The sequence below is a fragment of the Larus michahellis genome, chromosome 7 (genome assembly GCF_964199755.1).
Source record: "Larus michahellis chromosome 7, bLarMic1.1, whole genome shotgun sequence".
Classification (NCBI taxonomy): domain Eukaryota; kingdom Metazoa; phylum Chordata; class Aves; order Charadriiformes; family Laridae; genus Larus; species Larus michahellis.
The window spans coordinates 24,998,993-25,143,171 of record NC_133902.1 but is presented as its reverse complement, the minus strand read 5'-3'; the positions used below and the strand labels follow the sequence as shown (position 1 = coordinate 25,143,171).

The 144,179-nt window shown below is 38.4% G+C and overlaps 1 long non-coding RNA gene across 1 annotated transcript; it reads left to right on the top strand.

Moving 5' to 3' along the window:
• Positions 1-85,430: 85,430 nt before the first annotated feature.
• On the top strand, positions 85,431-138,471 carry LOC141746069 (uncharacterized). Its single transcript, XR_012588206.1, has 3 exons — positions 85,431-85,498; positions 132,790-132,869; positions 137,795-138,471. It is a non-coding gene; the product is annotated as an uncharacterized LOC141746069 (long non-coding RNA).
• The last annotated feature ends 5,708 nt before the right edge of the window (positions 138,472-144,179 follow it).

Here is a 144,179-nt window from a genome sequence, read left to right as displayed (position 1 = left end):
TTACCACTTTTCCTGGTTATAGGAAGACAAGGACCAGCCTGGTCACTACTGAAGCAAAGTGCGGGTGTTTAGTCTTAAAAGATGGGCATTTGAGCCCCAGCTGAACATGAATCAAATGACTGCCTGAGATGTACCTAATTGATATAAAGGCTGAAAGAGCCCTGCCCAAGAAAGTAAATTGCAGAATTTCAGTTGGCTCTTGTAATGTAGGTACTTAGGAAGAACTGCTCTGAGTAGGAAAGAAGTCTTTGGTTTAGGAAGGGTATCTTTTGAAATACTGGAAAATATATAGATCTGTTCCATTTAGGGGCTTAGGCCTAAGAAAGGAGAAGTGAGGTCTTTTATTTTTTTCTTTTCCTTTTTCTCGCCTTCCCTTTTTTAATGTTTCTTAAGCTAAGATCAACTTTCTAAGGTCAGATTTCGCTGGTTTATAAGGCATTTTTTTTTTTTCTTTTTAAGGCTTTGAAGTGAATCTTTTCAACCTGGATAGGCTCATAGATGGGTTTATGTAAGTATTATATAAAAGAGGAAAACAGAGTTATTCAAATAGTAGTCTAGTTTCAATTTCTTACATGAAGGTTATGTTAAAGAAACAGCTTGAATTCTTTCCTGCTTGCCCAAACTCCTGCCTTTCACATTTAAATAGTTGGTAAAATGGTTTGCAAATAAGTTGTCGCCCATAATGAGACCTTGCTTGAAACTGAGGGAGAGAGGGAGTTTTTGAGAATGCAGAGGACGAATAACCTCCTTTTTGAGGCTGCATCATCCTCAGTACAGTGTATCATATCTCTCAAAATGTCAGAAGGTTTAGTTTTTCAATGTGGTTATCTAGTACTTGGAGAACTTGGTTCTGGCAAACCAATAGCTATGTTCATATGACTATGTCCAAAATCATCTGTCGGGCAGCATGAGTGAAAGATGAGTTGTCCTGAATGTGGCATTGCCCCAAGCATTGCAATAACGAAACCTTACAAAAAATTTATTCTTTTTTAATTGTAGGAAAAATTTTGCTTTGTTAAGTCTTACATAGCATGCTACCTGTCAACTGCTATATAAAGTAACATTTAAAAATATTTTTGTTGTTCTTTAACATTTTGTGATTGACCTGTCTGCCATTGGGTACTTACAAGCCTCCTAAGTCCTGCCTGCTCTGTCTGTGTACCCACATAAGCACTGATGTATCTGCCTAGTGTCTTATTTAAGCCTACATATGGTTTGTGTAGATTTAGTGGATTAGTCTTCTAAAACAGATTTCCTGCCACCTTAGCTGTATTAAAGCTGACCTGTCTGTGTATCATAAAGTTCTCTTGTTTTCGATAATCACAGCCTATTACACCTCCTGTTGTAGAACCTGCATCTGGGACTTGGCCAAGTTATCCTAAAAATCACCCATCCCTGACAATTAAACAGCAATGATAAAATGGAGTAAAATGAAACAGCCCTTGAGGCGTCACCCAGCAGTCTGCTAAGTGGGCAGTCTCAAGAGCAGGAAGGCTGAAAAACAGCCTGGCGTCTTTCCGAAGCTATTTTAATGTCGCTGATTTATAGATCTGTTATTTTGTTTAGAGGATGAGAAAGAATAGCAAAGTAAACACGATGGAGAGGGCATCCACTTAAGGGTAAGGTCAATTACTCAAGGGAATAAATGTGCGTAATTGTGCACCTGATAACTAACAGCATAAATAGACTGTTGATTTATATCATGAGTCTTAAACTGCAACCCGTTTATCCAAACAATTATAATAATAGGAGTTTGATTATTTGTATTTGTTCCAAAAACTTGTGATGATCGTCTTTGCAAAGATACAGAAGAAAAATAGACTAGTGTTCTCTTTGGCAGATATCCTTTCTCATTAGATGATAACTGGCATTGTGGATAAACCTTTTATAGGTTAGGGCAGACAAACGCTTTAATTATGCTCGGGAAGATATTAATTCCCAGATGCCTAGATCAGAGAATCTTCTGACATCTTAAGTCATTGAATAAAAAGCATCTATCTGTCTTGCTAGTTCAATGACTTTTCATTAGCCATGATGTTTTGCCGCTCTTCCCTATTCTTAGCATAACTACAGTAATTAAGAGGCAATTTTTAAAATTCTGTGTTGGAACTCGGCTTGATTCAGAGTTTGCTGAGCTCAGGCAACCAATGTCTGTCAGGCAAATTGGAGGCGCAGTACCCATGTTCCAGGCCAAAATCGTCACTACTAAACGGTGTCGGCATCCCCAAGCAGTGCAAGTCCAATCCTGGAAATAGCTGCTTCAACAGACAGGGTTGTTCTTTTTTTGCATGTTTCAGTTGTTGTGGGGTGTTTTTGGGGCGGGTGAGGGCTTGGCAAGGGAGAGTTGGCAGGGAATAGGGACTGCATGAAACTAGAGCAGTTTTTAAAGCTCAGTGAAGATGCATCTTTTTTTCTGCCGCCCAGACTTTTTCATGTCTCTTGGCTGCCTCTAAGTATAAATAAAGGTCCAAATCTGAAAACTCTCGTGCATTTCAGTAACCTTATCGATATGCTACACAAAAACATTAAGAGGTAACTTAACATCGTTTGCAGATAATCACACTTTATTTATAGTTAAACCTAGTCTAAAGTAGTTTTCTATTTCTGTTTCATTTTAAGTCTCTATTACCTTTTACAGATAAATACAGGCATACATTTCACTCTTCTCTAATTTTGCTGTTCTGCCACTGACTAGTCTGCCTGAATTTTGTGCACTCTTTCCTGCATGCTTCTCTTTTCTGATTTTGGTTAGTGAGCTGTAATTCTGAGTTGTGTACATAAAAGCCTCAGCCTGGGATTTTTTCTCCTTCTCCGTAAGGGAGGAACTTTACAGTAGTTATTAGCTAAGCCCATAACACAGTAACAAGACCTAGTTAAGCTTCATAATATGGTTCAGCTTTATAAAAAAACCTGCTGTGACCTCAGTAAACTCACTGTATCCAGACTGTTCTAGAAACCATAAAGGAAATAAGTTTTTCTGAATTATTTATTTCGGCAGCTCTGAATGCTGCAAAAGTACCTACAAAAATCTGAATTTGAGGGTATTGTTTCAATGTGTAATAAATTATTAGTGGATATGGAAGTATTTATAGAGTTCAGTCCAAAAATAACTTGTTAATTAGCAAAACTTTCCTAATTTTCTTACCCTTAGCAACCACAGAAATGGTATTCCTGATAGGTAAAATGATTAATGCCATAGGAAGGTACAGCAAGGAGTTACAAAGTTCTTCTGTCTGCTTCTCCTTTCAGAAGCTGCCACATGTTCAGCTCACTTCTTTTTACCTGGTGTCCCCTCTTTATGGAGCTGATGACCAGCAGGGCTCAAACATCTATTTTGTTTCCTTTGGGTTCTCTTTAACTCTCTACCCTCTTAAACCCCGTAAATGACTATGAAGCTCCTTTTTGGTCACTGAAAACCTAGCTGGGATGCATCCTAAAAAGACGTATCATTCAGTGGAAAATTGTGCTAGAACATTGTTTGAGGACTTGTTTTCAGGACAGGAAAAAAAAAAAGAAAAAGTTTTGCTTTTCTTGGAAGGAACTTTTCACTTGGGAAGAGGGGAAGTATTCTGCTCGCCCAAACAGGAGTAGTGTTGTTATGTGAGAGTTATATTCTGACCTTTTAAACTGTGTCTCTAGTCTCGTATGTTATGTCCTGCTCAAGACACAGGAACATTATTTATGCTTGATGTATTAAATGAGTTTGAATGTGTATAGCTTTGTGAATTACTAAATTACTGTGTGGTTTTGGACCAGATTTTTTGAAGGGCTCTAATTTAATATTAACCATTGTAAGATTTATAAGATTTAGCCATGCATTTGTCTCTGAGAGCAAATTAGAGAAATAGGTGGCTAAGCAATGCCATTTTAACCTGCTGTTAATTCAAGTACAAAATTATGCCTGCGAAAGTGTAAGCCATGTTGAGTCATGTTTATACACTTTGGAAATCAAAAGCCCTTTATATCCCATTGTTAAACATATGTTTTATATGTTCAGCAGATACGTATTCTAATACAAGCAAGAGGCCATAATTTCTGAAGAGACTATGGATGTTATTTTAACAGCAGATTGGTACATTAATGCACGTTCAAGGGCTATCCCTTGCATCAGCAGATTGTGCTCAGCTATCAAGACAAAATCCATTTTCAGGGGCCTCCTTTAACTCGATTTGGCATGAACTGTGTCAACCTCTGCCTTGCCCGTGATACTTTACCTTCCTAGGTGTGAGAGCATCCCCTCCTTCATTAAAGCATTGGATTATGTCTAGTGATGAAGGACTGAGAATAAACTCTGGAATGGTGCTGTCCAGAGGGTGGACATAAACAGCTTTATCAGAAATTCAGAAATATCTGTTAATGACCTCCACCCCCTAAGGAAAGGGAATTACTTGCATACTTTGTACTTTTTTCCATACGGTCTCTTAATACGAGAGTACAAGATCTTGTCATTTCCGTTTCAGAAGCATTCCTAAATGAAACTTCATGTCCACTTCTCGTCACACAGCCACAACTGACACGCGTGGCTGTGGCAAAGCTCAGCGTATTTCTCGGTCACCCCGTTCATCCTTCATGAAGAATCTGGCGGGTGCCAGGAGCACGGCTCAAAGCCGGTGGCTGCAGGGTGGAGGCAGATTCAAAGAGTTAAAGTACAGTAATGCAAACTAACAGGCTGCTAGATCTGCCTGCTAAAATTCCAGAACACAAAGAGGTAAGGAAGGGTTGCAGTTTGCAGCCTGTGAATGGGAGAGTGTTAAGCTGACACTTTGTAAGTCGCTGAAGATGGAAAACATCTGTCTCTCTCATTCCTTCTGAGGGTGTCTCCTGGGACGTGTGAGTCAGCCTCTCTCAGCTGAGTGATTCCTAGGCCCACACTCACCCTGCTGAAGAAGTATTTTGGGAAAAAAAGTAAGGAACGTGTTGCTCAGTCTCCAGAGAGCAAAATCAAGGAAAGGATCTCTGCTATGTAATTCACTGACAGACGAGATTTTCAGGGAGGCTAAACATTGACAAGGAAGAATGAGAGAGAGAGAACTGGGACTGTTTTCCCTGTGTTTTATACCCAAGCAATATACTTTCAACATTAAAACGGTGGTGGATAAGTAGGATATGGACCACAACAATGTTGCTTACAATTCTTGTGGATTACCTTAGAGTAAGAAGTTTGGTTCTGTAATTGAAGTACTAGTTGTAATGAAAGTCAGCATTGAATTGAAAAATCTCTTCAGATTTCTAGCTGTGACACAGGTTTTTTTTTTCAACAAGAAGAAAAAAACTTGTTTTTTGAAGAAGGCTTTGATGCGAAGTCAATGGAGTCAATTTATTTCAGCTGAGTCAGAATCATGCAGTTAATCTCAGTATCTGATTTTAGGAGCAATTCTTCTTTTCCACCCTCTCCATAGTGTTTTATATTGTGAAATATTTGGATAGAAATTCTCATTCTGACTGCCCACAATATTTGAGGTAATATTATCAATTCTTATTTCTTTCTTGAAGCCACTAGGCAATGAATAAAACAGAGACGTGTCATGTTCTGCTTTGAAATCGGAAGTTTTCTCAGTAGTGAAAAAGATGGGTTTAAAGGGTCTCCTAAACGGCCTAAAGGGCCTTAAAAGGGCCTCACTTCTAAATGAGTGTTCTTGGTGGGATGAATAAAAATAGTTGGACATTTATCTTAGAACAGCTATCATTCAGTTATAGCTTCAGAGCTGTTATTTCATGTCATTCTAGGCTGCCTGGAGTATCTCACTCACAGTTAATAATGTGTACAATGCTATCAGCACAGAAGAATGGATTTAGAGCAAAAAACATGAGTTGAAATTCAGTTTTCCTCAAAAAAATAATAATGCTATTGATATTTCCTTTAGGAAGGAAAAAATTAATCAGATCTGCTTTCAAGGTAGAGTTGTTCGTTACTTGTTTCGTACCAGCATAGAACTTCCGGTTTTTCTGAGTACATTAGGAAGCCAGAGTATAGAAATGTAGATGTACTGTGAAGATCTGAGGATAATTTTGACCTTACCTCGATGCTGCTGACCCATTCTTCAAACGGAGTCCACTGTTAAAATCTCTTATTTATGCAGTTAGAACAGTTCAACATTATTATGTGATGCTGTTGACCTGCATGCAGCCAACGGCTGTAACCAGGCTGAGAAAAGTTGTATAAATATGCGGTGAGTAATAGGAAGCATGCCTTAAGCCCGTGCCTTCACAAATTCTATGAATTTTCAATGTGCCAAGTGTAGTACAATTTATTTGTTCACAGACCAAGGCGAAGCATTGGAATCTAAAGCTGTTGATATCCTTTGTTTGAAATAAGAAAGCACAGTCAAAACAAACAACTAGCATTTTAACAGAGATGCACAGAGGAGCAGTCACATACAATCAAAGTCACCAGGGTTTTTACTTCTCACACACTATTATATCACCCTCAGACAGAGGCGTTCGCTGCTTTCAGCATGTAAATGCAGTTGGTGCCCCAGCAGTGGGCTCTGCCTTTCACACTGTACGGCTTTTTTGCAAGATTGGGTCATGCGAGCTACTCACCTCTCTGACTCGTTTTTTTAATATGTAAAGTGATGGTACTTTCCTCCTATGTAGAAAAATATTAAATGCTTGAATGCAAGAGTTTTTTAGGAATATTCTTCATATCTTTTCATCACTATGTTTTTCCATTCTTGCCACGATGGGGACTATGTTCTCAGATACCTTGAAATCTCAGCATAATTTTAGAGTTCTGCACCTCTGCATCTATTGGATTCTTAGATATCTTCTCATCTTTAAAAAGGTTTAACAGGAAGAAGGAACTGAACTCAGTCTGGAGCCAGGATTCCAGAGCAAGAAGTAATAATCCTGATTTTGCAGTTAAATTCTGCTTTACCTTCATCAATTGTGACCTTTATTCCCCAAAGAAATCACTTTGGCTTTGTCATATTAGCAGCAGTAGTAGAAAACGGCATGAAGTTGGTGTTTTCAAGTAGTTCTTCATGTGTGCCAAATCTCTGTGTAATTATATCAGCACTTTTCTGGAAGTATTATCTTGTCCATCTATAGCTGTTCTGCTCATTTTTCTCGTTGTTAGTGAAAGAAAGAAAAGTGATAAAATAGTTTATTTCTTGATAAGGCCAAGACATGTATAGTATGGCAAAACATTTCTACTGCAGGGATCAAAAAGTGCTTACATCCAGCAGAAAGGCAGACACATGGAGACACACTTTGAAGAGCACCAACAAGAACAGAAGGAAGAGAGGAGTAAGTGGGCTCTTGACAATTGCAAAAAATTCTGCTGACAATAGAGAGATTAAAATACTATAGAGAGAAATCTGACTGTGATTCACAGAAGGTGGGGAAGAGGTGAAATAAGAAAAAACAAAGATCAGGGAGGGCTCTCTGCCTAGAGTTTTTGACTTTGCTAACGCTTGCCAAAGTTCTGCCTGTGTCTGCATATTTACCTTTTATTTTCCGTCACTTGCAATCAGTGAGGTGATGTTCAGGTGATAAAAAGCTGTGCTGCTTCACGTCTGCTGGGGAGCTGTCTCTTAAACAGTGAAGTGATTCAGTAATGTTAAAAATAAATGAAGAAAATGTGTAATTTTTATGGCTATAACTTTTTAGTTTCCTTCTAAACGTCCTTCCCTTTTACATTTCTTTCCTTTTCTTTGTTCTGTGGTAGTTCTCATTTGTCTTCCCCAGTCAGGAACAGAGATCACATGCTATAAGCAAAAGCAACTTGTGACCGTCTCTTTGTGTTGATGATTTCGCTTTAATTTAGGCAATAAAGAGGGTACTACAGACTGTAAATCACGTAAGAAAAGCTCTAGATGAGAGCTGTGACCAGCAACAGTGTGCTCACAGCTCTCATTTACATCTACCATCTGAGAGATGTCTAGAACAATTGCTGTTAAAAAGCAGCACCTCCAGTAACAAAGGGAAATTAGTTGGTAGGCATATGCCCAGCGAACTTCAACATCATAAAAGGAATAATTATAAATCATTATTCACTAAATAGAAGGAAAGTTAAGCTTGCCATAATACCTTTCGTCTATCTGAGTGTGTAGTATATAATGGATTCCGTGCTGAACGGAGCCTGAGAGATACCCCAGGAAGCAGAGCAATAGCTTACAAAACAACTATGAAATCAATCTGTAACCTGGGGGGAGTTTAGATTTTTTTTCCCAATATAATTGCCTGTTACAGTAATACATACTATTCTAGAACAAGGCATAAATTCAATTCACTTAATTTTAAATACTGTTTTTACAATTCTCCTCTGCTATTTTCTAATTATTTCAGGTGAGACTATTAAAAAAGTGAAAGAGAAACTCCTGGAAAACGGTAAATAATTCGGTCTAGCCTAGCATGAATAACTAAGCTGCAAATGACTGTAAAGTGAGAATAAAAAACATTTGGTAGAAATGTTTTTTCTACTAGAAGTCAGGAAACAGAAACCATAGTGGGTGTTTCTGTTCTGTTGTTATGCAGACTTTACATGGTATCAAGAATAGGATTTACTGTGTTTGAATAGAGGGAACTCCCGATGATCCTGTGTTGTCTTCTGAATTATTGTCACATCTGACCACAAAAGGCAAAGGGCTAATGCAACCAGATTATAGTTCCCTCCAAGATTTCCTAGTCCGGGGGGCTCTGTCCCTGGAGAGCCCCCAGGCAACAGGCTGAAATAGGGATTTCAGGCTGTGGAAAGTCGAAGGGATGCAAATTGCTTACGGTGACTGGGAGGCTCAGGCATATGCACACCATTTGAAGTTTGTCCACTCAGTACACTCCAGGGAACTCATCCTCTTCTCCCCCTTTGTAAAAATCCATTTTGAAATGCATCTGTCAGGATCGGAGACCCTCTGCCTGCCACTGCCGAGGGAAAGCAGCAAAATTCTCATGAACAATGGTGTGACTTTGGTATTCGTGTACCTGTTTCACATCTTCTTTCAAACTATTTGAAGCATCTTCTTCAGGCTTTTCCTCAGTCTGAAAAAAAATATTCCCTTTTACATGTGTGATTTTGGAGCATTGCAGGTTGCTGGGCTTGAGTTTTAAACAACTTTTATCTCAAAGAAGTTTATTATTATTCAAGTGTTAAGAAATCCATACAAAACAAGCAAAGAATTAGTTGGAAAAAAGACATTTCCATTTTCATCCAGTTCTTAGCAAGTCCAGTGCCTCTTGGCCCGTTTTTAAATTAGAGAGAAAGGAACAGACAGGAGAACAGAAAGGTCACAGTAGGTTTTCATAGTTACATTTGACCTAATTGTCTGTCCCAAGAGTAGTTCTCACTTTTTGGCTGCGGAAGTCTTTCTCCACGTGTTGGCCTGCTGAAGGCCATGTTCTGTGATCAGCCCCACAGCCAGGTCTCTCTTTTCCATCTCTCAGCGTCATGGGTGTAAAACCTCTTATCCCCTCTAATTTGTGCCCCGGGCCTATCTCTCTTTTTCATAAGCCATCTCCCTCTACTGCAGACCTCCCTTCAGGCGATATCATTACCATTCAGACGCCTTCCTTTTGTGCTCCTGAGCTCATCCTCATTAGCTCTGTTTAGTTAATCACCTTTGGACTGCTCCACTTTTTCCTGTTTTATGGGGTGATATCGCCACTTGCTCTTAGTTTCGTTCCCCTGTAGCCACTTCATCAGTTGTGTTTGACTGGCCTGGGACTCAGGAAATTATATCTTCTTCTATTATATCATTTCTGTCCCGGACAGTCCCATCAGTTTTCAGTGCAAGCATTTTCTACAGTAGTACAGAGTTCATAATACATAAATAAGGGGTAATGAATGAGGGATAAACCCCATGTCATTAAACAACTATATCATCCACCAAAACAATAAGAAATATCATCACTATTAAGGAATTGCTGTGATAAGGCAACTATGTAAGTATTTATTTAACATTTGCTGTTTGTCGCTGACTGGTTGTTTGGGCTTATGAGGTTTTCTGCCTTCAGAAGGGTCAAATGGAAACAAATAGTTTTTATACTGATGGAGTTAAGATAAACAGAGATTCATCTACGAAATGTTCAATTATTCCAGACAGTAGTTAGTAAGGGATTAACTTTTGAACAATGTAATCAAACTAAAAAAAAAAAAAAGCCAAATTTATCATAAATGACAAAAAAGTCTCTCACTTGCACAGAATTGCAAAGCCGTTTAAAGTCTGAATTTATTATAGGAGAGTTAAACCCTTCAGGCAAAGATAGGTCACTTACTAGAACAATTTGTTTTTCATTAGCCTAAACCTGCCTGACCTGTTCATCTGTTTGTGTCCTATAAAATATCCTGTTAGTACATGCAGATGCAGTATTAGCAGAGGAAATTACATTGTCTCTTTGAACCTAAGAATTCTTGGTACAAGTCAATGAAAATTACCATATTCCCCAGAATCCTGCCCGGCACGCCTGCCGGCTGTCTGGAGCGTGCTTCCAGGAAATAAACCGCGTAAGATACCACAGAATAGAGTTAAAATTGGAAAACTTTACACCAAGGTAGCCAGGAGTGCTTATGAGGAATGACTGCTGAAGCAGCTCAGAGGATTATAAAAGAACCAAAGAGATCTCAAAGCAACAGCAATAACTTTGACTTCCTTACAAAATCTCCAGGTAGAGCTGGTCTCTCTGCATCTTAAGGCTCACACGACAGTGAGTTGCTGTAAACATCTGCTCAAGTGGGTGACACCAATTTGTTCTAATTTTCCTTGTCTAGGGAAGATCAGGATGGTGACTTTCTATTTTGTGAGTATCCCTAACTCATATATACAGGTGTAGGTAGTGAAACGGGTGAAATTACCTTTCTTTCAAAATTAAACCGGTCCCTTCTAGGGGAAGTATTTGCAGAGATGTTTCAGCTCTCCAAAAGCAAATTCACTTTCCCTTCAAGTTCTATATAAATACCCAGGCAAATAACAGCCAGATTCTCAATCAGTAAATCTCAAATAAAATTGTTCTTTAAGTGTCCATCCCATTCCAAAGCTTTCTGTATATTTTGAGAGTGCTGCATACAGAAGATACTCAAAATTTAATGTAAAACTACTTATATTATCTACATCTAAAATTTAGGCATAGCTCTAAAATTAATTGTCCCATCTTAAGCTGTTGTAAATTATCCTTACTCCATTTTTGTGAACGGGAATATGTCAGTTGTAACGGCCAAGGATTTGTCCATAATACATTAACATTGGATACTACTCAGGTAAGCAGTAGGTATTTCTTTGTTTAGCACATGTAGAAAATATTCTGAAAATATATAATTGCAGAAAGTGCTAGAAGGATGCTACAAAGCTGGTGAAATTTCTAGTATGTTATGAGTACCTATTTATAGCACACATTCTTAGCGTCAGTAAGAACTGCTAAACAGAAGACATACTCTAAAACAGAAATGTTTTCATGGGAATTCCTAGTAATTCTAATAATGGGAAACACACACATCTTTTTCCTGCTTGTTTAATAAACGTGTCTTGTAATAAACCTCAAAATATTTAGACTATGAGACCAAGCAGCCAAGGGCATTACAACAAAGTCAGCACTCCACTAACATTTGTCATGAGACTTTATAAATGCTATGGCAAACAACCTAACTTTGGTGCTAGTATCACCATCTTCATGGGCTGTCTGAGCAGCCCCCCAGAGCCACTTGCCCTCTAATGTCTTTCTAGATATGGTTCCCCTCTTCCCTTCCCCCAAGCTTGAAGGTGAAAAGAGATTTCTTCTCCCTCCTTAAGAACATCGATGATTTTGTCAAGAGCCCTTTCTCATTGCAGGTCTTTGGTTTGCTAGGGCCAGGGAACCTGGTCCCTTTCATATACCTGAAGGTTCATGCCACCCTCTTGTGGGCGCTTGCTCACTCCCCTCCGGGGCTCAACATCGCTCACAGGCTGAGGCAAGAAGCCTGAGGGCTGCTTTGCAAAAACGAAGGGAGTCTCAGGAACATGCAGGGGGAAAAAATCAGAAAAAAAAAAAGCAGATCCTGGTAAAATTTGGTCATAGCCTCATAGAATCATTTAGGTTGGAAAAGACCCTTAAGATCATCAAGTCCAACCATTAGCCTAGCACTGCCAAGTCCATCACTGAACCATGTCCCTCAGCACCACATCTACACATCTTTTAAATACCTCCAGGGATAGTGACTCAACAACTTCACTGGGCAGCCTCTTCCAGTGCTCCATGACCCTTTCGGTGAAGAAATTTTTCCTAATGTGTAATCTAAACCTCCCCTGGCACAATGTCAGGCCATTTCCTCTTGTCCTGTCACTTGTTAGCTGAAGGGTTTTTAAAACATTAAGATCTATGTCTTTTTTTTTGTTGTTTTTTTTGTTTTTTTTTTTTAAAGGGAGCATCGTCCTTTGCTAATCCTTCCATAACACTGAAATGCTACAGCATGCTGGAAGACTATGAGTATGAATGATGGGAACCTAAAAGACTAAGGGCAGGAAGATTTGTATTATCTCCAAAACAGTATTCCCTCTTAGGCCATATAAAACCAGAACTGAAAGATAAAAGTTTAAAATTCATCCATCAACACAGTAAGGTCCATTTTTTTTGGATGAACCTCCACTACTAGCATTCCTCCCACCTATAATTCTGGGGGAATACTAGGAACTGAAAAACCCCAGGTAGTAAATATGATCCTGTAAACGTGAAACTGAGAAGGAGCTTTCCTCCCAAGCTTGAAGTGGCAGGTTAAAAGAATTTCCTTTCACAAAAGCAAGTTGCCAGAGAGATGTTATGAACAGTTTTATTACCCGTCTGCTTGTGATAATGTACCCATTGATAACCTGATTGCTCTATACAAAGACAAGATAGAGGCTAATACTATGAGGGATCAAAATAAAAGGTTAGATTTTGATTTTACCTCTGCACTCCAGCGTAATTCCACTGATACGATGGACTTATTTGTTATTATACTGGTGTGAAATCACATTCTTAATCCTGACTTTGAACAAAGAAATATATTCCACTCTAAGGGGAAAGTGGGGGCATGGTGGGGGGCAAAGAGAAAAGAACTCCCAGTGCATGCGGTTCACAGAATAATCCCCCATGTGCTTTCACATTAAAGTATAACTTGCCAGGTTGCAGAGGAGAGAATACACTCTGAAGGTAAAGTAAACATTTGTCTCCCAATTAATGGTTTCTGCTGTTAAGTGTTTCACATACTTGGAAAGCTGAGATGCTTTAGGTGGTATTTGCATATGTACTTGTGCAATGTACTTCCGCATATTTTGTTCCTTCAGATGTTTTCAAAAGCTTTTAAGTTATGATTTTGAATTTCCAGACGTTTCTGCCAATGCTACAACTTTACCAGAACTCTGCTGCAGTCTCTTTGTAGGAGAACAGTGTGCTACTTCATTCAAACTTAATGAGTTGAATAACTTGGCATCTAATTGGACTTTAGATCACTGCTTGTCTTGTTAATGCAGTGTTAAAACTGAAGGTGACCAGATGTAATAGCAGTAAAGGCTATTTTAGTACTCAGTTTGCTACATGAGATCATATTTTAATTCCCATTAAATAGACTTCATTTAGTGATACGAAATCCCAAGTATCTCTCTGTGCAGGTACCTGTTGAGCACCCCTCATGCTAATTTTGTGATACAACACTAAATAATAATGAACTTAGAGTACTTAAAGTGCCAAAAATACCCCTGGAAATATACTTCCAGGAGATAAAACTACAAGCTTTTTATTTTCTCTAAATTTCCAATCTATTAACCTGTGGTACAAGTTGGGCTTCCTTCCATCTTATTGTTCTGGGAATGAAATAGGATGGCTAGATGGTCTGTAGTTATTACAGGCAGCTTTATATCACATTAATATGCTTTGAGGCTATATAAGGATCTCAGAAAGATATCTCAAAGAAAATAAGTGTGACTCCCTCTTACCCAAAAAACCAAATACAAACCCACATAGACATGGGTCTTTGATCAGATTTAGGTCCTACTCAACAATTTTAGCGGTACCCTAAGGCCTAAAAAATTTCCTTTGCCAGTTCCCAGTGCACTCACCATGCCATTTTTTGAACAGTGGCCGAACGGTGTGCCCTTGTGTTGTGCAGTCCCTGCAATGCAATTTAAGAGGGAATATAGGGGCACAGACATGACTTGAACTATGTCTGAAGGACTGATTCAGATTTGATTGACGCCTTATCTTTCAAAGCCTTATAATCTGCTGGACAGAATATTGTAGGTGCTCATCTGCCTTGAGAGTTAGATTTTGTACCATACCATTTTATACCTACAGTCTAGTGATTTATTCATAGGAGGAAGCTATCAAATATTAACCATTTCAAGGAAAAAAAGTTTATGTAACTAAGGCAAGCATTTGGAAGAGCAAGCCTGATGAGTGAACACTTAACTACATGCTCTGTCCTTAATCTTTGTTAAGTAGTACACCATGTTTGTGTCACGCGAAAAAAATCTGAAATACTTAGCACATTGCCAGTGATTTTTGTACTTTATGAACTGTACCACAGGTAATATGTACAATCTGAAATGTTTGTGAAGCCTTAAGATTTAGGCTACCTAGATCTAGTGGTACTAAAAGTGAAATGTGGTCAAGGCGGGACTATTCCTTTTGCCTTCAGACAGTAAGAATTCAGTCAGATACAGTCTGCTTGAAATGAAAGAAAAACTACTGGGGCATAGTAAGCAGGCTTGCATTTTTTGCACTTTTTCTTCATTCTTCTAATATTCCATACATATTTTAAGGTGCTTGTCGCTTCCAACATCACAGAAAGTTATTATGCAGATACTTGATCTGCCCCAAAAGGAATTCAGCATTTCAAGAAAGCCGCTAAATTATGCACAATGTTAGCCTATGACCATCTATTCTTATCTCTGTTACAGTTGCCGCCTATCTTCCATTTTTGCTCCCATTTCACTGCTTTCTTCTCCCCACTGCTTAGTTTTGTCCTAGTTAAAATTCAATAGCAAGACCTTCGGGAAAAGTATTAGGTCCTCCATTGGTACAATTCTGTGATCTATGAGAATGGCAGTGAAAATAAGTTTAAATACGAAAAGTATTGGTGATTTTTTACATGCTGTATCATATCCCTGTTAAATATTTCACTTAATGATTGGAGGTGGAAAAAATATTTTCTTTCTAACATCATTGTGGCTTGTATCAGGAATAGCGTGGCCAGCAGGAGCAGGGAAGCGATCGTGCCTCTGTACTCGGCACCGGTGAGGCCTCACCTCGAGTGCTGTGTTCAGTTCTGGGCCCCCCTGTACAAGAGGGACATTGAAGTGCTGGAGCGTGTCCAGAGGAGAGCTACCAGGCTGGTGAGGGGTCTGGAGACCAGGGCATATGAGGAGAGGCTGAGGGAGCTGGGCATGTTTAGCTTGAGGAAGAGGAGGCTGAGGGGAGACCTCATGGCCCTCTACAACTACCTGAAAGGAGGCTGTAGAGAGGTGGGGGTTAGCCTCTTCTCCCAGGTGAATAATGACAGGACCAGAGGAAATGGTCTGAAGTTGCAGCAGGGGAGGTTTAGATTAGATATTAGGAAGAATTACTTTACTGAAAGAGTGGTCAGGCACTGGACCAGCCTGCCCAGGGAGGTGGTTGAGTCACCATCCCTAGAGGTATTTAAGAAACGTCTAGATTTGGCACTTCAGGGCATGCTCTAGTGGCAGAGATTGTAGTGGGTTTTTTGTGTGTGTATGGTTGGACTCAATGATCTCAAAGGACCTTTCCAACCATGAAGATTCTATGATTCTGTGTAGAAGAAAAGCATGTTTGATCTTAAGATTTTTCAAGTTCATCCAGCAGGTTCTCAGCTGGAGGACACTTGCATCCTACAAGATCCAATAGACTCAAAAAAGACACTGCTTTTTTTACTTATATAAAGCATTTTTGGTCAGCCTCATTTGAATGTGAGCTTTGCCCAACTGCCCAGACTTATGTATGTACTTGCTAGGTCTCCTCCTAATAATACTCCCAACTCAGAAACTCCACTTGGACATGAAATATTTTTTGTCAAAGCTTTTATTGATGCTATAATTTCACTAATAAGCAATTGGCTATCCAAAAGAAAAAAAAAAAAGATTTCTGAAAACTTTTCACACAGCTCCATTGGTGAAATTATTACTGTATTTCAGAAGAAACATGTTGTTCATAATGGTGTGTCTTACCGAGTATTTAACCTAGCTTCTCTTCAGTGTGGGGATGATATAAAGGCAGGTATTTAATGGAAGCTAAGTATTTTAAATTGGCAGGTAATGGACTTGTGCGATTACCAGGAACTTCGATAAGCCAGAAATACAACAGGAATAGGGTCTCTTTCTGAACTTGGATGCTTCTATTCTTCATGATAATTGAGAAATGTGGGAAGACTCTGCAGAGACTTTTTCACATCAGTGAGAATATGTGGGAGATATATGCAGACATCTTTGTGATTTCTTTGGTAACGATAGGTCCAAGTTACATTAGGGGGGAATTTTGGAGCTTATTTGGAGTCTTCGAAAATTAAGGGGCTCATTATTTTGAAATGATCCCACTCTGCCGTAATGCAGCACTTGTCTCTTAGGTGGTGGGTTTTGTTCAATTTTTGTCACCTTCCCAGGGAAAATGAAGTACGTGTACATTTCAAATTGTGAACTACGCACGCAATGTGTAACAGTGTGTCCTATCATCACACAGGAGCTCTTTATCCATCTTTGGGCCTGATAAGCTATCTTTAGGGGCATCGCTGAGCCTAGTCTATGACAGGGGAACCACAATAGTGTGTTTATCAATGGTATTATGGTCAATACCAATCAATGGTATCAAGAGTATTATGTGTAATACTCTTCTGAGGAACTGATAATTTAAAAAGACAAGCCTGGCATAGCCCAACCACAGAGCCTTTGTGTAAAGATGCAAATGTCTGAAAGGTCCGCTAGAGAGTGAAGTGGTCCGAGAAGCCTTGTGGACAGGCAAGCTTTGTGGACAACAGCTACTCTCTGTAGATATTGCTTGGGTGCTGCTCGCAGACGTATCTGTTTAGACAAATTAATAATAACCTCATACTGAGAGCTCTCAAGTGATGCTTGTGTTTGGATATGGTGCATTTCATGGGATCAGACTCAGGAGTAGGAAACATCTTCAGAGCTCTTTCATTTTGAAGTAGAGCTGTATTTCTTTAATCTTTAGGACTCTAGCAGGAAATGTACTGTATATTCTCTTTAGCTTCAAAAATCTGGTTTCTATTAGTGAGTATATGAACTTTATTACACAGAATATATGGGTGGGAAGGGGAATGTAATTTATACAGTAAACATATGCCTGTGGGACTGTGAAATGTGAATTGTTAAAATGGCTCCAACATGTAAAGGATGCATAAAAATCTCACAAAAGCCCGAGATGCAAAATTAGTGCTGACAGTATCTAGTGCAGTAAGCTAATAGTACCTTTATTGTAGACATCTGCAGCTGAAGGATCCTCTTGGGATCACCATTTGCTTGCCCAGGGAATTTGTTGACATGTTCGATGTCAGCATCCACAAGTTTTATGGACTAGAACAGAAGGGTGTTTCCTGATCTACATTTTATAGGCAAACTCTTTGGTTAGTGATGTAGCATTTGATATTACTGTTGGACTGGGGAGAGAGAAGATTTGTCAGGACATCGCTGGAGACTGGATTTGTCTGTATGTGCCAAGGAAGACATTCTGGTGCAGAATACTCCTGACATCATATAAAGTGTTAAATGTTAGCTTAAAATCACCTGTACTACTCTCAGACTTCAGCAAATATTCTTAAGCAGTTGTTAAATTACAGAGAAATTCCAATAGTATTGCATTCTATATCAAATATCAAATGAAAACAGCATCATTAATGACACACTAATGAATACCACATGAATTAATAATAATCGGCTACTTTTTGAAGTCTCCCTGGCTTCCATCTCTTAAATCACTTCAAGTAATTAATTGCTTAATGCTTTTCACCTTTGACAGACAGAAATAAATTGCGGATTAAAAATACCTGTGTTGGCAGCGGGCAGAGCAAAGTAGTATGGCTGTTTGCTGTCACTTGAGAGGGATGGTGCATTTTGCCCTGCTGAGCCTGCCTTGCCCAGGTAGTAATGCACAGATAAAGGAGGTTGATACTGTATTACTCATTTTAGTCAAAAATTCGCCCAGAACCACAGATTTTTTTGCAGAGCTGAATCAATACCTCTGAAGTCTCCAGTCCTCTCTTTGTAGCACTGCTACAGGATGGTTGGTGACAATAACTTTCCCCTTTAGCTTACCTCTGTCAGCAGGTGACAAGGCAGTGCGACGGAGCCTCGGTCGCTTCTGCTGAGGGGAGTCGGGGTGTCAGAGGTCTGTTTTAGAGTCACCTCTCTGTTGAGAATTGCCCTGGCATCACCTTGGTCGATAAGTTATGAACCAATTCAAGAAAGTCCAGTCCCATGGACCTGGAATAAATACGAATGACAGCCTTACGTAAAGGCAAACACCTTAACGTAACATTGTTTATTCTGGAAACTGCCTGGCCCTGTGGCAGTTTTAATAAATATTTATTTATTGATTAAAAATAATGAAAATTTATCATTTTTATTGTTTTTATTTATAGATACAAAGGAACTCAGTTGCTTGGAGGCCTGCATCTTTTTATCTGTGCTCAAAGCCAGGTAAGGTCAGTTATTGAAATAAAGTTGTAGGGACGAGAGAGTGCATGAGAAGCACGTTAATTTTTAATCGGTTTGAAAATGGGCAAGTCAGTCATGATTCTTTCTTCTCAAAAGATTTGAAGTTGCAGGTCATATAATCTTTCTGTTTCAAAAAGTATGGGAAAGTGTCTGAGACAGGCACTGTGGCAGGAATTCTCCCGTTGTGTATTCTGCTTTATTCTACAACTGGCAACTTCATTAGAGTGCTGAAAGCAAGAGTATTGCTTTTGTAGGTTTTATAACTGCCAGTACCGATATATATTGTACTGCCTGGGCGATGTATAAGTTTCATAGCTTAATTTATTATTTCTTAGTAATTCTTTTATAACTTTCTTTTATGGCTTTATGATAAGAAGTGCAAGAGTGAGAGAAGGTTACGGGTGCTCTGTGAGTCAAAGTGAAGGAAAGCCCGAATGCCTGTCTCTCAGCCCCTGATTGACGCAGCTCACAGCATTTAACTGCTAATGTGGAATTTAATACAAGTTCCACATTTTCCCTTCCTCAGCTTTTAAAACGTGATACAGAATGGCAACCTCCTGCTTTCTTCTAAATGCTTTTTAAATGCACGTTTTCAAGCTCTAAAGTTACTGGAGAAGTTCTTTGTATAAAGTGACGCTACCCTATGTACACAGAGGAAAATGGAGAGTAGCAGGAATTTGTTGTGCTAGAGGGTGATAGATGTTAGACTTCCAGATATTTAAAACTCTGGGAAATATACTACAGTATTTAAAAAAAAAAAAAAAAAGGTTCTTCCGCATACTTCTGTGCCAATATTCACCACAAATTCCTTGTAGAAAATTCCCTGGACAAAATTGTTTCTCGCCGGTATAATTATGATAGACAGAAGGAGCTGCAGGGGCCAGGTCCCAGCCTGGAGAGCCTGTATTCCACTATTCCACTAAGGTTGGGCCCCTGGCAGCAGCGGCTCCATCTCTAGCACTGCCAGGATGTACCTGCCTGAAGGATTTCTGTCCCCTCTAATGCTGTAAGGTGTGTTTGAGGAGGGGACAGAACAGGGGGGAAAACAAAGTCAGGTATTAATGGCAAAGAAAGTGCAAGTAGGAAAAGGCAGCAGTGGAGGAGCAAGGGGACTGGTGACCCAGGTGGCAGTGCCTGGGAACCTGTCACTGCCCAGCTCTTCAGCCCCATCCCCATGCCACTGTGTGGTGTGGTGAGTAGGAAGCAGACATGATAGTAAGTTCTGCAGAGGAAGTAACATGAAAGTCAGGGAAGATTTGACTAGGAGGGAAAGTGAAGGACAAGGGAGATGTGATCTAGAAAAATCATATAAAGCAGAAACAGGAAAGCAAGGAAAAAAAAAAAAAGAAGGGAGGCAAGCAAACTAAAAGCAAAGCAATAACAACATAAGGCATAAGCTCAGAAGTGTTTGGCACTGGTATTACAAAACAAAAATTCCACTGGGAAAGGAGGGCAAGCACTGGGTTAGGACAAGAGGCAAGATTTCGGTGTGCCTGAAAGCATCTTGTTGAGATGAATTTTCTTTATGCATCCGTACCCTTTACCTAAGTGCAGTAAGAATAGTTTAGGGCTTGTTGGCTATGAAATGTATTTATGATTTTCAGCTCTCAAATAAATGTTCAATTTTGTTCAAAAATTGTTTTCTTTATTTACCCAGGACGTGTACTTATACTGCCAAAGCTAAATGTCGCTCCTATCTGCTAGAAATATTTTGTTTTGGGTAATAGCCCAATGCCTTTAAAATTCAGTGTATTATGCTTTAGTTAAAAATAATGGGCAATATAGCTGTATTTCACAATGAATAAGAGTATTAATTATGAGACAAATCATACTAGATACTGTTTGCTGCTCAGTTCCCTTTGAATTTCAATGAATAATAACTTGCTCTAAAATAAAGGACATTTTTAATGCATCCAACAATGATGAAGTAGACTAATTACAAATAATAAATATATTTTTATTGAAATCTGAATGACTATACTTGTCATTGGCTCTCAGAAGTATGGTATATTCATTTGAATTATATACCTCAATATGTATCAACTAATAATGTATTTGCTCCATTCCTAATTAAGAAAAACAAGTTAGTCAGAATTTCATCAAACCCAATTTTCCTGAAGTCAGGGAAGTAAAGCTCCTCTTGACCTAAATGGAAGCTCTGTTCATTCTGCATTTTAAGGCAGGAGCAGTCTGTTTACCTTAAGACGTTTGCAAAACAGAACATACAGGACTGGAAACTAAGTACTAGTTTAAAAGGCAGGGAGAAAGGAGGGAAAAGAAAAACAATGCTGACCCAGGGCAGCACTAACCCACACAAAGTTTGGCTTCTTGTGGTACGCTGGCTTACAGGCTTTCTCCCAGATGAGCTGACAGGCTTTAGGCTGCCATTAGCCCCAAACTTAGAATCCAGACCCTCTTCAGAGCAGTCCTTTTCCCCATCAGTAGAGAAAAACTGCAGGGTCCACGGAGTTCTGTGGAACATCGTTCCCCCGATTCAATAAAAGTCGTATAAGCATCTTTAACCTCCTGATGACCAAGGCTCCAAGCAGTGCCCTTGCCCTACTATCATGAACAAGAATCTCAGAAATGCGGAAACTCCTTTGCCTGGCTGTCACAAACACGCGCTCACTTAACAGCTACTGGAAAGAGTCCTGAGTTCAGCTTCAAGGAGACCATTTATTGGCCGATATAGGTTGCTTCCTGAGTTAAAACATAGAGGCAAAGTTGTTCTGTGCCTTCTGAGATTCCCTGAGGCAATTGGAATGACAGACCCAAAGACATGGAAATAAATTGTGCTGCCCCAGCCCTGGCAGCTGCCTCATCCGACCTCGGGCTGAGATCTCACTTATTGGCAACTTGGGTGTCACCTGCAGGCAGAAGGGCTGTACGATGATGCTCCAGACCCATGACCAGGAAAACAAAAACAGAGGCTGTCGTCTTTAAGTTTTAATTTTGCTTTGTGTAAGCCTCAGCAATGTTCACGTAAACTTAGCTGTTTAAGCACTTATACCTGCTAGTAAATTAATTTGCTGGAATACTAACGGAAAGGGAGCACAAAGGGTACCATCAGTCTAAGTTAATTTAAAAATTCAAATAAATGATCGTACATAGGTTGTTTTTCTCCAGTATTCACCATTTCTAATTAGGATGCAATGTGACATGTCCTGTTTTCACATTTCATATGCTGCATATTTCAAGTAGCAAATCCAGACTCTCGAGATGATGGCTGGCAACTCGAGAGAAAGAAAAACATAAACAACTTGGAGAAAAAATTGAATATAATAAAAATAATCTTGAAAATATTCCAAGGCTAAGTCAATTCAGAAATATGTTCAAAATATGGAGTGTGAATGTTGGTTTTCCGTAATACAGATGGAATCAATGCAAGCGGAATATTGACTACAGATTAAGCTTGCCTTATCGATACAGATGAACTTTTGCAATCTCCACTTTCTGAGGGATCCATCATGCGGTTCCTATCAATCCTGGGAAAAAAAAAAATCCTTGCATCGTTAGCAAGGTTCCATTTTTCACTTTAACAGAGTCCGAAAACAGTTTCTCATCAACTCAGTTCCTAAAGAAACTTAGCTACTCTGGTTTTCTCCATTTCTTCATCTATAACAATATTCTTTTTTTTCAGAGATTAATATCAGTTTCTTAAGCACTATTGAAGAAAAAAATATTGATAAATAATGTTATACTGAAGGTAAAATTTAAAGGGCACAGTGGACTCTATAAGAAAATATTACATTATATATATCAAAACATAAATACCCTAAAAAGAGTGAAACGAGTATCTTCTATTAAGAATATGCAGTACAAATTCCAAAATATGTGTCTATAATTGGAATAAAAATAGTGAAGCTAATGTGGTATTCAGATCTTAATCTGTTCCTACAATTAACTGGTTGATCTAACATGCATTTAAAAAATAGTATTTCCATTTAGCAGCAATCAGCTGCCAGTGGGAGGAACATAGCCAAACAGTGAGTTTGTGGTTATTTAAAATGAACATTAAACTGTTTTGGTCTTAGATGGGTCATAAGAGTTAGAACAAAGCATGTGTTTTCCAGACTGGGGGAGATGGCAGTTATAGCACAAAATGTCCCAACGCTTCTAACCAGAGCTAAATAGGGCTGAATAATCCTTGTCTCAGATATGGCGACTTTCAGCAGAAGGTGCCGTACAGATGTATCAAAACAGAGTAGTGCTGACAACTGCCTGAAGGCGAGATTCAGCCCAGAAGCTCATTTGATGTACAATCGAAAGCCACAAATGCAAAAACTGAGCAAATAAAAAAACTCCAACACCTAAAGCAACAGATCAACTTGCCTTCAATAGTTCAAGTTCAGACTAAGTCTGCGTCCCAAACAGACATAAAAAATCATATCATTTAAATAACACATAACCTCCAGTTATGACTCTTTAAGTGATATTCTTTAGTCTTGTTATCTGCAAGTACAGAAATTTTGTGCTTGATTTTTACCAAATGCAGTAACAGTATAGAGCCTGCTCATTAGTACTTGACTTCAGAAGGCATCAAGAGCTTCAGTAATAGTAGGTGTGTTATCAAGGCTAACTGCTCATTTCATTAGCTTGTTCTCAAAGTTGTGCAATTCTTAGTCATAGAATAGTAATACTGTTTTTTTCAAGCTAGTTTATCGATAGTTTAACAAATTGACAGAGGAATTACACTTTTTTTTCCCTGAAGAGAAAGAAAAAACAAAAGGTTGGAAAAAATTTAAGAATGGAGAAGTGAATAACAAACTGCAATTAGTTGTGCAATAGTGAAGCATTACAGAGATTTCACTTTGCCATTAGAAGGATTAGTTCCTGAAAACTGTCCTGGAGAACAAGATCCTTTAAGAAAGCAAACACGCATTATTGAGTTTTATGGACTAGGAAATCACAGGAAATCTCTCTCTGACTTTCAATTTAAAAGGCCTTTTGAGTCTTGTTTTGCTCTTATCTCAGTGGCAACTCAGAAGTGTTCGTTATCATCACTTCCACTAAGTCCAGAACTCTTTCTAGAAATGTTTCTCTACTCGAGAATCTGTCTCCCTTTCAGACTTCCCTGTCGCTAAGGATTCCTATGCATACGCTAAATATAAAGAGGTTCTAGTTCAGACTTTTCATAGTATACTTTAAAAAAATTCAGCTTTAAATCTCATCTGCTAATGGAATATGATATTAACATGACAAAAGCAAACTTCATATATTATATAAATTATGCTTCACTGTGATTATTTAGAAATACAATATGCCTATAAGTGCATTTAAATTACAGTAAGCAAACCAGCACTTTATGAAGAGTTGGGTAGTGTTGGGTTTTGGGTGATTTTTCTTTTTAATGGACTGAACCACCCACTAAAAGATTTCTGGTTTCTTGGATGATTCATTAATGCTTCCTTCGTTTTCCAATTTCTATGGGACCATCTGGCCCATCTTTGTAGAAAGGCATTTAGCTGTAAATATATTTTACAGTCTTTCTCAAATTAAAAGTAGTTGCCCAGCTGCTTCACAGAAACTGTCAGCAATTGGTAAACTCCTCAGAATTGCCAGTCTTCATTAGTAATCCAATCAGGATGTAGTTTAAAATACTGCAAATCAGATTATGCTCCATTGGACAGGAATTGGAGTGACATGATGTGCTGGGTTATCTTATTTTGCATCTGTGATTGCCTTTAATCCAAGAGATGCGTGCACTTTGTTTTGAAGGGAGGGCACTTCGCCTGAGATTGGCTGTCCCTGTACATGCGTGTGATCTTGTGTGTGTGTTCCGCAAAAAAGACTACTGTTTTATCTGTCTCATTGAATCGAATTCAATGTCAGGCATTGGTAGCATGAGTTATATGCAGTATTGGCTATGCTTTTGAGTTCCTGTTTTATCTGGTTTAGATTAATTAGAACTGTAAATTTGTGTTTTCTGATTTGAGTGGATTTTAGATCAGTCACTTTCCTTCTCCCTGTTATCTTCTGTACTATCAAACCAATATTTCTTTAACGGCTGGCAGTGCTTGCTGGTAATAAGATAAAACTGTGGAGGTAAGGCAGTAAGTCTGGCACTTCGCTGCGTTAAACAATTACATTAGTGCATCATTTCTGTAGTTGCGAGACTCTCTGGTACAATATGCAGGTGGGAATATTTATAAGAAGAACAGTCTAATTAAAATTAATTTCTACACATGGAGAATCTTACACGTTAGAGATCAGGCTGTACAAGGACTTGGATGGATACAGAATTCCATATTTATTTATAAGGCATCTACACTGCTCAAATAAATATGTGCATACTAAAACTGCCATTTTACACCGGACTGGACACTCTTTGGACTATTACTTTCAGTAGTATTAGATTTTCTGATGGGACAACTCACGTAAGTCATTAGTGAGGGAGTAAAGTTTACCTCGTCTAGCTACATGGTACGTTTCACTATGTTACACTCAAAAGTTAACTCTGAATTTTGAGCTTTATACAGGTATTCTGGGTTACTCATTGCTATAATAAAAGAAAACAGGGCACCCAATACCTGCTACTCAGCTGTAGAAATCTCATCGTTTGTTAAAGGCTGAAAAGTCTGTTCGTTTTTATCAGTTGGATGCAATCAGAGTTGTATTATAGAGCTTTTATCAATTGTACTTTATATACCTCTAATTAGATGAGCCTTCAGGAGCAGCTTTGAAACTACGAAGAGGAGACAAAAACTTTATGTAAAAAATTCTATGAGACATTAATACACTACTTCCAGTTGAACCAAAGATTTTCTAGGTGTGAGATATAAAGGGAAATGTTAACAGAATAATTCAATGTCAGAGAAGTTGGACTAGTCCTTATTTTCAAGAGAAATTTAGAAATCGGTAATAGTGTGAAGATAGGTTGTGACAGACAGGTCTATACAGAGCAGATAAAAGAAGATAAATTTCTAGACAATCATAAGTTTGGGATGTATTCAGTTAACAGGACAGAGGGAGAACATTCAAGTGAGGGAAGAAGAGAGACAGAAATTGTGTTAGGTGTTTGAAATCATTAAAATCACATTTCACTAGTTTTGTCGAACCTGTAATTGAATAGTAATAAAAAAAAGACTAAAACTAGATGTCTTAGTGGTATGAAATGCTTAAAGTTTAGTGAGTAACTTCTACTCTTTGAAAATACTATGTGACTAAATCTACTTTCTGACACAAAAGAAAGTCATCTTACAGTTCATTGTGTAACGCATTCACGTCCTCCAAGCAATACTTTTGGTTAGCTTTAGGGAGGAAATTATGGAGCGCTAGAAGTGACAAGTATCCATTATCAGATGTTTGGTAGGGGTAATTTTCCTTAATTAAATCCATTGTTTATGGAGTCATTGGCACTCAGCTAGTGGAAAGTTTCAAGATAACTACTTTTCTCATAGGCAGTTGCATGGAACTATTTGAGTGTGTTTGGTTACTTTATTAAATTCAGAGAGCTCTGCTGATTCTGAATTTCATGTATCTTTTCATTTTTGTCTGCTATCAATGTGATCTGTGAAGACTTTGGCTTTTCAACTAAATCCCCCAGTTCAGTTCATTCCAGGCATAGTTTGAAGACTCATCCTAGTGGATAATTACACATTTCATGGCATTTTTACGAGCTTTTGCTTCATAGCTTGTGGATGTCTGTATTTCATAAGCTTTATAGTCCATGAAATAAAGGGGTTGTGTTGCAGTACGTTCAACAGCTTATACATATAACCTGAATGCTAATTTTTAGGAACTGAGATTTTAGACAAGTGGCATCATTTTCCTCTCGCAGTTGGGAGTCAGGAATGACTCTACTAAAAGCGAATGGAGCTAGGCTAATAAAAAGCTTTTGAAAATCCCATTGGTTCCTAAATACAGTATGGCTCCCAGTGGAATTTCTTCCAATCTCTATGGAATTGGGAGGAACTCTGTATATCTTCATACATTTTTGTTGACTCTGAGACTGCTAAACACAGACTGTTCAAGCAAAATAAACAGTACTGTACAACGTTTTTTCCACATCTGAAAAACTAATATGTGAAGTAGTGATTGTATCAATACACACTCGGCTATCAAGAAAAGTAAGCAAAAGGGAAATGAAAAATGCTACATGAAAGGAAGAATGAAAAAGGAAAAAAAAACGCAATCCAGCTGACATCTCCAAAAAATGAATGGTCCAAAGGAACAGCTTCCATCAATTCTCAAGTGTGAGAAAACAGCTCTCATGTTCATGTGAAGACTGCTATCATTCTATCCTTGTCATGTTTAAATACTAGGCTTACTTTTGTTTAACTATTCAGTAAAGAGCAGTTATGAAATTTCTTTCCTACTGGATTTGGTGATTGATCCTTTATTCAGATCTTCATAAAATATCCACCAAGATCTACCAGTGAGTTAGCTCTTTTGACTGGTAATACTGATGATTTTATTAACATAAGCACAAAAGAGAATGGAATATTTATATTCAGAGAACCATAGTTTAAAACCCCATATTTTATATCTTATTAAATGATATTGCTATGGATAAAACAATGGACGCATTGGATACATCAGATATATTCCATAGCTCTGGCTTAGACTTCCTCTGTGATTTTACTGTCACAAAGGATTGCACGGTATACTTGGGTAAATCACAGACATTTCATCATTTCTTCCCTTTTTCTCTTTTGGTTTGTTCCTTGTTTCTCTTCTCACTTTCGTTCCACATACGCTATAGGTAGGAAAAAGAGATAAAAAGATCAATGACATACTTATCCTTCCACACCATTTTCTGTTCCAGTTGTCAATGTTGAGCTCATGGATTAGGCATTATTTAGTGTTTTGAGTTCTCTACACAATTTAAGAACAAAATACACACGTATTTGCAAAACACACGTGCACATATTTACGTATATTTATGGATTTTTATACAATTTGTCTAGCAGTCAATTTTCAGCAAAGCTTTTGTGGTTATACAAAAATCCAAGGGCATTTATTGGACAAAAAGAAAGGGAAAGCTGATAAAATATGAGAAGTATACTTCTCTTAGAGTGCTAAGAAAATGAAATGCATGTTTCTATTGCAACCCAGAAGTTATTTTAGTGAGAGATCTGACCAAGTAGAGGAATGTGTGTTACTATATTACTTTTAAAAGATTAACAGTATCTAATCAGATAGTTCTGATTTGATCCATTTTGTGGGGGTTTGGATCTATCATGTGAGAATCTCAATCTTTCTAGTACTTGATAAACACAATAATGAAATGCTTTGTCTAAATACTGTATAAAAGTGTATAAACTTCTTAATATTTTCAGTGGACCTTATAAGAAAATATGCAGTATTTTGGCATCCCTTTCCCTAGTCCCAGCCATGACCAAGAATCACAAAACTTGAAAAGGAAAATAATTCAACAATAAGTTATGCAAAATTTGCTTGAAATTAAAATATTTTGCTTGGTAAAGATTCAGATCAGCTATTGTTTTAAATGATTCCTCCGTGTTTTGCTGGTCAAATAGGATGGAACTACTGGAACAAGATTTGAAGTAGGCTGCATTTCAGTGACTAAAATGATAAACTGGTGCATTCTGTAGGAGCATATGGGGTCTGTAACTTGACCATTAGTTCAGTTGAAGATCTGAAATATTATATTTCAACATCACTGCCCCTTTGATTATGGATCATTTAAAAAGAGTTTCTAATGTCAGGTGACTTCTAGTGATAAAAAATGTATCAAAGAAAATGAAAAGGACATACGCTGTATCACTTGCAGCTGCAAAAGTCTGAAGAACCATATGTGAGAAATAAAATCATAGTTATTCAGGGACAGAAAGCATGTCACTGGACAGAACAGTGACTTTGATCCTGATGTATAAATGGGGAAAACAAAGTAGCTTTAGAATTTTGGACTTGGGCTTTATAGCTTTTTTTTTTTTTTTTACTGAAATAATAAATCAAAAAACAGCATCATAATGTTTTTTTTCCAACCTAATCCTTAATTTGCTTTGGCTTTACTTTTGGATGGTTTACTTCGTATTTATAAACAGTATTTATAAGCTTATTTTACAAAACTGCTCTTTTTTTCTGATCTGTATTTTTAAAACAATATATTAAAAGGTAATATAAAAAAATCTACAGGAGAACCACAAATTATAAGTAAATCAAACATCTAAAGTTAATTGAGTATTCAAGGTTTGGTTTGAACTTGTGACACTGAAAAAAAATCTGAGTCTAAACCATACACAACAGGACATGCATTGATTTTTGTGTTTTCCATTTTACATAGTGGACATTGATTTGCATTCCTAATAAGGCCATTAATAACAGAGTGAAAGGAAGGGTAATAGTCATCCGGTATATCTGTAATAAGTAAAAATATCAGTCATTAACTACTGTGCCTGTAGTCACTTGCTCAGTACAAAATTGTCTATAGGTGCCCTCTACCAATACACAAACTGAGAGAGTATCCCACAAAAGAGATTTTTGTGGAGTTTTTACTGGTCTCAATAAAAATCAATATGTCCTTCAGATATTACTTATTTGTGCCCAAAGAAAGATGAGAATCGAGAAACTTTAACTTGAAGGAGACACTTTTATCTAGAAGGTTCTTCATTGAGGAAAAAGGAGATTGTTTAAACATGGTGGAAATTCAACGGTGAAGTGCCTTGCTGTTGTATTGGCTAGAGCATATGAGTAAGACAGCAAATATAAGTTACAAAAGGAGAAAATAGCAGGTCAGAACCTCTGTCTACTCAATGTACTTTCATATACAGAGTAATAGTGGCACTACCAGCCATAAGGCAGGAAGAATCCACCTGAAAGATACTTGAGCTTTGGGATTCTAGGAAGTTCAAGAGCAAATGGATTAGCAGATGGGGACAAATGGTACGAAAAGGTGTGTTGTCACATGGTTATCATCACAACATAGCTGGGAACATGATTTAGCTCTAGAAAACACAGTTACTAATGATGAAAGGGTAGAGATCATCAAACTTAACATGTTCAGATTCATAAAAAATCACGCCTGTGTTACCAGTCTCCCTGCTGTCTGTCTACTCAAATTTTTTCAAGACACAAAGATAAGCTAAGCCTACTGTACCAGGTAGTATAAAAGTACCAGTTTTATAAAGGCAGAATAATGGAATCACATACCTACCTGTTTCACATAAATATTAAATTGATAAAATATCACATAGATGAAATTATAAATCTACCCTAACAATAATTATTAACTTGTACAGACCCTGTAATTCCATTAATGTATCCAAGAACTTAGCTCTTCTTTAGTCCTTCTCTCTGCAGACATTTTAAGGTAGAGGTGGCGAAGAAACATTAGTCTAGAAAGACTCTTGTTCTCTTCCTAAGGGTGAGTTAAAATCTCATGTTTCATTTCTTATTTACTCTTTTTTTCTGTCTTGCACATAGTACTGAAGCTGGCTTGCTTACAGTGCCACAGACTCCCATCAGTCTCTTGCAAAATTTCTTTCCAGTTTATTCTTTGTGGTTCCTTACCTAATGCTATCATTCCACGTTGGACACACCATTTCACCTTTCCTGGAAAGCTCTGACAGGGAGCACTGGGAAAACAGCAACTCCTTTCCATGGTGAACAGTGCTGCTTTGTACTTCCTAATCCCTTCAGTCTCATCCTTTCCAGCTGGCTCAAGGGTTCCCTTTCACACGCTTTCATAAGTTTTTCAAATCAAAGTGATGCTGGTTCTGATCGGTACTTTCTGATCCTTTCGTATTCCCATGAGTCGCAATTCTCACAGTTATACAAATATACTCTCTGGTTTGTTTTGCCCATCCAGTCATTGCATACTTCCCATCAGTAATTACGGAAGATCATATATTAAGCTGCTTTCATAAAATGGTAACCACAGAATTTAGTTTGTGCTTGATCTACCTATTGAACTCGTTACCTACCTGTTTAAATGTTTGTCAAAACCAAACGCAGATATTAGCCAATGTATGTGTAACCAAAAAGGGAAAAATTTTCTAGCATTCGTACGCTTCCCCAGGACCCTTATGATGAGATGAGCAGAAGCAGGCAATAAATCCCACTTCTTGCGTAAGATCTCCCTGACACTATGGGAGGTCAATCTTTGCTTAAGATCTAACCGAGTTAATACCATTTTGCTGTTGATGCAAAAAAATACATGGTTAGACAGTTGCCATGTGCCCACTTCTGGATTCTTCACAATGAGAAAAAATTTTAGACAGTTTTGTCATCTACATGAGTTTTCTCTTCATTCCTTCTAGGCCTTCTCACAGTTTGAACAACTTAAGAATAATTGAATGTCAAGGACGTTGCTTCTTCTGAAAACTGCACATCTGCCATTTTCAGATATGTGTGGAGCTGTCTCCTGCCAGCTGCAGTACAAGTTCATTAATTTTGAAGGCATCAAAAAGGCCACCATAATTGATTGTTTAAATAGAAGTACCTCTTTTCCACACCTGCAAACATTAGTGCAGACCCTCTTTGTCTTGTCAGATCTGACAGCCACCATCACCTTTCCGAAGTCTCTCGCCCACTCACCATCATCTCAAAAACCCTTTTTATAGGAATTACTGGTGAGAGTTGTAGCTTAAAGACATTTTGCAACAAAACAAAATGCAAGGTTAGTAATGAAGCTGATAGGCAGTACCCAAAAGCGTCACTTGCTCCAGGGTTGGCATTTGTACTAAGCTTCCTTTCATGTCTTGACTCTGTAAGCTTGACAAGACTAGTCCAATAAACATTGTGGAATATCCTGGCATTCTGTCATTTTCTGGATAGCCACTGGTAAAGCGTGAGCACACAAAGCAAGGGCAAGAGGGCTGATCTTTGTGACTGAAGAGTTGGTGTGCTCCAGGGAAAGTAGAGAGAGCAAAGTCTGGTATCTTGTTGGGGCCAACCATCCCCTCCTGCTCACCAAGGAAGCTGAGGCATGTTTTTTTCCCATGTTTTCTCAAGAGCACAATGATCCTTCCTTGCCTTTCAACCCTAGCACCCCCGCAGATGTGATGAGAAAGGCATTTTCAGGCAAAGGTTGCTTTCTTTCCCTGTGTCTGCTCCTAATTTCCAGGGAACATATTCTGTCTTTAGTCTTTCTTAATACTTCTCTCCTAAGATTGTTTTAATTTCTGATCAATACTTCCTCACCATGTATCTCATGTCAATTAACCACAGTGAGTAAACCCATTTTTGTACAGGATTACTGCTGTACTTTGAGTAATGTTTATCTCTGTGTTAGCAGAGTTTGAATGAATTATTAGTTTGAATAACTGATGAAATTTACTGAGATGTGATCAGCATATGTTCAAAAAAATAATTGGCTTTTGCATTTCTTTGGTACCCTCTCATCTTCGAGGAAATCGGTGAAGGATCACATATTTAGGGTGTATATGTGAACATGAAACTTATATTACTTACACCCTAGAAAAATTTCAATCGAATTAATTTCATTTTTGCTTCCACATTTTAAAAGATTACATGTTGTTCTGGCATACATGCTTGGGAAAATAACTCACTCTTGAGGTAAGTGTCTAGGCATAAATCAGTTTGACATATTCTGTCTCTGTGGTTAGGAACGGCATTGAAAAGAAGGTAACATAATTTTGAAGATGAAGAATAATATGGGCCACAGCAACTGAGACAGTAATGAGTAAAAATTTCTATTCATTGTGCAGACTTGAATATAAAAGAAACCGTATCTGAGGAAAGAATCGGAGAAAAAAGATAAAATCCAGCTTCAGTTCATATTTGCTCTTTGAAGTCTGATTGTGTCCATGGAAAATGAATAAAAGAAACTGGGAGTGCTTTTTTTGATGATGAGGTTTTTCAGCTGTTGACAACTCCAGGTTTTTGCTGGTTAATACAGTGTCAAGTGTATATTTAAATATACATAATTGGAGATCAGGAAGATTCCTTTTAATCTTTCTTAACTTCATTGCCAAGCATACTGCTTCAGCGTTGGAACGACATGCATACTGCGGTTGAAATCAGCAGAGTAGAAAGAATCAAACCAAGGAGACACCACTCTTCACACCCCAGGATGTTCTGCTTTATTAAAAGAGAGTCTTGGAAAAGCGGATTTATCTGAGAATTGACAGTGCTGTGGAAAAACTGGCAAAACTTCAGTTTTACACAACATTTAACATGACCTTTTTTAACTGTATGGTAGAGGAGTTGATAACTGATCTTGAATACTTCTACAGCTCCAAAAGTAGGGTAGGAAAAACAGACTGAATGTATTTATTCAGGTTACTATACTTTCATGGTAAAATCACCTTTCTTATCCTGAGTCCAACACCGTCTGGCCATGTTCTTTTAGATGTTACCCACGTGGAGGGTTTAATGTGTAATACAAAATATAGTAATTTGTTCCTTGTGCAGTTTTCATACTCTTACGTTGGGCTGAGGAACGTATACCTCCCCATACTGGTCTGGCTAACTCAGGAAGACATATATTTGCATTCCTTTGATTAACTCAGGGACAAACAGTTACACAGCCAGTGGATTCTCTCAGCCGATGTAGCTGTTTATCAATAATAAAGGCTGCCCTCTCGCTCCCTTGTTGTTGAGAAAAGTTCAGCTTCCTTTGTATCAGCTGTGGATGATCACCCAATATGTTCTTACCTAAAATTGGTGAGGACATTGCCCTTGCCCATCACCGAAGAGCCATCTTCCACTGTGGAGGTTTGCTGGTTCAGCATACTCTTTCTCAAGTTACTGGTGTGCTAGGTACTCACCTTCAGGAAGGAGATTTCCATCTTCTTCCAGGTGTTGTCTCTACTATCAGGTCACTATGGTTTGGTTGAGTTACAAATCAGTCAATTCTCATTGCAAGTGACTGAAGTAAATGAGGAACCAGATCTGGGATTGAATTTAGTAGAATTAGATAGTCTGTTTTCTCAGGTATCTATTGCAAGCATTTAGCACAATGCAGCTGATAATGACTGAAATCTTTGAGCTGATCCTGAATCAAAAATAACAATGATGAGATTATCAAGTGTAAAAATAAAAAATGAAAGCATTTTTATTTTTCCTGGTAAACATTGGCTGGATCAAGTGTTTGCAGGGCAGCGAAAGCTTTGCCAGTTGGGGCAAACGGTTTACTTCAGAAGTTGCAGCTGTGTTTGCCTGGAGTTCCAGCTCTCGCAGCTCGCTGCGGGCTTGTAGCAGGAGCTATGCAGGGAGAAAAGGCAGTGGTAAATATTGGGTGAACCTGTAACTGCTATCTATGTATCCAGCGTGTCATAGGATGCAGTTAGTGTCCACATCAGTTGCATTTGATGTCTGCTTGGTGGAGGATCATACATATGCAGCAGAGTATGTTTGCCTGTAGCCTCCCCTTACCCTCCTAGATGGACACAGACATTCAGGATTTGTGCTTTTGTGCGGTTTAATGGCTAGGTGTCGTGGAATATTATGCTGGCTGCTGTTACCAAGGAAACTTGTGATACAGATTTTAGAAACTGTCTGGGAAAGCATTAATGAGCAGTTAACTTGGTTTCAGATCTAGCTTGAGCAGAACTATTTGTGTGAAAAATGTGGATTCATCCACACCAAAAACATTTAGTGAAACCTTGATTAGGGTTCTTTTATGTGGTTCTGTAACTGATTATTTTGAAATCTATTTCAAAAAATTAGAATATTTTATTTCATATTTTTTCTAACACATTGGACCTTACGAATTTTAAAATAAAAAATATTTTAATTTCAGGAAGACTGTAAAAGCAAGAATCTGGTTGAAAAGGACCTTATCTTGTCTTCTGGTGTATTTGTTTGCCTCAGGACCGGAGCAGTTATAGCTGAACAATTCTTGGCTGATGCTAGTCTAACCAACCCTTGAAAAACTGGATTCCTCCACTTTCTTAGCAAACTTAAGTCCTTCTTTATCCTCTCAACGATAAGTTTCTTATAACATCTAGCTCAATCCTCCAATGGATATAGAAGTCAATTTATTACCAGCTTTGCTAGAGTAACCTTTTATGTGTGTGACTAGTATTCCCTTGTCTTCATTTTTCCTTTCAAGAGTGAACAAACTAATTCTTTCCAAATTTCCTTTGATTTCAATTCAAGCTATCCTCACAAACAAAGATCACTATAAACAAAAACCTGCAAACAAACAAAACAGTCCTCCACTTTGCTTTATTTTTGGAGCAAACTTTGCTGAGAGCTGACGCAGTGTTCCAGATTCCTTCTTGTGGAAAGGAAAAGACAAGCATCCAGTCTAATAGTGGGTATTACAAACAAAATGAAAATTTGAGAAAATTCTGTAACTGAGTGATTTAATGGCAAGTGTTTTTTAAACATTATGAGGCAAAGTAGTCTATAACATAAGCACAGGCAAATATGATTCTTTGTGGTTCTTGAATCTACATTCACGGGTTTATTTTTATTTGCTCTTAGTTTTTAAAGCTTCTTATTGTTGCCCGCTTGTGGTTAGAATCTTATTTTTAAAATTTATGTTTGTACATCAGAGAGTATAGTTATTTGGACACATCCCTTCATCATTAAAGCACAATTATATTACTAGGAATTAAATCATGTAACCAAGCGTATTTGCACTTGACATGGCTATGTTTTTTGCAGAATAAAAGATGGCCTACTTTTCCGACTATTGCTATTAAAAATAATTTTCTGAAGTTACCATTAAAAATTAAGGAAACCCCAAGAGAAGTCATTTATTTCATTCCAACAACACATGCAACAATGACAGGTTTGCAAGCCACAACTTTGTTTTCCCATGTAGTTTCTGAGGCATACATCCTGTTGCGTGCGTGGGTACCAGACTCTTGCCATGTAATTTATAGTTGGGGATGCAAAATGCGTCAGTTTAATCAGGAACTAAGCCCGGTAAGTAGATTACAGATGCAGGTCAATAGATTCTCCAAGTGTCTGTCCTTATTCCCAAGACTTTAGGTCACCAGCCTGCTACGTGTTAATTGCTACTGAGAGCTAATCCTTTTCCGTCACAGAACTGCATGCGTAGGAGCACCTGGTTCTCCACTTGCTCCATTTGATGAGGAAAAGAATTTGTTCAGCTATTACCAGGGAGACTTCATCAGAAGTAGAAAAACTTTTTATTTCTGCCGACTGTGGTACTCACGAAACAGCCAGTCTTAGCCCGGAGAGGCAAATGTCATTTCCTGTCCTTCTCAGCAGTATCAGTGCCATACAGCATCGCCTTCACGCAAAAGGAGTTTCGTCTGCTCACCTAGGATGCATGAGTGCATACAACTCCTACTTTGGTCCCTGAAATGGAGGGAACGGAGCCTAGAGCGGCAGTATAGCAGGAATGTTGTACTTCCCTTGAATTGTCTCTGCTGTATATTGTTGGTTATGGCTTACTAGGAGAAAATTATAATATTGGCACTTGTAAGTCTTGGAAGCACTTTGGAACATTCTGGGGCCTACTTGAGTTGTACCGGTCACAGCACAGTTTAATGATCGAAAAGAAATTACATTTTTAATTACAATGTTAAAAAGAAGTGGGTAATTTTCTGAAAAATAGAAACAAAAAAAAAATGAAAGGGAAAATATCTTTATGCACAAGAAACCTTTCCTTCTGTTTGGCAAAGCTTATGTGTTTGGTGCTTATTACTCATGTTCTTGAATGCCTGCACTGCCCAGGGTTTTTTTGGTTCACTTGCTGTCACTGAACTGACACACATCACCTGCTTAAAGCAGCAATTTTAAAGCAAACAAAGCCTGTAACATTTAAAAACCATAAGATTTTATTCTCAGGGTGGGGGGAAGTAGGCAGAAAATGCAGTTTCTTTAGTCAGGCATATGGGACCCCTACCCTTTTCAACTGATAAGTCTGAGAGGATTTTTTTGTTTCCAAGGATTTCATTTTAACTAAATTCATTTTCAATATGATAGCAAGAAAAATGAAAAATGGTTTGAAGCGGAACGGAGAAGCATAACTTTCACATGTTAATGGCACTGTGCATTGTTGGCGATTAAGCATCATTTTAGTTTGGATTGGTCAATGAAACTGTGAGACCGTGCTGAATGAAATTAGCTGGCTGTGTTCCAGTGGTGACATCCTTTTACTTTATATTTGTATACACTGAGACAGAACGCAAGTTTATAGTGGGTAAATACTTATTTCACTCTTTTAATGGCCTAATCTATAAATTAGAGTGAATATATCTTTTCACCCCTGTATTATAGTAAACTTCTGTTTACTGCTCTATACTGTGAACATACTGCATTGATCATTTTCCTAATTAACTTAGATTTAAATAATGGAAAAATTAATAATAGCTGTCTGTGATCAAAATCATGTATCCACATATCATGCTGCTTATACTTGACACATACATCTGACACATTCAAAAGAAAAAGCATGCAACGAGGCTTTCTCACCAAATCAGGACCATTCCTGACAGGACGCTCTGCACCCTGCATGCGTTTGGGTGCCATTTTTAAGCGTTGTAGTCTGGTAAAGTTCTACGACAGCATGCATTGCTGATTAAACTGTTCTTAGTATCAGTTAAATGAGGTTTTATCCATTTTGTGAACTGCAGCTATATCTTATTCTTGGATATTTTTTCACATAGTTCTCTTCCATGTGAAGAAAGAACGAGCTGGTATCAATAGTATTTATACATGTGTACATATGGTTTTGTGGACAGCCCTCTTTTCCCACACCTTCTACACCAGAATAAAGTAAATGTATCTGTGAATTAGAGTGAAATACTCCAGATAATAGAGTGAAATGGAAGGAGCAAGAATTACAAAAGATCCCCTCAAATAAAAGGGCCCGTAGCTTTTTAGAGCCCAAAGGGTACATATGGTAGTCTCCAAAAAGGACTCCAGTCTTTGCCTCTGAAATTGGGAGAGAACCTTTCCTCATCTTTTAAAGTTGAACAGTGATTTTCCCTGTAAACTTCTGACATATATGTGCATATTGTTAATATCGTGTGGGATGGGTTCCATTCAAGAATAGTGCATTCTTCTTTACTGCTCAGTAAATTTAAGGAAACTAATCTGTTTAGAGCCTGCAGTGCAAAACTTATATAATTCTTTACATTCCTCATGTGCATTCATTGTTAGCAACCCCCCTGTCCTTTAAAGTACAAGATGATGCTAATGGTGTAACTAGTTAGGTATATAAATTCTGCAAACCCTGTTACAGACACGCTTTAGCAACATGGTGTAATACGAATATATACCATTGTTTTCCTTGTAAATTCTTTAATCGTTATGAAAATATTACCATATTATTATGGTTTATCTATTGGTATTATAATTATTATATATTTACGTACATAGTTAATTTGTATCTAATCTCGAAACACACAAATCCCAAGTAAAGAAAAAACTCAAGTACTCCTCAAATGGCTCCTAAGTAGAGAACTCTTCCAAAAAAAAAAAAGGTAGTAAAAATATTTTCTTTGTTATGTAAGTAGTGAGAAAACCAAACTCAAACCTCGTATTCAGTTCCTTATATCTGCACCTGCAGTGTACACTATGGAGAACCCTAATGACTTTTACAAACATTGATTAGCACGTGAAAGCATTTAAAAATCTTGAAAAACCAACAGAAATCTGACAACCAGTCACCCCATCTCCTGACACGTGAGTGAAAAGATTATTATTTTCTTAACGCAAAAGACAGTTTCAATATTCACACTACATACCTAAAGTAAACCAATTTAAAATTTCATCATGACTATCAAGAATGACTACTAGCCAGAAGATACTAAAAATCCTGGAGGGATAAAAGTCACCAAAAAAAAGCCAGGAAAATGTAGAATATAATAGCATTGGAGAGATTTGAGTCTCATTCCTGTGAGTAAATTTTTATCCTTGATAAGATTTTTTATTTTTTTTTTAGTAATTCCATTTAAATGCTAGTCAAACACTTGCCTGTCCAATTGATCCGCCACTGCTGTAGAAGAGACTGTACTTACGTATTTTTCCCATCTTTGTGCTTATCATACCAAGATATGAGTTGTCAAAGGCAGGGAAAGTGTAAGGCTCCTAGTGGAAAACACTTGCTCCAGAAGACGGAGGAAGGGAAAGAACAAAGCCAAATCAGGCTTTGGATGTTTATTCTATCAGCGGTCTGTGATATCATACGAGTTTAATAAAAGGTTAACTGAACTCTTCTCGGGGAACGGGAATTCTGTTGAAAGCGCAGGATTTTAAGAGGTTATCAAGGGACACGGATTTAGTTGATGAAATGTCATGTCGTGAACCTTGCTCATTGCTAACAACATAAAGCAAAGAACGCACTGTAGGGCCAACCAAAGAAGTATTGTCTTTACTGGTTTCATGCTGACTGAATGGCTTTGTATCTATCAGTTGCAAAGAGCTGATCCCTTTTAAATTAAAACTGCCATAGGTGTTGCGTGCTCTTTATAGGCTTCCACAAAAAGAGGTGTTACTGTACACGTAGAAGAACATTTGAAAAAGTGTTATGTTCCCAGCAGTCAGCAGGTTATCTTTACACTAAAAATACCTTTAACAGTGGTGATATCCCTAGGACCAAGAGCCATTGATTGTCCTAAACCCCAGAGATTATCAGCACTTCTGCAGCAAGAAAGCTCCTTTCCCAAAGAGGCACGCGGATGCAGGAAAGGTGTAATAGCAGGGTGATAAAAATCTTGAGGTAATACAATGCAATGAGGAAGTTAGAACAGTTTGTCTTAGTTCTGTCATCCAACAATACTTCATAACCCAAAGGACATGGTTTTAATCAGTGGGTCTGAAATGTAAATGAAGCAAATTCTGACAGCCTTTGATCAAAGGCAAAGAGAAGGATGGAGAGCTTCTCAGATAAGTCTCTAAGGGAGCAGTCAGAGTTAGTCAGATAAACAGAACAAAAGTAAAATATATTCACATCCCAAATTTTGCTAAATTTAGCTTTGACAAAAGAACCCAGAGGTAGCCTTAAGCCAGTGTAATTATCTGGTTAAGAAAGTAGCAGTGGGCTAATACTTTTTGGTGGCAGACTATATGCCCACTAAAAACCTGTCTGATAAGGTGTTGGCTACAGACATGACACCATCAAAGCAATTTTGAACCCTTTGATGGGTGCCAAGAGACGCAGTTTCTAAATGGGTATTCAGTTACTTACTGATTGGTAATTCAGAAGAATCAGGTTAATACTGCCAGCTCTAAAAAGTCAGAATTAGGGATGGCTGACTTAGGATTCATTAAAAAAGCAATCAGCTGGAGTCAGAATTTAGAGCGCTTTGGTTACTGTGGAGAGGAAGAAAAGGCACATTAGGGTGTAAGTCCCGTGGCAGTTTTCTTTCCAGCAATGGACACCAATTCATTACTACCATTAAGTGCCAGACTAGATACGTGTCAGGATCTTACACTCACAGAGGGTATCCCACAATCACACAAGTCTGTTTCTTAGGTTTAAAATACGGTAGTTAAATGTTAATAAAATATAAAATAAATTAATAAGTATTTAAATAAAAAAATAAATATATGTTAATATGTTCATATGCTTAAAAAACAAAGCAAACAAACACAAGACCTCGTGTTACTTCATTGATTCTGAATTATTTATTGTGGGAAATGGGTTTGATTGAATTGGCTTCGTACCGATCAAAGTCATTGCTCCGCTCTTAGACTGTAAGTTTGGACAAAATGAAATAGGCTTCAGTCAGCATTTAATTGAAACGCAATTCTGAAATGTCAACAATTTTACAATGATTTATTTAAATAATATTTTAAACAATATGATATAAATAGAACATTTTAATCAATATATTTTTAAAAGTCACTATTAGAGTCAACCAGGCTTGTTATGGAGTATATTCTGTATATTCTAGGTCCGGTCAGGAATTTGCCTATTTTTGAAACTCTCACTATTGCAGAGACTCAGTTTGATTTCAAAATGTTCCGGTGGGCTATGAGGAGGATTTTCACAAAAATCAATCCGATTGTCTTCCAGAGCTCTCAACAGTCTGCTAAGCCAGGAAATAGGCTGCTGAGGCAGATGTCTGATGATTTCCAGGTTCCTGTTGGGCCCACTAGGCAAGCCACTGAAAATCTAGGGCTTCTTTCAGCTCCTTGACTTCATTAATGCCTGTTAGACAGCCACCAGCATGAGAAACCTTAGGACGTGAAAGCCAATAAATGATTTTTCTTAGTTTCCTTGCTGGCCATCAATGAGCAGTAGAAATAAAAACTGACCATACTCTTCTGGTCAGACTAATAGAAACATGGCCACGTTTTTCTGTCTCAGGTTTCTGGTAGGCAGCAGGAAAACTAAGCTGAATTGCATAATACACATTATATAATTTTATATATATACTTATAGATATGTAAAGTTATAAATATATAAAAATATATAATTATATATTACATTATTATTTAAATATATAATACATAATTTTTTATATATATATATATAAATATAGATATAGTTATTACATCACTTTTAGTCAGTAGTTGCCAGGACAGTGGTTTGCCATCTGGCAGGCAAAGACTGCAGAATGCATATATGATGCATTAGGGACCTGGACAGGCTGGATTGATGGGCCAAGGCCAACTGTATGAGGTTTAATAAGGCCAAGTGCCGGGTCCTGCATTTCGGTCACAACAACCCCAAGCAGCGCTACAGGCTTGGGCAAGAGTGGCTGGAGAGCTGCCCAGCAGAAAAGGACCTGGGGGTGCTGGTGGACGGCCAGCTTAACATGAGCCAGCAGTGTGCCCAGGTGGCCAAGAAGGCCAACAGCATTCTGGCTTGTATCAGGAATAGCGTGGCCAGCAGGATCAGGGAAGTGATTGTGCCTCTGTACTCGGCACCGGTGAGGCCTCACCTCGAGTGCTGTGTTCAGTTCTGGGCCCCTCTGTACAAGAGGGACATTGAAGTGCTGGAGCGTGTCCAGAGGAGAGCTACCAGGCTGGTGAGGGGTCTGGAGACCAGGTCATGTGAGGAGAGGCTGAGGGAACTGTGCATGTTTAGTTTGGAGAAGAGGAGGCTGAGGGGAGACCTCATGGCCCTCTACAACTACCTGAAAGGAGGTTGGAGAGAGGCGAGGGTTGGCCTCTTCTCCCAGGTGAATAATGACAGGACCAGAGGAAATGGTCTGAAGTTGCGGCAGGGGAGGTTTAGATTAGATATTAGGAAGAATTACTTTACTGAAAGAGTGGTCAGGCACTGGAACAGCCTGCCCAGGGAGGTGGTTGAGTCACCATCCCCAGAGGTGTTTAAGAAACGTCTAGATTTGGCACTTCAGGGCATGCTCTAGTGGCAGAGATTGTAGGGGTTTTTTTGTGTGTGTGTATGGTTGGACTCAATGATCTCAAAGGACCTTTCCAACCATGAAGATTCTATGATTTTGGTAACTTTAAATTTCATTATTTCTCAGTCAAAATACATTTTCATTAAGATTTTTATAAGTTTAGATTTTTGGTCTTAATCTGGGACGGGATCTATTTATTCCTATCACTTTTATGAGATTAGTTTATTATATGGAAAATTCGCTGCTATTCATAAATTAAAAGCACAAATACCTTTGTACCCATTGTTCACGTGTAGTATCATTCCTAGGATTTTTCACAAACTAATTAAGAACATGTTCATATACTGTGATTGCAAACTTCCTCATCAGCCTTAAATATGTAGAAATGAGGTCTATAATTCAGTGAATGGGTATTTTGTTACTACATTATTGCTGCTGCATTCCCAGTGGGAATCTCCCCTTCCCTGTGGGCTTTCAGGTGCCCATAAGTGAGGGGCTCATGAGTTGTACTCATAAGCCACTGCTGGAAGATGGACAGACACGTCTCTGTAGCATGGTGCTCATGGCAGTCATGGGAATAGCCTTAACACAGGTCTCAGTGTGCACACAGATTCTTTAGCTCCCCGTGTCTGCTCATCCTAACGTTTGGCTTTATGAAAAACTATGCAGGTTGTGTTGGTTTTTTTTCTAGCAACAGTACTGTTGTGTCTTTGAAAACACAATAATTCTTAAACTATTTTGGTAGCACTTGTGAGGATATACGGTGGCTCACTTAACTAATTAGGAAACATTTCTTTCAGGATAAAAGAGGTATGGAAAATACATTATTAACATTTCTCAAATATTCATTAATAAAACTTCCAGTGTGCATTTAATAATAAATGGGCATTTACTAAGAAAAATTCACTTCTAGTTTTTGAAAAAAGTTCATAAGAGAAAGTGTAAGAACAACACTGTGATTCAAAAAGTAATAATGTATCTACTAACGTTATTTTCTTAATGCTGGAAAAATGCTTTTGCATTATTCCTCAGTATCAGAACAGAATGTATTTGAAAACTGAGAGTATCTGTGAGGGAATCCAAGTAGTGCACTATTAACATTAAAATAGGTTATTGATCTGTAGGCAAATCAGAAGAATTGTTCCCGAGTTATGAATTTTGTGCCCCAGTCCTGAGGGCAGTGGAAAGATCCTCACTGATTTCAGTAATCATTAGATTTTGACTTTATGTCCACTTCAAGGATTTGAACAACTCAGAACTGTAAAAACAGTATAAATATAAAGCATATCTACTTGCGCAATATCATTTTATTGACTTTTAAAATGATTTAAGATGGGCCAGTGTTTTCACAGTTTGGAATAATTCCCACTGAAGACAATGAAAGTTATAGGAGCCTCTATCTACATAAGTATCTAAGTGTAGATATAGAGCCTATCCTGCAAACAGTAAGATTATTCTTAATTCCGTGTATGTAACTGCACTAAAAATACGCAGTTTCACAGGTTCATAAATGCATGCAAGGTCAAGTGCAACATTTTAGTCATCAAATAACTGTAAGTTCTGAAGATACTTCTATCTCCTGCATTAAAGAAAAAAAAAAAAGAAAGAATTGTTGGATTAGATTTTAAGGCAACAAGCATGATATGATTTAAACTGTCTGGCTCAGAGTCTTCAGATTACCTTTCTTTTACTCCAGACGATATTTTTTCTATGGCAGCTGGATCATAAACTACGTATATTTTCCTTTTTGAATGTTACTCTCCATTTACTTGAGTACTTCATAACTGATTCTATATTTGTCTTGTGGAAGGCACATGTCAGCAACATGTGAGAGCTCACACGAGGGAATATTGCGTATATATTTCATGCGGCTATCTAAAATCCCCAACTCCCAAGCTCACTGCGTTTTTTCCTTGTTTTATAAATTCACTAATCCTTCTGTATATACTTCTGCATACTACTGAGAGACTGGATTTTTGTTTAGACAATCTACTGTGTGTCCTTTCTATAGAGAATATCTTCAATATTCTTTTAGGCTTCAACTTTGCCTTCAAATGAAATCAAAATTTTTTAGAAAGACCTTTTATAGAACACAGCTTCAGAAAATTGGAAATAATTAGATTACTTTTTTTAAAAAAAAATATCTATCGTGATTGCAGAAAAAAGGCAAAGCTAAAGAAAGAGAATGTGCACACCAATTTTGGATCCAGGCATGTTTTAATTAAAAGGGGCTCAATGTTGCCAGGGATGTTAGTGAAATCAAAACAAACTGACAAACACTGGGGTTTCAGTTACGGAGTCATTAGTAGCTCATTAGGAATCTGTCAGTCTTTCGGAACAGACCTACGTACAGGCTGGTGTGCAGCTGTATCTTACTGGGACAGTGGCTGGGGAGACCTCTCTTTCAGAGTGATACGGGCGCAGCCAGGCAGGGTATTTCTTCCTGTAAAGGAGAAAAGCCGACTGAGAACATGAGAGCCCATCTTGAAGAGATAAGATTATATAAATGCTCAAGGACAATTGGGTAACCTAGAATTCCTGAACAAACAATTTGGCATGAGTAGAGATGACATCTACTCCTTTGTAGCCCTTTGTCTTTGAAGAGCTGAGCATATATGTTAGCATCATTTATCACTGCTTCCTACAGACAAGTCATTGTTTGACTGCAGTTTTATCTTAATTTACAATATGTTGACTTTAGATCGTTTAGTACTAAACATCAGAGATAGAAGAAATAAAAAAAAATAATCATAGGCTAGGATTAAACTGTGGAATTTATTCTCTGAGAGAGAAAAGACCAGTAAACAGAAATGAGTTAAAAATAATAATAAAAATAATATCTCTACCATAAAGCACACTTGCTGCTTTTTTTACCGTTTAAGAACATATTTTCACTTGGTTCATAAAACTAAAGTGGTCCAAGAACTATGCAGTGTCTAATTAGTGGGAATGGTGGATGTAACTGATTCTTTTCGTCTCTTACGTTCATTAAACTTCATATTCAATTACATGATTAGACTATCAAGCTCTGTTCCACAAAATCCTTGGGGGAGGGGAGGCCCTGCAGATAGTTTTGAAAGGGCCACAAAAGAAAAGGGAGGTTATTTTTAGCTATCTTAAATTCTCTATATAGGCTGTCATACCTCCAGTGAAAAGCTATCAGGGTGGCACCTCAAAAAAAGTTGAAAATCAGCATTATGATATTGGGATCGCAGAAGTTTAAGATCGTGAGAAATTTTAGTGTAGAAACTATTTTTTTTCTCATATTCTCAGAATGTGTTTTAATTTTTAATTGCGCACAATGTCCAGCTGTCATCCTCAGCATTCCTCCATTCTCAGCTGTTGTCTCATAAATGGCTAGAGAATGCTCTTTCACTATTTAGCACTAATTAATTTTGTTAATTAAATGTCACCCTGCTTTTTTCCTTATTAGAGTTTTTGTACCAAAATGGTTCCCAGGACGTTGCTGCTAAAATCACTAAAGATTAAAAAGAGAGGATGCAAATTGAATGTGCAAGCACTAGAGAATTCATTAAATGCATTGTAAGACTTGCAAATGCCTCTTGACAAGCAGGATGGGAACTATAAGACGCTTTCCTCCAAGGGTGAGTTAATAGGCTAGCCATTTACGTCAAATGTTTGTTGGTGGGCAATAGTACCACAAACTGCTGAACTCAAGAACCAGTGTCAACGTGTAATCCTACTCTGAAATTTCTCATTGTAGCAATTACATTGTCTGGGAATTTCCCTGTATTAATTACATAAAGCCAATGGACAAGCATCTTGTTATTTCTTGTTTCCTTTTTAGATCTAAACTAGCAAGTGCATATGGGAAGAAAATGAGAAAGGCAGAATTTGTCTACCTCCAATTTATTGTCAGCTCATCTGTCCATTAAAAAAAAGAAAAAAAAAAAAAAAGAGAAAAAGGCTTGGATTGCTTTCTGGGGGCACGCCGATGTGTGTATGTGGGAGCTGGCAAGCAGCCACATAAAGATGAGTACTGCTTTTTGAACCCCTATAGTCTATGGCAGAGCATAATACATATGTTAATATGCACTTTTGTAGTGTTGAAGGGTTTGTCTATTTTTTGCTGGCATGATGCGCAAGCACAGGCCAATTGTATTAAGTAACACGGAAAGCTGCCAGTGAGGAATGTAGTCTGGGATATTATCAGGAGAAACATGCAATCTTCATTGATTTCTTGACGCTATCATTAATAACAAAGCCAGGGTTTCCTATAAGTCCCTGAAGTTTTTACTCAGCATGTTCAGTTAGTTCTTCTTATTGTCATTTGTCTTTCTCCGAAGGCTTTTGGGGGAGTAGGGAGAGAGAGAGCAAATGCACCTGGTTGTGTTTCAGCAGTCTGCTTCTGCTTCGTCTTTCTCGGCTGCGTGGGCACGTGGATAGAAAGCACCGTGTGTTATGCACAAGGCAGCGACCTGGGAGAAACATCTGCTGGGCTTTGTGTAAAGGTGCAGATGATACCAGAATTAAGCCCTTTATTTCTGTCAGCTTTCCGGGGAATTGGATGGAAGCATCAATGAAGGATATTTTATCCAGTCCTCTTTGGCTGCGTATATGCTTGAATTGCACAGGGATGGCCTGGTTGGTCAAAGGTGACATGGCTAGGAGTTACCGTGTGTACAAATAAATTAAACTTGTGGTACTTACCTAAATATCATGTTCAGCCTGAGCTAACTATTTCCAGACAGCATCTGGAAATGTTTAGAAGGGGTTATACACGCGATTGGGGTTTATATAGTATAGCTCTCTAAAAGCATTGTGATTCAACGTGAAGCCTCTCTTTCTCTATGGACTCTCCCCGCCCCTTCCCCCCGCCTTAAAAGATCAAGGTCTTGTGAGGGGGGGGAAAAATTTGCATATACATATAATATATACATATACACACTAAAGAGCCAACCCATATTCTCTTCCAAGCCAAGATTTAATTTAGATTTGCTACTTGAACTTTCTAACATTTAAATATGCGTGCACAGAGACACAGTGTCCTGTGGTTGCTAATTCTGTTATGTTAGTTTATTAGTTAGTTAGTGTATTATTTAATACACTTTATGTAAGACTATAAGACCTCTCTTACCTGTCTCCATATGAGTAAAAAGTTCACAGTTACTGTTTAGGGGGTATAAACTGTATTGCCAAAGGAGCAACGAGAGTGTCTTCTAATTCCAATGAGAAACTGAGACAAATAGAAGAGACAGTAAGTCTCCAGTAAAGCTGTAATGTAAAACATATATTGTAACATAAATATATTTATGTTGATCTTAAGTAAAAAAAGCATAATTTTTGGATTATAATAGATTTATCGAATGGATTCATTTTTCTGCTGGTGCATATTCCGTTCTTTAACTATTAGCTATTTGGTATGTGCTGGTCTTTAAGTTGCTTTCATTGCCCAGGTGCACATTTACACAGGGCTAGCCAAAGCATTCTTCACAGTACATTGGTAAACAAAGGAGGTAGTGCAGGTCAGCCACTACTAACTCATTTATTTCCTTGTCATGCTGACACAATATGGAATGCATTTGTTTTGCAGGTTTTTACTGACACCTTAGAGATGCTAAAACCAGAGTCTCTCAAATGTCCAAATTCAGCAAAATCAGTCCCTAATTTTCTTCATATGTTCTTTAAAATTCATCTTCAGTGGAGATCTCTTCTTTTGGTAAAGTCTTAAGAAATTCAAGAAGCCTGTAGGCAGAAATATATTGAGTTGATCTATTTTGTAAACATTTAGAAGTAATGAATGCCTTCAGAGAGTTTTGGACAGATTATCCACAAACAAACAAAAATACAAACACACAAAGACAAACTCTTTTCAAAACAAGTTCTTTACAACCTATACTTCAGCCAGTCCTAGAGATGTGACAGTATTGTAAGAGTGATCAGGAGAGCAAAAATAATTGTGAGGAGAGACTTCAAGAAGATAGGAACATTGCATGAATTAAATAGAAAAATGGAAAAGAAAAAGACAAAATTATGGAACAGAATTTTAAAAAGTCATAATAACTGTAAGAATATTGGCATCCCAAAAAGAAACGGAGGAAATAAATGTCCAACTAAATCATAAAACAGCTGGCTAATGTATATGTATTACTGGATCTCAGTCATGCATAATAATAGGAAAAAAGCTAATATATTGTTCATATCCTAAACTTGTATCTGGCTTAGAGTTACAGCATCATTGGGAAATTGCTTAGAAATAAACTAAAGAATGGGGACTATTAAGATAATCTTCCTGCACTGCCAAAACTGTACAGTCAATACTATAATAGTAGTAATAATAATAATACCCTTTATGCTTGACATTGACATGCTTGCAATATTGAACAACACTACATCCAAACAGCTCACATGTGAAACTAATCCATGAATGCAGGTGTTTGAGATGAACTGGTTTCTAGACACAGGAGAAAATTAGGTTGCCTGTGTGGATGGACAACAGGAGTATTATAACCTGCTCTTGGTAACAGGCTGTCATCAATTACCTCTCTGCTGTAGGGGTCAACGGGGGGGCAGGGAAGTCAAAGCCATCACTGTAGCAAGCAAAATCTAAACCTCTATCGTGTCATTGATCCACCCCCAAATGCCCTTTCCTGCAAGTTCCTCGTGGCAAGGTAAATACAGTTATTTTTCTGACTTCTCACTGTTAGATCTTGGACGCGGTCTAACAGAAACGGCGTCAGCGTCTCTGGTGCAGTATATGCTGTACCTATGCTATTGACTTACATTCAGCAAGTTTAAGTCAATTGCAATCGTGTTCCAACTTAAATGCCAGGGAGCGTTCGGTGCTTTACAGCGTAATGCCAGTCTGAAGAGGGCTGTAACAGGAGATTAACTTGTAGGAACATCGTACTAACTGAAAGAGAGAGCACAAAAATAAGAGGTAAAGCAAAGAAAGATTGGAGATTAAAATATAAACATGAGGAGATGATTTAGAGCTTACTGGAGACTGGCCAAAGTGAAGAAATGTGAAACAGACAATAAAAAAATTGCTGGGGTTGTAGGAAAGGAAGTGGGAAAATATTACACACATTATGGTCATGTCTGAAAATGCAATCCTTCTGTCTGCAGAGATATGAGGGAAGAAAGGAAACATGAACCCCTTGGGTTGTGACATTCCTCTGCAGCCAAAATTTGGGGGATTTGAGGGATCTCGTAAATTGAACATTGAAAAAATCATTTTAACAGCTTCTGCAAATAGCAAGATTTTTATACTAAAACTGGGACTTGGCTATAAAACTCCAGTGTCTGAATACAAGATATACCGTGAGGAAAAGGTTAGTGGATCTAAAAAGATGATAAAAGAAAAATCTGTGGTTAAATGAGAATAGAAAAAACTTTGCATAGGTGATCAATGATCCATTGATTCTCCAATCACTCTCAGAAAGGTTAAATCTTTCCAAATCCCAGTGACAGCAGTAGCAGTCCAAGGTAGCACTCACATATATATGTAACAACTCTATAAATTAATATATCTATATACACAGTGCTGTATGACTGAATATCTGAATGACATTGAATAGGTCGTTGGCACCTGGATAGTTGGTAGTAAAAATTAAGAGATAGGTAGTTTCCATTAAGGTGCAGGACACAATCTGTACAGGGTTAGTAAAGAGCAATTGCCTTAGCACATGGGAGCTAATTTTGAGAGAAGATAAAGCACTCCCACGCCAGACCTGGCAGAACTGGAAAGTCTTGGAGCAGCGGAGAAATTACTCATTATAAGGAAAACCCATGCAGTTCTGTTTATATTTGCGAGGAATAGATAGCGTGGATAAAACAGGTAAATTTAGTTATTCTGTCTCTGGCCATATTCCTCATGACACCGCAAGAGCCTGTTAGCTAGACAAGGCCAAAGATTTACAGTGTACTGGTAGAGAGGAGTCAGATCCACATTACACTCAGACCTATGTGCAACACAGGGGAAAAAATATCTGTTGGCAATTACATGTGGGTATGATATTTGAGTATTTGGCTCTAACGCGTGAACAGCACAGGAGAAGAGAGATTTTTAGCCACTGAGCACTGGACTTTCTTCTCTTTAAAATCCTTGGTAATTTCAGGAGTTTGAGCAATTCCTGGTGAACGCTGCCCCGTTGACTGCTGTTTCGCCTGCGTACATTGAGATTATTGCTGTTTTCTGGTGTAATCGTTTTTGTGGGGTTAATACAATCTATATAGTTGTGGTTAAGAAATCAAGTTAGCTGATAGCATGATTTGCAATCAGAGATTATTTTCTTTTCTAAGAAATTAAAAGCCTTAGTGAAAACCCATCATTTACCAATAAATTAAAAGCCCAAACCAAATATGGAATAATGAATTCACATCAGATATTTCACAATTCTAAGCTACAACTAGTAGCTTTGGGTGACTTTCAAAGTCATTGTTGCTGGAACAAGATCTTGTGCTCCCTTTCACTGAATTGTATGCAACATTTATACTTGAAAGGCATGATAAGCTAATATTTTGGAGATAGTTTACCGTTCTAGATTATCTACCATTTAAATCTGTAAGTTTCTTGTGATACTGGTGAGATTTTTGTATTGTCTGGTTTCTCAGAGATAAGTTCCTCTTTTTTCTAAAGCTGGCAAACAATCCACTTGCCATACCTATCATTGCATGACAAATCTGCGCCTTGGAATACAAGGAGAAAACATTTGGTGAATTTGTATTTTTTCCTATTATTTTATGCTATGGTGCTGAAATATTAATACATTATTTTTCATCCATACCTTAATGTTTCATCTATTCTATTTACTTTGGTATACAACATCTGTTGCTTCTGCAAATACACATGTATGAATATAAGATCACTGGTAATATATTATGTGCATTAAGTGAGTTGTATTTAGTAATTTTGGTATTGAAGCCTGCATTTAGAAACCTAGTGTCTTAGAAAGATTTACAGAAATACACCAGAGAAACAAGCCCAGCCAGCATTATTCGTGGTGAAAGTTGTTGGTTTGAAATTTTAAACTTACGGAAAAGTAAAACATATTTAATGGGGTCTGTCTCTAAGACCTAAGCACTAGTTTGGTGCAGCACAGTTCTGTAGGTAAAACAGGTAAACTGCACGATGAGAACAAAAAATGAACTCATGAAAAATGAGACAGTTGAGCTGTGCCATGTTTTATATGACTTGCAATCCATCATCTTTGGTTTTAACATATTTAGAATAGTTTGGTTAGCATTCTTCAGGAGGGAAAGGAAGCTAATGTTGACATAGCTGCTGGAATATTTACGTATAGATACAAAAGTAGGGACTAACAGAGTTATAGGCTGCAGGCTGTTTTTATGTCCTGTTGTTCACTCACAGAAGTCAGGTCTTCGGTTTCACTCTGTATGTGTTGCTTTATATGTGAGAAAGAAGTAAGCATGTGACTTCCATGGTAGGTACAAGGCGCTTGTGCTTGACGTATTTAAAGAGTTTTTGTTTTCTTTCTTCTTTTTCTCTGCTAAGGAAAACAAGAAATATATACTATATATATATACAATTTTGAGCAGGGGAGAGAGAGTTGAGGGAAACGGCATCACCTGCAGTAAAAGGGTACGCTGTTTGATGTTACACCACTTGACACTTGTGGGTAATTTCATAAGCAAAAAATCAAAACCTCATCTTTTTTTTTCCTGTGTAACTTCAGTTTCCTAGAGACGCAGGATTTGGGAGTTTTGTTCTGTTATGGTGCTCCCACTGGTGCCCTAGAAACCGAAGGAAGCCACTTCACGTTGGTCTACATGTAAGATGAAAGAAGCACAGGCAGGCTCATCACACCGCTACCAGGCACACCTCTGCTCCAAAGCAGGCAGCAACAGGGCAAAACCTAACCTGCCAAGGGTGAACAGCATCTATTTCACAAGGAGAAAAGGCAAAAGAAATATCGACATAGGAGTTTATATAATTCTCAAGCACTGGAGTACATACTTGCTTGTAGCAGCATGAGAATCTGGAGGGCTTTTGTTTAAATTAACTGGTACCGAGATGTTGTTGGCCTCCCTTGACTGGGGAGGGAGGAACGTGAGGATGCTCACTGGGAAGGCGCAGCTCAGACAAACTCTGAGCTCGGCCCTGATCACAGCGATAACTTCAAAAGTGGCGTGCCCAGCTCTCCCGCAGTCTGCTCGCACGCTGTGGGTGATGGGCAGCGTGGATTTGTGCCACGCAGAATTATACACACACACATAAATACAGGCATAGATACACACCGAACAGATACAGAGAGAGGTATACACATACATACAGTACGCATGCGTGTTTATATATAGTACCAAAAAAGAACAATTCTTGATCATTTAGATACTACATATAGTCTGTATTTCTTTTCACCTGTAAATACATCATAAACTTTTATCTATTTGAATATAAAATCAATAATTTTATTCTCGTCATTTTCAGTAAAATATTCTTTAACATATTCTGTTACATCCTATTGCTTTCAGTGAAATCATCAGTATTATTGCATAATGAAGTATAATAATTTTTGTAATCTACCAGACTGTAATTAACACGTTTTAATACCTAGCAACAGAAAACCAAAAAGATGCTCAGATGGACTGTGAGTTAGGTGTTTTAAAATCATGCATTTCAAAATCATGAAACAGCGTATCCATACGCAAATCATGCTACATATCAGCCCAAAAGGCTGAAAGTGTGTTTTCTTGTAGGGAATATAAAATATCTGTATTCATGAAAGTAGGGTGCAAAGACAGACTACACTAGGAATGTTTTTCTTCTTCTTGCAAGTGTGTTTAAGTTACTCCGTTCTCCTGACGTAAAGACCACTGAACAAAAAAGGTAGCTTGTGATGGGAAAATTCAGTGTGAAATCCTGGCCGAGTGCAATCAGTGTGAGTTTTGCCTTTCATTGCACTGTGTCCAGCTTTTCTCCCAACATACCTTCCCTGTGAACTTACAGGCTTGATCCGACAAGTCTCTTCCACATTACCCAGATGCAAGCATGCTAGGCTTCTCAGTCTGCGTTATCCATTTCCCTTTTTTGTGGAACTGCACAAGGTCATAAACAAAGATACCTAGGAGAAAATAGAAATCTGTTCGTTTTTTCTAACACTGAAGATCAATAATAATAAATCTTGTCTCTTGAAATTTAGTATATAGCACTGACAGTATCTTAGTGGGTTTTCTGTTGAAATCATTAAGCTGAACCACTTCTGCAGAGTCTAATCCTCAATGTACACTGTTGCATAGGAAGCATCTTCTACTACAGACTTCTGCTCATGTTATTAAAGCTCATCAAAACAAATTATGCCCTTTCAGATTTTACCGAAAAGTCAATTCTCCTTCCAATGTCCAGTAAAAGTTTTATGGCTAGGATTTTGTCTATCTAGGATGGCTATGCTGGGTAGATTTGGGGGATAACAGTAGATGTACTTTTCTTTCCCACTACCAATTTATATGAAGTGCTAAGGTTTACCTAGAAAGAGTTAATAAAAATGAAGAAGTGACAGACAGCACAAGAAATCTAGAGTTAGGGTTACGATAATACTCATAACAATGAAGAATAAAGATTTCTACTGAAGGCTTTTTAAAAGTAATCTTTTCCCCTTACACCTACTACTTTGGTGCTTCAGTCTCCTAAGTGTTTGTTCATATCAGTGGTCATAAATGAATTCAAATTGTAGCTATGGTTTAACTATGAGAACAAATTTGGTTTCTGATTAAAACAACATTTACATAAGAAATTTGTAGTTTCCAAAGAAACTATTATTTCAAACAACAGAAGTAACCGTGTGTTGATGGCCACTCTGACAAACCACCGGCGGTGATTATTCACAGGGATTTTTGAAGAAAGCATGTAACAGCCATCAAGTGGCTCAAACATACTTTCCCGCCAAAAAAGAATATCTCATAAATACACACAAAACTATTCACCGTTTTCAGAATAATGATGACTACTGACATGGTTATAGATAATCTACAGACAATCAATAAGTTGGTTTAGAAACTCTCAGGAACTGAATGGAAATGGTAATGCAAGCTCTTATTTCCTGTTGAGCTATTTTGCACCAACAAAGAAAAAGTTCACAACATCCATGTTTTTTTCCACAGTGTTTTGCTTTCTCAGTTCTCTGCCAACCCCATTTGTTAAAGAAATGTCCAATTTGCAAACAGAATAAAACCAAAATATTTGACCTAAGGATTCTGTAAGCCAATTTCAGGAAACTATTTTGAGCATAAAGTTTTACAGATTTTTTTTCAAAATTCTTTTTTAGCAAACCTGTGTATGAAAATATTTCCCATTTTCATTTATCTCTTACAGAGCCTCTCTGTGCTTCTTGTTAGCTGTACTACAGCACCGTCATACCAGTCAGAATAAGATACAAACTCAAAGCACAAGAATAAAGATATTCAATAGTGAACAATATCCATTCTGGATAATATAGAAAATAATAGCTGACAAACTACACAGAAATCTGAGAAAAAAAAAATCCATAAATCAAGCATGCTAATTGTTATTTCCACTCCTTGTTAAGATGAAAGATGACACTATGTAGGCATTTTCTCAGCATGATCTCTCATAAACAGATGTCCAATGCCTTGGGTAAACCTGTACAAACTGAGAAGTATCTACTGACTGCATCATTAGTCGTCTTCTGATTTCAAGCCAGGGATGCTGAAGAACAAATTAGTCAACTGATCCTTGCCAAAGTCAAGTTTTATTAAGGAAAAGCATTTGTTGCACGGTAGAAAGTAATGCTGAGTGTATGCTGAACTTTATATATAACAAAATCCCAGTGAGAAAATATTTTTGTAATTTCACATTTGAGTAATTATTTGCAAACTCTACGTGCTTCTTCCTGTGTCCAATTCATACTGTACATTCATCTTTCCTCTAAAAGATGCACTTTGAATATGTTAAAAATATGAATATGCTTGAGGATATAACAGTTGATATTCAAGTAAAATACCACATTTTCCGAGCGTGATTATTCACATGTACTCCATTAAGCACTGTTTTCTTGCCTACACCTATTAAAAGAAGTGAAGTGAATCCCCAGGTCACCCATATGTGAATTCTCAGCTCTAATAAGCCTACAGGTAATAGCAAGCAGCAAAACCACTTTTGATTTCTCAAGGCAATGTTGCCTGAAAAGAGACTGATGCAGATCATGACATTTTTCTCTTAAAAATATAGAGAATTATCATGTTATTCGCTATTATTTCATTTTCACTGAAGCTGATTTTTTACAATATTTGAAAAGTACCATTTAAATATCAGAAAAAAATAGTAATTGTTTAGGGATACACCTACACGAAAAGTGGGGAATGATAGAATGAAATCAAGAAAAGAATAATTTAGACTTACATCAGGAAAAAATGTGTGACAGTGAAAGATAGGTCATGGAAAAATACTGCAAAAGACTTAATGGAAGATAGACATTTTAAGCTCTTATAGGTATATTTCTAGTAAAAATAGTATCTAGAAAATTAAATACAAGAAATAATTATGCGGTAAAGGATGAGAAGGTTTGGATTAAGTCATCTCAGCATTTCTTCCTATATCTTATCTATAACTCTGTGCTTACTTTGTATAAACACAAACAACAATGAATCACAGAAACTAATTAGCAAGGAAGTAAGTGGCCTTAAGAGAAAAACTTACAGTTGTATTGAAAACAGGCTTAAAATAAGGCTGGTTATTGTTTTATTGTCATTGTTTAGGTTTTTCTGTTGGATGAGACAATACAAAAAAATTTGGACTAAAATAAAACACTTTTGTACAGAAAAGCCCAGAGGCAATTTCTCCCAGCAGTCCTTATTGCAAAAAATCCCACTGAATGCAATGCAGTTGCAAAGATGTGTGTAACAAAATAAGTCATTGGATACACCTGCAGCATCTTGTTACCACTGCTTCAGAAATTAAACTAAATAGGAACTGGAGGTACCTACAGATGAGGTACCTTAATGGCTCTAATAGGCATTTGCGTGAGTACAAACTGAATAAAACCAGAGTACAAACCCAGGAATACGGCCCTTTAATGAGGAGTATCCTCACGACATAGAAAGATTGAGGGACTTTTTCCTGCTTCTAATGAGTTCAATGGGAGTTTGGCCATTGGCTTCAACCACAGCAGTATGGCGCCGTAAGCCTCCAGCTCCAGTAGAGGGGAACATTTACTCTGCACAGGCAGTTCAGAGCTGCTTCGCTCATCCCCTGCACTCCCTCCCCAGCCCCTGCTCCTCATGGTCTGCTCTGTGCACCTCTTCCTGTTCCAAAGTTACTGTATTTTCCCACAACACTGATTGCTGAATTCATTGCCTTGCACTGGGGGTAGCAACACACTAAGCAAGTTCACTGCGCATAACAGATTATTTTTTTTCCTTTCTAAATAATATCCCGAACTACGAAGTCTATTACTCTTTCTTGTGGTATGATAGTGCATTAGAGGTATTCTGATTGTTCCAAACAGTAGTTCCTTCCTAAACTCATTCACATTGTAAATATTAATGGTGCATATTTAGAGGACGGTTTGATTAGCAAGTTCATTAGCTTTGAGTAGACACCAGAATAGCTAAATGTCAACATTTAACTTTATCTCCCAAGTTATGATAGTGAAAAATAACATAAAAAAATCATAATTACAAAAAAGCTAATGCTTATTAATTGAAAATAAAAGTATTGGTTGTTTCCATCTCTTTGGCCTATTTCACGTTTCACAGTAACAAATTAATATTAATTGGATAACAAGACCAAATATCTTGCTGGAAACATTTGAAAAATTCAGTATGATTTTGAAATGACAGTATTTAAGTGCAAGGAGTCTACAAGCAAAATATGAGAAAGCACAGTCATCTTCAGTGAGTGCTTTATCAGTAGCATTAAAAAATTGAAGTTTTTTATAGTTGTCATCACATCTGGGCATTAATTGCAATGCGTCAAATACTGCAGGTGACGTGACAAATCAGATAGAAATATCTTTAGAGTTGTATTATTTGATACCACATTGCTCACTGTTTGACATTAAGATGTCTTTGGGTAGCATCATCAATGTGAAGCAACAATTGGAAGCTTTTATCTACCACCAGTCACCTTTTTTTGGTGATATAACGCCTACCTCCTTTTAAGTTACATTCCCTTCCAAAACCAAATTATAAGGGTAGGTAATTTGGATCTAAGCTTATCTGAATTTGTGAATACAATTTATGTACAGTAGCTGTAAGTACATGTAGTAAGGCACCGTAGGTTCTAAAATACAATAACCAGATATACTAGAAGTATAACCTAGCATAAAATGTGTTAACGTTTGCTGTCAGAGGAAATGTCAAATAAATGTTTTAAAAGATCTTGAGAACCTGAATGTTTGGTAAATAAAAAAACCTACAGTTTACTAAACTGAGAATAATGTATAATAATATTCACATACAAAACATGTCTTCAGTATTTTAGTTATTACTGTTATTATTATCTGCAAGACTTGGATGCTTCATGCTTCTATGTCAATTATATTTTTCAAAGTGTTAGAAAATAATTATTTCAAATTATGCTGCATATTGCTGAACGAACTGGAGCTGAATCAACAGCATATTTAGACAGAGCTATGTATTTTACCATACAGTGTAAACTTAGTAATTCCAAATTTCATATTATTTTAAGTCCGATTCCCAACTGTGCTAGAGGGCCTCTGATGACAATATGACCCTCCCAAGAGTAATGGAAAAATCTGATGCCAAAAACTGCACACAGTAATGCAAGAAAAGCTTGTACGTCTAATTTCTTATGCAAGTTCTCACTGCACATGAAAGTACCTGGTTACCATGCCTCTGGGCAGGATAACAAAACTCTCAGCGCAGCATTATGCTGGAAATGACTCTTGCAGTAACTTTATTAAATATTTAACTTCAGAAAAACTTAACGGAGACATCACGACCCGCATTTTCCATGGGTCGACATGCACTGTGTGCAAACGTTGATGGTTAGTATGACCAGACTTTTTGCCCCAAATGACAAGTCTCCTGGCCTTTTCTGTTTCTGAATCGTGCTTACTGGGGCATTTCATTACATTAGAAACGAGTTCGCTGGTTCCGACCAATTCGGCTTAGAGACTCAAACCCGAGTCTGGCTATCACCTTTCTGTGGAGTGTCTTAACTGCAACTCTGCGTGTTTAACTGCATTTCTAAGAGGGGGGATGGTGGACAGTCCTTCTTTCTCTGTCTCTTGCTCTCTCAATTGTGTATTCTGGAAAAGATTTTTTTATATTATTTTTAAAACGGTAATATTAAAAATGTTAATATTATTTTGTCAGAAAAAGGACATTGATTGTAGCTCAGTGATATAGATAGTTGCTCAGCTGGAGGAAGCTGAGGTTAAATCCTGAGATTTATGGGCGTGTTATTCTTAAGAAGTTTTATTATTCACCTTTTTGTGTCAAATGTAAGCAAGACACAGCTAATTGTAGCAGGAATTTTCTCCATAGATTAAGCACAGTCTCAATTTAAATGTCTAACGTTTCAAAAAGCAATATAGAAAATCTAGTTTTCGTGTACTTTACAGCAAGGAAAAAAGAAAGAAAAAGTACAGAAAGATAACTTAAAACCACAAGAAAATAGAAGATGTTAGGTAAAAGTACCTGGAAGTTATGAGTGTGCAAATCTTGTAAACTCGCCCACGTTCATCCTTATTGCCTACAAAGCTGGGAAGAACATGTGACAGCTGCTTAGAGTCAGGGTGGAAAATGATGAGTCGGGTAGAAAAGAAAAGGAAGTAGTAAAAGACATCATATTCTCAAAGTACCTACCGAAATGCGGAGGAGTCTGTCATCTGGCACCCATCAGGATATAAACCCTGGCAACAAACACAAATAAATCCCAGAGGGAAGTTAGCAATACTTCAAAGACACCAAAGTAAGTTCACAGTTAGCTAGCGGTAGGCAGACCTCAAAAGTTTGTCATTATGGAAATATGAAATATATTTTCCGTGAATAAACAATCCAAAGATTTAACTCTTTTTCTGCTGCTTCTTAGAATGGTTAATTTTTTGTTAGTGAGTCTTTGATGAAAAAGCGTATGCTAATAAATTCTAGCCTGTGTGATATCCATGAACCATTCATTAACTATGTGTTTTTATAAAGTGCGCTTTGTCGTTCAAATAACTTGCTGTTATTTTTGCTTCACGATTGGACAAGTAAAATATTCAGATTAAAAAAAAAATAATTCAGTACCAAATGCTTAAAAATTTTGTTTTTCTGTGAATACTTAACTCTTCATGACGGCCTTACAGGTATTAATGTAGGGAAGAGCAATTCTTCAACCATTTATGCAAAATAGTCCAGATGTTCATGAATAGTAAATAAAAAGCAGCAAACCCATGAATGAATGGAGCAGCTGCTCAGAATTCAAAAAATGTTTGCAAACACCATTTTGAAGTATGCAATCAGCCCTGGTTCAGAGGGAAAACTTGGATAACCAACAAAAAGTTTGAATAAGCAACTGAACATGTCAACAGTATTATCTAGTCTATACAAACTTTGAAACTATTCAGCTGAAACAGAAATTTCCTGGTTTTTTTGATTATTTCTTACTCCCAAATGGATCAAAACTAAAGCAAGAAAAATGCTATCAGGTTTAGGTTGATGTGTCTCTATGAAGGTGCAGAGCTCATTATTGTGAACGCCTTACTTTGTGGTTCTTTAGGCATGTAGGCCGTAAATTTCGAATTCATTAACCATCAGCTGTCAGAAATTAGGTTTATTTGGTGGGCAAAAGATCAGGATATTCTACCCATCCCCCTCATATGAAATTTTTAAAAATAAGCGGTTTACAGGCTTGGTCAATGGGATGGAATAAACTTTATTATTTTAATTGCCATGACCCATCATTTATGAAAGGCCTAACATGGAGCCTGTTCTTGTGCCTGCTCCTGGAAGACATCCTGCCCAAATGGGGGAAGGGACCAGCTGTGTGACTGGCGCTGCTTTGACTATACTCATCTTGAAGTGGCAGAGCAGATTCTTCTCCCATGGCCGTCCTTCCCCAGCAGTGAGTTGGCAAGGAAGATCTGGAACAACAAGCTATACTCTCTGTCTTTCAAGTTTTACCATTTGGTCCATTTTAGTGTGAGTTCGAGCTAACAAGAACAACTGCTCCAATCCAATTCAACGGAATTTTTCAACTTGCCCTCTCCACTTCTGTTGCTGTTGAATTAAGCATGTGATAGTCTCCATTTTCAAAATCTTAAGAGCTTAGTCTTCACATGGAGTTGCATACTTAAAGAGTCATGTTAACACCTGGGACCCTCTTACGTTGGGTATGTCTCTTGTTTGCTCATGGTGTCAGGTATGTCTCCCAGTGCCCGTGAAGCTTGCAGGGAGAAGCAGGAAAGCAGAGAGAGCCTAAAGGACAGTGAAAAGTGGCAAGGAGACAACTGAGAAAAACAAGGTAAAGGCATTTAGCTGGCCTCAGAAGTGACAGAAAGAAGAAAATCTTTCTTAGGGACCTGGAGGGGAATTTGTAGAGCTTGTTGCAACCTAAGAAGTCAATATAAGATGCTGAATTAAAAACCATGTATCAAGGACATACCTTGTAAATGACATCAGAAGAAAGAGATTTCTTCAATGCATGGTTTTACCTTAATTCTTCTCTCTCTGTTTTCCTCTGGTTTAAAATTCTTTGTTGTAATTTGTGCTCTAGTAACACACTGATTTAGAATTTAAAGCCCCTGTTGTGTTTTTGCTGTGTTTACTGTAAAGAAAAGATGCAGCACCCAAAACCTCTGAATAGCCATCTGGTCAATACTGTCTGGCCCATTTATTCATCAAAATTAATGCAGCGGTGGTTCTAAGCTGAGCACCTGCAAACTGCAGCACGTAACGAATTTCTTCTTTTCACTTCCTTTACCTCCCCTCTGCAGGATCATGCTCTGCTGCTATATGAGCAACTGATATTAACAAACTGAGGGTGCAGTATGAATTCAAATTTGGAAGGAAGAGTAACAAAAATAGCAAAAAGAATATTGGATGATTTGTATTATTTTTCATGAATAATTTCTGAAATGCTCCCTTTACCATCAATTATTTGTTTCAAATTTTGGCAATTACATTAATGCAAGGCAACAAAAGACCCACTTCTTCATGCATACACACACAAACTGGATTCAACCATCAAGCATCAGAAACTGAAGATCAGCCCAACTGTTTTGACTGCACACAGTCAAATTCTGCATAGCAGAATTTTTCTCTCCAGTGAGGAGTGTTTTGATCTTTGTTCAAATTCTGTTGCTGATTTAGATTTTGTATTTAATGTGCCTTGTCCGAAGTGCAATGAAGCCAACGCAGAGATCCCATTAAGTTTTAATAAACCCCAGTTTAGGCCCATAGCAGAATGGACATACTTATGAGCCTAGATACAGAGCAAGATTACAACCTTACTAGGCTACCAATGTCTAACAGTAACTACCTGTATAAGTGCATGGATTTGTCTCGGTAATTATGTACTTTTATCATTTTAAATTCATATTTTCAGACTAAAATCAACTCCCATTGAACCTACAAGCAAAACTCATACTGATGTAGCCTGAAGTTCATCCTTGTGGCTTTTATGTTTTATAGAAATATCTTGAGTCTAGAATATCAAAAACATTATTCTATGCAGACATACAAATATCATCACACTTGCTGTCATTTTTTTATTTCTTTAAAGATATATAGTCCCATTCCTGTTTTGACTAAGAACTCTCTGAAGTTTCCAGCTGTCTATGGAAAATAAGCTGACTTGCATGCCATTCTTTGTCTTTTTTTTTTATTAGTGCTTGCTACCCTTCCAAACTTTCTCTGTCAAAATATGAATATACAAAATGTTCATTTTGGCTCTCTGTTGTCTGCAGTTCTCTTAGTGTTAGGCGTTCCAGCGGATACCTCATTTGTTTGTAGTGATCTCATGTCATCTATCTCGTTCATCTTCTCTTTTAAATTTGGCTGACCACCTTAGAGTCTTTCATCAGGACAGAGGAAAAGCAAAAGAACTCTTTACAAACTCTTTTGAAACCATTTCACAGTATTATGCTAATGAAATGAATGGGCAGGATGGGGTTTTATGCTCACAAGAGCAACAGCACCCAGAAGATAGGCAGAACTATCTGTGGAGTTTGGGCTGCTGCTTGAATGATTCGGGTGAAATCAGTGAACTAAAGCCGCCCCTTCGTTAATGCCACCGGAGCACAAGGTGAGACTCGCTCGCCTTCAGAGGGTTGCAAAGGAGGACACGGGGGGCAGGATTGGGCTCTGCAGTGTCAAGGAGAGAGAGGATGGCACCAAGGTTAAACCATAGCACTAAGAATCAAGGGGTTAAATTCCAGAATCTTCAGTTAAACTAGTCTAGAAGTTTCCAGGTGGATGTGAAATGCTGAGCAGCAATGTCTTTCATGATTGTACTTTAAATCTTTATGAGGACAGGCAGCTTTGCTAACGTTGGTAAGAGCTTATTTAGAGATATTCTCATAGATAATGCGACAGAACTAGGTTATTAAGTAATATTCTCATAGATAATGCGACAGAAGTAGCTTATTAAGTAATAGAGGACTCCTGGTCCCACTTAGGGTAACATCTGCACAATCAGGGTGCAAGTTTAGATCTAATGTTGCGTATTTAGTCCTTTTTCGTGCATAACCCAGGTTTGTCATTTGTGGTACATATGCCTTGCACATTTTTCAAAAAAAAAGTTAACAGAAAAGGATAAACACAGATTTTCACTTAAACAACTTACACTTTTCAGCTGTTCCCTTTGATTTCATGTTTTGTACATCCAGTGATTGGCTACTGTAGCTTAATTAGAAGATGCTGAGTATTGTAACAATGAATGGTCAAAAACCTTGTCATTTTTTAGCTTGCCCTCTCATTTGAAATCCCACATGCTGTATTTTTAAATGAAAATGAATTATTATAGTATGACCAGTCATAAAGCATTTTTCTCCCAGAGTACCATGTCATGAAAGGGCATATGCATGGAGCTAAGTGTCTAAAATGAGATCTTTATAGCCAGCTTAGACACGGAGAACAATGGACTGAAAGTGGTCACTAATGACATTGTTAATGATAGATACCATTACCTTAGAACAGATGTCAAAGTGAAATAGCATTATAGCCTTCAAGATGGACTGCCTTGTCCTTCTCAGTAAATCTATTAAGGTGGCTTGCAAGAACAAAACAGTGGGGTGTTTCTTTTCTCTCCTTTTTCTGAAATGCAAAACGTTATGTGCATTTTTAACTCATTTACCTGCAAAAGGCTCAAGTAAGAACAAATTCCGTGAGCGGAAAAAGTATGTGCGGGAGTAAGTAGAAAAGATTAGACAGAAAAGCAGGAAGGTCGTATGTACTTAAAAAAATAATTCTGACTGGACAAAGACAAAAATATAGTTAATCTAGACTAAGATCAAACAGTAAAATGTTGCCAGCACGAACTAGGAAGAACAGGAAGTTTGGATTGCTGTAGCTGTACCTAAACGCTGCAGAAAAATCTGCGTGGTGATAGGTACAGGACTTAATTTTAAGAAGCTGTATTTATTTCTAATATGGGAGATGTGAATTCCCATGTATGCTTGCCTACAAATCTTTTTAAGTATGATTGTATATGTGTAGGCATAAATACAGCCATGAAATTCCCTGTTAAGGTAGAGATATGTGTCACAGCGGGAGGAGAAATATTAACAGAGTACAAGTCACCTGTGACTCTGATTTTATTTTATTTAATTATTTCTTTTTAGACATGTTAATATGTAAGGTTAAATTGATTTTAGAATTGTAAATTAGATTATGAATATGTGTATACACCTATACGTGAAACCAATTAAGCATATGAAGGTCAAATAAAAGCATTTTGAAATGTATCCGAGAACACTGACAAAAGAAAAGCCCTGATTTTGTATTTTATTCACTTACCGGTCAGTAACAGATCGATGAACACATGCATCAAATTAAACACATTACTACAATATGGAATGTACTTTTAAATGACAATAAGTACAGAGTATGTAAAGTAATTTCAAATTACTTATTTGGAACATCAGTTCGAATATTGGTTGCAAATATTCTACAAGCTATAGAAATAGTTTATTTTCTAGAGTATTCTCTGTACCTGTAGGTTTTGTCTGCTACGGTAGTCGTTTCTATATGTGTTTGAATCTCTGGTTTAACAGCGAAAAAAAGAACGGACGTAGTCTTTTGGCTAGAATTGTAGCTTAAATTATCACATCTGACAGCTAAATTGAGATACCCATCAAGCATATAAATGAATACATGAAATACTCATGCGTTATTCACCAGTTTTATCTCGATGACGCTCAGGGCCTCTGGATTATCATCTGCTGTTGTGGCTCGGCAAAGAGCTTTGCAAGGTAGTAAGCGTGGTACCTGCATTAGGAGGGTGGCTCAGGCAAAGGTAGATGCTTTTATGCTCTCAGAATTGTTCAATCAAATTACATCTGCAGTTTTTAATGGGGTTTGAAGCGTGTCCTGGAATAGGAGTCACTTTGATTTTGCAGAGGGAGGAATAGTAGAGAAGAGAGAATATGGATCATAAAAACCTTGTCCAAAGTTCAGTGAGTGCAACAGGGTTGTTTCCATTTCCACTGATTTCAGTTGCTCTTGATCGAGCTCAGGGAACTGGTCTCAGACCAAATTTCAACATACTCACAAATCCATTTCCTCACACAGGAAATTTGGGTCCAAATTTTGCAGCGTTCCTGCCATACAAATCAAGGGAACTTATTACTCTCAGTTATTTCATATCCTCAATAATAAACAGGGAAAGTGCCTCACTTCACATTTTGCTTCGTATACTGTTATGTTATCTTCGAGGCAGAATTTTTGTCATTTTGCTGTTGCACTGAACATTGCCAAAAGAATCAGGAAGGGAAAGGTAAATTGAAATCAGTCTTTGCACTCAGCGGTGCCTGTTCTGCAATAGCACTGGATCCAGCTGAGGGAACATGACGAATTTACACGGACACAGCCTTCCCAGTGTGTTCTTCCAAGTTCCCAAATCTGCTTTCAAGACAAGCAGCAGTGTTTGGTACAGAAGTGGGATCAACAGCATTTGCAGTATCATGGAGAGAAGTGCTATTTTGCGCAGCGACAACAAGCATAACTAAGTTGAGTATGAGCCTGATGAGAAAGTGGAGGGACAAGACAGTGATTTTCATGAAGCCCAGTGGGCTGTGTTTATTTGAGTCAGGATTTTTAATGAGCAGCTTGCTGCAGCTATGGTTATTGTCAGCACCTGTATCAGTTGCTGCTTATTGGGATTTCAGTGCAAACTGCTGCAGGAAATGGGATTTGGCTTTAGATTTGGGGTTTAAAATTTTTCTTACGTGTTGCGACATTGCACCACATTTTCAGATCCCTGGCACTAGCAAGGTGACACTAACAAGAATTAGAGTTCCTACTGACAGAGGACTTTGATGAGCTCAAACAGGCTTGCGGCTTCCAGTCACGCAGCAACTAATAGAACAGTTGCCAGGCTAACAGACTCTGTTACGCATTTTCTCAAATTAAAATACAAAAACAAAACCAAAAATCATTTAAATGAAAAGCCTCTGTGCTAGAGAGCAGCAAATTCGTATGTATTTCCATTTCTGGGGTCTAAATTTGTGAACTAGCTGCTTACCTCCTTCTGTAAACAAGTACGTGAACATAAGCAACAGCAGGTTTTTCTCTGTTTTCATGACTTTGAAAGAGAGATTCAGAGAGAGCAGCCATGTGGGTTATACATACATGCAAGCAAGAAAAGAAGAGTTTACAAAAGAGCCTCCACATCGGGAGTGTGCTGCCTTCACTAATGCTTTTCCTAATGCTTCATTCCCTCAAAAATTCTCTGTCTTCTGATTCCAACAATGAACTTTTCCTCTCTTCCAGAATCACCTCTGCCTCTGACTCACTTGGGCTCTGCTTCTGATTTTGGGCAGGTCACCTGAACATATGAGCTATCTAAGGGTGGATGTTCTCTGAGAAGGTGTTTCATGAAGTAGGATTTTGAAGAAAGCTGGGGTTATCAGAGATGGAGGGTACTATGCATGAGGAAATACGTCATTGAAGTCCGCGGGATCTGTCTTTTATTACAGTTCCTGGAAGAAATATTGTTTAGTTGCTGGCTCTCTGTAAATTCTTAGTATGAAATTGGAAGTGGGCCTATTATTAGCCCACAAATTCCTAGGGAGGTTTAAAAAAAAATTCTCTGATTTTCCTGGCTTAAAATACAAGTAGAGTGACATTAAGTTTATCCAGGTTCTGAGACAATGGTTCCAAGTCAGTTTTATGTCTGATCACCTTTCACAACTTCACTTTGAGAAAGCTGAATTTCCTTTCTTGGCTGTTGGAAATTACAACAAATGGCTGACATTTGGTCTGTTGGAGTACCAGACCACATTTTACTATTCCTCTAAAACAGACTGTCATAATCATGAATGTAACTGCTAACTTCACCTCAGTCTGAAGTATGAAAGCTTTGCGTACTGTCTTGCAAATGCTGATAAATCCTGCTCCCTCCACTAAAGGGCTCTTCCACCCTGCATGCTCTGGAAGAGGGCCTGTCGTTGCTGAGTTGTTTATTCGTGGGCCAAAATGTTTCCCCCTGATTTTTTATTTCACAGGAAGACCACGTTATCCAACCAGTTATACTATTGAAAATTATACGCCAGTCTGAGCTGTTTTTAACGGGAAGGGAATCAACATATTTGCCTTCTTAGAGAACTGCAGCTAAGTTACAAATAAAATTCTCTTCTCCAGATATTCATAAATGTGCATGCTTTTATCTGTCTCTGCTGAAGGAAGAATAAATGAAGGTGTCACCCTCAAGTCTCAGACGTTTGATCTCTTAATAAATAATGAGAAAGTCCAAGGTCAACAACCTTATTTCTGAAGTACCTCTTTTTTTGTTCTCTTTTCCTCAAATGTAATGAGAAGACATATTTTAATAAAGGTAACACACTCCTGTCCTAATAATGAAGAGAAACAGAGGTCTTCCCCTAAGACTCTGATCTTTAACCCCAAGAGTTTTTCTAGGTAGGTTGTCAGCTGCTCAAGTTAAATCATTCCTTTTCACCAGCCATTTATTTCTTTTTCCTTATGACCATACTACGTCACCTTCATGTACCAGATGGATGTATTCTAAAAGCATCACACTCAGTGCCTATTTCTCAGAGATTTCTCAGAGACCAAAAGAGGCCCACGAGTATAAGCAGGTATGAGTGAACTTGGATGAAATGTTGAGATTAGTCCTGATTCAGTTTTATGTCTAATAATCGGCCTTTTAATTCTGAGGCCTTAGATGTCCCAAAGTCTTTCATATAAGCTCTGGAATGTTTCAGTTCCAGCTTTTTGTCTTAGGTAAGGTGTGCTTTTCTTATTTCTATTGAAATAATCCAATGAGCTTATTGTCTCCAAAGATGTCTTTTCTTTCTCATCACATCTGGCAAAGCAATCTGTGTCTTTTATCTGAAACCGTATCATTGTAAAATGAGATAAAGCAGAACAAAGAAGAATCCTCTGACCTGTGGTGGTCTTCAGATATTGAACAAAACCAACTATTTTCTCCAATTGGATAAAAGCTTTTTTGCTGTTTTTCTCCATTTGGCAGTTTAGGCACTTGGACTTACAAAGATTTATATTCAATAGAAGTGTCAGTAAGAAGCTGTCAGAATTGGGGGATATTGACATTTTTCAGTGAAGCTATGGATGAAAACAGAAAAGATAAAACTGACACCATAAAACAAGGTATGGAATCCTGTTCACACTGCAATCAATAGCAGATTTCCTAAGATTTCACCCAAGGGATTTTTAAAAGCATTTGGGTGACCTGGGAGCCCTTATAATGGGGTTTTATGGTGAAAAGCCATACAAACACTTTTTGAAGTTTCTGACTTTGACCCAAATTGAAGTATTAACTGGTACAGTACATTGTCATTTTCTCTTCTTGATGTCTACACTGTAACTAGAAAACAATTCAAACAGCCCACAACACTGGGGATGGAAATCTCTAAGATCATTCAAACAAGGGAAGCAGGATAGCCAACAACTGTAAAAAAGTTTTGTGCTTCCTTACTAACACTTCTCACTTGTGATACGCTCTTTGAAAACTTTGGAAAATTCAGTCTCTTCACTGAATTCCTGCAAATTGTCTTAATAGGAGTTGTGGTTTGGGTTCTTCCTTATGATCCAGGCTTCCCTGCTGTGGGGAACTATACACCGCACTCAAACTGCAGAGAAACTTGGACTTAGATGCAAAGTGTTTGTAGATGTGCAATGTGTTCTGTTGCAACGTGTAGAAAATTTTCTTCCTTTGTGTTACTTTTATTAAGAACATAAATCTTGATGGATAAACTAAATGATCAATGGTCGTTGTTTTTTTACTTTATCCAGTACTTTATATACAATACTCAAGAAACAGTCAAAAGAAAGAAAAATCTCTCTATTTATTCACAGCAGACTTTTATCACTGAAGGTTTTCCTTTTCTCTGAAATACCCACTTTTTATGTGTACGGCCAAAATTCATCTATATTGCAGTCAGCAAGGTTGCATTAGTGATTCATACGGTTTCCTTTGCCTAGCTCCGGTTCTTTACTATTTTATATTGTCTGACCAAAGCACAGAGAGATTTAGTCAGCTAATTAACTTGAAGAAATGAAATAACAAATAGCATATATAACATTAATGAAAAATAAAGATACCAGGAGTGTGCAATATACATGTCTTACTGATTTAAGCATATGTTTTGATTTTTATTTTTTGGAGTAATTCCTCAGTAATAATAGTAATAATACTCAATTTATTTAGGATGAGAGACTGTGGGAAGGGTTTTCTTTGAGCATAATGAGGACATTTCCAATGACATCTTTTTTCATTTATGAGAGAAGAAATTTTGTTTCTGTCTTACATGTTTGGGTTTTTTTAAAGTCCAGACTGTTCATCCTACGGATTCAGTCTCTGGCTTCCAGAGCTGAGAATAATTTTATGTGTCTAAATATTACCTGTAGCTTTCATTTGCACTGTATTGAAAATAATAACTCTCAAGATCACTACCTCTCTTTCCTCTTTCCTCACTACCTCCTTGAACTTGGCTACAAGATAGGCAGTTGGATACAAAGGCTCCTTCATATTGTCTTATGTCTTTTCTTTCAAACCCCACATGTCTTCTGGCTTCACCAACTTTGTAGTCTCTTTTTTTCACGACTGAGGAAATATTTTTCCCACCATTCATCTACTCTGCTCCTCATGAGATGCAGGGAATGCTAAACATTGTTTGCTACTGAGCCTGGTGCAGTGCCTGTGTCATGGCCCTGGCACAGGAGGTGGGCTGAGGACTAGACCAACATGACGGTGGTGCTCCTGGCCAGCTCACAGGTGATGGAGTCTTGCCTGGGGACTAGTACCAGTCACAGGGTTAATCAAGAAAGAGCCAGAGAGACACAGAACGTGGAGCATCCTGCTTGCTCCTATTGTGTAGACCAAGTACAACTACTGTTGATCGATTAACTGCTGTAATAATCACCTTCACCATCTTCAGCTAAAGCAAAAGTCCAACAGGAAGAAAAAGAGATAATAATTCTTTAGCCAGACACAGCGGGAACAATTAAAGGCGTTGTTTTCCTGTTGCAGAAATTTGCAAATTCAAATTTCAAAGCGCTAATTATGTCCAAAAGCTCCAGAGCACCTTTGATTCCCTTGGTGGGACCAAATCTCTCAAGGGTACAGCTTTTGTATAGCAGAACCCACTGCAGCTCCGAAAGAAGTGCTAAACCCATGTTGGGTTGGGTTGTGCGTGGATGTTGGATAGATCAGAATGTGGACCAATGTATATGCATCTCATTTATGAGAGGCTGAATATATAGAGAGAGACAAGAAGGACAACTTTAATCTGTAAGAATGTAATGTAGAGGAGATAGTGCTCTTTTAATCCCACAAGTAAAAATAGTTTTTATGAAGAGAAAAGCTTAATAAAATCATTGGAAGCTTAATGAAGGTTGACAGTAAGCAAGTCCCTCTTAAGTGTATACATATGGTAAATGTCATTGGTTCCCGTTATCTTAATCATAGGAGATAGTTTCAACCATTGTCTTGCCTGAGTATTTTACATACCCAGCCCTTACACACACCATGTTTTGAATGACTTAGTGTATAAATACTAATATTTGCAGCACTTAGAGGGAGACTAACAGCAGACTGAAGCCCTCAAGCTTCCTCTAGATGCCAATGTGAAAGATGGGTGAGGTCATAATGGATCATATGGATCATAATAATATGATTATTCATTTTAATCCATTTGAATCACGGATATTTGTGTTGGGGCAAATTCTTGGTAAGGGCAGCTCTTTCTTTCTTTTCCCTGTCTCTTTTGCAAACTAACACTTTTATTGAAGTGTCAGTAATTTGTATGTGTACTCTCAGCTTGCTACAGGTTCCACAGTGGTGTAAACGTTCCCTTGATCTGCCCTGTACATGTAGGTTGTGTAGGTACCAGTCAGAAAAAAGCTAAAAATAAAGGTGAAATTGATCTTCCAGTGTAATTGTACAGCACCAAATGCAAGCAAACACAAATGAAGCGAGCAGACATTTCTATTTTTTTTCCAAATTGCAAGTATTATTTTCTTACAAGGGAAAGGAATATTTTAATAGTATGTCTACAGTGGCTCCAAATCTAAACCAATGGCAGGACACAAGCAGCCATAGGGCTGCCAGTGGTGGGTGTGGAATGTTGCTTACCTACCTGGCATCCTTTGGACAACTCATAACTGAAAAAGTGAGCTATGCACATACTGTAAACTATATGTAGTCACATCTGCTCTAGAGAAGCAAGGCCTATTCCCACATTGTCATGCATTGTAGTCTTCTTGCTGTTGCCGCTTGGTGTGTTTGTGTGAAAAAAGTGGTCTGTAAGTGGTTCCCAGAAAGAGATAAGTAGGATTATTCAGGTTGGAAAAGACCTCAAGTGATCACCTTGCTTAACCTCCTGCTCAAAGCTTTTGATTTGACTGCTGCTGCCCATACATGGTGATCCAGCCTCTCCTCAGTTACCACCCATTTAAATGACCTGAGCGTTTGGGGAGCCGAATTAAGTGCTCTCTTTTCTGTTTTTGGGTTCCCTAGCTCCTACAAAGCAGTTTTGATTGGGACACCCTCCTTCCTCTGCTCACATCTCCATCATCCATCACACCCCCGTGTAAGTGGCAGGCAGAATCTGACGCTTAGTGAGTTGAGTGAACTACTGAATTGGGAGCAGGAGCAAATCCCACCATCCCACTGCAGTTATGAGCTTTTAGTAAATAAATGGGAAACATTTCACATAATTAAATACCATCTTAGGAAACTGGAAAAAAAGCGCCCTAATTTAGAAAATCATTCAGAATGGCATATAAAACATGCTGCTTAAATGTATTTTGTAGTCATTTTGCAGCAGAAGCACACATCTGAATACATTCATGAAAGATCACAATTAATTGGCAAATGATCTTTCAATCTGTTGAGGTTTTTTCTAGGACTTGTTGTCGCTAACATCGCTTTAATAGCTTTACCGTATCCAAATTCCACCTGCCTGCCTGCCTGCCCCCTCAAAATTCCCATTTAACCAGGGTTCTCATTTTATCAATCACATTTTGTAATAGAAGTCAGTTTTGTGTGTCCCAAGTGGCTAAGCATTTCCATCCTCATATCAAGAATTAAGCATCTCCTGAGAAGGAAGAGAGGTCAAGTGCTGTAATAAAACAGATTCCATCAAGAATGGGAAAAAATGCTGCTCTGACCAAAGCTAAATGGAAGTATAGCTGGTTTGAGATGTGATGTGAAAGCGTAATGAGTAAGCTGAAGCTATTTCTAGAGTTTATGTCCACTGTGGTTGATTCCTCCTCATTCTTTCTGACACTGTTATTTACTCTGAATCGCACTGAAAACTCTTTATACATACATGATGTATTCAGAAGACCAGGCCCACAGCCAGTTTCAAGCACCAGAATTTCACAACACATGTCCATGCTTTTTGACTATGTACTTTAAAGCCATAATAAACCCTTGGGAATGAAATCTGAACGCGGAATAAGCATAAACTAAGCATAAGCAGGCAGATGTTGAATAAGAAAGTAGTTTCTCTGGACTTCTGGTGGAGAAAGAAAAGCGACTCTCAGAAATCTGTCAGCCTGTCCCTGTAGTTCAATAGGTGAAATGTTTGCCACATTAGTAGCATTGGAAAATCTCATATTGATTTCAATGGAAATGGTATTTTCCACTGAAATTTTCTACTTGATAGCATACCACAATATTTTTTCCATTTTTTATATTGAATTACCAGAGGAATAAAATACAGGCTTTAGTATTTAGCAGAAACACAATGCTGTATTTATTAGCTTGCTGTAATATTTCTTTTTGGCTATAAATCTGGTAATTTTCTTTTTAATGAAAAATTTAAAAACCTGTCCGTTTCCTGCTCCTCAGATATTCTACTGACTGAGATTGAATAAACTTTTGATATTTATTCTGAACAGAACACATATTGTTTGAAGCAAAACTTAATTTTGTTTTGAATCCAATGAAATATAATGTATTCTTTTTAAAAAAATATATTTTATCCCTTTATTTTCATTTCTGATGGAATAATGCTGACAATCACCATTAAAATCTAATCTTACAAAAATATTACTTCATATGCAAACTGCAACAGTTGTGGCTGAGGAGAAAACAAGCTTATATCACAAATGCTCACATAATAGGTAGTTGGTAAAAGAAGTTGACATATGGAATTCTCTGTAAGTTAATAAGTGTAAATTCATTATTAAATTGTGAAAGAGGCACATCAGTTATAAACACTGATGAGAAATTCCTTGAATTTCTGAAAAATTACTTGAAAAACTTTATTCCTACTGTTTATTATTAAGACTGCGTCTGAAAAAATACTATTTGTCAGTAAGTTATTACTCCTAATCTGCTTTTCTCAAAGATTGTTACTTTTGTATAGGCTGAGAGAAAGTTTGCTTTTTTTTTACAGTTATATAAACTAATAATATAAAGGATATTATCTGTACCTGTAAGCCTTGTCTTTGCTATATCATACAACTACAAAATAAAGACAGTCCAGGACATTACAATAACTGCCATCCGTCTTAGATTTTCAAAAGTACTGGGGGTGATTGTTGGGTATTACTGCGCAACAACGTGTTCTCTCGAAATAGTACTGATCAATACACCCAAGAACTTTTTAAAGTATCCACCAACTTTATGGTTTGTGGGGTGCTCACCCTACCCACATTATTAAATAAAAATAAATATTTGGAAGCTCCCTTTTTTAGAAGAAGACATATTTCTTTGCATAGTACCCAGCTAAACTACCTTATATACCTGTGCAAAAGGGAAGAATGATCAGCCGTATGGGTAATTCTCTGTGATGGGTTGAGTTCCCTGAATCAGGCCAGGTGAAGCTTCAGTGCTTATTTTTTCTTGCCGATTATGGATATCAGTTTCTCAAAATGCTTCATCATTGCTGAAATAAACACTTTCTAGTGAAAAATATTCTCATTTCTTTTCATATCTTCCAGCCAATGCAGTTTCATCACTATTACTTCTTGCTTTTTATGCAAAAAATATTGAATCTTATGTCTCAGTTTTTACCTTTTTTCTTCCTGAACATAGTAGATGAAACTCCCCAGGAATAATATTTTCACCTTAAAGATGAATCAATTTACATTGTTATTAGAAAGAATGCCAAGACGAAGCAATTTGATTTTCATAATATTTTGATTGAAGCTGATAAGGACCTTTTTCAGCCTTTTGGGTTTTTGACAATTTGAAAATAGCAAAAGTGTAGTTGTACAGGGCATGTTTTGAGGTTCCTGGACAGAACAAAATTTGAAAAGTGAAATTTAGTAACATGAATTTTCAGTTGTTCTCCACAGGCACATGTACACCTTCATAACTTGTACACTGGTGTCTACTTAAGAGTATATACATGGTGTTAATTGTAAATGTGAATAAATATAATAAATCAAAATTAAATGGTTTGAGAAAATTAACAACTTTGATTTTTTTCTTCAGGAAAATAATAAAAAAAACACCTAAGTATAAAGTTTTATTATCTTGAATTGATTTTTTTCTGAAAAAATTTTTTTTGCTGGTTTGTGGTTTGTTTCCCCCCCTCCCCCAAGGCAAGGTTGGTATAAGTCAGAAAACTTACAGTCTTTCACCCACATCTGGGGGCACCCTCGCAGGCTGTCCTGTCACCGGGCACGGGTGCAGAGCCAACGCCAGTGCCTTCTCCATGGCCGGGCTTGCCCACTAGCAGCCCCACCAGCATTCACGGTGACATTTTCTTTTTTTGGTTTGGTGCACAGATTCTTTGAAATATTTCTGGTGAAAAATATATAAAAATAAGGCCGAAGCTTTGTTTACACAATTTAAAAAGCAATTCGCTAAGAAAGATGAAAAACATTCTTCAGAAGACTCATGGCATTCAGTTTTCTAGGAAACTTCAGAAACTTCCATAGAAGTTTTTTGCCTGTTTGTCTTATTCTTAGGCGAAGCCCCTCTTGCCTTGCCTACAACAGTTCCCATACTGCTGCTGAGATTGATGAGTCAGCTCATGTGTGTAATATTAATTCATAGATCTCAAATCACCTCACGAAAGAGATCAGTGTCATTCCAGAAAGGGACAATGTGGTAAAGTGACTTGTTGAAGGTCAACAAACCAGTGGTAGGTTCATGAGTTTAAATCCATGTTTTCCATGTTGTGTAAAAACATATGACGCAAGGATTGGCTATGTGATGGAGACGCGTGAGACAGACAGAGAGATCTCACTATGGATTTGCCTTCTCAAAACTGACATTAAACAGGAAAGTAATATAAATGCTGGAGATGGGTTTATATTTTCTTACCTCTGAGTTGCTCATGTGAATTATACTCTCTAAAATAGTGTGAAAATTCTTGAAATTAAGGGTCTACAAAATATAATGCTATGTGTAGGTCTAGGAGTCATATGGGAGCTTCTCACCACAGCTGTGTGATGTGAAGAAGGGCCTGGGGAGAAAGGCAGCGTCTACAGATCACAAACACTCTCAATCTGCAGGTACATGAATACTCTGTGTCACGACTCCTTCTCTCCACTTACCGGTCATTCCATAGGGGCTTGTGGTCCCAGCCGTACACGTACCGCAAAGAAGAGTCTCCCATAGAGTTGACTCTCCTTTCATACCTCTGGAGCTCAAGAAAAGTGAGGGAGAAGAAGCCACGGCAACTGCGAGGGCATGCGGGAAGGGACTGATAGGGGCATGGGCAGTATTGTCTGTGTGCGTGCATCTGTGTGGTGGGAGAAATCAGGATAGGGGTGAGAGGAATGTGCCAGAGCTCTCAGCGTGTCTGTGCGCCTGCACTATGGACACCAAAATATCTCCCATATAAATGGCTTGCTGCAACGTCATGATTTAGATGTTTGTTCTTGGGCTGATTCCTGCTGTTATTCACTGGAAGTGCAAACGGCTTCTCAGAATTTTGTCTAGTCTTCCTTTAAATGTCCAAATGATGTAATGAAGATGTAAAATAAGTCTTAAATGTAGTTTTTGTGGCACTTAGAAGAGAAATTTCTGCAATCCCTTTTTAGAGCTTTAAAACTAATCTCTCAATTGCAAACTCATGCAGGCATGATCTCACCTTTTGGCTTAAAAGTCATTTCATCTTGCCAAAGAGTGTTGCTATTCCTCACCTTTTAAATGCAATTTGATCTTCTCATGCAGCTCTAACAATAAGATTTTTGATGGGTTGAAGGCAATTGCAGAAAATAACAACTTGGCACAAGGGAATGTAGAATGACTGATAATTTTGCAGAAAAAAATACAAGTACTTGACTTCTGAGGCTGTAGGGTAGCACATGTCCTTGCCTAAAGCATCTAAGCAAAACTGAGACTTTCTAAAAGGTTTTTGTTTTCCCTCCCTATTGCTTAATCTTCCAAAGTGCACACTTGTTTTTTTTGTCTTGGCTAATAGTTTTATCCTCATGAAAGGATATCGTTGTCATCGGAGATTTTCATATGGCAGGCTTGTTTCCAAATATTTGTTAAAGGGGTACGAAAATCCCTTCCAGACCTCCCCCTTGTTTGACTAATGCTTGCCTGCATAGCTGAGAAGAACCCAGGAGGTACACCAAATGCTGGATCCGTTACCATATCCCTAGCTAACTTGAACCTAACTCAGTAGCGTCGTTACATGACACCACAGCTTACAACTCAGATACCAGTCCTTAGCCCTTGGCATGTCACTGTGAGTAAGATCATCTCTTTTAAGGTAAAAAATACCCCAAACAGTAAAGAGGCATTGTAAATTATTTAGGCCAGTATCTGTATAACAAAGGAATCTGTGTCACTTAGCAACTGCTACTGACATTGTATTTTATGATCAAAGTGTTTTAGCACTGTGCCTGGTACTCGTCAGTTCACTTCTGCTCCAAAAGTAAGTAGCATTGGGCAACTTGGTTTTAGGTATGAAAGTCACATCATTGCATTGTCGAGGTCTGCTTAGCTCACCGCACCGTCACTGGATAGACGATGTAAGGACATGATAAACTCTGGATAATACATCTGAGTTTTGAAGGAAAGTGTGTTGTAATGGAGCTATACACACCCTATTTACAAATATGTGATGGACTAATGTGGTCATTAGAACTAACGTTCCAAGCAAAGGTAAAAAACTCAGTAGAAAACCAGACAAAAATCCTGCTTTTCCCCAGGTAGCCTCTCACTTGTTTATCAACAGATATTTCCAAGTGAAGAGCATAAATTTTTCCTGATTGTATTGATCATATTGATTGTATTTAAACCAACTACTTTGGATATCTGAGTTTCATGAAATATCACTTTAAAGAGTTTAAATCAATTCAAAATATGCCTCTCCAGTCTGGAGCCCAGGATGGAATTTATGATGTTCCAGCTTTCAGCCTGCATGACTATTAGCATTAATTACTTCCTGAGAATACTGCAAACAAAGCATATTGCAAAGATTTCTCTTCTCCTTAGTACGACTCTAACACCATCATTATGAAATTTTGATATAAATTTTGTTGTTCTGTAGGCAGAATTTTGAAACACTTTGAGCAAGTGTACTATGGGCAATGTTCAGACTGCTAAACGCCTTTAATATTCCATGCATGTACAAATAATTTTCCCCATTCTTTTCCCAAGTACTATAATGCTTAAAACCAATCTGCAAGATAAAAGTTGTCATATAACCCTTCCACACAAAAGATGTTAACTGTACAAAATTGTGAGGATGTGCTTAAATTTTCACCTAGAATTGTTACATAAAACAGAATAAAAATATTATCACCCAAGTAAAATATATTTTGCATTACACAGTGTAGGTACTGCTGAGAAGATAGGAAGAAAATTTCATTGTTTTGTGCAAAAAAGAAACGGCTATTGTGATGCTGTGGCATTTTATACAGATCAGTTTTTGTGATGAAATGTCAAATAAAAGATTCATGCAAGATCCCAAGCACTCTTCTCTATGATTTAAAAAACAACAAAACTAATGAAAAAGCAGCAATTGAAGGTGTTTAGCAGTCTGTCACGTAAGTCAGCCCATGCTCAAAAATCACCTTCTTAAGGTGGCACTTCCAAACCCCTCCGAACTGCTAATTCAGTCCTGAAAAAGAAATGCCGCATTGCTATCTAAAACCTCAGCGTCCCCTGCTAGTTTTGCCTCCGAATAAATGGGATTTGCAGCAGGTTTTAAAAGTTAGCACATTTCAAAAGAAGGACTGGAGAGAGTTCCAAAGTTGATATTCTTCCTGCAGAAAGACTTGCCAGCGTACAGTCTATATGCCAAGACAACTAGCTAGATATCCTCTGCGGCTGCATTTTCATGAGGAGACAGATGCAGTCTCACTGGCATGCAGCTTCCAAGCTATCCCCATTTTTACGTTTTTCAGGAACAACACAATCCGCCCACTATCAAACAGCTAGCCAGTAGACGCTGAAGAGCACTGTGCTCTTAATGTGTGCATCACAACTTTCTATATTACTTTGTCTCTAATTTGATATTAAATTCGGTTTTCTGATGTGTAGTAGTAACAAAGATGTTCTCCATCATAGCTGCAGTAAAAAGCCTGAGAAAAACAGTTGTTCTTCGTTGGATGATCAAGGACAATTTATGAGCTTCTGAAACTTTCTTTCCCTGCCACTCCCTCCACATTATTGTCTCATTTGGCAAACTGAGTCACGCTGTCTTTGAGGTATGCCAGGTGTTCTCCCAGATCTACCAATATCGCTTCCATTTTCTCTGTGTCAGTACTTAGCTTACTCTACTCCCCATCCATTTCTTGGTCTGAATGGTGATACTGAAGCAAGAGGAAGGAAGGAGAATATTGTCAGCACTTTGTGAACACTCTTCTGCTACTTCCTTTTCCCTTTAAACATCTATGTACCCGTCCGTATGGGAGATTAGACAGAACTTTGTGGCACAAGACTGATGTTCCCTTTAGCAGAGAAATTACTTTTTTTTTCCTCTGGGCTCTCAGCAAGAAATGACTTTAAGCGTAGACATTCCTGGCTGCTCATATTCAGGTGCACCGTGTAGGGTCTGGCGTTCAATGCTGATGATAAAAATGGTCATTAATAGTACTACTGTAATCATTATAATGTTAGATTTTTACAAATTCATTCGTGCCTTTAATAAATTTGAAGGAATAATTACAGGCACTTTTATATACATGGATTATTTAAGAATAAAGTTTGTGAATATTTGATTCTTGTTTTATTAAATTAAAAGCCTGGGCTAATTAAAGAAACAGAATTTCTGCTTCCCTTTAAGAAGTATTCAGGACAAAGGAGTGGTTTTTGTCTCCAGAATCTATACTTATCATTTCCATATCCAAACGTACCCACATCCTCTGGAATTGTATGGTTGCTGTATTGTTTTGCTATTCAGTATGCTATAATTCACATAATGTTTAAGAGAGAATGAAAATATTATTAACTATGAGATGTCGTTTCGCAAGTTTGGCAGGAGTTTTAGTTGTGTATTGCTGTATGTCTACTCTAGATGGTACTCTTAAGGAAGTTAACAAATTAATGAATTCAATGTTTAGAAGCTAAGGGGAGGTGTTGGAAGAACAACCCTGGGAAGAAGGAGCAACAGCAGTTAATATTAAATGTAGCCACTTCCCCAAATCCATCTTTCTCCATTGTTGGCTTCTTGTAGAGGTTCAGTGATGGAAAAATGAACTTGCTTGTTAGGTATTGAATATTGCAGGGAATAATCAAAACAAGAATGTTTCAACATTTCATTAAGAAGGGATGGTTCCATCAGCAGCCAGGTAGGTGTCTGCTTTCTTATGACCTGCACTGCCAGGTTTTATGTTGCACGACTGGCCACTCTATTGGGTATATAGTATTGCTGAGTAATGAAGAGGCAGAGGCATCCAAGGGTTTCATGAAAACTGCCCCAGCTATGTTTCATAAATGCTTTCAAAATTTCATTAATATTCCTAAAATTAAAAAAAAAAATAAAAATCTACCAGGGCATGTCTTTGGAGGTGTTTTAATCTATGCTTGTAAATTCTGAGAACCACGTTTTGTCATGTTAAATTTATTTGATAGGTTAAGGGTACAGATTGATTGGTCAGTCTATCTACCTATTCATTTATCCTAACAATCTAAATTTTCTACTGACTGGACTGAAGCGGACTTTTGCAAGTGCTCTGTTTCAGTGAGAATGGATGTTTCTAATAGTCTGTAATATTTTGTTGCCAGCTGAAGCTCCAGTTGTCATACATTCCCCATGGCGTATGTTTGCATTTTCCAAGAATTCTATAGTATCCAAATTTATTTTGTGTCCAATAACATTAATTAGTGTTAAAAAGTTACAAGCAAAATCTTCCATTTATATATGAAAACGTGAACAGCATTTTTGGAGAAGTGAAGCATTGGTCTTGTATTCTGTTGCATTATCCTCTACCACTGACTTCGGTGTGCAGTCAGAGCTGCAAGTTGAGATGCAATTCCAGTGGCAGTGATGTGAGAAGACAACACTCTTGGGATTAGTGAGGTGTGAGTGGTTCAGAAATAATGCAATTAATAACCAGCTTTTGAAGAGAACCATTTGGAAGTTAAATCCCATCCATAAATTGTCTACTGAAAGTGAACGTATAAGGAAAAAAAAAAGAGTAAATAAAGGGAATGGTCTTTCCTATGCAAAATGGGAAAAAAGGACCCTTTGATATATTTTTTTAGAATTGTTAGATCCCTATCTGTAAGTAGATAAACTAACAGACATAGATTCAGACAGGGTGTTATCAATCCAATTTTGAAAAAGCTTTAGCTAATAATATTTGGGTATTGTTTGGACATGGGAAGCTAGAATGGGTCCTTTCTAGGTTTGGGAGTGGTTTGAAATAAGTTTCCCCTGAAGAACAAAGTGTGTCTCAAACCGCTTTAGAAGTAAGCAATTCTGAATATAAAATAATCTTTATTAAAACAAAAGTCAGTGGCAAACCCATCTGGGCCTGGTGCTTTTCCAGCTTTAACTTTTGTGACTGCTTTATTAATTTTTTCGCCTTCCAAGGACTTCTTTCTGTAAAAAAATGAAATAATAAAATCATAAACATCTGCACTGATTCAGCTGAGTGTGGCATAAAACTTCTGAAGTCAGTCATTGATTGTCAACTGCAGTGTAATTCCTATCCAAAATAGCAATCATTTTTATTTAGTAATTTTTTTGGGTAAGCAGCAACTTGCTAGGCCCTACACCACACTCCCCCAAAACCTCTTTGAAGAAAACTAGGGCAAATGTTGGTATCTTTTGTGTCTTACTGATTTCAGACTTGCATTAATAAAACTCCGTAGTTTCTACAAGGAAAAGACTGGTGTATATCATAAGCAAAAGCCTTCATTTCTATCACTTTAGTATTTTACCACTGTCATGTAATATAAAGATGTATGCAAAAGGATACCCAACGGTAAAAAAATGTGGGTTTTGCCTACAAAATATCAAAGAAGGGTCTGTCAAAGCACTAGTTAATAAAACCTCTGAGGTTCCAGGTGTATGCTACACATGCAGAGATTGAGGGTACATTAGGTTACTAAGTGGGAACAAACAGGGTATGTCTAATGGGCTAAACCTCACAGCAGAACAGGATCTTTGAAAGTAAATTGCTCTCATGAAACAGTCATCCTTGCTTTTAGTTAATGCTTGATGGATCACAGTAGACAGACTGCACTACAGGAAAGGAGAAGATCCTTAGCTGTAGGGCTACACATCTTCAAATAAGAGGTAGGCTCCGACCTGCCATACCTGACAGGCTCTTGTCTCTTGTGTGGGTTCAACACAGGAAGAGGAACTGGCTTTTCAGTTGCATCACCCGCATGGGAGAAATGCCATATAGCATCCAGATTTGCAAAAAGGTGTTTGGAAAATAGGAGCTTATCAGACCAGCCTCAGTCATCTGGACTTACCATCCTGAGCCGACATCCTATTGGAAGCACTTACCCTATGGGTTCCTTTGGTTGGTGGGTTTTTTTTCTCTTTTTTGTTTAAACAAGAGACCCAATCTCCCTGCCTGGGCATGATAAACACCTGTGCTGCAGCTTCACCCCGGGTCCTTTGCAACATCTGTCTCCATCACGCCTAGCTCCTGAAGCATGGCAGCTTCAACCATCTAAACACTGATCAATTTTTTCCCCCCACTTAATTGGATTATTTAGACTCTTTCCATTCCAGAAGGCATACTGGATCGTTGGGATCATAGATCACTAACAAAGGCACAGACCACACGCAGTTACTTAGCACTGAGCTAAAAAGCCAACATAATTCAAGGCAGGTTTTTCAAAGAGCAAACTGAGCGGGTGCCTGGAGCAGTGACACGGTGTCACTGCTGGTCAGTGTTTCCAGAGCTGCGCCGGACAGCAGTGCCGCACCAGCCGGCTCAGCTACGCCGGCGTAAGGCTGTGATCAGCAAATCATGCACTGCCCAAAGCAACGGCTGGTGTAACTTCTGCTTCTGCTCTGCTCCCTGGCCTTGCCTAACAGCAGGTTTTGACAATTTCACATGTTTAAGAATTGTGATTCTTGCTTTTCCCAATTTCACAGCTACTGAGATGCTCGTAGAGTATCTGGAGAAGAGGACTGGAAAAAACATTACTGAGATAAGAGAAGGAAAAGGAAAGTTGAACATTGCTTACTCTGGGGAACAAGGGGTGGTAACAAAACAAGTGGACAATTGACACCTGTAATTCTTAGACTGCTTCAAGAGATGTACAAGCAAGTCACATTCTGCTTTCAGTCCCAGCATCTTGTAACATACTCACAATTGAGCTTACACAGAAAAAGAAGGCAAAAATGACTCTTTACAAAAAATTATATCCTAAATCACAACATAAAACATAAATACTAATCCCAGAGAAATGAAACGTAATCATGACCGTTGTCCCTGCTCAGTCCATCAATGCAACCAGTCTGGTCGGAATTAGGCTGCTCCACCTGGCCAAGCAGCCATATATGACACAGTATATAATAAACGCGTGAACACAGAGAGCTTGGAGGAAGTATGTATTGGGTTACAGGAAGTAAGAGAAGCCCAGGTCCCCTTTCCACTCCAGAGATCCAGCTGGAGAACATGATCGAGTGAAAACGGTTCCAGTAAATGTGCTGCAAGCTTACCAGCAGAATGCCTTCTACACTTCTTGCTATGGGACAAGAGGCAGCATCTTCAAAAACTTGGAAATCTTTCAAACAGCACTGAAAAGAAACAAGCCACTGTGGCAGTATCAGAGCTAGCCATTGTAGAGCTTAATCCAAACAATATTCATTCAGAACAGGAAAGAGCTAAGTCTATTAGGAGACTGTTAGTGATTTATTTGCTTTTTTTTACAGAGTCATGTAGTGGTAAAGGCAGCTAATCTTGTTGGACTCCATTAAGGAAGCCTCTTCAGGCTTCAGATGGCCGTGCATCCCCCACCTGGGCTTCCCAAGCAACACGACTGGAAATTTCACATAATGTTCAAGGCCTATTTGCATAGGCATGGAAGCAGACTTGCATTTATAGTACCTTTATTAGGGGACTAAAAATCCTCATCACGTCATTAGACATGCTCCCTGGACGTTTTTTCTGCATCAGAAATACGTCCCAACCACCTTCTTTTATTTCTGTCACATCCATGATGGTTTTAATAACAGTTTTATAATACAGCTGAAGTCAGATTGAGAAGACTTATTTTTTAATTGATTTTTTTTCCCTGAAAGAGGAGAAGGAAGAGTTTTGAATATATCTAGTAGTATCTGACTTCCAGAGATATTACTCTTAAACCTTCAGGGTTTGAGATACAGAAAGGAAACTGGGAAGATCATAAGGCAGGATTTGCATAGGAGAGGTAGTGAAGTCTGGAATCATTTTGTGATCTATTTAAGGAGACCTAAAATGATAATACTGTACTTCTTACAACCCACAATTTAAATTGAAAGTGTTTTTTATATCCTAAAAAATCACACCACCAAACTAGTAAGCAGAAGCAATGGAGTTGCAGGACAGCGTGCCCAGTCGTATCGAGGTCCTTTCAGGTTTTAGGGAAAGGTTTGTTTTGGGAGAGTTAGGGGGTTTTCTGAGTTTGCTTTTCTTTTTCCAGCCCAGAGAAAGCTGGGTTTAAATTGCGAAAACACGCTGTGAGATTTTCAAGGCGAGGATGGCTGCATGCCAACAAGTACATTTCTACCTCCGCAAGATAAAAGTGGGGCTCTTCCGTCGGCTGAGTTGCTCTAACGGGCGAGCTCACTTAAAAGCGAGAGCCGATTTCTGCCGCCTGCTCGCGACACCATGTCAGACACCGCCGAGGCCCCCCGTGTCCCCCTCCCCACGGGCAGGAAGGTGGCTCTGCTCCAGGAAAGCGGTGGGGCCTGGGCCAGGCCGGGGGCTGTGGGGCTGTGCCCTGCCCGGCAAGGCTCCCTCCGACGCCGACCCTCGGCTTCCCCCCGCCTGTCTCCCCCGGCATGTCGCTGCTCCAGAAAGATGTTTCCTTGGCTTGGTTTTTGAAATATTATTAGCAACCTAAAACAGAAAGCAGAGATAGAAGTTCTGGATAGTTTTTGTTGCTGGCATCGATGCAGGTCTGAACATTTATGGGAATCCAGTGACAGATACTCATAATTTATTGGAACACGGCTTTTTAAGAGCGTAAAAAAAAAAAAATTGACCTTTCCTAATAACAAAAAACTGATAAAAACTGTTATCAATTAGATGCCGGTAAAAAAAAAATCAACATTTATTGAAGGTGATGGTGCAGTGGTTTGTCTTTTTTAAAATTACATGAGTTTTCTATTTGTAGCTTTTAATCAGTTCCCACTTAACTTGCTTTTTATTCCAGCAACTTTTCAGTGAAATCCAGACATCCTGATAGTATTTGGGATCCAGCAATGCATGAGCAGCCGCACAGGAACTCAGTTCCCCTTAAAGTCTGGATGAACGAAAAAATGAGTTTGGCAGCATTCAAGCAATACATTCATGAAGTCTTTTGAAATGGGAATTCCAGTATAATTCAGCATGATTATAAACGCTCTAAAACATGTAAGCCTAAACGGCAAAGGGAATTGTATACTGTAGTTAGTGATAAATGTTCCGTGCGATATACTGGTTTTAGCTGCCCCACTTACCCAATGCTCAGTGGGATTTAGTTAAATTTACGTGCGTAGTACTGAAACTGTAATGCTGAGTGTCAACCTCGGACCTGTTTTTCTCCTAAAGCATAATAAAAATAACAGCGGAAAAAAACTGTCCCAAACCTCAGTCTGGTAAAAGGACTGCAAGTCAAGCAGAAAATGTAAAACACCTCTGGTTTTCCTGACCAACCTGTCACAGCCCGATCTGTTGTGACAGTGCAGGAGGCACAGCCTGAAAGCACGTTGGGGAAGGGGTCAGAGCTTAGGCTCCTCTCTTCTTGACAGAGGTGAAAGTCCAGGCACAGACTGGACTGCCCGCCTGCCTGCGCTAATAAGGTGGCTTTTTTGCAAGCCATCAAAGACAGAGGTGGGACATAGAGGGTTTTCTGTCTCCTGGGAGGTCCCAAGTTGGCCACTGTCCTTCTTTCTGGTCTGGAAGTTCTCGCGTTTTTCTATTAAAGTTCTGGATGTACTTGTTTGTCCTTAGTGTGAAAAGGACGGTACTAACCGTAGAGTACTGCTCTCCCTCAGTTCTCAATTTACTGTTTCTGAAGCCACGGCATAGCTCCTTATGACTACTGGTGGTAAGGAGAAAATAAAGAAGGTTGTGTAACTGCCCATTTCTACACATAGGTCTGAGCAGGTAGGTGCTTGCAGGACAGCTGTTGCTGACCTTCCCCAGCCAAAGCACAGGAATTTACTGTGTGACCTGAGCGAACACTGGAGGGACCCAGTCTGTGGGTGATGCGTGGGCCCTTCCTGCAAAGGCCACCATGGCAGGGTGTATCAGAAGGAACCCAAAATCTCCACTCTGGAACAGAAAGGCTCCCTAATTGCTAACATAAAAAAAGGAAAGACCTATACCTGTGTGAGTAGGGGGTGGCAGGGCCATCTCAGGTGTTGGCAATCTCTTGTGATGAGACAGGCTGAGGACACCTGTTATTTGCACACTGCTGCTTTATGTTCCTGTTCCTCAGAAAGGTGCCGGCTTAGGGAGAAGGAGTTAGTTACACAAAAAGCTGGGAATAGTCCTTTGTGGTGCTACATCCCCCTGGAAGAGGCTCTGAGGGTGAGTTGCTGTTTCTGGAATTCTTCTGCTTTTTCTGTGATGTCCATTAGGTCAAGAGAGTATGTCCTTCCTGAGTTAAGGACTTAAGGAGATGAATGATTGGAGATTGCAAAGATGAAGTGAGTTGTCCTGGCTATTTTGGGGTTTCTGGAACATGAGAGGTTAAGGAGAAGATAGAGTTACTGGTTATATACAGTAGAGGTATATTCTACAGCAATTTAAGATGGTTATTCTTGTAGACTTACCAATTTCTCTGGCTCTGTCTTTGAATAAATGAGTCTTCTGACTGCACCTGTAAAAGATCTGGAAGTTCTCCGTAAAACGTGACCAAGTAAATGCATGCATTGTATGTCTTAAAATACATCTTGAGCACTAATTCCTGCAGCTCTATGCAGGGCAAATAGTCCATTATATGACCTCTTTATCTGGCACCATCGATTCACCTGGATTTGCTCATATAGCTGAGAAATTAGCTTGAGCTTCAAGTTAATGCTTAACAAATCTAGTTCAATACAAACAGCCCTCAGTTTTCTTGGAAACAGCATTGTAAAAAATGGCAATTGTGTACTGATTACTGTAAGACTTCATATAAAATATGGGGAAATGGAGATATTTGAATTGCTTAACTGAAACTCACTGTAATGGAGTCTCATGAGTGTGTTTGTGTGGGTGGGCCCTTGAGATGCCCCTAGCCTCGGGCAAGGAGCCTGAGAGATACCAACACATCAAAATGGAGAACATATTTTCCTTTTCCTACTGACTCCCTTTCTTCAGTTTTCTCTAGAAACAGTGACTTCTTAGTTCTGCTCTTTGATGTATTCTGCTCTTTGCTTTTACTTCTTCAGCTGGGTTATAGGGATCTCCTTTCTTTTTTTTTGTTTTCTTTAAATAGAAAAAAGTCTGGTCAAGCTTTATTTTGCATCCTTAGTTCATATGTGTGAGGCAGTGTTTAACTCGTGTATTCCTTCTCAGCCTAAAACTGAAGCTTATGTTGAAGTGCTTTAAAAGCACAAAACACTATTTTCCATTTGGTAAGCTAAGTGAGGACTTGAATCAATATGTGTATCAAGAGCTACTGATTCAAATAAGCCCCAAATTTTTGTGGAAGTACATTAAATTATTTTTTCTACTGTCTTAGGAGACAAACACATTTGAGCACAATTTGAAATATAAGAAGTATTAGTATTTTAATGGTTTGTTTCCACCCACCCCACCCCACCCGCCCAGATTTGGAGTGGAAGTTGAAAAATTGAGGATAATTTGGATTTTGAATCTTTGATTGAAACAGAAATACTTTCTCTCAATTTTTTTGTTCTTTATTTCCAGCCTAAAAAAATTTTGTAAGTCTGTATTAAGTCTTTCAATGTGAAGTTTGTTGTAACGGTTTGAATTCCTGAATTTAAATGTGAGATTTTTGGCGATTTGCAGCCAGACTAAGAACAGAGGGCATTCCAAATAAAATACAAAATGTTTTATGCTGTCAGAGGCCAAATACTTAAAATTTTGGATAGCACAACAACTGATTTGACAATGTGTAGTGGATGTGCCATAATCAACAGGAAAAGCTAAGCGGCTTTAAAAAAAAGGGGGGGGGGAGGCACGACAGGCATAACTGTAGCAATATTGGGGAGAAGAAGAGAGGAAGCTGTCATGTATGCGAGCAAAGTGATGGATTCTGAGAGGCATCAGGAGTGCAAAGCACCTCCTGAAAGGCAAGTTTTCTCTCATTCCCTCTCATTGCCTCTATTTTCTTTTCTTGCCAAGTTTCCGCAGGGGTGTTTCAGAGTAGCTGTGCATACTTGAAAAGATTAGAAAAAGTGAGGCAAATGCTGCACTGACACGGCACCTCCACTGACATCAAAGGGATGACATACCTTGCGTCTCTCCGGCTCCGAGTTTTTTTTGTGGTTTTGGTTTGGTTTTTTTTTTTTTTTTTTTTTTAAAAAAAAGCACACACTGAGAAGACATGTCCACTGCTTAAAGAAGTGTTACTATTGATGCCAGAGGGAGAAGGCAGACGTTATCCAAAGAGGAAAAACAATGATTAATTTAAAAGACAGCTAAGGTCTCCTTTGCTCTAACCTGTCCGATGCTGGTTCTGACCTGTCAGAGTCTTGACCTCAGTCTCCCAGCTGCATCCCTCACTGAAAGCAGATCTCATTTTGGGCCACATTTATAGAGCCTTTATTTAAGGCCTTTGCATAAGCGCGGCCCTTATGCAGCAGAGCTTCTGGGGTCCTTTAGCAAATCCTTTAGTCCTATGGCAGTCACGCACCCAGTTAAAGCTAAGCCTTTGGGGTTGTCCTGGTGCAGTGAGGTCACAGGAATTACAGTTTTCCAACAGGAAGGGCAGCCCTTCCTTCAAACGGAAAATGTTTCAGTGAACAAACTTGTTTTTAATTTTGCATTTGACATTATCCCTAAATACTAGGAACGTGGGTGGTACTATCACAGCAACAGTCTCAGGAAAAGTAAATATGTGTGTCAAATACCATATGCCGTCAGGTTTTTCTTCCCCCTGTCTGCCCCTCCCCTTGTGCCGCTTCCCCCTGTAATAATTGTAAGCAGAAAAACTGCCGTTGGGTTCAGGGGAGACCCCCATACTTTGGATGTGGATATCTACCTAACTGTTCTAGCAACAATTCTGGTTTGGCCGTGCCCAAAATACTTTTCTGAAGCATGATTATGTTTTTATTTAGGTTTTACCTTAATAGAGATTCTTGGTGACAAGTATACCTGCATACTATTTTAGGTAATGCCATTAGATGTAGCAGTGACAAGTTAGCAAGCAAGTAATATCCTAAGGCAAATAGATTTGTATGTTCTTTTTCAGAGACTGGATGATTATGTCGCACTCTCTAAAGACATTTTAGATCAGTAAGGATGTCTCCTCAGGGAATCATAGTGATAACTACTTTTGACAAGTAGTAATAACAGAAGTTTAGTCCAACCATGAAATGAAAGACTCATGCTGAAGCCAGGATTACTGGTAGTGGACTGCAGGGGCACTGTAATTGCACATCACTTGCTTTAGTGATGGAATGTCTGCCTTCACTCCATCTATCCTTGCAAATTCAGAATTGCCTGTTTCATACTATCAAGGAAAAAGCATAATATTGATCTGAAAGGATCGATGGTAAGAAGCATTGTTTTAACTTACTAGTAGGTAAGATCAATTCCTTCACAGAAAACCACTGTATTTTGTGTTACAAGTCTAAATACAGGGAAAATTCCCAAATTCTGTGTGACTTCATTGATTGACATCACTCAACTAATTAGAAACAACTTACTGATCCTTTCAGTAGCTCAGTTAGGTGGCAAGATCCCCCAGGCAGGCGTATCGTGATACTTCTGAATGAACATTTGCAATGATCACGAGTCTTCCTTAGCTCTTCATTGTTGTTGTTACTTTACTGAACCGTCGAAAGCTATCATTACTACATATTGACACAGAGCTACAGAATGGCTGATAAATCTATATTCAAGTTGCATTTAAAATCAATATTATAGCAGTTACCATGCCAAATCAATATTCACCAAGTTGCTAGCTCCCAGTGCCTGATGCACTGTAATTATTCCTCTTCTCACATAGAACATGGAGACCTAATCCAATGCTCACCAAAGTCGAGAGACTCTTATTGATCTCAGGTTTTGGATCAACCCTTGCTTGCTTTTATTTACTCATATTTGTCATAGGATTGTACAAAAACCTGCACACAACAAAAGGCCTGTTTATTTGGTCTCTACATCTTGTTGTAATGCATGTACTACGAGCTGCTGCTGTTATTAAAATGGGAACCAAGATGCTAACTTGGCACTGTTAGATTTTTGGACTATTTTGGTATTGTTATACAGACAGTGGCTGCTTAATACAGATAAAAACCACTTGCTTCAAAAATAATCCATAAATTTTGATGATACAGCGATTCAGAAACAACACATTTGAGACAGATCAAGTAAGACTAATTGTCAAAATAGACTTGTGTAATCATCTCTGCTTCCATGTTTTAATTGAACAGTGGGATATTTCTTTCAAAAAAGTGTGTTAATTGGGGTCTGCTCATGGGAAGGAGTGACTAATTGAACTGGCATGAGCCTGATAGCAGGTTTTTTTTCATTAAAATGTTAACTTTTAAAATCAGTGTTACACTGCAAATATTGTCTTTCTTTCAATTGGACTAGTCTATCTGGCACATGCCAGCTCAATTAGTAGCTTGCTTTCATGAGCAGACCCCAATTAACACACACTTTTCTTAAAGAAGTATTCCACAATTTAAATTAGTACATTTACATTAGAAGTAATTATACTGGTTTTGGTTGTTAGTTGTTCCTAATTTTTGCGATGATTAAATATGCTTTAATGGAAAATGACATTTGTTGATTAATTACTCAAGTCGTATTGGATGTTTGTAGAAAATATTCAAATATGGAAGAGAGACCAAAACTTATCAATCCGTAGGTATGCAAGGGGTAGTTTCTGTCATGGTTTATACAGAACTTCCACACACGTTATGCCACTATTTGGTTATACCTACAATGAACTAAACTTAATTTTTTTAGGAATTGTTTCTTTATGTTTGGCCTGGCTATGTATGACCTTTGTAGCAGAAGCATGTGAGGTAGCAACTAATTAAGACACTTTAGCTGCAAGAGAAGTGAGCCCATTATCTTCTGTGAGTGAAAATATGTGAAAAGGCATCTTTGACATAATACAGATATGGTGGCATAATGCAGATATGATAATACAGGTCTAATCCAGAACCTCATATTCAGAGGAAGAACAGGAAAGCAATGACCTGGAACTAAGAAAAAAAACCCGAACATCTGAGCTCAGCCCTCCTCATGAAGGAGACTACTCTCAGTTGACTGTTCGGGGGACTATAGAAATGGTCTTCAAGCTCTGTAGGAACATATTTAAGAAATATATGAACAATCTGTAGTGTGGACTCTGTACTGTCATTGACTTCACGTGTGACATGAAGTAAATCATGCTTAAAATTTTGCTATATGTGAGCACTATTGTTGCTGTGTAACAAGATTTTTGCTTTAGAATAGAAGGGGGGGAAAAAGGTTTCAGGTGAAAATAGCTGTTACCATAATCCATATGAACTGTATGAAAGACATTTTACAGTTTGCATTTAAATTTGGAAGGGATCATTAAATTTAATCGAGTACCTGTATGATGAGAGTCATTAAATCTTCTTACATTTCTGTAACTTGTCTTTAAGGCATAACTTGTGGTTAGCCAAAGCATTCCTTCCCGAAAGGCAGCCAGTCTTCAAGAGATACAATCTACCATTTTGCTTAAGAGTGTGTTGCAATGATTAATTGCTCTCATTGTTACAAAACTCTCTAATTATCCACCTGGACTCTGTATGACTTAAGTTTTTGGCTTCTGAATCTTGCTAATCTTTGTTAATACACACACCCCCCTCCCCAACTGTTAAAAACAAACCCCCTCAAAATAAACAAACAAAAAACAACAAACAAAAAACCCCCACACCCCACCCACCTCCCCCATAAAAAACCCCAAACAAGTCAACTTTGCTTTTTATTACTGGTTATTTTTTTCCTTTTGAAGAGGTGATATACTCTCAATATTCTTTTAAAAACGTAGTTGGTGTCCTGGTGCCCCTCTGCTCAGCTGACAGGTGTCTCCAGTACACAGGAGATAAACATGGTCATTCTGAGACCCCCCTTCTGTTACAGCTCTACATCTTCAGCCACTGAGATGTTTGTATTTGAAGTGTATATATGCAGCGTAGTCGTGGTCCTGTACAAGTCAATCCTCTTCTAAAAACGTTGTTCTCCAGACTTCGGATATATCTGGTATTTTGGGTCGTCTTTAAAAAAAACCCAACAACTAGCTACCTTGTTGTCATAATATTACTACCTCTGCTATTATAGTTGTCTTACATAAACTATAAGGTTTTCCATAAATCAATTGAAAGAAGATGGGGAAAGCTTGGTGGGAGCAAATGCAATCAGGTTATGGTTAAAAGTAGTTTTGTTTTTCTTAACTCTCCGGTATGTAATGGATGCGGAAAAACAAGAGAATGCTTTTTGCAAGTGAAGTGTCTGTTAAGAACAGGCATCTGTGCCGTGTAGTACAACATCTGACAGAAGCCTGGCTTCAGAAATAATGCAATCCTCTGTAGGCTTGTCCAGCAAAAGTATCATCCAAGGTCACTGTGATTCTACCTGTGTGGCAATGCACGTAGATCAGGAGCTGCTTGGAGCTGAGCCTTCAGAGAAAAGCTGTAGCTACAGGAGTGCTATGGTGCTTGTTTTTTTTTAAAAAAAAAAAAAAAAAAACAAACAAACAAACAAAAAAAACCCAACAGGATAACATCTTGCTTAAAAAAAAAAAAAGTCTAGGAGAGAGTAAATGTAGTTAACAGCAGTGGAGAAATTAAAAGCCAAACAAACAAAAAGTCCCTTCCCAAAAGAACTACCAGCCTGCTTCTGGAAATAAATAGAAATAGCTCTATGCTATACAGGGTAAATCATGAGACTATTCAAAGGGGTATCGGATATGGTCTGCAGTTCTGTGTGTCTGTGCGTGTCCAGATGTGGTGTTAACTAATGGCACACAAATGATGGAGAATCAAATGGAGGGCTTTCAGAGCCACAGGTGCATATCTGAGTCTAATTATTATCCATTAGAGAGTGGTAGTGATATCAGTAATACAGTACCAAAAGTGTGTTACGTCCTTTATAGGCAACAAATAAACCACAGAGCCTATGCTCAAAGATCCTATGGGGTTCAGTTCAGGTGGACCTTTAAAACAAAGTTTTGCATCCATTTTCTTCTAGGTAAAGGGGAGAAGCAGAAATTCAGCATGGTAGGGAGGCCTGTTTTGAAGAAGAGTGCTTTTTCGTGAGAAAGCATCTGGGCATTTCTTTAACTGTCCGCTCACCTGCTGTTCAGGAGAGACTTGCTCCTGTGTTTACTCAGCCAGCAGCTGAGTGTACTTGGGGGGTATAGTGTTAGATATCTCATTTTTGTGCCATTGTGGGTAAGAAAGGAGCGCACACAGAAAAAGAGGAAAAATGACAGTTAAAGATAGTGATACTGAAGGAAGTGGTTGTGCATGTTGTGATGGAAGGTTACTGCTCTCAGCAAAGTGATAATTATGTGTGTCACTCCAGGGGGAAACAGTGCTGACCCGCAGAGCCCCACGCACCTGGGATACACGGAGAGAAGTTTTGTGCTAGTATTACACAAGTTTCTTAAATTTACTGGTTTCCTTTTCTACGTGTGCTTTGTGCAGCCTATTAACTGCAGAAGTAACGTTGCACTTTGAGGAATGACAAAATTAAAACTTACACCCTGCCTTCTGTTTCTCTAGGAGCAATTTAGTTTTGCAAGTGTAAACATTATCCCGTGTGTTAAGATGGAGCTTATTATTCTACTGGAAAATAAATATGCTGTCAGTGGAAGATCACCCTAAGCAAGAAAGATCTAAATTCAGTTGGAAATATGAGAAGTTTATATATGATTATGCTTATTGGCGAGAAGCTATATTGTTACATCACTGAAGGTGAATTTGTGGCTGAATAAAGCCCAGGCACAAGCTACTACTCGGTAGTAGGCTTTAACAAGGACATGTCTTAGATGACTGATGAGCTGTCTTCCTCTCTGTATGATCTGTGATTCTATAAAAATAATTCCTTTGTTCAATTAGATGATAAATTAAGAAAATAAATGAATGCCAATAGCATATTTTAAGGACCATAAGCAGAGAAAAGGAAGAATAGTTATGACATTAACAAAGTTCTTAATAATGTTTTGCTCTGGTATTAAATATTTTAATCTCTATCTCAGCTTAATTAGTTGATTAAGATTCACTTCGTATCAGAATCATTGAAAAGTTTTAGCAAGGGGAAGTAAAACTAAAAAATGGAAGTTTGGTGCTTTTAAAGACTTTCTGTTAAGGACAAGGAATGCTGCAACACAGCTTTTACTAACTCCATGTATAAAAAGTCTACCGCTGTTTGGACATACCAAAAACTACAGGACAGCCAAAGGTGGGGAGGAGTCCTTACAAAAAGACTGAACAAACTTTTTTTCTTACTGATTAATAGGTAGCGTTAGTATCTTTTGGTAATCGTAAGGTACCCAGAGAACAGCAAAAAGATGAAATGTGTAACCACGGTCCTCAGAGATGAGGCCTAATAACCCCCTGTGATCTTCTTCAAAAGACATTTCCATATGTTTGTCTTCCAGTTTAAGCTGCGTCTCCTCGCAGAACATGACTGTAATCCCCCAAAGTCACAATGGTGTAAGAAATCTACCCTGAGTAGGCAGCAATATTTTGTTCTAATAATGTCAGCAGCTGTCTTCTAACATTTAACCATGTAATAAGGGGGGGGGAAAAGGAGCCACACACATACAGACAAGAAATGCAGTGTGACCATCAGGCAATCCATTAGATAGCCATAATGCTCACAGCTGGAAACTTTTTTGAGAAGGCATTTGATACCATCATTGTTAGCCTTCATATAATGCAATATTTATTACAGTAAGGGAAGAAGGGAGTATTTTTAGCTGCATCTTGAGTAACTTATCTCCATGGCAACCCCTTACTTGCCTGCACTGTTGCTGCTATATAGAATGTTGTCACATTAATAATAAATGGAACACATCTAACACATTTGGCTGCCGGTTGGCTTCCAGCCACATATTTCTCTTGTTCTAGTTGAAGGGTTTTCGAAGCTTAGGGTCCATAAGCAAATTTCATTCATTTTGTTTCTTAGAGAAAATTGCCTTGGATTATATTAGAGCACTCAGGAGGTTTCATCAATGTATGCATTGTGTTTGTTGGGTTGGATTTTTTTGTTTGCTTTTGTTTCTAGTTCCACTTTAAAATGCCAAGGAAATCCGTGAACAAATACAATTAGAAAAGCTAGAAACCCAGCAGCTGTAGAGTAATTTTATTTGACTTACATTTGTATGGATAAGAAAATGGCATTATTTTTTTTAAAAAATTGCTTATGAGGAACCCCTCTGACATGTTTTTGAAGAACAATACTTCCATTAATGGAAACATAAAGCAAGCAGATCTCCAAGTGACATCCTAGACTTGCTGATCATTTCCACATGCATATGAAAAAAGCAGCTGCAAGCAGTCAGCCCTCATCTAGTGGTCTAAATATATGGTTTTCAAATTTGGCAAATGCTTATTGTAAAGGTGAAAAAAGAGACAAAAGAACATTAGATTTCAGATTGAAGTGTTAATGTGTTTTCTATAGATCCTAACACTAGTGAACAATACAGTGCAACTGGCTTTCAAGTCTGTATGTTAAGGCTTAAATTACTACCTGCTTGGCTTGAGAAACCATTTGGTGGAACCTGCTTAAATGGCACTACACAGTTACGTACACAAACATTAAGTATCCATATCTGGATAACTTAATCCCCATTTCTTTTGTCCGTTCTTTCTCTTCACAACCCTTTACTTATTTCCAAGTATCCAAAAAGGGAGAAGGATTAAAAAAAGAAGAAATAAAACTGTGTGTGTTTTATTGCATGACCATGTGATCTTTCTTCAGTCTACCATCAGTTTATTTAACATCTCAAATGAAGCATGTGTGCCCATAGGATTTATTCCCATATGAATCTTTATTTATGAAACAGCTATTAGATTTTTGTTTATATAACAATGATATTTTGCCAGTGATAACTAACTGGTCTAGGATTTAAGACCTAAGGAAAAAAAAAAAAGCCAGTTCATTCATTTGCGTGTGCAGCTTTTCAAAACAAAAGTGCTGCTGTAAGCTTATAAAAGAAAATATCATTTAAAGAAGAACAATTTTAAAATCATTAGGTTCTTATATGGGAGTTTCAATCGCAAGCATGACGTTGCTACTCCCAGCATTTATAAATAATAGAAAAGAATAGTTCATGTGAGTTCTCAAGCACTACCTGGGAACCCAGAATTTCTAAAAGCCCAATCCAAAATATTTAGTAGCAATCCCTGGGAACATAGTTCTTGACCTTTGAGTTAATATCTGCTTCATGATATCAACAGTTTTTAAAAGTTTTTTACACCTGAAGGCTTTTTCTTTTTTTTGGCTGTAAAATGTTAAAAACTAGTACCATTTCCCTCCTTAATTGTATCTAAACACACATACAAAGAGTAAGTTTACTCAAGGAAAATAACTGGTAGCGTTTGCTTTAAAGGACATTAAACAGCCCTGAAACTCAAAGTCGGAAAATAGTCTAGCATTACTACAATTTTTATTTGGAGAGTCCTGCTTTTAAGAAGTAATAGCTAATTTGGGATGAGTTGTATTGAGCTGGTGGCTTCTTGTCGGTACTGCCTGCCAAAGCGAGAGAAACATGTTGTGTGTATGCAGGACCCACTGCTTCAGTCATGTAGGACATGTTTAATGTTGTCATGGTTTAACCCAGGCAGCAACTAGGACCACACCACCTCTTGCTCTACCCCCTTGTCCCCTGCCCAGAAGGGTAGGGAGAAAAGGAGGGGGGAAGAAAAAACATGTGGCTTGAGATAAAGACAGTTTAATAGAACAATAATGGAAGAGGAAAATAACAATAATAGTAATAATAATGGTAAAAGAATATACAAGACACAAGTCACTCTCACCACTCAGTGAATTGGTTGCCCAGTCTGACCTGAGCAGAGATATCATATTCCCCACCCCAGGCCAACCTCCACTTACATATTGAACATGGTGTCTGTAGTACAGAATATTCTACTGGCCATTCGATTGTTCTGTCTATGTTCCTTCTCAGCTTCTACGGGGAAAAAAGTCTTTGACTAGTATAAGCGTCACTTAGCAACAACTAAAACAATATGTATTATTAACAGTCCTTTCATACCAAATCCGAAAACACAGTGACCACTAGAAAAAAAATTAATTTTATCTCAGCTGAAACCAGGACAAATATAAAGCCCTGTTCCTAGGATTTCAGACATTGATCCATATTTATCTTGAACTGAAACTCACTTGACATCTGCTGAAAGGCCGAGAGATGAATGAACATGGGGAAAGATGATTTTCTCCCTGTTGTAGCAGGTCACCTTACAGGATAAGTGTGCTTCTGGACTTTAAATGAGAGATTTGGGCCAGGCACTGTAGCGGATGAGAGAGACAGGCAAAAATCTTGCAAGTTGTTCATCTCTCCCAAGCAGGTGGAATCCAGACATCTGAGTTGCTACCTTTAGCAGAGCAGAAAGGTGTGTTACTAATTAGGGAAACTTTCTAAAGTGCTATAAAACTTATATATATAATTGCTGTTAAGGTGATTACACTTTAATTCAACGTTCATCTCTGCTCGAGACAAATCTACAGTGAAAAAAAGAAGTTTCTATAATTGATCTGTAAGGGGTAGGTTTCAAAATGAGCCATGATTCTCTCATCTAGGACTCAGTCAATGAAAGAAAAAAGAAGATGGCAACTGCTGCGTTTAAGGTTTGTGTTTGTGATACTTAATGGAAAGTATAGGAATTTTAAAGAAAACAGTTTGTTACTGAGGCCTCATCTTGTAAGAGTTTTACACCTGACTTCAGTGAAGTGGGAAGCTGGTCCTTGGAAAAAATGGGTTCTCTGACCTCGGTGTGCAATTCCTGGCGCAGACTTTTTCCGTTTCGCTTCTTGTGCTCTCCCTCAGGTTGTGTGGACACACATTCTTCATACTTGGTTTGAAACTGGTTACAGTGAGTAGCTGCATCGTGGAGTTCACTGGCTACCCTGAATGAGGACAAAAAATATATGTATCTTATTTTGGCTATTTTATGACATATTTGATATTCAACTCTACCCTTTCTGAGAATTCTAGATGTTTGAAGAACTCTGGTGTAGCTGTTCCTTTCATCTATGATGATATATATTTCTCTGATTTTATTCACTGCTTCTTTGCTTTTGTTTTTTCCTCCCCAAAGTGTTGCTTAGCTAAAAATGCTGACTGAAAGTCAGAACCCCAACATAAGCACAGGAGCTATAAAACTGAGATTACGATGTCCTTTGTGCCAAGCAACTGCTCTATTGTCTATGTAATACTGCAGGTTTGGAGAAATTAGATTCTTCCTATGATATATGCATTCCCATCCTTTCTTAACTATGGGAACATGATACTGTAGTGCGTGTTAAATCCTGAAGACCACCTTGAGCCTTTCCAGGCTTTGATTCTCTTTACTTACTGGTTCAGGTCTTATTTGAGAGCAAGATCTGAATGAGCGGTATCTTTATTTTAACACTATTTCACTAAACATGTTTTTCCACTGGCTCAAGGGCACAATTTTTACTCTTTTTAATTTTGTTTTTGGAATTGCTTTTAATCAGAAATCTAATGAGCTACTTTAGATTCAGAAGGAAGAGACAGCTCTGTCTCAAAAAAGGTCATCAATTTGAAAACTTGAGGAGGGCTCCAAGCTTGCCTTTTCATGATCTCCCTTTTTCCTGTGGTGTCTTCCAGCACAGACTTAATCCCTGTAAAAACAGACAGTAGAAGCTGAAGCGGTACAAGAGACGTGCATTCTTTGTGATGAGATAAGCATCCTCGAGCTTTTTACAATTGTATTTGTTTTTCACCTGCTCATTTACTCTACACCTGTCCCGGGCTGGCACTGCTCTTGGCTTTGGTACGACTGATTCTCAGCTTCAAAGCCAGATTTGTTCTTGCAATTATTTCACTGGCACATAATAAAAACTGTTTCCTGTACTCAGCAAAATGCAGCTAAATAAGAGTCCAGGTGTGCTGTGTTTGTCAGCCTTTCTACAGTGCAATACTAATCTTTGCTCTAAGTAAGTAGCTTTAACAGCCTGTAATAATACATCCTTGGCTAGCATGCCCCAGGTTAAAAAACTTAGAAGATACTCCAGTCCGCTGAACACAGATTTTCTAGTGGATCTAGACGAAGCTTCTGGCACAGGTGTTGATGTAATTGGGATAACGACACAGAGGGGTACACACACGGTTCAGCCAGCTTTCAGACAAATGCTTCCACTGGAGTGGCATAGCAGCTTGTCAGTAATAGGTGGGGGTCCAGTCAGACCCATGTGGGAGATTTGGTTCAGGTGTTTGATGAAAAAAAAAAAAAAAAACACCACAAAACACAAAAAACCCCAACCAACCAAACAAAAAAACCCCACCCCAAAAACAAATGATAGAAACAAGCCCCCCTGCTGCGCACACCCCCACAAAAAAAAATCATACCGTCAAGCTCTGCAGCTGCAAATATACAACAAGGGTTAGGTTTTTTTTCCTGTATTATGTGTGTGTATTTGCACTGAGGTGATCGTTCCAGTATTTTATCTTGCTCCTTCTGCGTATATTTTGATATGTCTGTGTGCACATATTTACATATATCACACTTCATAAAGATATATAATTAGTGATTATGAGTTAATTCATGGTCAATTCATGTTTTAATGAAGAGTTGCAAATCTATATAAATCATGGATTTTTAATATTTTTTAACTTTTAGTATGTTCTGATACATCTAGACATTTTAAAATTAGAATGGCTGACACGTACACAACAACTTTAAACACAAATATGTGATGTATACAAGTGTGTACCCTTGGCAGACGAAAACAGGTGCATCTGGAATGTCTTAATACTGAGAAAGAGTTGCCATGTCCTAGTGAAAGTATAATTCTGCACTGCCTAAGCCACTTGTTTAGGATATGAGCTAGGAAAACCACTTAGCCACATGATTAACTGCAAGGATGTGTTTACGGCTTTTGTGGGACTATCCATATTACTAAAATGATACTTTTGCATTTTTCTGTGATTATCATATTCTGTTTGATTGGGCATTGAGATCCTATGTAAGTCAAGGATAGTTGCACAGACACTGAAGGAGTGAGTCGGTGTTTTCCTGCAGCAATTTAGCTAGGCAGCGTGACAAAACTGTGTTGTAAGTCAGACTTCAATCTCAATTCATTCAAAAATGTTCATTTCCTCAGTTGCAAGATTTCTTTTTTTTTTATTGTTGTTGTTTGTCAGTAGAATATATAGGGGCAAATACATACAGTAATGTCTTGAGGAGTAATATTTAACTGCTGTACAGAAAACAGAAGTGAAATAAGTATATGCCCATCTGAGTGAATACTGGTTCACTTCAACATGTACTGTATGTAACCAGTGAACTTCCTGGTAATTGTCCTTTTCTGTGTCTTGAACTGTGTGACTAGGAGAAAGACAAAGCACAGGCTCATATTTGTACTGCTTGCTTTCCAGAAAACTTAGCTGACTGAAGCTGCTCCTTCATACTTCGATATGACTTAAAAAAAATCCAGGTATTTCCTAGTGCTTGCCATTAGTTTGATTCACAGGAGCCTTTCAAACAGATTATTTGCATGTACTTTTTTCCTCAACTTGAGCTTGAATTATCTTATCCGTTTTGTCTAGTATTTCCTGGGTGCTTGCTTCAAATTTTTCTAGTTCCTCTGACATATTCACTGCAAAGAACGCATTGCAAGTGGGAATGTCCCCAGTGTCATCAACTTCTACAAGCAATAGGCAGAGGAGAAGCACCTTGAAGGAATATCACCTCTGTAATCATAGAAACTTATTTCGTGATGTAATGAGTCTTCCCGTGGAGCAGCGAGTGTCTGCGCTCTTGCTCAGTCTTGTCTTTGTTAACTCTAACCAGAATTTAGGTGCCTTGTTCTTAGTTTGGTGGTTTAATATTTAGACATCACCAAAAGCTTGGTGAGATCAGTTCTCTCCATAGGCACATCTCCTGTTTAAAACGTAACCATCCCTCTTCAGAGCCCCCCATCAGTTGGTATGTGGATTCCTAGAGCGCCTAGGATGTGCTGCGTGGTAAGACAGGTGCTCCACCAGCTCATGGTGGGGAGCCCCAGTGCTGCTAAGGCCCTGGTTGCTATTGCAGAGGCAGTCCTCAGGGGCTCTCCTGGGACATGCCTCCTCTTTTGAGGTCTCTCTTTGTTTTTAATCTCACTCTCTTTCCACCTACTCCAGTAGGTAACCAATTCCTAATTCACCACCGTATGTCTTACAGAAAACTTCGTATCGGTCAAACTGACAAATTATTAGTTATTCAAACTTCCTTTTAAGTACTACAAATCCTCAACGTATGGATGTGTTTGTCTGGTAGAGACACAGAGAAAAGTCAACCTATTCTATAACTGACTTTTTCCTAACCTTAGCTTGACCTGGCGACTGTCAGTGAGGTCTGTATTAGCTCTCCCACCCTTCACAACAGTACTGAATGAATCTGTTCCATGGTAGCCTTTATTGAACTTTCCACTGTGAATGGTTCTATATGGCATGGCTCCCTTCAATATTGCAGCGCACACATTGCGTCATTGAGGATGCAGCAGTACAAAAGCAATTAAAAGAACAAACATGGAATAATTGCACAACTTAATTTATGTTCTTAAAAGGCTACAAATGAAGCAACTATGACAGATAATCAGAGAACCTCTAAGGATAAACATTCATAGCCTATTTCCATGGTTACAGCTCTATCACATAGGTGCTAGAAAAGTAAATCCCTACCTAAACACAGCATGGAGGAAGAGATGTTTATCTCCTGCTTGTTCTTAGTTCTTGCATTGTACAGCTTTGTTACAATTGCTACTTTATTGATTTCCACCACATGCACTTTCTATGAATAGGAGTTTTCTGTTTGTCTGAATCTAGTGGCCTCAACAGAAGATAAAATTCTAACAGTCTCACATCTGATACACTTGGCCGTGTACGTGCTCTCAGCACCGTTCTTGTTCTTTGTCACATTCCGTTTTCATGTTGCAATCCTCAGGATGTTGAGGATGGCTACAGATATCTCCCATGCACTTGACAGACTGTCAAAGGGAAATACAGCTGGGGCTCATTGGTTAAGTACTCAAAGAAAGACCTTTGGCTGTTTTTCAGATGACACTGTATAATTACAACCACGTCAGTAAAAGGAGGTCAGATCTATCTTTCAGCCATGCTTTATCATGGTGGAAAGACTTTGGAGTATCATTCATGGGGATGCAATACACAGTTACTGGTTATTGATCTGGCATTGTTCCATATCAAATCACAACCTGATTCTTTGCATCATGATGTCTGTCAACGGGCATTTGTATCTCTGTTAACACTTCTTTCATTCTTAGGAAGCTTGTAGGTTGTAGCTTGACAAAGCTTATGAACAGCTCATTTCAGCAAGTCAGATCAAGTTTCCTAGAAAGCTTGACTTTCAAGGTATCTCATTTGCGACGTTCTAAATGCAGCCAAAATACTTCAAAATGTTGGTATTCTCTATATTTTCAGGTGAATGTATTGTTAGCATAGTTGCAATGCTTCAATTTTCTTGAAGCATAAACTTTCCAGAAAATTCCGTGCTAACTCCAAATGGTTAGCTGTATTTGATTTCTTATGTGGGCTGTTTTATCATATTATTCTGGAAGTAGTTCCATGGGTGGTGTGGTAGGAGGATGTTTGGAAAGAAAAAGAGCTGAGAGTTTTCACTAATCTATTTATAGTACTCATTAATTGATTTTATTCTTGTGGTTACCCTCCCATTAAAATCCATTTGAAGCTAGAGTGCTCTTGTCTATTAAGCTACTCGCCAAGGGTTTTAAATTACTTTGATAGTTTAAGAAAAAATTACACTTATTTTTTAGTGTGTCTTATTGTTATGAAATTTAGCATTCACTTTTTCTTCAGTCTGTAATATTCTTTCTAGATTTGCAGAGATTCTGAACTAATTCTGAATAGGAAAAGGAGGTTAAAATCAAAACTAGTTCTTGCTATCAATCTCAATCAGTTTTTGGCACTCTAAACAAACAACCCATGCTTAGTTTGGGTCCTGCCCAGTATGCAAGTTCATTATTGCTATATAAAAATGACTGAAAAAAGGCATTCAGTTGGAGATGAACAAGTAGTATAAATTGTACAAAACCAATGGATGCATAATATTAGATATGCATGCGCTCTCTGCATTCGAGCATATGGGAACACAGAAGGGGCAGGTTATGGTGCCTAGCCCTGTTCTCCTCAGGCTCCTGTGGCCCTGCTGCGGAATTGCAGTACCCTGCAGCTCTGCTTGCTGATGGATGGCCCAGCACAGAAATGGTCTAGCACAGAAGATGAGCTCTTGTCCTTCGTGCTGGGGATTCCAGTCAACAGCAGGTTATCCTGATACTGCATGCAGTTTGGCTTCAGTTCTGCCTCTTGCATCTGCCCGCAACAAAATTCCTATTCTACTTTGCAATTGAATTTGAGTTCGAAAAGTATCTTAATGTCCTTTAATGAAATATCTTTTTATGAAGATATCAAGGGAAAGTAGTTATGAGCACTTTTCACGATGGTATAAATTCACACATTATTCATGCTTCATTGGACTTATTCTGCAGGATCAGCATAAAGCCATCTAGAAGAATATGTACCTTTAGCGTACTGGTAATATTCGACAACTAGATAATAACATTGGTGACATTTGCAAAGCCTGAGAGACTTGGGCCTCTCTGCGTTGACATTAATAGAAATGAGACATCTCTATTTCTTAGGCAGTACTGGTTCAATGACCTTTTTCTTCTTTCTTCGACTTCCGTTATTTTTGCATGCTCTTTGTGGCCATTGTAAGGAAGTGGCAAAATGCATGATTTCTCTACGCTTTTCTCCTGTTTGTCTTAAAATAGTCTTCCCCTTTTAAATGGCTGTCAAAAAGGGCTTCTCCATGGACTTTTATCTTGCGTTGCTAAACGTTTTGGGTATTTGAGAGGTGGCTTCTGAGTAGAGCTGACCAAAGAAGTAGCAGTGGCATCTGGAAGTGATGGGGTTGTGATGGTTATTTATTCCTGCCTTGCAGAACTGAATACATGACTTTGCGCTGCTAATGGAAGTCAGCAGAATTGGCCTTAGACTTCTCTGCAAACTTTCCCCTTAATCTGGGAGTACTCCTATCCACTACAAAAGGCTATTTATATTTCATTTTTCACTATAAAGAAAGGTAGAAGATTGACAGCAGTGCACTACTATTTTATAGTAATTGATCTTTTTCAAAGCACTTTGGCTTTCTCTGCAGATCTGTCATGTGATTCTTTACCTTGTTATTGCTGTAAGTACCTTTTGCTGCTGTTTTCAGAGAAGTGGGGATCAAGGTATCATGGTTTTAACCACAGAATTACCTTTATTCTCCATTTATTCCAATATTCAATGTAATATTAATGGAAGTAGCCTTCTGGCAGGGTGAGCCACATTATCAGTAAATGTGTAATTGGCTTCGGTACCAAGTCTGAGGGAACAAAGGGAACTCAGATCAAGATCCCTGTGCCTGCCTGCCAGAGTGGTGTGATCGTTCTCAGTATCAGCCAGTGATCGTCGCTTACACAGCGTAGTACGGGGTGTAGTTACTTGGGGGCTAGTAATAGGGATTGCAGTTTGGTCAGTATAAGTGGTAAATGTCAGTGCAGTTGTATCTCGTGCTGTTAATCAGCCTATCTGCATATCTACTAAAAAAAAATAAAAATCAAGGAATGGTACTCTAGTACGCAGTGTTGTAGATGTTCATAAGCATGAGCCTGAAAGATAGAGAATGGGAAAAAAGAGCAGAACGTTGCAAGTCCAGTATGTTGCAACCAGTGTCAGATACTAGCACTGAGGAAGGGCTGTGAAATGAAGACTAAAATGCTTTAGTCGCTTTTGTTTATTGAGAAGAAAATGTTTCTTTGTTTTCCTTGCTGTGAGGAAAAATGTTTGGTTATTTTTTTTAAACTGTATTTGTAAAGCAGATCAAGAAAGTGTTGTATGAATATAGTGAATCCAAAAGGATATTTCTGACACTTTTAAATAGGAAGCTCTCAATTGTTCACATATTTTAAAGATTTAAATTACTTGGGCTTCATAACATTAAATCCGCATTATGATCTCTCATATTATGAATCAAAAGACAGACGGGGAAAATACAACTTTTACATAATACTATTCATCATGACAAATGATCTGCATCAAAGAACATAACATCCTGGCAAAGCTTCAAGATTACCCAGAGGAGAGGCAATGGACAGGCTGTCGAGCCAAAGTAATTTCAGAAACAATTCCACACCTACTTTATCCCTAGAGTGGAGCAGGAAAGCTATGAAACCCTCTAGCACGATCGCTGTGTGCATTTGTTTAACCTACTGACCTTAACTCTCGCCCTCCCTGACAGCCTCGTGTTTGTCAGCATGGGAGGGGAAGGATTTCTGTGCAGCTCTCAACAACGTGGTTTAAAGTTTCTCTATTAGAGATTATTTCTTTCACAGCTCTTGTGCAAGGATAGTGCCTACCACAAGCATAAGCAGGTGGGTGCTGTAACACCCTGTCCCTATCTCCACTAGCAAGCACGGATGTCTGAGCCCTAGGACGTAGCTGGTGGTCGCTAGCAAAACAAATGGATGTGATTGATATATGAGGCTTAGCTGGCTCAGAGCAGCTGACTGTCTCATTGCAGAACAGGAATCGTCTAGCTTCTTTTTTCATAACACCAGTGAAATGGTTAACTCCTTACAACTGCACGCTCCAGCATGCCTGTCTCTGCATCTAGCCAAACTTATTCCAAATACCTTCACTGGATTGCCTTGAGCATCGGAAGAAAAAGATCCCCTTCATATTAAACGTACCTTTATACAAGACTGAGATTATACTGGATCTAAACTTCTGGCTCAAAATTATTTCTTTTCATGAACGCTAAATTTAATCTTCAGTAAGTGTTTTTCTTAATTTGGTCAGAGAACTCATACTTTTGTATATTAAATCCATTTATTCAGTATTATTAGCACTAAATGATGCAACTTATCTGCAGGAACACTGAAAACTGGAAATCTTGTTTATGGAAGTCAGTGTAGTACAGATGGAATCATCTATGTAATTTATACGAATTACATGTATTTTACTTGTTGTTAACAGAATTTGGCATTATACTGAGGGCCACAGAAGAATTCTTCATGTTCTTAAATTACTGCCTGTCCAGGCAACAGTCGCAGTATCTAAACGAACTAGTGCTGCATTGTTTAAGAGATGCCAAAAATTGAGTTCTAAGTGTATTAAAATGAACTCTTTGTTAAACATATAGTCAAGGCATGCAGGTCCAAATCTGACCAGACAGGAGAAACTTGGTTTTTAAACAAACAAATAAAATAAACCCAACCAAAACCAACACCACCTCCGCCTCTGTTAACTCTGAATTTGGATGCCTGAGATAGGAGCTGTGTTTTGTGATGGAGATTTGTGGCTTACTCTGTGGGAGCACAACACATTTTAGGTTTTCTTGCAATGTGAAATCACCACAGGTGTTGCATTAAAAGCAAGGCTGGAGTTAAATTGGGAGGTACTCTAAAAGGTCACAGCGGGCAAGGGGAAGATTTGTGCTGACACTTTTTTGTCACATGCTGCGCATCAGTTTGCCTTGTTTTGTTCTAGTTTAACATCTTCTGTTCTAACAAAAGCCAGCTTTAGAAATTGAAACTTTCAGTCAACTTTTGTCCTTGAAGTAAGCATGCCAAAGTTGCCAGAGCCCCAAGTCCCAGCCCTGGGCTGCTCCAAACTCATTCCAGTGCCACAGTGGCGGGCTGAAATCAGCTCTTCTTTTTCAGTTGTTTCCCACTGTTCTCATGAAAGATCTCTAACACTTTAGAGATCCTTAGCTATCAAGCTTCCCTTGTGAGATTTAATTACAAATTTGTCCAATCCATAAGATAATTGCTAAGTTGTCTTTTAAGAATATCTTCTGATGGAAGCCGAACCTTTCCAGAAAGTCTTCCAGGCAATCTCCTCAGACAGTGGTTCACTCCTCTTGCACTTAACGTTTAACTTGATGTTAGGAATCCTCTACTGCAACTGAATTGTTACCAGTCTTATTTGTTGTGGAAATAGAGCATAGATCACTGTATTCAAACTACGCTGAAGTTGCTGCAGAGACAGAGTTATCTCTTTCATTTTAATTTCTTTACTACGTTAAAAATCTGGAAGTACTTGATTGTTTCTCAGACACGGAGAGTAGTGACAGCAATTGGAGAACTCATCTCTGGATTGTCTTCAGTTGTTTGCAAATGTAGTATCCAAAACTGGATATAATAATTCAGATGAGGCTTCATCAATCTCTTAATGTGTCCCATAGATTAGACATGGACTACTTGCCCCTTTTCTCAATGCTGACTTTTAGCTCGTGTTCAGTTTGAGGTATCAGCTGGATCCTTTTCTATGGTACCTGGTTGGTTGTTTCCAAGTATGTGTTTTTGTACGTGGTTATTCCTGGCTCCTTAGAGCAGCACGTGTCACTTACCTTTACTGAGTTGCAGGTTTTTTTCTTTCTTCTGAAGTTTTCCTTGTCTTCCGGTTAACTTGGGAATCGCCCTGCTTGGTATCACTTGTAATTAAGCAAGCAAACATTCTAATAACTGTGCATGCATAAGTGTTTTCCATCTTTTTTTTTTTTTTGCTAACTAGAGTATTAGATCTCTTGATTTTTCTTTTTAAAGTTAAAAACATGGAGATTTTTATTTACTTAATTGGAAACAAAGGTTGGCTGATGACATTCCTATAGATTGAGAATATTGTCTGACAAAAACTAGCTGTCTGCGTAGGGTATGATTCTGACCAGGCTCATTTTCTGTAGGAGAGGTATTCAGGATATTATTTTTCTAGATAAACCGTTTATATCTTTTGCTTACAGCAAATCTGAGGTCATCCATAACTCTTGAAAATCCCATTCGCTGACACGCAGATCTCAATCAAGTAATTTTAATATAACAATAAGCATAATGACTTTCACAGAACTACTGTAAATTTTAGGTCACTCCTGATATTTAAAATTTGGGAGATGACAGGCTTTGTATTTGCATTTCAGGTTGCATCCTGCCATGGGTATTTTTTTTAAAGTTCACCTTCTGACTAAAACTGTAATTTGTTTTTCTTGTGAAATATAAAGCGTCTTGAGCTTATTTGTATTTCACTGCAAATCACTCAGTTCGTGGAGCTCAAAAGGGGCCCTGTGAGGCCTCATCTTGGTCCAGCTGGCACTGATTTAAAGCTGTGATGTGATGATAATGATAATGTCTCAATTAAGTGTTGCTTTGAGATGTTGGGCTTGCTTGAACATGAAGCTCTTAAGGTGCAAGCCCATGTGACTAAAATCCAGAAATGGTTTACCTACCCATTCTTGTAACTGAGTTTCTGAAATGATACAGCTTCTGTAAAAGTTAGGAAAAAGAATAATACAAGTCTCTTATTGTAGTGGAGCTATCCTTCTTTCGGAATGTTTTAAATGAAACTCTATAAAGACCAACCGTATCGTACTTAAAGCAAGATCTAAGATAGCTTGGATTTGAGGTAGACCAGGAAGGTCCTGGTTCATCTCTGGGTCCCGCGTAACTGCCTGCCTATTTTGCATGTTTGTGTTTGACAACACCGAGCCCTTGAAGTGTGTGATGTAGAATAGGCAAGGAGATACCAAACCCTTTAATGATCTTGCCTAAACTGGTGCAGAAAATGCATTTAAACCCAGATTATCCAAGATGCTCCTTGTGCCTTAAGAACAGAAATGCCCTTTCTCTACTTTTCAGCTACTGATATAAATGGTGTACTGTGGGAAAAGAATGGATTTGTAGTTGCAACACGTAATCAGCATAGAGAAACTTGGTAAACAAAAGTATGTTGCTGGTGGCAGTCAAGAGAGGAGGCAAGAGGAAAGCCTCATTAAGTCTGATTGTTATGGCACACAGTGATAATGGTCCTGTACATCAGATAATGATTTACTTGGTGTCTCCAGTACACATTAGGTAGATTATGTAAGTACATTATTCCTTATTGAAAGAACAGTTATCATTAACAGCCACTGAAATAGTTGAGTAAATCTTCATGCTGCAGAGAGGGAAAAAAAGATAGCAAAGTTAAAATAATGCAATTTCATCCCAAAGTGAATCATAATTACTAATGTTGAACATATGACCTTCACAATACAAAACTTTCAGAGAACTGTATTTTATCTTTCTCTGGATTTGCACCTCCCGATAATGTAAAATGTAAAACGTTTAGTAACTCGAGTTTAATTCATGCTAATACAGAGCTTAGGAGACTGAAATAATTTCTTTAAAAAATTGTAGGTTTTGAGATGGAAAGTAAAGAAGCAGGAGCAATTCAGTTACAGTCATCCTCCAGTTGTGTACCCGAGTTCATTTTGTGAAGAAAGAAGCATGCAGGCTGCTGAGTCTATCCCCTGTGCTTGATCTGCTCTTCAGTCCGCTCTCGCTCAAGTCCCGTGAATGTGATTTGGTGCCTGTAGTGGCTGTGATAGCTCTGCTGAGCGTCTGCCTGGGGAGGAAGGAGCTGGCGGGAGCCATTTGTGTCCCGTTCTGCCTCTAGGGTGGGGTGGTAGTTGGGCATCTCGCTCTGCCTGCGATTCCTGCCTGCAGGCCCACCTCAGGTAGGAGTATGAGCTGAGGCATGGTCAGCAGGGGTGTCAGATCTGGGCTATCCGAGAGATGAGCTGGCGTGGCACTGTTGGGAAAACACTCCTGTCCCTGCCCGAGGGAGGTCAGGTTTGATCTGTCCTTTACCTGTAGCAGACCGAGGAGCCGGCTAGGGGCGAGAGGAAGGGAAGATTCCTGGCTTTGGCAGCTTGATCCCATGTCCGTTTATTTCCCCTCTCTACATTGTCTTTCCAGAGCCCAAATGTGCAAGCTGTCACATTTGCCACTTTTCTCAACCTACTAAAGGCAATCCCCTCGGTCTTTTGAAACAGCAGCAAATTAAAGCTCTTTTTGAAGCCTGCAGACAAGCTAATATATATTTTATACGTTCTGTATACATACATGCACTCGCATATCCTTCAAAGTTGAAAGGATCCCATTTGAATTAAAGAGTAATGAAAATCTATGCAGATCAAAAGAAAAAAATTAAACTTTTGTTTCTGGTTTTAAGGGGGAATTTTTAAAGAAATATCAAATCATTTAAAGTCTTCAAAGTATTTTCAAAATTGCTGGCAGCTTATCTGTGAAGTCCAGCTCTAAGAAATGGATATAAAATTCACTTACTACTCATGTTATCACTTCATCTATGTGAAGATGTTGCAATTGCAGTGAAGCAATTGTTACGAGTAACTCGTCTACAATGTGTTGTCAACGTGTTTTCCCTCTTCAGATTGCTTGTGGCTCACACAGTCATTTAAATCTGTAAGTGCTAACGAACCTATTTCTCAAACTACGATGAATTTGAATTGTATGGCTACAGCAATGATTATTCATTTATCAACCATACCTCCACTAACCACATCATGTGGTGATACGAATCATGCCGCGGTGGAGCTATCTGATGTTGATAAGGGTAGGCACACTGAAAATGGTGTGCACTGTACTAAGTTCTCAGTGTGAAGATGCTAGACAGGGATTTTCAAGGAAATTCCCCTTATTTGGCAGCCAGATGTCTTTTGTTGGTTGAACAGGCTTTAATTGAAACTTCCACTGGGCAGCTACTTCTTCTGCTTCATTGCTTGGTAAAATTTACTATTTTTCTTGAGTTTTTTAATAATAGCAGTGTCTGCGAGCAACTCAGGAAACACTGTTTCAGTATCTCCACGCAAAGGACTGATCAGATTAACATTATCAGCTTACAAAAAGAAAGTTCCCTCGACCTCGGGAGGAGTAAATGTATACAACTAAGGAAGTACTGGAAAAAGAACCCCACTAAAGGGTGAAAATAAAATTAGCACCAGTCTTGAATAAAAATATTGTAGAGGATAATCTGCTTTTTCTTTAAGATGCTGTCTTGAGGGAGAATGCACCAATAAATGGGTTTATCCATTCTCCAGAAGCAGCCACTAGATATAAATGAGCTCAGAATCACGCTTTTTACATCTCCAACTTAAAATGGCTTTGTGAGCAAAGCGTTCTCCGGAAGTCTTGCTTAATTTACTGCTAGTTAGCATGCTGATGTGTGATGGCTGAGTCAGGTACTGAGGAGCAAACACGTCAGTGAAGACCTGTCCTCCCCCTTCCCCAGGCTTGGTGCTGGTGGCAGATCGCTGCCCACCACACCTGGTGCCCAGCCTCTCCTCCCTCCCTAGACGGAGGGTTTCGTTCTGTGTCGCTGGGCTGCACGTGGCCTGGGTGTGTGGATGCTGGGGTTCAAGTTGCCTCCTCTGTGCTTGGACTTGTTCCTACATGGTGTGTATAGCTGTGAGGATGCAGAGCGTGCTCCCGTGGGCCAGGTCGCTGCATCACATTGCCGCATTAAACTGTTCTGTTTCTCTCTGTGTGCGTGGTCTTGGCAGAAAAGGCTTCTGGTTCCTAGGCAGAATCACAGCAATAACACCAGCAAACTCCAAAGCCACATGCGTTAATCCCAAATACTAATACACTTGCCCAACTATCTGGGCACGCAAGCCAAAGGCAATAATTCACAAAAGAAGTGTTGTGGTTGTTTTGGTTTGGGTTGTGTTTTTTTTTTTTTTTTTTAATTTCACTCGTGCCACAGTTGCCAAACTGCTGTGCCCTGTACTGTCATATTCTTCCAGTTAAGCAGTGAGCTTTGATCCCTTGCTTTGCCTCCTGGCTTCGGTAGCTTCCAGGGGGAGGGGGAAATACAACAGTCCGCTTTTGAAAATATTTCTCTGAACCCACACTCTTTGGACAATGAAATAGAAACTCTTCTGTAAGATATTCACTGCTGAGGAGAAACTTGTATGTGGCAGAGTTGCAGAAATGAGTGCCTGCTTTTGCTATAGCTCTTCCTGTAGATAAAGAGGTTCAGCTATGTATGTATTATGTATGAGAGAATATGTAGATCAGAGAAAGTATTCATACTTCTGATCTCAACTTGAATTCAAATAATTTGAGGATTGTTAACAAACCCCCAGCTGCAGATTTTTAACCAAACCTGAACTTCCATTTATTTCCAAGTTTTTTTTCTTTGGGTTTTTCTTGTGTGTTCCATGAAAGGCTTCTTCAGTTGTCTTATCATAGCAAATTCCTAATTTTAATCCAGATTGTAGTCTGTAGCAATCTATTATCATGGTAGGAATCAGGTCCTCTGTGTGTATGGCAAGCATGGGAAGTTTGTTTTTTTTTTTTTCTGCTTTAGGGTGCTTCAGGCATTTAATTTTGTTGTGATTCAGAAGGCAGATATTTGGAGTTTGAGTTCACTGTATAGTCAAAGGAAAGAAATGGTTGTCTCTGGGAGGAGGAAGGGGTGGAACAACCTGTTGTGATTCAGAACACTTCAGTGTGGACCCATCCAGGTCATGCACGAGAATTCATGTAATTCTGCTGGAGAGCATGGTGGCCAAATTTCTCGGGGCTGCCAGGTAGCCCAATGTAGTCCTCAGCTGACTGCAGTTGATCCACATTCTGCTTTGGCAGTTTATATTGGACTTGAGACAAACATTGTCATGTTATCCTTTCAAAGGAGTGAATACTCTTTGAAATAAAGATGAGCTTTCTCATGAATTTTTGTAACATTTAGGTTTCAAGTGTATTGAGAAACAAATTGAACATGTTGGAAGTAATGAAAAACAAAATGTAACGTAAGCGTTTCCTAACTGCTAGTGGCAGAGTCTGGGCCCGACACTAAAACTCAGTCTTTGCTATCGGACTAGTACCTACTGAATATGCAAGGAGATACATGCTAAAAAAGCAGCCCAGGAGAAAGATGGGTTTTTTTCCCCATTACAAACAGCGGAAAAGAAACATTGCTGTAAAGGGGTAATCCATAACAGGGCTGTAAAATAAAACATACTGCAAAGGGATAGTGGAAGCTTTTGAGGATACAGGAGGAGAAATGGATTTACAGCCATCTCGGACTGAGGGGATGAAAGAAAAGACTGGACTCTCTGCAGTTAGCAAACTGGATGTTATGGAACAAATTTTAAATTTTTTTTCAGGATAATAGAAGAATCATCTTAACATTCCTGTGGTTGGAAATGTTCTTCCACTTCTAAGGGATTTCCCTGCTCCTACTTAAAATGAAAACAAAGAAACAAGCCATAAAACTTGTATCTTCTCTAAACTTGAGTAGTAGTGTTTTTTCTTTTTAATCATGTGATATGATAATAGTATCTGAAATTTTAATTAAAGCTTGCAGTTAACATCAAAAAGATCAATACTCTGCTGTAGAAAATGTGTCCTTTTCATTCTCTTTCAGTATGGCATCATGTCCTATGGAGGAGGTTGATCTATATCTAGGTGTTCTCAATTTTCTTTTTTGTATTTTATGCTAAAAGATGCTAATCAGTAGGATTTTGCGTGTGCTTGGATCAAAAAATGTTCATCAACCTCTCTAAATCCAGTTTGTATGCTATGCGCTGTATTTCTAGGTTCAATGGAAAGGGTTTTGATGCCATTTATATGCAAACAAAACTTCATTATCTGATGTAAATTGGTAGTTGAGCGACTGTGAGCACAGAATCAATGCCGGTAGCACAGATGCTGAGGATCCCTTTGGAAGCGGCTGGGGGGGCTCTGTCTGTTTGGATTCCAGCAGGAGGAAGCATCGAGCTGACTTGTTTTGACACGGCTGAGGTGAAATTGGTGCTAATAAGCAAAGACTTATATTGGCTTCTGCAGAACAGGAGCTAATTACTCCTGTGTCTGCACTGCAGACATTGCTGTGGTGTCTCAGATGCCTCTGTACCACCCTTACCAGTGGTGGTGTTAATAGGAGGCTTATTTGTGTGCGCCAGGACTGCTCTGGTTCAACACACTTATACTGTTACGACTAGGGTGGTAAACCTTTTCAAACTCCAGAATACTGCGGAGCGGAGAGCAGAAATGCGGAGAGAGCGCAGGTGCAGCAGGGCTCATGGACTCAGAACACCCAGTAGAGAACAGGTGACATGATCCAGGTGTTGGATCAACTTGTGTAACACCAACACCTCTCTGAACTCAATGTCTCTCAGCACGGTGCATGAGTGTTGCAAAAGACAAAGTTAAATGGAAAGCACTGGTGTTGCCCAAATGATGGATGTATTCTTTACTCATCTCTCCTACAACAGTGGGTTGAACTAGGCATATGACTACTGAGAACTCTTTTGAGTAGTATTTGGCGCTCATAAAAGCGAACATGAAAGGGAATGAAGAAAGCCACAACTTAACTCAAAATTAACTGTAATCTGGTGCAAGATTCATGTCCATGGAATTAACTTCTCTCCTACCAAAGCCATATAGATAGTTATATGTGCGTGCGCTCTCACTTGAATGTTTTTTGTTGGACAAGGCACTGAGTAAGAAACACTGTTAAAATAATACTGATGTTGGTGAAAGTTTCTTCCAGATGTCATAAGACAATTTTTTCCAGTAGATATTGAGATAAACTTTTAAGGTCCTGTACCTCCAAAGTATAGGTGTTCTGCAATATCACACTGCTGTTCTCAGTTCTTTTTCCTTCTATACAATAATATAAACGTATATTAAGAATATATTGAGAATGCAGCCCCCATGCCACACATTCCTCGATCCTAAAACCCAGCAGTCTGCTCAGAGTGCCGTTGAAGTAGACACAGTATCAGCAGATGGCTTGCTTAAAACATAGAAAGCATTTCTGGGATAATCCTTACTCGGAATGAAGAACACACGTGGCTGATAAAAGTAGTAAAACTGAAAACAAAATCTAACAAAAATGCATTCAGGTTAGAGTCACAGACAGTGGTTCCTGTCTCCGTGTCAAAGTGATCTACACGTCCTCTGTTCCCCTAGCTGACTGAAATTCTGATGAAGCCTTGATAGAAAGAGTTGACGAGTTTGAGAAATGGTCTGTGAAGAAACAGGGAGATCAGAAGGAGCCCTCTGAGCTTGGGGGAGGCCTGAGTGAAGTTGAAGTCCTCAATATTATCAGAGCTGGCTAAAAACGGTGAAAGGCCAGAGCAATATAATAATTACTCAAACTGAGAATCGCCTTTTCCCTTTGGAAAATAACAACAGCTCTAAAGAAGTCATGAATAAAACATACTGGCCCAAATCTATTACCTTAAGTATCTCCAGACAGGTTTCTAAGAACTTGGGACATACATACTCGGTTACACTAATGTAAATGCACAATGAAACTGCATTTCAGCTGCTTATTCTAATCTACGGCAATGTCGGAAACCAAACAATACAGTGGGAGACTTTATTGTTTTTCATAATTAAGTAAATAATATAAGGAAACAGCTATAGAAAACTTTCAGAAAAAGTTTTTGATTATTAGTTCTCTTCTACCAATAATCTTAAAAATCAAACTGCTATTCCAATATAACAGTAAAGTTAATTTGGCCTTCGTATTGATTACATAGCTATCTGTTTAGATTTTTTGATTACTGAAATTCTTACCTAATGTCTGTTCAGCAGATTTAGCAAATTAACATAATCTGAGTTTGATTTGCAGCAGTTATAAAGTCTGCTTGCTGCACACTCATTCTTAATTTTGTGAATGAAGTGTAGTTACTTGCCCTGCATTCAAATACTCTGTATGTGTGCACAGACTATATATAAAAGGAAGATGGCATTAGGTTGAATTACTGCAAATATTAGAATCAAGAGTATGACTTGGTGGAACATTGCATGTGAATTAACATGATAGATCTCTTCCTAATCTGTATCTAGTAAACAGTTTCAAGTGTCTGCTTTCTGTGAGTCATCATTTTTTAAGTATTAATGAATGGCTCATTCTGCCACTGTGTAGTTTACTGAAAAATAGGAAAGTTAAATACTCGTTGGTGATGTTAAAGATGCTGAACTGTTATTAGAGATGGCTTTAAAATCATTTTTATGTTCTCATTAATCCTCATTTACTCTGTTTCCTCTTAAGACTATTCAAAGGATTTCTTTTGCTGCTGCTAGTGTTACCTTGTGACAAAGAACCTCTCCACTAATGTGTGAGGTGACAGTGACTAAACTGGCTTCCAGTCCTAGCCCACCAGTGTGACTGTGCTGTGAAATCTCGCTGATCAGTGTCTCTTCGGCAGCGGTGATAGTAGGGGATCATAGATGGTCCCCAAAATGCCTGCCTGAAATATTCATGCCCTATATACAGGAACTGCAATGTTCCCGACAAATACAAGTATCTATATGTGGAGAAGGAGAATTTTATATAGGCCTTATTGGTGTAGTTTCTTATCTATAACTAGTACTTTTAAATCAGCGTACTTTGTTCATTATAATTCACCCATAATATTAGAATAAAACATTAATGCGAAGTTCCAAATATGTTGTGTAGAACTTTAAAACAAAGTGTTAATCTTGGTGGGATTAAGAAAAAGCATTAAAATTAATGAAATGATTGCATATCAATCTGCATATGCAAATTAGGATACATGGTATGCCCAACAATAGTATAAGCAGAAGATTATGATAATAAATTGCGTTATCTGAATTAATGACTGGCTAACCCCACTTGATAAGGTCATAGTAAGTCCCAGTGCACTTATTACTAAAATTTATCATTCAAGCATGTGTACGCATTTAATTATTACAGCTTATTTTAACAAGCAGATAAACTGTGAGAGCAATAGAAAGTTTTCCTGTCCAACACAAGTCTGTAAAAGAAAACTTTTATCTGTTCAGAGCACTTCAGATCTCAAGAATAGAAGATATGTAGAAAGGTAAATAGACTCCTGTCCTTATAATTTGATTTAAGGATTAATAAGTAATTTGGTTAACCCTAGCTTCTTACTACTTTATAGGGTTACAGATTTATGGTTTCCATGAAACACATGAGAGGGTCAGAGCTAGATTAGCCATGATGAAAGAAGTCATTGTTTGCTTTATCCTTGTATCTGTATTTGTTGGTTTTTCCAGCAGCCCAGTCTTGAGACAGGTTTTCTCAAGGCAAAGATGGTTTCTAGCTATGTGCTTATACAATACCTAGTACAGTAAATAATAAATTTCAGCGTGGGCCTTTGGGAAGTACTGCATTATAATTAATATCTGTACTTAGTAGTTTTTATCTAGAGATCTCTGAAGGTATAAGAAGACATTATTATTCTGAGACTGCTTTCTGGAAAGGTAGTGTAATCTTATTTGAGGTGGACGGTAAAAGATTTCTGTTTTCTTTCCCTTGGTGAAATGCAATTTCATGTTCTCTCTCGTTTGTGTGAATCGCAAGTACCCAGTGCCTGTAGGCATTCCCACAGCTGGTAAGCAGCCCTTTTCTCATACACCGACACTTTAGCAGTACTTACTGATGGCAATTCTGCGAGGAGTACAAATATGTATACGACACCCCATGTTCCTAAAGATGGATTCACTAGCAGGTGAGGGAGTCTGTCGGAGCAGATGATCAGTTGCCATCCAGCTGGAAGCAACTGAGCACAAAAACGTCCGTGGAAAAAACGTTGGTGGAATCTCCCAACTGCAGTTTTGTCTGGGCTTGTGAAGCAGTCATGATCCCTTTAGTAGCTACTGACTAGATGGCCACCATTTCTCTAAGCCTTTCACGTAGAAGCAAATAGAGAGGAAAGCTCATTCACTGCTTAGGGAGATTTAAAAGGGAGCTGGAAAAACTTGGCACACCATTTTAGATATGTCAGGTATTCCCATTGCTTCAGGAGGACTGCTGTGAATCAACGCTCGCTGCCCTTACTCAGAGCTCTGGAGAGCGATGCCTGTGCTGGCCACAAGCTGAATCAACAAGATCCCTGTTAAATCCAGAGGAATGGATAATTTGAGGCAACTTTAGTAAGGCAGAAAGGTTCGGAGGCTTTAGTACATAATTTCTGCGGAAGCACAATAGCCACCAAGTGACTGATGCCTTGATTCAGGACTATCAAATTAACTTCAGTAAAAACACGCTCTAATGAATTAATCATAGGAATACGCTTCTTACTCCCGGAACAAAATGTGGATGATCCAATTAACCAGTTCCTACTAAGGTCTACCATTACTTTATTAGGGCTTTAAAAAACGGTTTCTGCAAAGCAGTATTTATTCCCAGTTTTGTACAGTTATCAGACAGTGCTGTCTAAGACCTGCTGTTGAGGCCTCTGCTGTCCCTTATCTCATTAAGCGTGACATAAACACCTTTGATGAAATGAAATGGTGAAGTGCAGCAAACGGAGTAAACTCTTTTTCTACACAGCAGTGCCCTGCTACATGCTTGCAATCTGATTTGCTGGCCTTTATTGACAGATGATAACATGCTTTGTACGTGTGCCAGCCAGAGATAGCCATTTAGAGCTTCTAAATAATTAAGTATTGATTAATCAACCTAGAAGGATATAGAACTTTTTTTCTTTTTCCCCCAAGCTTTTGTCCATTCTTAATGGTCTCATTTCTGCCAGAGGAAGCAGGGGAGGCATAGACCTTCTGTAACTGTCAGGGGCTTAAAAAATTACAGGTCTGCGCTGCTGTCCCCAGAGAAAACAGCACAGGTGACAGACTGCCATCGAACAAGCATACGTGCCCCTTTGCTTTGCTGTGTTTGTGGTCCGCAGTGTCAGCTGTCGGTGAAGGAAAGTGCCTAAATTTCGTAAGTCACAAAGCAGTTAGTAAGGGCCCAAAACTCTGAATGTTTTAAGCGCTGGCTGACTTGACTCTATGAAGGCAAACTTGTGGTGGCTTGTCTGACCCGTGTCTCTCTGCGCAATTGTATTGAAAAAGTCTTCACTTCACGGGTTTGGGGTAGAGTTGTTAAGGAAAAAGTGCCATCCTGCCTTTTTGATGTTGTGGGGGTCTTTTTCCTTCTAATGTCTAAAATGTGTGGCACATGTATGTGAAAAATAAAACCTCTAAGATATACTAGAGACTTCACTGAAGATAATGATGTTCATTAAGTTGCTATTGACATGTAATCTCAATGAGATACTTGATTCTTCCCATCTGGGAGGATTTCAATAATATTGAGCTGGTTCATTTCTCTTACCCCAAAAACAGCAATTGCCCTATAGATGGCAAATAATTTAAATGTATTGGTTGGTGAGATTCCTCATGTATCACCAATTACCGAAACTACACTTACAGCAGGTGGGTGAGTTTTAACGATATTAGAAAGGAATTCTTTTAGTGTGAAAAATGCATGTTTCTTGATATTTCCATACAGCTTGAAAAACTGAGGGTTCATTTGCCTTGAAAACAGTTGTCACATCATGGTTGGGAAGTAGGAACTTCATGGACCTGGAAATGAATAAAAGTATTATATATCAAGAGCAGGCAGGAAGCAGATGTGCTGGGGGTGCCAGATGTAGCTCATTATAAAAAAAAAAAAATAAATCTTGGTGGTGGGTAACTTCTGTTAAGAGGAAGTTTTGGTAGGATGCTTTTTTTTTCTTCCCTGTTTCTCAATTAAGAGAAGTTAAGGTTAATAAGCTTGTAGGAATGAGCACCATTTAGAGAACTCCTTGTCATATCGAATATTACAGATTCTTAATTTCCTAGTTCACTGGACTTTTCTGTCATGTAAGTGTTGAGTTACTATCACTGAATGCAGGTAAGGCATTCTATAAGTTATCTGCAAGAATTCAGAAGCACAAATATGGCTTGAATCAAAATGATGATAAAAGCGTTGAAAGATTCCTCCTTATTTCCATGCATAGTGGATCTGCCTGTTAGTCACACTGGAGATATTTGGAGCATGTGTCCTGACTACAGCATGTACAGTCCCTGTGTTTGCCTGCCTTAAGGAACACCCGAAGCGTGCTTCTGGTTGGGCAGTTACCGGAATCTGTTTACTGGTGTTAAAACAAAGGCAACTTCTTGCGCCTATGGCATTGCAGCACCCTCTCAAGGACTCCGAGTCACTGAATTGGTGGCTGGTTTATGGGTGCAAAATGCCTGCGTAATTTCAGCTAGACGGGGGAAAAAAATCTGTCTACATTTATGTTTACATTAAAATACAGTTTAACTTGCAAGCTAGTAAACTGAATGTAAATGGCTGGTGTGTGGCAGCAGTTCCAAGTGCCATGTGGCATGGCAGCCCTCCTTCCCCCCGCCGGCAAAAACAAGCAAGATTACGGTTCTGCTGGTATGTGGCAAGCCCCCCAGCAAAGTGAAACCCCAGTGTGTCTGTGCTGCTAGCAATAACCAGGCAATTTTTGTTGACAGGGTTTGTAGCTGACGCTTCTGTAAGGCAAAAAGCAGGACAATTTTTCCGTGATACTGTGCACAGAGACAGCCTTTTGTTAGCCACAAATGCCAACTGAAAGTGTCTTTCTCTTAAAACCACAGGTCATCCTGTCTGGAGTTTAAGAGAATAATGGAAAATATGCCAGGGTATAAAGTAGCTCCGATGGCGAAATGGCGCAGTATGCCTGCCTCAGTGTGCCTACCCAGCCGTCTGTCGCTCGTGGGCAAGCAATTGCTGCAGTATAAGGCCAGACCGTGATTTTGAATTTTCCTAACGCCTTTGGTAGTCAAGAAGAAGAAGGAAAAGAAGACTCTGTTATGAACCTCAAACATACAGCCTTCTCTGTTACACTATTTATTGTCTGTTCTAGTTCAGAGTCTATTTGATACCAATATGGGCTAAAAAGTCATCCCTGTTGTCTTGAATACAAGACAGGTAGCGAGTTCAGAATATCAGAATAAGTCTCGATAATCAGGCTTCCAGTCCGCTTCCTGTGAAATGTAATGAAAAAACATGCAAATGCCTGACAGTCTAAATTCAGCCTTGTTGCATGCTGACTGCTTAGTCAAAACTCACAAATAATTGCCAAATCCTTTTTTAAAAAGTGATCATTAATTCCAGTAATAAGCAACATGAAGTATTGTTGTGAAGAGTGAGGAGGCAATTGAATGGTAAAGTTCTTCAAATAAGCTAAGATGTTAATGACCAGAAACATCTGACAAGGAAATTGGCAGTGTGTTAGAAATAAATTGAGATTGCTCTTAAGTGGGTGAAATAGCAAATACATCAAAGGCTGCTTTTTTCCAGGAGTTTTTTCATTCTTAAAGGACAGTATCTGCTCATTTTCCTTTGAGAGGGTTGTGTGTTAGAATTAGATTGGTTATGTGCGAAGTTAGGAATGCTTGTGTAGAAATGTTTTGGTTTTTCCCTTAAAATATAATCTGTTTATAAGGCTTTTATCTTAACAAGTCTTCCTTACTTAGAGCATCACAGTAACAAGAAAAAAACGACATACTCCACGCCTTTAAAAATCATTCTCTTTACAGGATGACTAACTGAATGGCCTGGAACCTGAAACTAAAGATGATGTCTGTCTCTTGTCCAGTCAGTTTGTTCTCCGTGGTGCCTGTAAACCTTATCCAGTTATGATTATAAATCAAGTTCTCCACATAAATCTGAACTCTTTTATAGTATCTGTAGCACAAATGCTTTACTACTCTGAACTGAGCTTTCTCTTCATTGTTTTAGGCTCTGTTTTTGTTCCTCTCTACTGCTGACAGCCCTAGTTTTCCTTGATATTGACTCAGTTTCTGATACCCCCCGCCCCTTAGTTGTTTTTTTTTATTTATATTCCTAATCACTCTCACTTGGTTCTCTGTCAACAGCTGAAGTTGGTGACATTCAAGCTGAAGTTTGCTTGGAAAATAAGGCATTAGAGTAATCATAGGGTTATAACTTTTCATGAAGGGTTTGCTACTTAAACAAAGCTGTGTTTAAGCAAGCCTGTCTCCTGTTCCATTGTATGATAAAGATCATGTTATTTTCTGTGGCTGTCACACCTTCTGGACCATTTACTCACCATTTGAGCGTAGTTGAGAAAAAAGATGCTCAGAGTAAACTTGCTGTTGTTGAACTCTGTTTTCTAGTACCATAAAGAGAGCTTCTGGGACCTATGAGAACTAACAATTTCTGTCAACACATCTAAAATCTAACAGCGGTGCTTGATAAACAGCAAGAATTTCAAAGCCACATTCCTTTCCTTATAATGTGAGTAGAAAGTAACCCTGCTGAAGGTCTCAAACTGATCTGAATTTAGATCAGTGCAAAGATAGCAGAATTGTCATCTTTGTGCTGAGGTACGTTTTTGTTTCTAGTATCTTACGCTTGACTTGTATCATTTTTATTGTTCCTTGATGCTAAGAACTTTATGGGATAGGGTAACTGAGGAAGGCTACCAGTGAACAAGAAAGAGGAGGGAAAAGAAGCATCAAGCTTCAGATAAAGACTGCAGATAAAGACAGATTAAAAGCCTCTTTTTTCTGTCATGGGTTTTTCTCTGTCTGAAGTTTGAGGGGGAAGAAAAGTCTTTTAGTCTTTGGGGACTATTCATTCCAGCTTACATTCTTAATTTGCAGTGACTGAAACTTGGTACAGTCTATTTCCTGTGCCGGGTGAGAAACCCTTCAAAATCAAGATAATTAACAATAGTAATACTTTAAGAAAACTCAATACATCCATGAGCTATTAGCTAAATACTAGGAAGCTGCATTGTGGACCGGTAGTGAGAAGCAGAGACCTGTTCCTGAAGAGTACTTGCTGGTAAACCTTTTTCCTTCTTTATTCTACCATGAAGAAAAAAATACTGGTTTTGTATGATGAAAAGAAGAGTTATATGAATCTGCATAACTTCTCTTTCCAATGCTATTTTAAAGTGACTGACTGGAAAGTTGTCATGAGCACGTGTCTAAGCTTGAATTTCCAAGAGCAGTCTCTGCTACTGATCTTGAGCTCAGTGAAAGGGTTTTCTAAGAGTGCAGACATGGTGAGCGTGGCCACCGTGAGATAAATGGTGAGGCATTCATATTTGCCTTGGTGATCACAAATACTTGATAGAGCAGGAAATGTACCACTTTAAATAGAGGACGAAAAAAAAAAAACGAAATGCCCAAATCCTTCTCTCTGACAGCTCTTTATACCATTCTTTACCACGGCGTGATTTATTTGTGCTAAACAAAGGAACATGCAATTCTATTTGGTGGTAAAAATGAAATATGCAGCTTTGATCTGTTACCTGGATATAGATTTCCTTATAATATATTAAAATACTTGATACTCTTTCTTTTTTAAAGTATTTCAGATACAAAACCCAATAATGGCATTATAACCTTTGCATAAAGAAAATTAATTTAAGATTAATAGAGAAATCCAAAGGAAAGCTGAATAACATAGATGTATAAAAAAATAATTGTGTATTGATTTTTTTAACATCTGATTTAAATACACCATCTTGCTACCATAAAGCTTCAGCAGAACTATGTGTGTGTTTAGTTTGGTTATTTATAAGAAATAAATAATCTAACAACAAATGTTGAGGCTGTAGATAGGATTAGGAAAAGAAATTAAAAAAAAAAATCAGCTCAGGATTTTATCCTACGACTGAGACTTTTATAAACTTAACATACGGGGGATGGCGGGGGAGGGACACCTAACAAAGAGCTGTTAATCTACTACTCTCTTTTAAAGTTTTGGAGAGAAGCAGAAACATCTTCAGACTGTTCTTAGTGGCACTTCCGACTTACTCAGAATTAGGTTGTGTTGAAATTCTTGCTGTGCCCCTAGATAACGGCGATTTGAGAACTGTCTGGCTTTTCATATATCTTCCGCAATGGTTTCAGTAGTTAAAACTTGGTAAGCAAAGCTGTTAGAGGTGATACATGTAGAATCTGAAGAGACTTGCTCTCATCTCAGCGTTGGTTCAGCCAGGCTAAAAGGATGAAAAACATTCCAAGTTTGCAGTCGTACATGTAATATCTAATTTCCAAATAAGAAATTGCAACTTCAAAAAGAAAAATACCTAGGGAGTCAGGTATGTCTCGCAAAATCAGGCAGAGTCTGCATCTTTTCTCCCCTGTTTTTTGGTTGGTTTTTTTTTTCGTATGGAAGCAGACTATACAGTAGCAAAGAAAATGTATTTCTGTGACAGTCATAAAAGATTATAATGTACTTGTAAAGAGATTATTCGTTTAGAAGTGTCTTTTCTGTTACAAACAGGCTCAAGTCATAGAGATGACGAATCAATACTGAGGACTGAGTCTCTCCTCTCTAATGCTAATTTTGTATAAGTGTGAGAACATTGATTTCTGAAAAAGTTGGAAGGCTGTGTCATCGCAGCAGTGGAGAACTAGGTGTAATCTTTTAACTTCGGTTCTATATTTTATTTTTTTCAAATCTAGAGTGTAAAAGTTGGTCTTGAATGGATACTCTTGTGCCTGCTCAAAGTCTGGTGCTTTCTGTACATTTGGAGCAGTGAAAAAAAGATGTCATCTCTGGAAGATCAGTGGATCTACTCCCCAAAGTGGCCAGGCAATGTTATTGTGCCTTTCAGTGAGCATAGATCAATCAAGTAGCCCTTTTTTATTGAAAAGCCGGGTTTTGGTTTTTTTGGCGTGCCTCTTCTCCCCTGTGTGATGAGTTGAATTTCTGTAAGTTTATTGAGTAGGTCTACAGAGACGATCCATTGTATTTTTTAATGTAATTGTTGCTTACATTTAAACATAAGCTAGTGAGTTGGTGGTCTCTTTGTTGTATTATACTTCTAACAACATCTCTTATAATTTTAAAATGCCTGTAAAATTCCCATGTGACTTCAGTTTTATAAAAATATTTTCATCATGCAATCCAGGAGCTGGCATTTTATTTGATACTTTGAAAACATTTGAACATTTGAAACTTTGAAAACAACCAGCACAGTTGCCCTTGCTAGTCAACTGAGGCAAAGTTGTAGCTAAAGAATGCTTATACGGTTCTTTAGTTCTGTGTGTGGGTGGAGGAGAAATTCTGGTAACGCTTAACCAGTTACACAGAATCAGCTTAATTTGCTTCAGCTTCATTTTCCTTCTGCTTAGTCTTCACTTCTGCAATATCCCAGCAGGTATTTCATATTTACAGTCCAACCAAACAAGTGGGTTTATTCAAATCTTTCTACATAGCAGACATAAAATGAAATTATTTTCATCCTTCAGCAGTTCCAGTCTTTCAATAGTGTCATAGCAATAGAAATGGGGCACTTGCACTTTACTATTCAGTAAAGGCTAACTAAGTGTGTTTGAAGTACTCTAAGGTTGAGTGACCTTCAATGACTTGTGCATATAGATTATCAAACATCATAGCTGAACTAACAGACCATGAACAGTGTCCGATTCCTTTCAGGGTAAATAGTGCAGATAATCATAATTATTCTGGTCGCCAGGGTCAAAAGAACTGCTTATCACTTTTTCTGGCTTACTGAAGAATCTTTTAAAGTACTAAATGATACATCATCCCTGTCAGCGTGTTATAAAGGAATTAAGTGCAGCAAGTTCTAGAAGAGATTTTTGACAGCACATATCTGATGTGTCTCTGTCCTTTCATTCATATCTCCTCCATTTTTTTAAATGCAGATTACAAGTCTGTCACTCAGATGCTCTATTTTGTAGTGAGCCTAGTTTTCATCTCTAGTGGAATTTTCTCCATTTATCCAAATGGACAGTTTAAGAAGTAGTTAATTAATGCAGGAGGTCTGTTCACTGTAGGTGAACAACACTACCTTATTTTCCAAGTTATGAAAAAAAAGTGGGTAAAACTTAACTTTTTTATATCCGATTCTAGTTTCTAAAAGTTACTAAGCAGCTTGTCTCAGGAGAGTTCCTTACCTATAGCCTGCTTTGAGTGCAATTTCATACTAGCTTACAGAAGCAAGGAGGAATTGATATAATTTGTGATAACACAGTGGGGCAGGTGTTTTCTGGTGGATCAGAATTAATTGGAGTACACCAGGAAAATAATACCTTCTCACTCTTATTTATTGTTTTAAATTCTCATTAGTATGTTACCAAGCCGCTTCAAAAAATGTGTATGTAGTTTTCCATACATATGTATATATAGCTATATATACACATAATAAGACTGTCAGACCCCATGCAAGTATATGAAGGAATTGACTATTTTAAGAGCTTCCTAAGGTTCATATAGAAAGCTTAGAATGGAGTCCTTAATTAAATATGCTACAGCAATGCCTTGGAAGAAGAGGGATGGTTATAGAACAGAAGAAAGAAGGATGAAGTCTAGAGCAGCAGTAAAATGTTACACTCCTGCCAAATGGAAATTTGAAAGCGTGGGTGAAATCACAAACTGACTGGCCGGTTCTTTTCATGTTTATTCTCTGCCTCCTGAGCTGTCGCATGAGTACAATGGCATCAAGGTATGCGAAACTGAGCAAAATCTCTCTGGCAAACCTGAAATAGACACTTAAATCAATGTTTAGGTGAATGGGCACGTACTTAAATTTGTAGAACGTAAAGCATTAGATTTTTAGCAACTAAAAATATAAAAACAATAATAACGAGTCTAAAGGCGAAAGTTGAGCAGAGGATAACAGCTATTTGTACGGAAAGAATCATTAGGTATTTTGCTTGCACATCTGGATAACACATGCTACAATCCTAGATGAACCGACCGCAAAAGATTATTGTTCTTCTGAATGAATAAAATACATCATGTTATGTTTATGGCTCTATTGTTAAGAAAATAACATGCCACCAATTTGTTTGGTGCAGTGCTCAAATGCTCTGATGGCATGAAGTGTATCCTGTATAAGCTGTGAACTCTATTTGAAAATAAAGTTTATAATTATAACTGGCGTCTGTGGGCCTCCAGCTGGTGAATGCTGTTTTGCTGACGTGTGACATCACTCCTGACACCCACAGTATGGTAGCTCATTGTCAGACTTTGTGCCAGGTCTCTGCAATGCCAATGCCTCAGATGTTGTAATCTCCACGATGGTGCTTGACAGCAGGAGGCTTGCAAAGGCTTTATTTCACTGTTTATACAGAAAAGGCTCTTCCTTGCTCTGAGACTAATCTTTGTATCTTATTAAGGAATGATCTGGACTTCCGGTGATGTGCAGAAGGTAACCAGTCTCCTGTAGCAATACTGGTAGTCACCATAGGAGGAAGTGGTTAGGCTCTGTGTAGCATAATGATGCTGCGTTAAGAGTTGTCCATAGACAACGCAATATTAATGACAGCGGATCAGGTTCTCTGGTATGATCTGGCTTGCTGATGGCTCTCCTTTGTTGTAAAGGGACCAGGTTATTTTGGGCTAATGAGTGTTGGACGCACACAAGGAAACGCTGTAAGCAAGAGAGAATTCTGGTTCTGCATATGTGTTCAGCTGCTAGTGGACACATGAAAAGCTTATTTCAGAAATGAGATGAGAGTCTAAAAATGAGACAAAGCTTCCCAAGCAATACGAGATTCCATTTTTGCTGAGTCTTAAATGGAAGAAAAACATCTTTAAAATGCTGTATGTTCTTCTGTAGCTTCAGGTGATGTTATGTTATAACCTCGGCTTTACTTTAGCAAGTTTTCAAAACAAATTTTAAGGATTCCATTTCAAACGCTATTAATAACTCAGCATTAAGCTTATTTGTTCAGTGCGTGACAGTGGTACAGCTCCTCCCTATTTCCTATTGAATTAGCATGAAGGAAGACAGTTTGTGCATCGTGGTTCTTACAGTGTAAGTTGTTATTGATCAGCTCTGAATACAAAGGGTCATCTTGCTCTTCACCAAATAGCTTTACACTAATCTTTTCTAGCTTATATCGACCAACATTAAGTAAAAATATGAAATAGCAAGCTTTGGATAATTATAATGTTGCTGTTTAAATGGTATGTCTGCACCCTTAGTGAACTCTTCTGGATATGGAGTTTTTCACCTTCATAATGCTATTCTTGAAGCAGGTAATAACAAAATTACCCCCCCTCCCCAACACACACACTGTAATATTATTAAGTGACAATAAAAGTCTCACCAGAAGGGGGGCAAATAAGTCACAGAAAAGACCACCTATTATTGCAAGTTCTACTAACCTCTTAATGCCTTCAGTGGTGCCCTGCTACAAGTGTGAAGAATGACATAATTACACTAGCTTGAAGGCTCACAGTGTAAATAAATCTGCGTAATGATTAGCAAGGTTCTTAGAGTTAGAAACAACAATGACAAAAGCTATTTTATAGGCTAATATTTTTTAAGTAACTTATTTATGTAAAGGAAGCACACAGCAGAAATCAATTCTGGCACATTAACTGTTTCAAAATACTGTGTTATGATAGGAGAGGGAAGGAAAACTAGTGAGCTTTAATTTGAGGCATCAAAAATTTTAGCTGGAAAGCTATGAAACATCTGTACTCACTGTAGGCAGCACACATACCTGACGATAATCAGATCACTGCGTACCCAGGCTAGTTAGGTGCAGTTTGCCATCACCCTCAGCTTGCCACTCAACACTGACAGCCTGCAAATGCTCCAGCAATATATAATGCTATCGTTGCGGAAGCAACTAGAAGAGAGAAGATGAGGAAATGAAAAGCAGTGCTATGCAAGCTTTTTTTTTTTTTTTAATTGAGTTGGGCTAGAAATTCTTAGGCAGACATAAGAGGGAAGGTGCAGAATTTGAGAGTACAAGCAAGTGTCCTAAACACATTCCTGTTCAAGTGCAGGGCCAAGGAAAAAAAGAATTAAAAAAAAATCACAAACTCCTGAGTTTTTCCCCTACTTGTAGAAATTACTACTTTGGTCCATGCTTTATACTGCGGAGTAGAATTGTGGGAATAAAGTGGAGGATGTCTAGTAGAAATGAATAAAACAACACCAGTGCAGAAGGGAGAGATACAAAGGCCTGAAGAGAGGGTAAGCTTATCTTTTGGAACACTTCATGTGTTTATTACTTATTGCTGCCAGTCATGGCTCCTGATGCTTTAAGGATGTTGAGGAGATTCCTCAGGACGATTCCGCAGCCTGGTACTGACTAGGAAAGGTTTCCTCCTTCAGCAAGAGTTAGGTACGATTGAGATTTCACTTATTCAGTACCCAGGTTAATGCTTACACTTAGGCAAATTGAATCAGATCAGTGTGATGGCCTTCTACGACAGTATTACAGCATTGGTGATAAGGGAAGAGAAGCTGATGTCATCTACCTGGACTTGTGCAAAGCATTTGACACCGTCCCACGTGACATCCTGGTCTCTAAATTGGAAAGACATGGATTTGATGGATGGACCTCTTGGTGGATAAGGAACTGGCTGAATGGCTGCTCTCAAAGAGTTGCAGTCAACAGCTCGATGTCCAAGTGGTGACCAGTAAGGAGTGGTGCTCCTCAGGGGTTGGTACTGGTGCTGTTTAACATCATTTTGGGTCACAGGGACAGTGGGATTGAGTGCACCCTCAGCAGGTTTGCTGATGACACCAAGCTGTGTGGAGCAGTCAGCACGCTGGAGGGAAGAGATGCCATCCAGAGGGACCTGGACAGGCTTGAGAGGTGGGCCCATGCGAACCTCACCAAGGCCAAGTGCAAGGTCCTGCACCTGGGTCACAGCAATCCCAAGCACAAATACAGGCTGGGCAGAGAATGGCTTGAGAGCAGCCCTGAGGGGAAGGACTTAAGGGTTTTGGATGAGAAGCTCAGCATGTGCTGGTAATGTACACTCGCAGCCCAGAAAGCCAACTGCATCCTGGGCTGCATCAAAAGAACTGTGGCCAGTAGGTCGAGGGATGTAGTTCTGCCCCTCTACTCTGCTCTGGTGAGACCACACATGGAGTACTGTGTCCAGCTTGAACTCCCAATGTAAGGAGGACATGGATCTATTGGAGCCAGTCCAGAGGAGGGCCATGAAGATGACCAGAGGGCTGGAGCACCTCTCCTATGAAGACAGGCTGAGAGAGTTGGGGTTGTTCAGCCCGGAGAAGGCTCCGGAGAGACCTTATAGCTGCCTTCCAATACCTGAAGGGGGCCTACAGGAAAGATGGGTAGGGACTCTTTATCAGGGAGTGTAATGATAGGACAAGGGATTATGGTTTTAAACTGAAGGAGGGTAGATTTAAATTAGATATTAGGAAGAAATTCCTTACTGTGAGGGTGGTGAGACACTGGAACAGGTTGCCCCGGGGAGGTTGTGGATGGCCCATCCCTGGAAGTGTTCAAGGCCAGGCTGGATGGGGCTTTGAGCAACCTGGTTCTAATGGTGGTGTCCCTGCCCATAGCAGGGGTGGTTGGAACTAGATGATCTTTAAGGTCCCCTCCAACTCTAACCATTGTATAATGTCTTCCTTGTTCTTTGCTTCTGGTAGGCAGTACCTTCTTCATAAAAATAAGTAGTGTTTTCTGAAGAAAGTGACTTGCCTTAAAGATAAATTGTATTGAAATTTGGAAACTTTGGAGAAAAGAGTTTTTCTGGAGAAAAAGAGCATTTCTTCAAAACAAACATTAAAATTTCCCCCTTTCCTCAGCCAGAGGAAAAAGTCTGAAATTAATAATTTCTTTCCCCTCCCTCCTTCAAATCAAGCTGTGTTACAGTCAGAATACACTTGAAAAGGTGAAGCATTTGCCAGAACAAAGAAAAGCAAAACAGCAAGCATTTCTCTTCATTAGAAAAAAAAAAAAAAAAAAATTAAGACCAAAAAAAGTTTCTTCTGCTGCTGCTACTTATCTAGAACACTTAATGATATTGACATAAGCCTTCTATATTTGAAATGAAAATTAGTGACCCCATTAGAAATAAAACTGCTATATTCATTAAGTTGCATGTGTCAAATAAAAATTAAGCTTTCTCTCTGGACTATTGTTTGTTTTCCATAACTATAAACAGAGAATGGCATAAGGCCCTCTGTCTTTTGTTGATTTTTGGAAAACCTGCCCTGGTGACTATAATGATTAATTAGACTCCAATAAAAGGAGTTTTAAAAAAGAAGTTGCACTTTGTTGACTTTAATTAAGCTTACATAAGGTTGTACGCATGGGGACTTTCATGAGAAAAGTGAATGTGCTAACCTGGCAATTTTTCCTCAAATTCACATAGCACTAATCAAAATGACATTGATTTGCTTAAATTAGCAGTTGACACCTGAAGCTTCCTTACTTGGAGCTACTTGGGAGTGTGAAGTTTTCTTGATGTAAAACTAGCAATTGGCTTTTCATAGCCAAGGATCTGCATCACAAGAAGTATAAACTCCTTTCCAAACTAGCCAGTCCTTCAACTACCACTCTGGCCAGCAGTGATAATGCTTATTTTCCAGAGCCTGATGCAGGATAAAGTAATGTCTTCCGGACTGTTGGACATTAGAAGTCAGTCCTGTGCTTTTAATCTGTGCTGCACTATTTTATTGCAGCTTCTTCCTCTGTATTCTAAGCACTGTTACGTGCTTGAAAAAAAAAACCACAAAACAAAAACCAAACCAACAACAACAAAAAAACCTAAAACTGCTGCAATATAACTGGATTTCATCCTTTCCTGAAATACATAGAAGCAGGGAATGGAAATCTAGAAATGTAAACCACCTGATTGCAGAAAAGAAAATTCTGTGAGAGATTCCAGCCTAAAGACTCTATACCTTATCCCTTCCATGTCATGGTAACGGCTGATTTTTAAATTATACGTAGAGAACTTTTACTAGTGAAATAGCCACTTGCAGTCACATGCAGCAGAGAATGGTCAATAACAGAGGGTGAGCTACAAGAAATGGAAGTGTAAAAGACGTCTAAACAAGCCTTTTTGTTCTCTTGCTAGCCAGATCAAAAAAAAAAATCCTATAATTACATCTCTGAAGTATATATTCTATACCCAAGATGTAGAAATATTCCCATTGGTTACTATATTGTAAACTGAGAGTGCTGGAAAAATGTGGGAAGAAGTCTTAGCCAGGTGCAAAGCTAATTTGCTGGCGTTGCTTGGTTTGCATCAAGAGAAATGGGTCGCTAGCAGTACCAAGTATGAATAATGCCGGTAAGAAACTACCATCACGTGAGCTCAATGAGAACTCAAAGAGCTGGTAGTCTTGAAAATTATGAGCTTTCTATAAGCCCATAACCTTTCAAAACACTTGAACCTTTTGAATAACCTTTCAAAAAAACCCTTGCTCTGGCACAAAAAACCTAAAGGTGCTACAAGCTGATTCTTGTTTCAACTAAAAGGGCTTTAATCTTGTTCTGTTGCTAGCATGGCACAGCATTAGAAGCAATCTTCTCTTGGCATCTAATCAGCATATAATTTCAATTGTCTGTCTGCTTTTCTTCCGCTTGGCATTGTGTGACAGTGTTTTATGCTAGGAAGTTTGGGTTATCAAAGTAGAGCGGGGAGCTTCTGCGGGACAAATCCATGGCAATTGCAGAGGTTTACGTTGGGTAAATTCAAAATCTGCCATGTGCCTTGTTTAATTAAATCAGAAACTTGCAGGAAACACATGGCTAGTGCCCCCAGAGGTGCCTTTTCAATTTCCCAATCAAAGCTGATGAAATTAGAATTGGCTATCAAATCCTTCTAGCAAACTTGCATCATTCTTTGCTAATTTCCTTCTAGTGGCCCCTTGAGAGATGCAGATAGTCTCAATGCTGCATATTAAACTTTAATTACTGATTTCTGTTATGAGGGCGAGATAACACTCGGACAGAGATAGCTGCATCATTGCTTGCAAGCTCCTCACGCTGAAAAACACCCATAGAGTAAGTGAAAAATGACTCAGCAACCTGTCACCAATCTCTGTCAGTGCACGCTGCACCTTCAGCTCCACAGTAGAATGCCAGCTGGTCTTTTATTAACACTAAATTGTAGGTTTTTTGTTTATTTATAAGTGTCATTAATCTGGTAGGTTGAATGCAATTTGCTTTCCAGAAAAAGAGCATACAGGGCTTAGCATCATTCACGCAGACACAATGGGTAGTTTATGAAAAATATCACAACGTATAATCTACAACAGCGTGTTGTTACGTGGGGTTTGAAGGATTTTGCTTATTGTATTGCGTAAAGGAGGAAATCCTAAACCAACGTTGCTTGACTTATTTACTTCTCTTAAGGAAAATTCCTATGATTTCAGGTAAACTGCTTATACCACTGCATGCCTGACTTGGACCCACTTTCCCTTCTGTGTAGAATGAGCACGCAGGATTTTAGGACTGTGATAACCTTGCTAAATTAAGTGGGACTAGAGATTTTACTTGAAATGACCATATATCTCCCAGACTGGAGCAGGTACAGGTGGATTTACAGGAATGAGGCAGCGTATCCTAACCAGCAGATGAACGTAGGGGGGGAAATGGCAATGTTCATGCCAGTGTTTTAGAAGTTTATACTAGAATTCTGGAAATATGCTGTCAGCGTGCAAACAGGAGTTTTGCACCTGTATAGAATTAGGATGGTCTGATATTTTCTTTTATAATACCTTCCTTTTGCTGTTCCTGTTATCCATCTCCTCTAAATTTGTTTACTGCCTGCTCTGTTGTTCTCCTGTCTTTCTATTAGACCTGCCCATTGTGTTTGAATACTCTACAATATATTTTGGCACTTGAACTCAAGTGCTCTGACATAATAAAGCCACGGTTCTCAGACAGCATGGAGATTTTCCCATATGCCCAATTAGCATCATTTTTCTTCTGTTTGTGCTGTTATGTCACTTTTTCTGCTTATCTAAATAAATGGGATTTCAGAGGAAAATCCTGTCCTTACAGGGAAACTCTGACAACCTGGCACTTACTTTGTATTGCAGGCAAATGGAAGGGAAATAACTTCAGATTACTGGGCTGCTTTGGGCTGGTGAAGGGTCTGTTGGGCTGTAGAAACCATCAGGTATGTTAAAGACAGGTGTTGTACAATATGCTTGGCTGCCATGGAAAAACAGAAAGGAAGCTACAGGACCAGTGCTGTGCCAGTATTCTCTGTTTTAAGACCCTTGCTCATTTTTTTTTAAGTCATTAGAGAAAATGTATAATTCTAGAAGTCAAGGTGGGGCGTTGTCTGTTTGCTTCCACGTTTTCAAGGTCAATGTGTGAGACTGGCACAGCGTTTCACTGGATTCCAGTGCAGTGTATGTGGTAAGTAGTAACAAGAAATACAAATCTCATACCTCTTATAAGCAGATGCAAATAGCTGAAGGTATAATCATCTTTTGCAGTTGTTGTAGCTAAAAAATATTAGCCACTTCATTTTCATGGCCCAGTCCACAACAAACCAGCATCCTGCTGACCATCTACTTTGAAGTTCCTTTGTTCTATGTTGCCTTCTGTTTAATGGCATGTTAGATCGTTGGGGGGGTTGTGTTGGGTTTTTTTCTGTACATCTGGATAAGGCTTGAGTTTATTTCTAAATTGCTGCTTATTTAGACTATTTTGTACATTGCTTCATATTTTTAACATCCACATTTTTGGTACTATGGGTAACTGATTAAACTTAAAAAAAAAACAGGTTTAGAACTTTAATTAAAAGTAGATGTGGGTGCATAGTTAGTTTCAAAAATGACAAAATACTGCTAAAACAAATGTGTGTTTTATACATCAAACTAGTCGGTTTTCAATTTGCTAAATATGCTATATGTTTGCTTTTAATTGTATAACCCCGAATATCACACTTGTCTTCATTAAAATTTATTAGTTCACTCACTCAAAGAAATTCTTCTAAGTATCCCTAGTAAATATTCACTGTTGTGGACTATGAAACTAATTATCTCTTTAAAGCTAATGCTCTCATCATTCATTGTATACTAAGCAGGCAAAGTGAATTTCAATATATTTCCTGGTCTGCCTCTCAATTATTTTTTTTCTTACTTTTAAGCCAATTCAAGTTTACCCAATTAAAGCAGACCAGAAAAGTCACCAGAACGTATGGAGTGTCATATAATGGGCTGTTTTTATTTAGTGGGATGGAGGGAAGAAGCAATTCAAACTAGCAAAATACTTGTGAAGTTGAACTGCAGACTGTGCATGACTGAATCGTAATGCACTGTAGAAGTGGGAGCTTGGATCATCCCGCCGTTTATGGGATGCTGTCAATCCAAATGTCCATCCACGCTGCAGGCAGTGAGTGTGAGCCTGTTTCAGATAGTGCTCCTGCCCAGCAGTTGCCTGTCTCTTGTCTTGTTCTTCCTGCTACCGTGTGAAGACTTGCAACATTAAAACAAAGAACCTGACTAAGGTCTTAAGTTCGGGAACAGATTGAATTGCATGCTTAGCCTAATGTTTGTCTCATACTGCAAGGCAGGTTCCAGTTTAATGCAAAAAAATGTGCTAATGTGCTATTTCCTCCCGTTCTGCTGAATTTACTCTTTTTTACTACAGTTGAAAGCCATCTGGTCAGATTGTTTTTGTTTTTTTCTCCGAGTTTAGACCAGTTTCAGATCTACTTTAGAGTTTTGCTTGTTCTACTCAACAGTGAAGAATGCACCCATACTACTTGAAGAACATCACCAATAGTACAGATTGCTTTTAAAGCAAACAATTTAATGGGTTTGTAATACCTAGAGGTCATGTTATGCTTATGCTAAATGAAAAGGATAAAGACACCATAGTATTACATAAAGTATATTTCATAAATTATTATTATATTTGTTTCATGTATTCTAAAACTTCTGGGTTTTTAATTAAGTAACTTCCATTTCCAAATTCTAGAGGCTTGGGCAAGTTGTTATTTGTGCATTCTTATTGTGGTCAAGTGTGAATTTACTGTTTCTTGGCAGGTCAAAGTAGAGATTTATTTTGGGGGGTTATTTTACATGAGTCAGAATCGATGAAACTTCCAACTTATAATTTTGTCATTTTCTAGATTTTTTCTATTAAGATGGATGGGCGTAATTTACAGTAGTCTGAGGAATCATATGGTATTTTATTCAACTGTGTTTGGTATTCAACAATTCATCACACTTTCATAAAATTGTCTGCTTAAACAGAACTTTGGGTGTTACAGTTAACCATAATTGTATTTCACTTTGGAGGAAAGCTTGCTGTGACTTAGAAACCAGGCGCATCTCGCTGATCTCTTTTATAAGTAGTATTCACCTCTTGTAACCTAACTTGCTAGTCTGTTTATCAAAAGTAGGGTTTGGTGCTTACTTTATCTGTGTTTCATTTACAGTCACAGACAAAAGGAGAAAATCCATTGTAATTCTAATTTTCTGTTATGGATTCAGGAATAGATTAAAAAGAGGGAAAAATACAGGTCACTAGTGAGAGCTTGTATTACTGTTAGCAGTAGTAATCAGACATAATGGATCTAACATTCTCCTCACTCATCTGTTTTGTGCTGACATCTTCAGTGGACAAGCCAGTTTGGGGAGTGTGTAGAAATACTTCATGACTGAAACAGTTCCACACTTAAAATTTTTGAAGTAATCACTGGCCAACATAATGTAACTATGACATTACAATACCATGCGTTGTTACAACAACCACCAGAAAAAAATAATCTTATGGATGGATTTAAAGAGACTGAATTAAAGTAAAACCAGCTATTGCCTACAGACATTGAATGTGCACATTGAATAGACAATCTGGCTACATTTATATGCCATGAGATACTACACACAATGCTTGCAGTTATTACATTTGAACATTCAAGGAACACCCAAGAAGTAGAGCACAGCTTTCCTTCTGTGGGATCTTTTATGTAAAAGAAAAGACTTCATCATGAGGCAGGACAAGCCCAACCAACATTTGCTCAATGAGTCTTGCACTATGCCCTGAAGTTGATGAGACTATTAACATTAATTATTCATGTGCTGACAAGGGCCGCTGCAGGAGACACAGAATGAAGACTAATAGGCTGAAATAGAGAAAACTGGATGCACAGGAGAGCCTGGAGAATGGAATATCTTTCAATATTATTCCTCATTAGTTTGGCTTATTTCCCACAGGGGCAGCAGCACAAATCTTTGACACCAGAACTTTTCCTTAACTGTGTCTGCAAATTCAGAGCCACACTGCCTTCATGAGAAGTACTCTGCTCCTGAGCCTTGACCCTTTTGTCAGCTCAAATATGCTTGCTGATTGTGGATATCTTGTGAGTCTGACAGATGGACCTCACCTACCTAGGGCATGCTATAGGACAGGGAAGAACTCAATTTTGAGTTTTGTGCTTTAACAAAAAAAAAAAGGCAGTGTAAACACCAGTGGAAGTCACTGACTTCCCACTGTGCTTCTGACTCGAAACTTCTCACAAAGACACTATGACAAGTGGAACTTAATAAGAGGCCCCCTCTGTAAACAGAAATGTTATTTTGTTTGAAGCTCAGTGAATGTTGGGGCAGGTAGAGCAACAGATAAGATACTCAGAGGCAATACTATTTTATGAGCTTTCTTTCCCCAAGGACTACATAAAATGCTAATATTTATATTTTTAGGTTATTAGAGGTGTGAAACTGAAATACACCTTTAGCTGTAAATGTTGCTTATGTTTATGGCTATCAGCTAATGAAATGAGTATCTCTATTTCATAAGGTATCTTTAATTTGTATTGGCGTTTTTTTTATTTTTAGACAGAAAATTTAATTCGAATCTGATCAACATAGTGCTAGTAAGAGCCTGAACTCTTGCATTGCTCCATCTTATGTTACACTTCTCTTCCCAAATAAAAGACACCCACACAACATCAGGAGTTGTTTTGTGGAGTGGTGGTTTTTTTGTTGTGCTTTTTTTTGTTTGTTTTTTGTTTGTTTGGTTTTTTTGTTGTTTGGTTTTTTTTTCTTTAAAAAAGTTTAAAGTTTTGGGCAATTTTTGTCTTACATAGTGCTGGACATGTTCAGAAACCAGTACACCTCATTCAGCAAGCTGGTTGGCATTCTACATTATAATGGAAGTGAACTAAAATGCCATTAGTGGTGTCAGAAAAGTGTTACTTGGTTCTCCAGTGTGGAAAAAGCCCACAGTCTTGATAATCCTTGTATGTGTTCTGGTAGTCACCTGATTCGACCAGTTGTTTAAGAGGAAAAAGACATTTGTATCATTAGAAGTAAAAGTTGCTGTGCCATGTAGTCATCAAAGGTTTTTCTATGTATACATGTGCATTAGTTTTTGAAGTGCATGGAGCAGTTATTTTTAAAACAGACTTTGCTGAGCAAATGTGTATTGAAAGGCCACTTGGTGTTACTCAAGTGCAAATTACAAGTACAGTTTTTCCTCTTTGTGAGCTCGCTCTGTACAATTTTGCTTTAAAAAAAAAATTTTTATTTTTGTGTACTACTGTCTGATGAGAAAAAACTTCTGCCCAAAATATAGGACTGTACTTGGGATAGAAGGAAAAAGTAAATTTTTATGAAAGGATGGCTTAAATCAGCTTATTTTGGGTGGTGTTCTCCCTTAAAACATATGTTTCTGCCACCAATTTCAATTGTATCCTGTTTTGTTTTTTTTTTTTTTCTGAAATGCTATGTTATGGTCTACAGATACTCTGAGCTAGAAATAGGGAAGGGAAAAAGAGAGGTGGGGGGATGGGCACCAAAACATGCCTACATAAAGAAATGACTTTACAGAAACCTTTTTTATGAACAGAAATTGCTATTGCTCTGCCTAGGTCCTGTAGTAGGAGATGTTACTCTGGGAAATAAATAAGCTTAAATTTGAGATTGTTTTGCTTGTTACTGGTGCTACATTTCTTGAAGCTTGCTGTGGCAGTTCAAAAATGTTAATTGCATAAAACAAGAGTAAATTCTTACTAGCAAGTTGAGGATAATAATGTCTCCAGGAAAGTTGTAGTGTGAAGTGTCTTGTTTCCCCCAACATTTATAGGCCATGTTATTCAGAGCTATGTTTATAACGCCTGGATGTCTCTCCCCAAGAGCACACTGGAGTGCAAAGGAAGTTTGATGCTGCTGATGTAGAGCTCTGGTGCAGCTAGATGAGTGTCCTGTCCTGGGAGCTTAGAAGAACCCTAGACTCCAGCTACATAGATGTAATGTTGGACTACAAGATGACATACCTTAGGTCTTGGCCCATGTCCTATTGCATGGGCAAGTTGCTTAATTTCTGCTGGTGCTTTTCTTTCTCTACATGGAAATAAAGCATCTGACTTTTTAAAACTAATTTTAATTGGCTAATTTTTTCCACTGCTCTTACTGCACTGTGAACCATAGGTTCAAAGTATTAATAATTTACAGCTCTCAAAAGTTCAGTGGGAAGTGCGTTTACCCTTTTTTTTTTTTTTTTGTTATAAGGGAGAATTGGCAAAAGGAATATTTCTTTCTAATTAACAGAAGAGTAAATTGTGTATCTTCCACCCCCCCACCCCACCCCCTTTTGCATCTGTTGCGGGTGCCGATGTTCCTTCTACGGGAATCTCGTTTCAGCACCACGAACAGCGCCGGGAGAGGCGGCGCGCCCATTGGCCCCGTGGCGAGTTAGCCCTTCTTGGCTGTGACCTCACCCATGACATCAGCTAAGTCTGCGGATGTCCACTTTTTTCACATTCTGTAAACTCATAGTGTGGATAAGAAAGGGGATCTTGCATTCTTAAGTGGGTGGCTATACACGTGCAACAGTAACACAAGGAGAGAAACAGATTTTTGCTGCTTCAGCCAAAAACTTGGTGAAATAATTACTTCTTGGGGCTAAGCCTTTATTTTTATACTAGGCATATCAGAACCTTGTATATGTTATTTTTGTTGAAAATAAAATGAGAAGCTTGGGTGACCTATGTTCCCAAACCGTGTTACTTAATAATTAAAATGTGTGTTGAAACATGAACTATTGAGCTGGTTCTAGAGAAACATAATTTTCTTATGCTGTACATCGAAGCAATATTGTTGAAGCCAGACATTCAAAATGCTGAGACTGGCTTAAAAATGCTGATTTTAAAGAAATCCCATATGACACACTCTGATAACTGTCCTTTGAGATTTTTAAAGCTAACTTGTCAAACTTTTCTGTGCAACTAAATTTCTAATTTAAAAAAGAAACCTAAGACTTACACAATCATAGGAACCCTAGGTCAGAAACTTTGAGATATTACGGCACTCAGACTTTTAATAGTGATTAGAAGAAAGTCACAGGTTGAAAGGTCTTATGTGCAGAAGTGTAAGTACCAGATTATTTACACTACTTAGTGGGGGAAAAAAGTTAGTGAATACTGATCGTTGCCATAGATGAGAGCGTGCTAAATCTTACTTGTTAAGTACAGTAAAATTTTTGTTCCTATCCTACTCTCTGTCCACTTGACCACTGTGAAGTTCACTGTCATTAGTTTGGTAGAAAGCTGCCTAAGCAGAAGAGAGCAACTTCATTGTTTCAGTTTTCTTAGCAAAGTAGAACTCCTTTTCCTTCCCCTGTCACAGTGGAATAGTGCCTGGGAGAAAAGGCAAGACACCCAAAGAACTGTTCTATTGGAGGGAAGGAGGGAGGGGTGGTCGGGTAAGACTACTGAATCCCTGAGCTCCAAGTTACTTCCAAGTGGCAAACATTGCCTATTGCATGACAAATTTTATCTCAAATAAAGACCTTCAAATGAGAGGCATTGCTGTAGTGTTTTGGTTGACTGGCTATTATTTGTTTCAGCCCAAATCTTTAAAGCATTAACCTTTAAAGCATTACCCTTTAAAAATAATTTATTTTTATTTGAGCAAAGATTCCAGTCTCTTCCACAGAAGTGTTTGGTGAAGCAGGAATTTGAAGTAAGTAGGCATAAGTTTGAATTTTAGCATGACAATTTTCTACCTCTTGTTATTGTGGATATCCTCAACTTCCAGTGCTCCAACTGGAGATAGACCAGAGCAGCCAAGTCTGGCTTAGAAGTTCTTCTGCTAAAAAAAAATGATGTGCCAAACATGAAGTTCTGTGAGAATCTTTGTAAATAAGTACTCAGATGCTCAGAGAGAAACTACTGCAAATACAGAGAATCTTAGAAGAAAGTAGAAAGATGCCTACTTTGTCTCTGACAGAAGAATATTATTGTGGTGAAAGACTGTCAATTGCCATGGAGAGCGTGACGTTTAACTACAGCTCTCCGGTGTAATAAATGAATGCTTCCACCTCTCCAAGGCCACATATTCATGCAAAGTACTAGTAAACACTCATGTCATACTAAGTAATATGACACATTTTTACTTGGAGGTACTTTAAATTCTTTACAGGGTGGTGTTTTGATTTTATTTTTTTAAATAGTTAATCCAGAATCCTGTCAGACTTAACATTTAGCTCTTTTCTTTTCATTGTGCAAAAATGCTTTTTTGGCTTTCTTCTAGCTAGTTCGAGACATGAAAGTGGATTTGTTAGACCTGAAAGATTTCAATTAACTAAAGTGAATGCCAGAGCTCGGAGATAAAGTTTCCTGATTTGCTTCTCTCCAGTCAGCCTAGGTAGGTCCTAACAAAGACTATTCAGGGAAGAAAACAGAAAAAAGATTAGAGGAGAGGGAGGGGAATCACAAAATGAGTGTGTGGATTAACATTTTCATAGGAGAAGAACACAAAGAGAAGGAAGAAGAAAACATTTTTGGCTTTTTTATTGTTTGGTTTTTTTTCTCCTTATTCTTTAGCATTCAGATATAGTGAATCCATTCTGCCTTTGACCTGGCAGTGCCATGTCATGGTAGAATTTAGTAGCAAAATCTTTAGCATCTGTGTGGATGTATGTATACTTTACTGTAGAGACCTTCTAATCTTCAGTTTCTTCTATTTTGCAAAGAGAACCATGATCTAGAGATTAAAATATAGGTAGTTTTAATCTCAAGCTTTTAAATTAAACGCATTGTTCCAACAAAAGGAATTACTGAGTTTATTAATATCATGTGATTGAAACCAAAATATCATGTGGTGGAAACCAAATTGTGTCACAGGTTCACAGAGTGTTTGAGGTGGGCAGGGACCTCTGGAGATGGTCTAGTTCAACCTCCTGCTGAAGCATGGTCAGCTAGAGCAGATTGCTCAGGACTCTGTCTGGCTGGGTTTTGAATATCCCCAACAATGGAGACTCTACAATCTCTGTGGGTAACCTGCGCTGTTGTTTGACCTCTTTTACAGTAAAAAAGTTTCTTCTTATGGTTTCAATGGAATGTCTTGTATTTCTATGTGTGCCCACTGCTTCTTTTTCTGTCATGGATACCACTGAGAAGAGTCCAGGTCTGTCATCTTTATTCTTTCAGGTATTTATGCGCATTACTGAGATCTCTGCTGAGCCTTCTCTTCTCCAGGCTGATTGGTCCCAGTTCTCAGCCACCCCTCATATGTCAGATGCATCTTCATGGCCCTTTGCTGGGCTCACTATCTGGATACTGGGCAGCACGTATCCATATGTCTCTCATACTGGGACACCCAGAACTGGACACAGCACTCCAGATGTGTCTTATCATGCAGAGTAGAGGAGAAGAATCACCTCCCTTGAGCTGCTGGCAATGCTTTTCCTATTGCAGCCCAGGATGCTCTTAACGTTATTTGCCACAAGGATCCATCACTGGCTTGTGCTAAGCTTGCTGACCACCAGGACCTCCAGGTCTTTTTCTGCAAAGCTGCTTTCAAGACAGTTAGCCTCTGACCTGTACTGCTGGATGGGGTTATTCCTTCCCAGGTGCAGGGCTTTGCATTTCCCTTTGAACCTCATGGCATTCCTGTCTACCCATTTCTCCAGCTTTTTTAGGTCCCTCTGAATGGCACCTCAACCATCCACTGCATCAGTCATTCCTCCAAGTTATGTTTCTGCAAATTTGCTGAGGGTATGTGCTTGTCCCATCATCCATGTCATTAGTGGAGATGTTAATTTGGCCTCAGTATCACCCTCTGGGGCACGCCACCAGTGACTGGCCTCCAACTGGAATTCGTGCTGCTGGTCACTACACTTTGAACCTGGTAGTTAGGTGGTTTTCAATCCACATCACTGTCCTCACTGTCCTCACTCTCAGTAGTTGAATCAATAGTAAATCCCAGTAAAGCAATGTTGGTATTGAGAAACAGAAAGAATCAGTGATGCTTTTAACCCACTCCTGCTGGGGATACTTGAGGGGAAACATTAAACTGTATTGAATATAATCGTATAGATCCTTGAAATGCTCAGATGAACTCCTTCACTCTGCAAAATTTAGGCAATATCTACTGTCTCTGAATAGGATAAACCCCAAAGTGAAAGGTATGATACTGTAGACCTTCATAATGTGAAAACTGTATGCAGCTTTGTAAGAGCAGGAAGGTTCAGCTGAGCTTTCAGAGATTAATACAAATGACCTCAGAATCATGAAAGATTTGCTCATAAGTTATGGTCGTAAATGATTACTTCCTTTGAATGTTTTCATTTGGGAAGGTAATATCTTTTATCTCTGTGAAAATGTTCCTACTATGGGGCATATCAAAAAAGAAGAACTGGAGAAAATCACTAGCTAGAGAGAAAAACAATGATGCCACGAACAATGGATGTTAATAAATGAGATTGTGCTCGTTCAGGGCTACAACTAAATCCACTAAAGCCAATGGGAGCTGTTGCTTTTGATCAGATAGCTTTATAGCAAATCTTATGAGCTTCCACCTGCAATGCAATTTGGAAAACATTACTCTGCACTGCTGCCTTTGGTAAAGAATTTCAAAAAGCTTTACATGTTAATCAAACCTCCCAGTACGCTGAGGGATATTATCCAGAAGTAAGGATGCAGAAACTGAGACAGAAAGTGGTTTTGCTTTGCGCTGAGAAGCAACAACTCTGATTGTCAGAGCAGTTGCATTATACCAGCCATTGAGCAGCAGGCCACCGTTCCCACTTACTCTTGGTAAGACTTGGTCAGAGGCAGAAGGAGCAAAATGATTAGGAGCAAGAAGCAAAGGTAGAGGCGGCTACTTTATTCTAATCTGGATTACTCTATTCACTTAAATTCAGGCAGTGCCATTGTAAATGAGTAAAATCAGTTAGAATCCTTTTGTGTTGCTCTGCTTTAACATTCTAGTAAATCAGAGAGGTTAAAACAAATACTGGTGACTGTAAAGCCATTAGATGAAAAAGATAAAGTTGCAGGTAATACTTTTAATTGTTTTTAATATTGGACTTTTGCATAAGCTGTAGTCTTGCAGTGCTTACTCATGGAAGATTGTGCATCTGTGTTAGTCTGAACTGGAAGGTTCATTTATGGATTTCACTGGCCTACACAGGGCTGGAAGGGTGTCAACAAATTACGTCAAAAATCCTCATTTCTCACTCAAACATCAAACCTTTTTTTATTTGAAAGCTTATTTAATTTTACAAAAAAAAAAAAGGGAAAAGCATCATTTGACTCTTCAGATCTATAAAACGTGAAGAATACCTGCAGTCTTCACAGGATATCAAGATATGAGGTTCATAGGCATCCGCATAGTGGTGCGAGTCATAGAAGGAAGGAGGCACTGGAGTGATATTTACATTACCTTTTTTCCTTAGTAGTCTACTCAAAACTTGCCTTAGAAAAAATCTGTAGGTTTGTTATTATATTCACTCTGTGGAAAATGGCTAAGTTTGAAAATAAATTTTTGATTTAATAGATGGCAGTTTTGAAGAGAGCAGAAAAAGTATTGTAATTTTAAGTGAACTTTCTCCACGCGTGTTTTGATACTCTGGGTTCCACGAAGACTTAAAAAATAAATGAGGGATGCTGTATGCTATAGTCTTTTGAATCTGGTACAAGGACTCTTCCTTCTTGGCTCTTTCAGTGCCAGTAATTAGGCCATCTGGGTGGTGAGGGAAATTAATTCAAGACCATATTAACTTTTAAATTTTTTTGTGGATGATGCTTCAGGAGAAAACGATGGTTGCTGGATAATCAGATTTAAAATTAAGAGAATATGTTATTGATTATCCTATAGTGCTGGTTACAAAAGTAATCATAAATCACTCAGAAACCATTGTGATAAATCTATTGTCAATGTTTAGATTTTAAAAAAACAAAGTAGAAAAAGCATGAAATTCTCAGAGATTAGTTTAGTTTGGTGCACAGAATGAGAACAAGTGTCCAATTTGTTGGAAAAATTCAGGCTGAGCCTTTCAAAAGACATGGATAAAGTATAATAGTTTGGCTCTGTACAGCTTCCGATTGTAGTGCAAGAAGCCTGTGCTCTTCACTATAGAATACTAGGCTATTATGGTGAAAGTCAGGAACGTAAATTTAAGTGTTATCCAAACTGCTTTTACAGTTGTTGTTGTTGTTTCTAAATAACATTGAAGGTTGGGGGGG